Source organism: Chlamydotis macqueenii, chromosome 7 (assembly GCF_036417535.1).
Source record: "Chlamydotis macqueenii isolate bChlMac1 chromosome 7, bChlMac1.mat, whole genome shotgun sequence".
Classification (NCBI taxonomy): domain Eukaryota; kingdom Metazoa; phylum Chordata; class Aves; order Otidiformes; family Otididae; genus Chlamydotis; species Chlamydotis macqueenii.
In genome coordinates this window covers 34210653-34354831 of record NC_141562.1, presented here as the reverse complement: position 1 = coordinate 34354831, position 144179 = coordinate 34210653, and the positions used below count along the sequence as shown (strand labels likewise).

At 38.9% G+C, this 144179-nt stretch overlaps 1 protein-coding gene across 1 annotated transcript; it reads right to left on the bottom strand.

Moving 5' to 3' along the window:
- Positions 1-55316: 55316 nt before the first annotated feature.
- Positions 55317-114151, bottom strand: PLPP4 (phospholipid phosphatase 4). Its single transcript, XM_086752619.1, has 7 exons — positions 113867-114151; positions 94305-94413; positions 90275-90365; positions 87747-87810; positions 86135-86259; positions 63256-63426; positions 55317-58350 (listed from the first exon to the last, which is right to left on the bottom strand). Exons 1-7 carry the CDS (start codon positions 113920-113922, stop codon positions 58151-58153), a joined length of 816 nt encoding a protein of 271 aa, XP_086608745.1. The 5' UTR covers positions 113923-114151; the 3' UTR covers positions 55317-58150.
- Positions 114152-144179: the final 30028 nt, after the last annotated feature.

The following is a 144179-nucleotide window of genomic DNA, read 5'->3' as shown; positions in this document are numbered from 1 at the left end:
GAGAAAATAAGACATCATGGTTTGTGGAAAGTGATTTGAAGAAATCATAGTTGTATACGTACTGCAGGCAAAGCTCTTAAGACAGCTTGGGTAATGTTTCCAAAATTAATCCGTAGGTAAGACTGCCAATTGCATTTTTGGTAATCTAAGTAAAAGTGATTAAATACTAAAACATGGTGCCACGTATGTCTGCTGGAATCATCTTTGAAACCAAGCCATTTATGTGTCTAAGCATGGATTTCAAAGTCTACATGGTATTTGAAAAAAAACTTATGGGCAATTTTGGCTTCCATTTTTGAGAACTTAATAAAGCTAAAGATCTAATTCTGCAGAACATCCCCAAATCTTTTTTTTATAAACACACTGTAATGAATAAAATCTCCCTGAACTCAAAGATTTAAATGACTACAGTTATTATGAGAGATAAAAGTACACTCCTCAAAAGAATTCATTAATGTAATAAAGTTACTATCATACACTGAACTTTAATGGTTCTTTGAGCAAAGAACCTGATGTTTAAATGCTATGTATATTTTCATATGCATATGCTATGTATATTTTCATATTTTCAAATAATGGGGTTTTTTTAATGCTGTTGCAAAGGGGAAAAAGATGGTCCTTTCATGTTATTTTCATTATGTAGTCACCAAGTTTTGAGCTATGTATATTTAAATCTTCGTTATCAGACAGATAATGTTAATGGAAGTATAATATTTTTAGAAACTGCAGTAAGGTAATTTCCAAACAAGTGCACACGTACCTTAACCGGCTAGATGGGCTATCTTTGACTTGAGAGAATGTGAGATTGAGCTGCTGGTCAACAATCACAATCTGGAGATACCTTCTGCACCCATTGAACTGAAGGACTGAGAAGCTATTTTTGCAAGTCCTTGAGCCTGGCTGAGCCAAGCTGTAGTTCAGCTCAACAAAGCATCTGCCAACTGATTCCTATCCTAAAACAAAGTTAATTTTCAGATATAATCATTTTGCCTTGCCACAGACAGAAAGTGAGAGTCCTGTTCAGGCTTTCATAGACATTTACTTAGTTTGCAATATTCACCTTGCCCATTAGAATATAGGACACTTTCCAAAATAATCAGTCTGCCCTCTTCTGGATTATTGATCATAACTTTTGACATTCCTGTATATTAAGTCAATGACATTTTGCCCTTGTTCAGTTTTCTTTTTGACACAAGAATGAGAAGAATAATAGAAACATGGAAAGTAGTCTGGCCATGAAGATTCAAAAGAGCTTACTCTCACTCAGGAAGAGAGTACAAAACCTACTCAGGGGGCAAAAGGAAAATCACGATACTTAAGGGTTAGATGATTCTTCTGATGACCTTGGCTACAGGAAGTTATTATGGATCAGCTGTACTGAACAGGCTGTGCCACTTCATTCCAGTCCCTTTAAATAAAAAGGAGAAATACAGATTCCACATTCAATAACCAAAACGAAAGTTTACAATAAAATTTCTAGTGTTCAGCTGAAACAGCTTGAATATGTATTCAAGTGAAAGCAGACAAGTAGAGTTTCACTCTTAAATTGTATTCCAATAAAGGCCATTCAACCCTCATCAGTCTAAAGAGGAAAGCTGACAGTGTACACAGACAGTAAAGCCTTTACTCTCTAGAAGTAATAAAAATGGATAACTTGACATTTTTCATAGACCTTTGACTGGTACAAGATATTTGGGAAATGAAATACAAAAAGAGTTCAAACTGCTTAGAGTAGCTGGGTGTCAGTGAAAGCTAGATATATTTTTTTTTTTGCCTGTTTATTTTCTCCTTTATTTTGGTCTGCTTTTCACAGAGAGACATGTTAAAATAAGTTCTTGTTACACAAGAGGTAAAAAAAGAGCATTACCATATCCAATTTCCCAGAAACGTCTATTGTAGCAGTAAAAGCAGATGGCACCAGAAACAAATGAACATCAGCTATTCTTGAAGTGAAGTATGTCTAATTAGAACAGGTTGTTTTTGATGAAGATAATGACTTTTGAAAATTCATCAATTTTTATGCAATAAAAAGAAATTGCAGCAAACATTTTTAATAGCATGTAATACTTGCATCAGGGCAAAGAGTTAATTTAATTGGTCTGCCAAGGGTTGATCTTGCAAGGGTCTGAGCACCTTTTTTTTTTTTTTTCCTTGCTGAACTGACAGAGAGATAACAGCACTTGAAACTTCTTCAGGAGCCTGCTGGCAACATGCACACCCAACTGTCAAAGGCATGGCTGTAACACTGCAGAGCCAAATGCTTTTTTTTTTTTTTTTGCCTATTAGCTGGGCATTTATTGCTGATCATTCTGAAAGACATGTACCCACACTGAGTTAATTTCTGTCCTGGAACTACTACACAAGTTGTACCAGAGGAGGTTTAGATTGGACATGAGGAAAAACATTTTCTCCCAAAGAGTGGTCAGGTGCTGGAATGGCCTGCCCAGGGAGGCGGTGGAGTCTCCGTCCCTGGCAGTGTTCAAGAGGCGGCTTGATGAGGAGCTACAAGATATGGTTTAGTTCCTGTGGCAGCAATGGTAGTGGGAAGACTGTTGGACTAGATGATCTTATAGGTCCCATCCAACCGTGTGATTCTATGATACTGTATTTATGCTGAAAATGTAATACAAGACCGTAGATGCTATGGCCATGGTTTCCAGCATTCTGGATTTCAGATATCTATGTTTATAAATTTATTTTTCACCTATACGGAACCAAGACTTAAGGAGTCCATTACCACACAGTCTTGAAGGGAGCAAGGATGGGTATAAGGGAGGACAATAAAACATTACTACACCCGCATCTTTTACAGAATAACTGTAAAAACTTTCCCCCCATCTGCTTAGGGGTCTTCTAGAGATTTCCAGAAGATTCCGATTAAATAATCCCTGTTTGAAGAACACATTGTTATGCCTGTGACTTTTAAAGGTTTCATTTGTCTTTTCTATTATTTTCCTACATTCAGCTTAAAGAGAGCTTGGATTTTCCATGCTCGACATCCCTCTCTTTCCCTGTTGTAACTGCAGTCACTTCTCTCTCTGCCTTTTGCTATGAAATTCCATGATAGAAAACATAAAGGTAGCCTCATACTACCTCTAGCTTTCATCATTTTGTCGTTCTGTGGGATTTCCAGTGCTTCCCCTCTTAACATCCTCCTTAGAGTCTCCAGGAATAACTGTACAGAAATGCCATTGATAACAAATTAAGACTTTTTGAATCCCCAGATCTATCCTACAAAATGATGTTCTTGTTTCTTCTACAAACACTAAAAATCAGAGACCTGGAGAAAAACGATAACGTGAATATTCTCTGGAACGGTCTCTTCCTCTCAAGCACTTCTGAGAGCATGCAATTCACACCAGGACCAAGCAGACTTGCAAATTCCTTGTCTCTGGTCATGGACATTAAAGCATGGATGAATATGGACATTAGCAACTCACCTCAGGTTAATATGCCTGCTGTTTTTCAATGAAAACTAAGTCACACCACTCTGCCTCCAAAATGGCCCAATATTATTTATAAAGTTTAACAGGATTTGGCAGTTAAGATATAGAAACAGGCACTGTATAAATTGAGGAAGGGCCAGCTTCAGGTCCACAATTCTAAAGAATAACTTGTAACAGATTACTTCTGAATGTTTACTCAAGAAATAAAATTTTGTGAATTAAATTAATTTCTTTCCAAGAGAGCAAGAAAATTAAGTGCAAATGTATTTAGCCACAAATAAAATATTGACTTTTTCATGTATGCCAAAAAGCCTAAGAAGCATGTTGTAGGATTTTGTCTCCATGTCTCACAAAAGAGTATAAATATTATTTATGACTGGAGCATTTAGATACAGCTCGAAATTTAGAACACCTGTAATCCGAGATTTTGAGTTGAAACCAAAAATATATTTTCAAAATATTGTATTTAAAAATCATCTTAAGCAAGATAAGTAATATATCTGACAAAGGGAAAGCTCCATAAAAGAGAGATAATTTATTTAAAAACCCCACAAACTCTCTCTCACACAGGGTGACATTTATTAGGATTAGAGCTGTTACAATGATGAACCCAGACCTGATGTTCAGGAATAGGGTTTTGTCACTAGGAATAGAAAAAGAAAGGAAAGAAGCCTGAAAACATGGACCCGGTAGAGCATTACCATGTAAAATTAATATATTCATGTATCTCAGTGAGTTTTGTCTAGCTGAAGCATACTCATTTCTGTATCACTTCCTGGAGATGATTACTTAACATTTCAGCTAATATACAATGTTAATTAAGTAAGCTGACAGGAGAGACATGGATCAACATCTTTTACCTCTTCACTCTCCTTTATTAAAGCAAGTTTGGCCTTAGGACAGCAAAGGATTTTGCTACTTAGCACTAGCATCATTAAGTATATTAAGCATCATCTCATCAAAGAGACTGAATTTTCAAATGTTTTTCTATGAAGTTTCCTCAGTCTGCTCCTAAGTACTGTAAGTAATTTCATTACATCCAGTACAATGCTAGAGAGAAGAATATCCATCAGATTCCCATCCAAGACGGTAAAAAGCTTTAGCCAGGAGAAGTTCTTTGATGTAGACTTTTAGACATTTTGGCCCCCTGCTTTGAATTTTATTTTTTTTTTTTTTTTTTTTTTGCTTACAAGGGTTTGTATAAGACATAAAATCCTTCACTAATACCCCAGCCTTACATAAGTCTGGTTCTTTTGTAATTTCTGACAGCTGCAACATTGGCAGCACTGTTGGGTTTAATTAACCTGACAAAATGTTTGCTGGCCCTGTCCCTTCAGAAGAACCTTTGTGCACTGAAGACGACTCAAATACTAGGACAGATCTCTGAATTGTGAAGGCTGAAGTTAACTGACAGATGTCCCTGTCCATGTCCATAAACAGTAAGGCACTTCCACAAAACTGAGCCTGTCACAGGGACCCCAGAGTGGCTACTCTTCCGTTCACTAGTTCTCTGGATATGCACAATTTCCTTTCTCACTTTATCACTGAATAAATATGGGAAAGCTACCTAGATTTTCCCAAAATACATTGCTAAAAAGGCACTTGTGTGCAGACAGGACTTTGCCACACAAGCATGGCCATAACTGTAGCATATCGATGAGGTCTTGCTAAATGTTTTCCTGCTCCAGTCCCTGTAACAATTACTTTGATCTCCAAAGGCAATGGAAACACATTAACAAGAATAGGCATGTAACAGTAAATTAGATGTGACAGCATCTTTCTTCTCACAACGGGATTCCCTTGTCTATGATCTCTCTCATCCCCTTTTTCTTGGATCTTGTCTAACAAAAATCTACAGCTGGGAGGTTCAACATATTCATCACCAGAGCTTCTACATTTCAACTCTCTGGAGCCAGGGCTTACAAATGAAAAAAATCCTGACTAACCCTCCAGATCTCTGCTCAAGGCTACAGCCAATGCCTCTCAGCAGCGCGGGCTGTGATGAGATGGAGCTGCCAAGACCCATTCCTGGAGAAGCAGGTTCCAACATCAGCTGTCTCTGTGCCAGGCTCCCCCTTTACCTGCACAAGTCATGGTCTGGATAAAAACATCAGTGGTCTTGCAGTCCTTCAGCTTCAGGCGTGACGTTTTCTACCTGTTCTTGTGCCCTGGCATTAATGGCCTGGTTCTGTGCTGGTTTCATCCTACCTAGATGCGCTTAGCAAGGAGCTGGTTTCCCTCACAAAAATAATTTTGTTATCATACAGTCAGAACCACAGAATGGTTTGGATTGGAAGGGACCTTAAAGATCATCAAATTCCAACCCCCTGCCATGGGCAGGGACACCTTCCACCAGACCAGGTCACTCAAAGCCCCGTCCAATCTGGTCTTGTTATGCTCAAAAGGGAAAGCTCTTCCAACCCTCCCCCATAAATCAAGCTCCTTATTCCTGCTCCTGTTACAACTCACATGCATCTTCCTTTACCCATTTGCGTGCCCAAATTTGCACAGGGAGCTCCAAATGAGGCCTCACTGTTGCCTACCGTAAGACATGAGAATCCCCTTACCTTTACACTTTACATGGCTGGGTATGTGCACGTTTCTTCATCAGATGAACAACAAGGAAAAAACCATCATGAAGTGTCCTTGCTAATCTAGTAATTAAATTTCAAGATGTTGAGATCATGGACAACTGCATACATGGAAGGAAGGAATCCCACAGCCTCATGTTTTTCCTTCAGCAATCACACAGCATAGCCTTTGCCTTGTTAGGAACCAGACTATTTGGAAGGTGGGCTTATAGTCCTCTGCTAGTTATCCCCAGCTGCTACCATGCATTGTGAAATCTAATTTAAACTGACTCAGCTGGGCTGGGAAGGAAAGTGGATCTGGATGGTGGAGTATATCTACTGGGGCAGTGCGTAATGCCACAGGGAGACATCATCTGAGCTCCAAGGAAGTCCCTCTAATACCAGGAGGAACTGGGAGGATTTTAAGTGATATAAATTGATGGCCTAGTTTCTTCCATAAGTAAACACTGAATCTTTGTCTTTTTCTGTGGATAACATATGTGTTTATAAGTCTGTGGAAAACAGAACAGAAGCTGTTGCTGAGCCGTAATACAAGGATGTGCACATATTGTTTAAAAAAAAGAGGAAGGGTTTTAAAAATTGTTTTCACTAGCGTTGTTTTTTTTTTTAGCTGATTATATTACAAGCTTTTGAGAAAAAAGTTTTAAAAGCACACCTTCCCAAGTCAATCCCAATGTTTCAGTAAGAGCAGAACATTTACCAAGAATAAAATTAATACTGATAGCTTAATTTAACACTGTCACATCCCACGATCAAGGCTTTCTTTGCCAGTGCTCATTCATTTCCCATCATAGCTAGTACAACCAACACAGAATGTACAAGCAGGGCTGAATAAACATGGATTTATAAACTGACACCATATAAAGCAGCCCTTAAAGTAATTTTCTTCTCTGAGCAGCGGCTGTGGCTGTTCCTTTCCTGATGTACACATATGGGCTCCAGCCAGCAGCCACGGGGCTGTCTGCACTGGCCACGCCACCGCCGTCTCCCTGATGCTGGTCGCACGCTGAGCATCTAATGTCTGCCCAGCAGGTCCTCCATACCTTAGGCTTTTCCATTTCTAGCGTCAGTAGGTTCCTCAGAATAATTACGTGCTCAAAATGAATTAGAGAATTTTTGTACTGGGACTGCCAGAAGTAAATGCAAAAATCTGTAGGCACACCTACCTCAGTTGCCCAAGAAATGAGAAATGAACTGTTCCTCGTCCTGCATCTGAAAGATGGAGACTGTTATACAGTACAAAAGCTGAGCAAAACCATGTTGCTTTAGTTTAGACCAACTGTTTTAACCCTCTTCTCTTTTTTTTTTTTTTTTTTTGGTTAAATTTCTTGTTTTAAGATTAAAACTGGAAGTATCTTAACTTGTAATGGATATTTCCATTTTTATCTTTTGCTGAAGCTATTGTCTACACTAGACCTGGATTTGCAACAAATACCTGTCTCACTCTGAAATCGTATTTTCCAACAATAATCTATTTAGTGAAATGACTTTGCTGTGTGTGTTTTATTCCCTGGTTGTAGGCTGCTTTGGGTCTTTCTGCCTCTTCTCAAAGGAGTGCTGGGAGATGACTCCATGAGGACACTGAGACCTAAACAGGCTCTCTTGGCCCAATGAGGAATACATCACAGTCCCTGGGATCTCAGGGTTTTCTTAAGAGGCAGAGTCTCCCCTCCCCAACCTGGATCTTTTCTGCAGCATTAGTATATTTGGACTTCTCACTCTCCTGGACCAGCTGGTATGGACTTGCTCAAAACTGACACTCTATAAGGCAGGCTGTATCCACTGCAAACAGATTAAAAATAAAAAAGAAAAAAGGTGTTCAGTTCTAGAGTCAGACTCTCAGTCATCCTCCAATGGCTGAAATTGGGAAAGACTGGGACTAGTGAGTTAACTGTAAGAAACACCTTTGAATTCAGTTTTTAAAAATTCTTTCTGCATTGTAGTTTCTTCCTTTGACTTCAAATGAGGTATTTTATTTTCTACTCATGAAACATGTAGGCTACTGAGCAACTGATATGTACCTAAAAGAAACTCAAAGCTTGTATCTGAATACAATCTCGAGACCAAGTTCACTGCCAACAAAATCCCAGTGAAGTGCTAAGATTTTGAGATGGTTAGAAAAAAAGTTGGAAAGAAAATCAAGGTGCTGCTGGAGCTCTTCACAAGGGAAGCTTGTCATCAGGAAAGCACGTAGTCAAGATGTATAATCACTCCAAATGTGACAATGCAAAATACCACAGTTTGATACGGAAAACAGAGACTGTAGGTATAATGGAAGCTCATCAGTCAAAGAGGGAAAAAGAATAAGTGGTAGCCTAACTGAAAAAATTCAAGTCTCTCTAGTGAGGCCCAAAAATAATGCAGATACAAGGGTGGATAGGGACTAACGGAGAGGTGCCTATCGCATTCCACTTTTCTTCAACACTGGAAGAAAATACAACGCGCAGGGGGTAGCACAAATGATGGTGTGGGGTGAAGAGATGGGGAAGCGATGAGAAAAATGACCTGATGGTAGGCTTTGATCTGGAAACCTGTGTTCGATGAGGCGCTTTAGCTGAGCACAGTACAGCCTTGCTAATCTGTGTTTAAACCAGGCGTCCCATGATAAAAACAAACATCCGTAACAGAAAAACATCTTGCATAAGGGTGAAGGCACAAAATCCTCTGGAGCCTCTGTGTCCTCCTTACTCTCATTTAATCATTGTAAAGCCCTCCTTGCCCAAAGAATCACTTTGTAAATAAAACTCTGAATATAGTGAGGAACTCTTCTATTTTAGCAATTTATGCAGGAGTATCCTAAGGTCAAAATGCATATTACCATTTCTGTTTGCTTTTTATTTCTCATACAAAGGAAAAATATTCTCTTACAATTCCTGGACTTTACTAACCTATTCCCATTATCTTATACATAATTTTTTTTTCTGCCTTGCTGGAGGCTTTATATTCACTGCGAAATCTACCTCCGCAAGCAAAAGCATTGTGCAGTAAATTTTCTAGTAGAAAAAAAATGCTGCGTTTTGTGAAGAAGCAGAGACATTTACCATAAATTTGGGAGCAGCAGTTTGCTGTAAGGCCACGATCCTTGAGCCTCCACGTGGTCAGGAGTTGCTTTCTGCCCACGGCTACGGGCCAGTCCAGTAGTGGGATGCCCTTAGCTCACTGGGATGTTTCACTGGCAGTGAATGCCCCATCCCTAGAAACGTTCAAGGCCAGGTTGGATGGGGCTCTGAGCAACCTGATGTGATTGGAGATGTTCCTGCTGCTTGCAGGGGGGTTGGACTGGATGACCTTTGAAGGTCCCTTCCAACCCTAACCATTCTGTGATTCTATTATTTCAGGAAGAGAAGGATGTTTGGAAGCTCATCTTCATTTTTAGCTTCTCAATAACTGTTCCAATGCAGTTGGGTTGCAAACACTGTGATTAATTTTAAAATCAATGCTGATACTGCAAACTTACCCAAAGATGGAAAACACTGAAGAAAAGGGTCAGATTATGCTGTTCTGTTCTTGTCTTAAACAGAAAGAAATAAAGAGAAGCCAATGTCTACTGAAAAGTCCTTTATTACACTTGTCAGTGAAACTTCTTTGTAGTTTCAGGAGATGCTATTTTTTAAAAGTGCTTCAATAAAACACACAAAGGGAAGCAAAGCAATGATCTTACTAGCATGGGGCAGATTTAATTCCCGCTCATTTTTTTTCCCCTACTTCTTTCAGAGTTAGGGTGCTTTTATTTTTTCATGGGTGAAGTGGAACAAAAGTAAGAATGGCAGCATATTTTCCAGGCAACATAGGTTTTTGTTTTTCATTTGGTAAAGCTTCCGTAACTCCTCTTTGCAGCATGGGGATGATTTTTTTTAAGAAATCAGCTGCAAAGGAAATCTGACAGACAGCATTCCTCGTCACTAGAGTGCTAGGATGAAGCAAGTTTCATATTCAGTTTGCCTGTCAGCCTTGAAGGGTTTACAGGGACAGATTTTGTTTGTTTAGTTTTCCAAGATGTTGAGCAGAAACAAGAAGTCTGAGAGCACCCCAAACTAGCTCATTGTAAATCTGCATCTGCATTGAGGCGATAGCGGAAAGGAGAAGACAAAGCCACATCTAATTGTGGGGTGAACAATTGCAATACAGTGTGGCCAAGAGCATAAATAGATAATAATGTCAGCAGAATATAATTTCAAATCGGGAAATGGTTTTACTCAATGCTAATCAGCTGCCTCAATCAATTAACGAAAAATTATGCATGATTGTGTTGCAAAATTCCAGCTCCTGGTCTGGCCCCCCTCTTGCAACTTGTTTTGGTTGCTGGTATCTGCAAACAGCCACGTGACTGGGTGTTATTACAGAAGGAGTTTAGGGGATTCACATACGAACAAATCTCTGCATGCAAATGAATTCGCGCTTTACTTTACTAATTCCAGCTTTAGATACTGGAGAAGGGATATGTCTTTATTCCACACAAGCAATAGCTTCAGGAAAGTCTACCAAATTCTCTGAGTGTTCAGAGATCTTTAACAAATCTGTTCTAACTCAGCAACCCAGTTACAAAATTGTTTTCTACTCCTTAGCTATGGACTAGGCAAAAAGCCCTCACTAAACCCATCATTTTTGCAGCTTACCCATGAGAGTAGCAAATCCAGGACCTGCTTTGGTCTAGGATGAAGAAGAGAAGTTCCAGGTTCCTCACAACCACTTCTTGCTTGTCAAAATTTTAGAAGCAGGACAAGGCATCTCTCGCAGCCTTACCAACCTGACTGAAGCACTGGCATTGCTAAGTATGCAGGGATGCACCTGTACCACAGGGATGCAGGAGAGATGTCCAAACATTGGGCCACAAAGATCAGGGGAGGGAAAATGGCTACAGATCGGTGGCTGGTTTACTCTTGCATTAGTGCCCTACCAGCCATGCAAAGACCTAGAGAAAGAATTCCGTCCTTACACTAAGGAAGAAAGAGAGTCATTCTTAAAGAGCTCAATTTGAGAGCGAGAAAGATTCTTCCTCGCTTCCAAAAAAACTGGGAGTCTTTTGCACCCAGGCCATGCTGCCACATCCGTGGTCAGGTAAGACCTCCTCAAAATGCCTTTTGCACACATCTTGTCCTGGAGAAGCAGCCTCCGACCCACTGTTACCATCAGAGATGTGCAAAGATTAAGCAAGAAGGAAACCATGTAGGATGGAGGAATGCAGCCGCTCTGGTCACGATCCTTATTTTGGTGGGTGCATTGCAGTAGATTGGAAAGTTAATTCTGTTGAATGAATTCAACCAGTATATCCGGTTTGTTTGTTAATAAACCTTAAACCTAGCAGTTTCACATCTTACTATAAAACAGCCTCCAGCCATCACTAATAAAAAGTAAATCTGAGAATTGCACAAGCAATTTACCAAATATGAAGAAAAGCGATGCTCAGCTCTTATAAATGCGTGATTTTCAGCAAATTCCTAGATTCTTAGTTACATGGAATAACAGGGAGCATTACAAAATCAGTAATTAACAAGCGGTTTTGAATATCAAGTGGCTAAAAATTAAATGCTCATTTCCTTCCAAATAAAAGTAGTCCCCATCAAGTTTTTGGCAAACCAGAGCTCTGAAGTGGCACCTGTCACTCATTCCAGTATGCCTGATACATTTATGTTAAATCTAATATTTAGAGGAGCACCTTGGTATCTTATAAAAGTTGCTGAAATTTTTAAAGTGTACGTAACAGCCACTGTATAAAGACATTGGAAGTAATATTCCAGTAAGTGTAAAAAAGCAGAGATATATAATTTTTTTAAAAAATACATTTATTTATACGTTGGATTTATTTGGCTTTTGATGCAAAAACTCTTGGGTTTGTTTTTGTTGGCTTCCTAATTGCTGTCTTTGCAGATGGTATTGTGGATGGTGCTAACATTTTATCTATTATTCATCAAAGATTCTGTCGTAAGAACTTGGTTCATACTTTTACTAAGGTATGCAGATCAGGGAAAAAAAAAAAGCAAGTTTATCTTTGCATAAAAATTTGGTTTTTGCAAGGATGATGTGCAACAGGAATTTCTACCATGTGATATAAAATACGCAGTTGAGTGACTGAGACATTAGCTTATGTTTGATAATACTCTGGGTTGCATATTTGGATATTGGACTATTAATTTAAGCATGCAAATAGATTTCACCTTTACATAGTTTTAATTCACAATTTAAATTAGCTTTATTTGACTGTATTGGATGTACACGAGGTGTGTGGTATTTTCCTCTTAGACAAAAAAGCAACCATATGCTTCCAATGGCAATATTGCGATATGATCTAAAAAGAAAATCAACACCAAGAGCAAGCCCAAGTTCTCCAAGATGAATTACATACTGCATGTGACTCTGCTGGAAAAAAAAAAAACTGGTGTTGACCAGCAACAATGCACAAGCCTGCACCAGCTTGGAGCTGTGGTACATTTTTCTCCAGGTGAAACCTTTGCTTAGTTTAATACTGCACTTCTCTGAAAGTCTTGTCACCACTCCCTGCCTTCCTGTCTCTCTTGTGAATTATTGCTGCTGTTCAGCACTTCTGCTTACTAGCTTCAAGTCAGAAATACAGGCTGCATCCTACCAAGTCCACTGATGAAGTAAACACTGAAACGTCAAGGAAAGAGTTCAGGGAGAGAGGCAAGGAATGGAGTGAGGGAATTGATTAATCAGAAATTATTTGCCTAGGCTGCCTGTACTCACCCTGGATATTTCCTGAAAGCAGGTATAGAGACTGACTGGCTTTGTGAACAGAACTCATTGTGAGAGCAGTTACAAGCTGTTCTCCTGGGCGATAGGGTGGCTCACAGACTACTTGAAATAGCTATGTTGCTGTGCTTAAAGAATATGGGTTCAGAATGTTTTCTTTACAATAGCCCTTTAGTATGTTTAAAAGGTTAAATGCCCTAGAGAGAAATAAAAGCAACAACTGGTCTACATTTTGATGCGTTTTGTGAAAGCTGGTGTCCAGCTGCCAAACAGAACATTCTCTTTCTCCTCAGGTTTATAAAGGGATCAGGTATGGTTTAGTCTTTTCTGGCCCAGATTTGTCACACAGCTGCAGAGTGAAATGATGCTGTAATTTGCGATGTAGGATGTGCAAGGAGATCAGCTGAGGTGACCTTCAGGACCTCTTTCAGCCTTTAATTCCCAGGTGTGCCCGAGGTGAGGTGTACAATGCGTCGCCTGGGGTAGCAGGGGGTGGCGGTGGGTGGAAATAAGGAGGACAAAATAAATGAAGGCAGGATCCGTATTGCTGAAAGTCGCTCCAAGATGAATCAAAAAATGTCCAGGTAGTTTAGATAGAAGAAGATAGGAAGATAAATTGGATGACCCCTTAGGATCCCTTCTATCTATTTTTAAATGATGTGTCAGACAGTACACCAACCACATTTTGAGAGTCGCTGCTTCCCTCTGTGTGCTCCTCTTTGCACAACTGTCACACTCACAGGTGCCAAATTCTTGTGTATGTTGGTTAGACGAGTGTCCCTTAAAGATACTGGTGGCCTCCTCTCTCCACGTGTGTCATGGCATGTGAATATTTTCATAAGGAGTTTAGCTGCTACACGTCAAGAAGGCAAGATCAACTTTCCTAAACAATACTCCTGCAAAAGAGGTAACTGAGATGACAAGTATAATTGCTTGGTGATCCATTACATTAAAAAAAAAGTCAAGAGAGGGACTCAAATAATAGAAAATCAGGCTCACGACAATACCAGGTCTAGTTTCCTAGCCAGCGGTTTTATGTAGCAACTATCACTTTACTACTCAGCTGCCTTGTAAACCATCAGCCTCCGCCCCCAGTGCTGCTCAAGGGTATTTTACGAACAGTGACTATTTGCAGACAACTTGATATTAACTATAAATTGAAAAAATATCTTATTATTTGAATAACAGTCGATAGTTTGTCGATAGTTTCAAGATAACACAGTATTAACAGAAGAGAATAAGTCTTTAGGAGCTGTTTCTTTGAGAAGAGTTAGCAGCTCCAAGAAGTGTGCACTTTTTTTCTGGTTTATATGTATTCTGTCTGTTATCCCAAATTCTTATACTATTCCTCATCCAAGGGTTTTCCATAAAGTATCGTTAGTCTGATAAAATGGACTTTGAAGAAACTGGTCAGACCCCTATTTCCTGTCATCTCAGGGTAGCTTTTGGCTCTTATGAATAATTAAAAAAAACCCAATAATGTGGTACTCAAAGCAGAACTGAAAATAAGCTGAGCAATGTTATCTGAAGGCAAAACCATTTTTTAAAATTTCCAATTAAAGCAAACCAGAAGAAGAAAAAGTCAAGTGTTTTTCTGGTCATAATTTTTGAGTGTCAATGTAATGGAATTCTAATTAGTACACTGCCCTTGTTTCTTCAAATGCTATTTCAGTCACTGACGTATCGCTGACTTTATTAATATCATTCTTTAAAAGGCACTGACAAGGAACAAGAAAAATCAAAAAGCATTGATCACAGTCTAGTTATTTTTTAACACGGTAAATACTTACCAAGTCACAGACTGGTTCTTCTGATCTGGGTCTAAAGATACGGGGAATCGCCAGACCTTACCTTCGGGGATCTGCATGAGCAGAGGCTGCAGGAGGAAGCATGGGGGTAGCAGTGCAGGAGCACCCGTGGGGAAGGGAGGTATGGGGACCTTGTGTTCTGTCTCTGCCGAGAGGTGTCACCAGCCTAGAGCTGGTTGTGTTTTAGTATAATTTCCTTGTTTTTTTCCTGTTTTCCCCTTACTCCTCATCTTCCCCTGCAGGCTCTTTGGCTGATCTTTCTCTCTGGACCTGCCAGCTCAGGTAATTTTTATTTATAGACAGCATCATAGATCACTGCCAGATACACCTTTAGTGACCTAAACTCTTTGACATCTGTTCGAAAACCTGCATAAAATGAATCACTACTCTTTGTGTCTAGTAAATAATTCTACACATTTTATGGCTGCCAGAATGGTACTGTTAACCTCTTATTCCATGTTAACAGTTAGGACATGCAAGTGAAGACAGTGTTCATGGCCACCGTGACTCACCTGGAGTCATGCAGTCTCCTTTCTCTGCCATTATTGTTTTTCATTAAATATATACAGTATTGTAAGTCTGGTATTGTGAGAAGGCACAAACAGAAGCAAAAAGGCCGGTGAGTCAGACCCCTAACATCACTGAGAAACAATCCAGCAATGTTTCCCGAGAGGTTAGGTGCTCACCAAGGGGGCTGTGGTAGAGATGGATCGGAGATATAGACAGCAAAGCTGGATTCCTCCATTCGCTTCCTACAATTCATAGAATCATAGAATAGTTTGAGTTGGAAGGGACCTTTAAAGATCATCTAGTCCAGCTTAATTATACTCTTACTTATCAAACTCAAATCTACAGGGGGAATAATCTCCTCTGTTTGTCTTTTTCTCATTTACTTTGACAAACAAAGTGTTCCTTGGTACCGGTTTGTTGAGCAGAGGCAGTTGCGTGACAGTTTTAAATAGAGCTTAGCACTGTACACGGGTGAGGTGTTATCACATTTGAGCTGTTATCTGTTTCCACTCTATAATTGTTTATATTTGACTTTTAAAGTCTGTCAGATGTACATATGACAACTGTGAAATCTGTTGTGAAGACTAACACGCTGGGCTGATGGTCCTGTTCCCCCATGTGTTACATTGCACCGTGTTACATTGACCTGTCAGGAAACTACCAAAACCTTTGGCTTTAATGGACACATGGAGGTAGGAGAGTGTAAAAAAAAGGTCCCTTCTCATAGCAACGAGTCAGATCTAGTAATCAGTAAGATGAAACAGTGTGGCCAAGCAATGGATAAAAGGGCTCCACTTGTCCCCAAATGCAAACCCTATACTTCCTGAGGTTTGATCAAATATTTGCTAGTTTTCCTTGGTGTCAGGGCTATGGATTGAGATACCTTGGCACTGTGCTTGTGAATCTAAGGGAAAACTCTAGCAATACCACAGAAATCTTTCATTATTTCTAAAATATATTGAGACTGTTGGATATCAGAATTAGGATGTACTTAAGGTTTCTGCAGAAAGCAATTCAAGATTTACATATGGGAATTTGAACCTGACATAATTATCTCACAATTGGAACTGTAATAACTTCTTTAAAACTGTACTTTTGAATAAAGTTACAATCGTAAAATGTATTTATATAAAGGTCAAGTTTTGCCCAGTTCTACTAGAGCTTGCCATTGGGTCTAGACAATAATTTGTGCAAGCTAGGGCCTCTCGTCAGGCAGAATAACATATACCATGGTGAGCAGATAACCAATTATGTAATTAAGGTATTTAGCTACTCTGAAAATATCTTTTGTTTCTGAAAGCATCATTGTTGAGCAGGCCATGTTACAGCTAAACTCTCTGGTTTGGAAGTTGTTCACATCATCTACTGCAGATCCTTGACTTTTCACCACTGCGGTGTTGTTTCTCATGTAATTATTAATAGCTCAATTAAGAGGTACTCATCTGGGAAGCAAATAAAGCAGAAACATTCCCTATGACGAAATTGATCTTATCACCTATCTAGACTTCATTTCTTCCTTGTAACAGAATCTAAGTGTTTGCTCATCCTACAGGCAAACCTTCACAGAATGGATGTCACACAATTTATGTTCCTGTTTTAGAATCAGTAGAATCACTGCCTACTTTGAAATACAGATGAAGACTGCATTTGAGTCTATGCACTCTTGGCATACATATGACACAGCATGCACAAGATACACAGTTTTTTAAATTTGGTTGTTGCCAGTTCATCCCTTTCAGTCCCTGCTAAATAACACTGATGTCACCATGGGATATCTTGAGGCTTTAAGTTTGTAGAGATGCTCTTGTTTTGAAAGAGGTTAAAAACAACGGAAAAAGGCAGACATTTTGGAATCACGGAGCATCCTTTGAAAGAATATCCACGTCAATACTCATCTTGCTTTTGATTTCCGTTCAGATAATGACATTGCTTCTTCCTACCTTTCCCTGAAGTTTCAGGCCAGATGATGGACTCCTTTGTGTTCCACCCTAAACTGCAGCAAGGTGTTATATGCCTTCTTAAATAGACAACTTAATTCAACACCAGAGACAGTTATAGTTTATGGAGCCATTGTTATACAATATGTACAGACACAAAATCCTTCTGCACACACTGAAATATTTTAAGTATTTTGGAAACTTCTGGGAGAAGATTTGATATATAGATGTAGATATAAACCATTTTACTTGCTTGCCACTCCATAAACTACAGCTTCACAATGTTCAGACTGTCCCATAAATATGATTTTTAATTATCAACAGACTAAATTCGTAACTGAAAAAAAAATCTGGTGAAACATTTGTGTGCAGTCTTTGGCTCAAAGCATACTTAGGTAACAGCTTGTATAAATAAAAAAGCTGGTGTGGTAATTGCACCTCAGGTAAAGCAACATGCATAATATATTTAGATCTTACTGAATCTAATTACTGAAAAATCCTTCTTCCTTTTGGTGACAGTAGTCTAGCTGAAATTTAAAAATTTCAAAATGTGGCTGTTCCTTTGAAATATTTAACCTAGGCTACCCACATCAAATAAGCAATTACTGTTTTAGATAGAATTTCCTTTGATTAATATTCTCTGGCCTTTTTAGTTATAATCTTTCAAGTATTTTTAATTAAATAAAAAACCCTAGGTAACGCTTGGCAAATTAAGGTCCTAGTGGTTTGTTTAATTTAGTTTCAGACCAGTTGTTCCTGATAAATAAAAATAGTACAGATTATTAAAACACAGAGGAGACACGAGGGAAACCAACTAACTAAATGAGATGCACAGTGTCTCTGAACTTTAACAACAAATATTTTGGTGATAAGGACCCATGATTAATTATGTTTTATTACCCTACAAATCCACAAGGAATAATTGTGCTCTAGAAAAAAATTCTGCTACTTCTTAAAACTGTCTCCTGCCTGTGCAAAGTCTGCATGAAATGAATCCCTGATCTGTGCCTGTGTAGAGGCCGTTGTAGGCACAACATGGTGGGATGCAGAAAGAGGAGCCGTCGTACACTGAACTGAGAAATTATGTCCTAGGCTTGTCCCACGTTTCACCACTGCAACTGGAGAACAGTTTTTTATTCTCCTGCAGACCGTATTGCAATATAATCATAGAGTCATAGAATGGTTAGGGTTGGAAGGGACCTTCAAAGGTCATCTAGTCCAACCCCACTGCAAGGAGCAGGGACATCCCTGACTAGGTCAGGTTGCTCAGAGCCTCATCCAGCCTGGCCTTGAACGTTTCCAGGGATGAGGCATCAAACTGTGGGGAATTGTTCTGTTCCTGTCCTCCTTGATGGAAGCAAAACTGGAAAATGATGCTCAGGTATTTCCTAGGCAGAGGAGAGAGTAAGGAAAGGGCTATGAAATTGCAAATAACTAAATCAAGAACAGAAGATCGGACAAACTGGGGCAAGAGCATCTTTGCCAACACGGCTGCTAAGAGACACTGTTTTCTGAGGTTACCGTAAAATGGCTGGCATAAACGGGCATATGTTAAAGCAAGGAAAATTACTTCAGACACTGGGGTAAAATTCTTCATAGTGTGAGTGGTTTACCATGGAATGGAGCCCAGAGAGGCTGTGAAATCTCCAGCCTTTGAAATCCTGACAGTTTGGCTGGACAAGGGCCTAGGCTATCGAATCACACTTGAAAATGGATCTGACTTCAAAACTGACTCTGTCCTGGGTTGGAGGAACTGGAGCAGATGTCCTTTGTATGTTCATTCCAAACTAAATTTTTCTATGATTCTGTGATACAGATCTGAAATGGCTGCATTGAAACAGGGGGATGTGTCTACATGTTTTGAAGAACTGAGTATAAGGCCTGTCTAACGACAAAGCCAGTCACTGCTTAAACCATACAGAAATAAAAGCTGAAAAGGAAGGAAGCAGCTCAAAGCTAGGCTGAGATACGGCATTGGCTGTAATTTGTCAACTTTTTGGTGCTAAACTCTATCTTAAGCGCCAGATATGCTGCATTAATATCCCTAAAATCCAATTGGTTTCATTGATGATGGAAAGCTCACGCAATGTTACAAAATGGTGGGATAAATAAAGATAATCAGAACGGTGGAATAAAATCCTCATAAACATTCCCACCAACATTCCTTTAAAAAAAAAATAAAATAAAAAAATGAAGTGCCATATGTGTTAAACAAAACTTGCAAATTTAGAGATGTACAGCATTATTTACTTTAAGGTTATAAGTTCTTTTAAGAAAAAACTTGTATCAAAATCATTTCTGTCCATGACAGGAATCTCTGTTCTCTACAAGAATTGATGGAAGCAGCTGAGAAGGCAGGACAGATGTGAGGAGGACTGAGTAGAGGTGCAGACAATACAGCCATAACCTGGACCTCATCCTTAGTTTGGTCTGTAGAGTTGGAACTCATCTCCACCTGATGAGACACAAGATATTTCTATAAGTAGAAAAGGAAGGAATTTTTGAAAGTAATTTTACCAACTTACCTCCACTTCTGTCCATATCAGTAGCAGGGAGATAAACAGGGTAGCTGAGCTCAAATGCCTGTCACTTTTTAAAACTCCACCTTAAGATGAGGAGTAGAAAGATAAAGGAGAGGTCATAAGACCTGTAATAAAGTCAGTACATCTAAGGAATACTGTCAAGCACACTTAAAGCTTTTTCTTACTTTGCATCATACTGCATTAAGCCTTCTGAATCTTCTAAAGAAAGTGATTGCTTCATCTTGTCCTTTTGGGCAACTTTAATATTTTTAACATTTTGTCCAGTGCCTTTTTATAAGTAAAAGTCACGTAGTAGAGCGTTTGTAGAAATACAATACCAAAAAGGTGCAAAAAATGACTAACATTACTAAATAAAAAAAAAATAAAATATTTTGACATTATTTTACATTACGGAAGTAAATTTCTTACATGGACTACGTCTTACCTTCTTCAATTTTATGAATAAATACTGCACTAGGCAGGCCAGACTTGCAGAATGCCTTTGAAATAAGTCATATTGCTTTCTCTCAGAAAAGTTCCCCACCAAAAAATCTAGAATTTTCCCTTGAAATCTGCTGTGCACAAACTAGCCAGTTCACAGTTAGTCAAGTAGTAAAATGACCCCATGAATCACACAATGCTGAAGGCCACAAATAGAATTCCTCTGTGGCAGGTGGTAGATAAATCTCACAAAAATGAAAATAATTCTGAAGGGTTCGTATTCTTTATTTTTCTGTGTTACAAGCTCTGGGTTATTCATCAGAGCTTAACTTTGGTAAATACATCCCTGATACTATTCTTGCCCATGGCTAAAACAACTTTCTTATCCAAGATGGAATAATTTCAGCAAACACACTTAACATAAGTAATACATTTCCTAGTCTGAGCACTGGGAAAGCCCAGCTCCCACAAAGAATAATCAAATTTATATAATTGTAAGTATCATTGATACTAACTGGTTTTACTTTTTTTTGTTTTGTAACTTTCTTCACAACATCAGAATTAATGATATTGTGGAAAATTACAGCCCATACCATTTAAAATCAAAGCATCTACAATTCCTGATAGTGCTCATGTATTCCGTTTCTATTTGCGCACCAGCTAAACAAAAAACTACATAAAATGGAAGATGATTATGGTTCTGCTGGAACCATATACTTCCCCACTACTGCTCTTTTGATAAATTCTATTTCCCATTCTTGCTATTGGGATGAGGTGTTTATCACGTCCAAGACTTTTTCATTAACTACACTCCCAGCCTAGCAGCTTCCCTGAGCTGTGGTCACTGCGTTTCAGCTTGGAGAGAATTTTGGAAAGCTGGAGGCATGTGTTGCTTTTTTTGTTTCTTAAGATTACTGTATGTATTTGCTTGTATTAAAATGTTGAATCAGAGTCACTTTTGACCGGCTCTTAGCTTTGTTGCTGAGGGAGGAGAGAATATGAACCAGTTCAATTTCTCATCTCAGAGCAAATGTTAAATCCATGTATGACTTTACTGTTTCCTTTATGTAATGCTTTTTCATCCCACCAGAAATAAAACTTCTGTGCAGAAGTGAGTAACACTTGACCTGAGATTGTCAAACAGAAGCATAAATCTCATTAAATCTCGTAAGACTTCAGTATATTTGACTTTTGACAATGCCAGAATTAAACAATAATATAAAGGAAATACTTTCAAGTAAAGATGATGTTTTCAAATGCAACTCAACATGCATTCAGTTGCATTTTTTAGTTCATCTGCCAGGCACCCACCCAGCAGTCAGAAGGAACATTGATTTCGCACGGATGCCACGAAGGAATAAGTGTAATTGGTCCCCTATTCATTTACCAATTTATATAATGACAAGGTTGGAAGTAACCAGAACCACCACCTTTCTAGTCGGAATTTAAAAAGAAGCGCTGCGCCCAGAAGTCAATGCTCAGATGTACCTCAGTGACTCTGATTCGCTGATGGCTTCAGAAACTGGCAGAGTCAATAACATTCTTTAATGTATTGACCTATACAAGGTCTCAAGGCTCTGAAGTGTATTTCAGCAGTCCAGCAACTAATTTAAGCTTTTGTATTCCTTCATTTCCATCCTTCCAAATTTTTAATTTCTGACCTTTTAGAGTGACTTGAAATTATTAATCACCAGGCTTTGAGCTTCTTTGAGAGTTCCAGATATGCAAAATATCTTTTTTTTTCCCCCTACCAATGAGTCCATTCAAGGTTAGTGTAAGATTAGTACAAGTTAGCTGAGGAGTCATTAAAGAAAAGAAGATTTAGAAAAGTTATCAGTCACAGGCATCACAATTTCGAACAGAAACAGGCTGGGGACATGTCTGCTCGTTTGACAAGTCTACCTGTATTAAAGCAATGCCATTGTGCCTGAAAAGCTACCTCTCTTCAACCTCCAGATTAGATCAAGAATAGATAGGACCTAACTGAACTTATCCCAAAAGTTCATTTCTGTCAGGTCATTCATTAATACAAAAGTGGTGGTCTTCACCAGAGCCTCAACCATGGGGTTTTAAAACCTTTTACTGCTGAAACAGAAATATTTACCACCCCTCCAAGTTTCTGCCTATGACTTCGTGTACTTTCAACAACATCTGACAAAACAAGGACAAGAAACGTCAGCTCTAAGAAAGCTCTGAAGAATGACATATTAGTTTTATCAGATCCCAGCAGGTTTTCTAGACGTTAGAATAGTTCTGTATATCAGTATACCCAAAATTTACTTCACTTGTATCAAGCAAAGTACTTAGACCTACAATTTCCATGCATGCCTCTCTAAAATGCTCAAGAACTACAAAAAGGCCAAGAAAGAGTCCTAGAATTGTGGTTTTTCAGTTGCTCTTTTTAAACAGCAGGATGTGTAGGAATTTTCACATTTTTGTATGGTACACAGATGGATTGATAACCATGGTGAGGAGGACGACAATGGAGCCAGAAAGATGACAAAATGAGAGATTAAGTTGTATAAGGCTTCAGAGGGACTGTTTCTCAAAATAGGCTTTTAGCAAAGGTCTAACCTTTCCAAATTTTATATTTATTAAAAAAAAAAGAAAGAAAAAAAAAAGTTACCCAAACTTAATTAGGAAGGCTATAACATTATTTCTGTGAAGAACAAAATGGAATGATGTCACAAGGGAAAGAACCTCTAGAGATGCATTTTAAAGAGCTTCTCTCAGAAACATTAAAAAGGAAAAAAGTTAAAATTAGAGCCAAATACAATGTTCATAGTGACACTAAAAGGCCAGGCAGAGTTAAAAACCAAAAAGTTAGGAAGGTGTGCACAACTATCTGAGGCCATGATTTACAAAACGAGGTTTTATTTACTGGTACATCCTCCCTCACCATTGATGAAAGTGATTTTCTGTAAAAGAGTATAACAACAAGCAGCTCCACTGATGCCATTATCCTGCCCAGATGTTCTCACTAGCATCAGTAAGAGCAAAATAAGCAAAATGGAAGCAATTTCTCTCCGAATCAATTTCTTTATCTGATCTTAAACATTTTAACTATTTGCCTTTGTCAATATTAAGTTAAGTGAAGTTTGCAGAGGTATAAGTAAGGACATCAGCCCATATTCTTATCACTTTTTAGAAAAACAATCCAATATGTTTGTTTTTTTTTTTCCCAAATATGCTTGTGTAGATCTTTTTCTTTCTTGAAGAGCTCCATGTAGTCGTACTTCTAATGTGCATGAAACTTTTCCCATCTTATAAGGTCTCTTATTGTGTAATTGCTCTTCAGATTTGTCTCTGCTGCTCTTGATGTTCCAGCTGAGGCTGGAGATGGGGCCATCTGCTCTTCTGTCTTTTTACCAGGCCAGGTGACCTCCCCATGATCCAGAACCAAGCTGACACCTGTCAACTGTCGCACTCTTCTCAAGGGGTTGTCTTCACAGAACATACTTGCTCCTTGCGTCTGTTTTCCAACTGTCTGTGAATATACCAGGAAATTAACAGATGGAATGAATGTGTTGCCTAATTGTAGTATGAATATTTCACAAGCACATAAGTACTGGCCATGGTGTGCATGGAGATAAAGATGAGGAAACAAAGTCTTTAGCAAAGAGTAAGCAGGATATGTCTTCTGGCATTACTTATAATCCAAAGACAAAATTGTTTAAAATGCATATAAGATTAAAGATAGCTCATAGCTACATACAGAAGGCTCTTCGGTCAGATATACTGATTCTTCTGTAGTAGATTACTTAAAATAAATTATTTTTGGTGGGTGTTCAGGGGAGTTCCTGAGGCACCTCAGCCTAGCAGAGGTTTAGCATTTGAATGTGGAAATCCGATGCAGGGCCATTACAAAGGCACAGGAGTCTACATACAGCAATCAAAGCATGAAGCGTGGGGTCCTCAGACCACGTATGTAGCCATATGTGCTATCCAGATGTTAAGAAAGCTCCTAGCTGTACTGTTTATTTGCCATGTGACTGGTGCTATGCAGGAGTAACTGAACACCTGTGTAGCCACTCTCTGAAGAGGTTCCCCTGCCAGATACTCTAATTGCCATTTATTTCCCAATACTTTTTAATAAGCCACCAGGCATTAACAGATTGCTTCTGATGGTCAATACTTGCAAGGCATGCCAAGCACCAAGTCTGAGCTCAACTGCATCTTCCACTAAAGTACAGAGCCCAGCTTGGCTGGAAGCTGAATTATTGTCACTGGGCAAGGATACAAGTCGGCAGTTGTCTCCACAGTCTGGGCCATCTCATCTGAGGCAACCACACAGCCCTTGAGAAAGGGAAATGTGCCAGAACAATATACCTCTAAATCCCAATATCCCAAGGCTTGTAACGAGTAATATTGCAGTCACTTTCTTTCATTGCTTTCTTTTTTTATTTGCTTTTACTGACTAATATCAGAAAGAACCTAATATACCCCCCCTTCATCATACACTTCAATATAGTGAACTTTTGATCATGGACTAAATCTACTTCCCTCCATTCACCAGTGGCGTGTAACCCAGAGCATCTGACACACACAGAATCTGTTGAATGGAAAGCTTGAGTGGAGATATAGCAATCATCATATGGGATATGTTGTGATAAGGAAATCCTTGTGAGTACATGAAATTTAAAATAGCCTGGAGGATTATAATCTGTTTATTTTCCTCAGTAAATGCTTGCAGCAAAGTTAATTGGCCTTTCTATATATACAATTTTGTAGTGCTCAGAAATGTACAGGCAAATCTTTACCGGAGAGATTATATTTACCACTAGATGCTTAGTATTTGCTGGTACATGCAGAGTTCCTCAGGAAAGCCCATCAGCTCTTAATCTTTAACGTTCTAACAAGAACTTTTCCTGCAAAAACTAAACCAAATATTATATTCTAAAGGAGAGGCAAAAGGAGACATGAACAGTGCAGAGGCAGCTGAAACTAGAAAATAACACCGGAATCTCTAAGTCTCTAATCCCAGCAGCAAGGTAGAAGCAGCAGACACAGGAGCTGTTAAGCACCCTGCAGAGTCACACCCTCGCTGCTTATTATCAGACTTGGCCCAAGTGTTCCATGACAAGTTTTTGTCTTCTTGCAATACTGTGTGTTCAGGTCAGGTCAGGTCAAAGTGGTTTACAAAATTGATGCACTAGGTCCAAAGTCCTCTGGTGTCCTGGAGGAATGTTATCAATTACAAAATGCTGAAATGGACCATTTCTGTTTCTGTTCATATTGCATTTCTTCAGAAAGAATATTTATCAGAAGCACACCAGATAATTTGGTTGGCCTGGCTGACCAGATATAGCTAGTCCATTTGTAATTAAAAGATTCACTCAAGATTACACTCAAGCAGCTTTATTTTTTTTTTTTTACTTGTCTTAGAAATACTTTTTCTATAAACTAGTAAAATGTAGGAATGAATATAGTATCCATCTGAGCTTTAAAATAATAGATTCTGCTCAAATATATCAAAAACAAGGTGATACACTACAGCATTTTGCCATCACTGTTTTTATTGGTTTCTGATACCTTGGGATGCTAATTCTGTATTCTTCTAGTGATTATATCTGTGTTTGAGGATCTGCAACAGAGATATTCTGCTGTGAGAATTGCAGTGATTTATCTTTCCTTCTTCTGTGACATGATGAGGAAGAGAAGAGAGTCTTACAATTTTTCTTCAGAAAATTTTACTTTGGCCTCCAACAATCAGTTAAATTTGTCTTTTATATTCTAATTTACATTTCAGCTTTAACAGTGGAGGCTTAGGAGTGAAATTGTTTCACATTAGCACACAGATAGCTTAAGGAGACTTCTGTAATACAGAGCAAAGACTCTCTGGTCGGGGAATGGGCTCTGTCTTATTAATGCTGTATGTTGCATCCTGCCTGAATGCAAAAAAATGTACTTGCCCCCTTCTTATTGTAATAGCCACTTAAGCACAAAAGAAACTAATTAAAAATGTAAGAAGTAGTACTTTTAATAGCCTTCAGAAGTATTTTTGTGAGCTGCGCAGTGACTCATTGATCTATGTTTTATAGCACTGGGTAGCCCAATATATGTATTTTTAATGATTTGGAAAGTGCTCATAAACTAGTGTCCCCATTCTGTAATAGTTCATGACTGCATGTGAAAGGAAGCAGAATCCATTTCAAAAGGAGCACAAGAGAGAAACCTGCTTAGAAGTATCTGTATTGGCACAGCCAGTGAAGTCAGAAACTTGTTATTCTAATTACAAGCTAGTAATATTATTGTATGAGATATGGGGTTTTTTTAGATTCCCAAGACTCAGACACCCCATAAGAGAATTTAGTTCACCTAATACGAAAATTCTTCAGAGGTCTTGGGCACTGACAACCAACTGAAGTTTAATGAGTGACATATATCAGGTGAGCTGTGATAATTGTCCAGGAGCAGATGAAAGATGAGTCACTTATCCCAGGCTACAAAACTTCGTGCCTACATAGTTAATGTGTCTCAAATGATGGAAGATAATTTAAGCTTCAATAACTCAACCGTTCCCAATAACAGATGGACAAAATTAGGCTCTTCACACTGGTCTCAGACTGAGCACAGTGGCTGAGCCCATGTGAGGTTCCATCAGTAATTAAGGCTATGCAATGCTCCTTTGTGCTGTTTATTTACTTAGACAAATTGTGCCTCTCATCAGTTGCTATCAATTATCAGGCATTTTGAGCCAGTGCAGAGAAAATAAGTATTTCTTTTTATTTTTAATGAAGAATAAAAAAAAAGTTACCTGCACATTCTAGGAATGAAACTTAGCTGCTTTTCCAACAGTCTATTGTTCTGAAGCACCGAGTAAACTAAAAAACATTATCCCAAATACCATATATCTGGTATTTACCTTCTGTGAAGTAGACTGTATATCTGACCTCATTAATGTGGTATGCTAGCCTTTCTCAGTATTTCACTACATGTTTCTTCACAGTTCCCTTACAATCAGGCTCATGATATTAAACAACTTGTTAATGGAGAATTGAGATACAGGATACATGGAAAAATGGCAGCTCTGCCCTTGTTTTCCGACCTCCAGCCCACTTTGGGTCCTGAGGTGAAGGAGCAGATGCTCTTCACTGGCTCATTCCTTTCCTTTGGCAAACAGCTGAGACAAAGGAGAAGGTATTACAACTCTTCCTCAGGTAACAGGGAAATTAAGATTAAAATTGTCCCAGGACTTCCCTTGACTCATTATGGACTAGAAATCTTGGATTTTGTGTCCCAGACCAGCATTAGAAAATGGTTTAGTCCTAACAATCTCCCTTATTCTGTAGTTTATTCCAGCTCCATCATTTTCCACAAGAAGTCAAAGCATCCAGACATTAAAATCATGTTATGGTTTCATAGAAAAAGAAGCTTGCAGACATTTCCAGAGGAGTAGGAAAAATAAAATCTATTTCCCAGACATTTCTGAAGGTGTTTGAAGGAGGTATTAATGCATCTTTAGTTGATATATTGAGTCACGGTATGAAAAAAGCAAATTAATTCTGTATCAGAAAATACTTCTGCTTAGATTAATCCCTTTTCATGTAATATTTACCAGGAAAGATTAAGACTTTTGGAAATATTTGTGCTTTGTTTAGACATAGCAGTTCATTAGTTACTTTATTAGTCAACACTGGGGAGGGGGGATGTAAGAAATGTAATGCTGTTACCTAGCGATAACACAATGGAAAAACAAAACAAATTTGCTGAGGTTATTTTGTAATAATTCATACATTATCCCACTTAGTTTGCATAATTTTATCTTTTTCCTCCTCCATTCCTCAGATGTTAAGACAATAAATAAAAATAATGTCCTCTGTAAGCCTAGCAAGGTTTCACGTATCTTTTTTGTTTCTCAAAGTCAGTTAAGAGAAGACAGAAAAATTGAGTCTATTGTGTCACTCAAGGGCACATAATGAAAGAGTATTTATTATTGGATTAAAACACGGGAAAGTTCAGCTGTATTTTCTTAGGTAAAAGCAAGTAACATTTTGAAGATCTTACAATCCAAACAGACAAATGGCTGAACACATTTACAGACAGAGAAGTGGGATTCAGAGGCACTTCAAGGTTAAAGAAAAGTCTAAAACAACCTTCCGTGCACACACTCCAGACTGCCCCGCTTTCTGCCACCATGGATGGCCCAGGACCTTCTACACCAGAGTCCATCTCCCAGTATAAGCAGCAGTGCATTAGAGACCCAGGGCGGGGGGGGTGTAGGGGGGGGCATTTGTGGAATAAGTCGTCTAGATTTCCCTGAAGAACAGCAATTTTTTTTTCCCCTCTCAAAAAGAATTAAGCCAAACATTACTGTAGCAAAATAAAAATTTCAAAATTAAAAATCCCAGAATAACTACCCTTCTAGAAGAAGTTCTTCGACCAGCCTATGCTCAATGCAGAATTCATTTAGGGACCTGATAAATCCCTCTCAGCCTACCTGTAGTTGCCTTCCTCACAGATCTCTTAATACTTTGAAACTTCTCTTTTGCATCCCAGGTCCCTCTAGAATCTGTCCAGATCTTTAGCATTATATTGCCATGGATCATTTTAACAGTGTTGTTCATGGTTTTCCCCACTATATAAATGGAATACCGCCTCCAATGCATTGTGTGATACAGAGTTGAGTTTTCTTTATTCCTGTGCCTTACCTGTCTCAAAACGAAGAGCTGCCTGCTTTCAGAGGTTTTTCTTCATTTTCTGTGAAGCATTGCCCCTGCCTCCAAAGTGGAAGGTTTGTCTTTAAACCCTGCATCTGTATTATGAAGTTTCAGCACCATCTTTCTAAAGAATACAGCTGTTATTAGTAAAGAATAACTAGTACAGAAAGTGAAAATTCTGCTATAGTTACCATAAATCCAGGTCCATGGAGTTTGTTCTAAAGTAAGAATGGTTTGGCTCATTTGGCTTTAATCCTTCAATCATTTTCTCCACCTTTACGCAGGATGTGGGAAGGACAATAATTGGTGGTTTAGAAATAAAGTAAGAAGGCTAACTCTAAACTGTATCGCTACCGTATAATATATCATGCCTGAGTCCTGAATACAGCCTTTTTCTTTCATAAATAACAATAATACCTAGCTCTTACACAATGTTTTGCACTTGTAGAGTTCAAAGAGATTTATAAAAAAAGCAAATAACAACTGAGACTAACTCAGCTTGCTTAAAGGAAAGACATTTACCTTAAAGTATAATAGTAAGGTATAAATCAGAATTATGCCGCCAAATTTTCACATTTTTTCCTACAGAAGCTACCACCTTAGGCCCCCCCTACTAAACAAAACCACAACAAGTATTCTGAGGTGAAGTATGCATGAAAGGCTTTACATAAAACAAATTTGCACACAGTGACACAAACCTTCCTTGAAGGAGTAACTGCCATGCGCACATCAATTGACACATGTCCAAGATGCAGAGAAACTAAACTAAAACTTAAGTATCTTCTTTTTAAAATTGAAGTGTGATCAAATAGGTTTTCCTGTGGTTTTTGGCTTGTTATTCAGCTGTCCAAACAGAAGCATAATACCAGCTTCCTTGCCAAGTACAGAGTCTGAGATCACTCAAGGCTGCCCTGCTTCTCTTCTCTCTTTGCATGAATTAATATCCACACTGTCATGGAACCAGATGCTATAAAGCAGAAATTACTAAAACTGACAACTAGAAAGGCCTAATGTTTTTCGCATACAAATCAAACAGATCTAATTGTGTGACAGAGTATTTCCTATCCAGTGTTTCAAAGGCTGCTGGGTGGCCAAGCTGGAACAATAGAATTGGTTCTATATTTTTGTGATAATCCATACCAGTGACTTTTCATAACCAAAATATATTTTACCCTCTCCTCCAATAGCAACAAACACCTTCACCCTGAATGGGATGCTTTTAGACTTCAGGGTGCAAGTACATTTGATGTGCTACACTGCAACAAGAAAGGGTTTACCTTCGAAGTATTGCACTGCCTCAATAGCATCGGTCAAAACAGTACTTAATTGTGTTGATTTACCTTATGGGAGCTTACTCCTGAAAAAGGCTTCCTGAGTATCGTAGAGCTGGCTAGGTGCACCTGGTAGTTATGCTTTTTGTTCAACCACCAGAGATTTATCAGTGAGCTTCAGGAAGTAAATTGCTTCTTTTGTGGTGTCTTTTTTTGAACATATGGCTCCTGTAATGGCAGTGATCTATTTTCTCATGCACCAAATTTACTTTTTTCGACTTCAACAACCACAAAACCGCTTAATCAAAGTAAGTTTAACCCAGAGACCAGACTATAATTCAGGGATAAGAGAAAGCAAGTTTTGTAGTATTTAAATGAAAAGACAGAGTTAATAAAATTATCTATGTCTGAGGAGATTAATGGAGTTTTCCTTCGTACTAATTAACTATCATGCAGAAAATATTCTTTTGCTATAGTGTGTCAATTATGTGTGTCAATCAAGTGTCTTCTGTAAAGAGGAGGGTATGTTAGAGTAATTTTAAGTTTGTCATCTTCAATCTTAAACCATGCACCCTTGACTCTTAGACAAATAGGTTTCTTGTGCACCTTGAGGATTGCCACTCAGCAGTGACCTGTTTGAATAACCCTCTTCACTGCACCTTTTTGTCATGATAGCCTACATGGACATCTACACACCCATCAGTTCAGAGAGGGTGAAAACTTTGTGTCTGAATTCAGACAAGACACAGTTACACCTTTGAAAGTGTCCATGGGTTCCACAAGTCATTTCACATACGTGGATGCTAAAGTCAGCTGTGAATTTCTCATATTTACACGTCACTAGCTTATATGTACTTTGCACATACTGTGTTACGTGAGTAAGAGAGCATATCTGCCTGGAGGAAATTTAAGGCACAAAAGCATACATACTTTTCCTCTCTGGCAACCAGATCTTGACTAGGAGAAAGAAGCTACCATGAATACTTGGGAAGACAGAGACGGTAGTTAGCACTGAGACCGGTAGGCTCAAAATTAAACTTGTAACAAAACAAAACAAAGCAAAAAAAAAAAAATAGAAGAGAAGCAGCAGCAATATAAAGAGACTAACTTCTGCTTTTTTAAGTAAAAAGGATGTCTGGAAGAACTAACTGTGCTATAGGGAGTCTTCGCAAGAGTTTTGATAAATCAGGGATTTATCAAAGCTTTTAGCTTTAACTTTTAAAGAGAAGATAGAGGCAGATAAAGGAAAAATACGAATGAGCTGGTGAACATGATGATAGGATCAGAATGGAAGAAAAAGAAGAATTAATGGATAGCTATGGCAGCTGAGAGAAGCAATCTCTAAGATTGCTGAGAGAAGTAATCCCTTGAACTGTGGGAGCTCAACGCAACCATGGTCAGATTCAGGTAAAGGGGTGGAGATTGAAAAGCTGCCTTTGTGGAGAAAAAAAAAAAAAAAAAAACAAAACAAAACAACAAAAAGGGTAAAGAGGAAATGAAAGTATGTGATTGTGAAAATGACATTCAGACTTCGGGTAAGGTGAAGGGACAGAGCATACCCCAGGTGTCCTCTGTTTCAGCAGGTCACTGCCCTCTATCTAGTGGCATACCGGGGTAAGGAGTTAAATAAGGTCAGATTCCAAGATTGTCAATCTTGAACAACTTCTCTATCAAGAAATTCTCTTTCATTTCCAGTATTTAAAAGCAAGCTGGTTCTCATTGTAAGTCATGACACAGCTTTAACATGAAGCAGTACCTAGCTCATCACCACAGAGTCCTGCTTGTTAGCAGAACGTCAAGTTCAAGTCCACATGAAAAATCAGAAGTTTTACCCATACGCAGCTTAATAATATAAAAAGCTGTTGAGAATAAAATGAAGTTTCACTATTGATACTTTTGAGCATCCTCCAAGGAAGGAAAAAAGAATTACACTTCTATTAGAAAATAGGTAGAAGTGCACTGTTTTAATTATAGAGCAGACATCGCTATAAAAATACTTTTCCTTTTGATGCCTCTCTCTGGTCTACACACCTCTGTCATGATTAGATTAATGGACTAACACAGCTTTCCCCCTTCCCATTCATTTACATCCCTCTTTTCACTTGTAAAATATTTTTAATCTTTTCAAATAGCCTATTTGAAATGTTTATGTCCAGTTATTCCTGGAGTTACTGTTTGAGATAGGAAATCACTAAAGAAAATACTTTTTAAAAGCACAGAAACACACAAGGGAAATCAGACCCTTCACAAATAATGATTTAATTAATAAGTTATGTATTTTGGCCATACAATCTATTTCTAGATGTTATCTGTTTTCTGTACTATACAGGCTAAACATATTACCACACCTAATTATTAATTAATAACTGTTCACTGAGTAACCTCAGTGTTAATTTTCCCCACATACTTGCAGAGACTACCAAACTTGTTATTCAGTCCCTGCACATCCTGCGATATTATGAGATCATGATTACCCAATTTCCCTCCCATTTATTTTTAGTTTTATCCTAAGTGAATATTTCTAGGGTAATCAATATCTGTTAAATCAAAGCAGCAATTCCCTCTCATCAGCTTATGTAAGACTTCACTTCCAGCATTTAACCATGCATATTGGAAGAACGACTTATATTTAATCTAGGTTCAGGAATGTTTTTTATATAAGGAGAAAATACGTTGAGAAACTTTTTTAAAAAATAGATGCATTCAGCAACAAAAGCACAGAAGAACACTATGTATCACTAAATGTTAAAAAAGTTATGGAAAAGGATGGTCTCTTACATCACCATTTATCAAAAAGTTCATTTATTAGTCACCCGAGAGAGTAGTGATGTTCAATGGGAAGGAGGAACAGACACAGTGTAAGTCTGCTGAACAGGTGATAAGTCCAAAGGTATTAGAACGGTTTTGTTAATCATGTAAATTGTAAATACTCCCAAGATTTCACTGAAGGGAGACTTGGTAACGTAAGGAAAATCAGACTGGGAGATAGGTCATGTAATATTTTGGTGTTGTGATGCTTTTAAGTTCAAGTGGAAAAATATTTTTGATGTGTGTATCATTGCTGAGAAATGTATTTCTCCTATGAATGATATAACCACCACAAAAATATGGTTTTTTTTTTTAATTTCTAGCTTTTGATCTATAAACTCTTGTGAATATTGTAATGAAAATTTAAATATTTTGGTTGAAAAATATTTTTGCTTAAAAACCATTTCATGGAAATCTATTTGCAAGGTTGTTTTACCCAGCATGCTTCACAGAGAAATTGGAGATAACCCCTCTAGAGACAGAAATTCTCAAAACCCAAGAGTACGTTGCTAATATCAAAATGAAATCAACCAATATAGTTAATCGCTGAAACCAAGTGAAGTAAAACACTGTGCAAAACCAACATAACTTGTGAAAAGCCATTCACATAGATGCATTGCCATGGAAGATTGAATCAGAAGGGTGCATTGGCAGACGGCTAAGGTACCCCCTGTGCTGTGGGCAAATAAAAATCAGTGCCACTGGCAACCAAGCAGGACTTGGAATTCACTAAGAAAATTCCAGCTTTGCGGTCTCAAGGATTACATTGCTCATCACTCGGAGAGAGCACATGAAGGAGGGCTGTCAAAGCATGCTGAGACTACAGCCACCTCCCTGACCTCTGAAGGGAACAAAATTTAGTTCTTTCTCACCTGAGATGTCTACCTACTTCTGTCAGGTTGCTCTAAGCTACACTATTGAAGAACTGCTGCTACTAGTAGGGTGTCTAAATAACGCCTGAAAGTCACAGATACACAGATTTTAAAGATACAATGATATACTTGTCATATACACAAGGGAAGATGCAGACCTATGGTTAAAGAAGGAGCTGTCTAGCATTGTAAAACTTAGCTGTTTGGCCACATGCAATCAAAAATGATAATTTTTTTTTTTTTTAATCATTGTTTGGAAGCTAATTTGTAAGGCTTAAGGCATGGCTAGATTTCAGAGAGTACTGAAAGCTGTCACAGAACTGGACTCATGAGGGAGTTTCGACCCCATCTAACCAAGGAATCAAACACAACTATATGATATTTAGAGATCTGCATCTCTTGATCTGTCCTCTCTACACTTTGACATCCAAAGGTTTAATGCCAAAAAGCCACAGAAGTCAAAGGATATTTGTTTCTATTGTCTTGCAGCCACTCAGACTTAAAAGGTTCCATGTAAACAATTAGACCTTATGATATTTATACAAAATGAAATTACTCAAAGCTTTAGAGTTCACTTGTCCCTTCTCTGCAGGTTGTAATTTTTCATCAGCAGCTCCTTACAGCACAATTAAGTTGGTGGCAGCTCTGACTGGAGAGATCATGAGATGAACCACAGCGTTAGTTCTGTGATAAATCTCAAGGTTTTGTGCTGAGCTGCTGGATTTAGTACAGCAAATTGCAAGTGATGGACGTAAATGATCCAAGGAATCCCAGCCTGGAGCACGTAGCTGCCTATGAATTTACGGAGTGTTTTTAGCTATGGAGATCCTTGATAGAACACAAGGCACCTGCGCAGGCTGAGGAGCTGTGGGCTGCGTTCCACACTTCGCCACCAACACACTGAATGGCCTTGGGTGAAACTCCCGACTTTTCCATACCTAAGTTTCAGTCTTCATCTTGTCAAATTAAGAAATTATTAACAAAAGGCCCTTCCCACTCCCCAGTGTAAATGAATGAAGTCCTTTCTCGCATGTGGTATTCATTACACATTGTAAATACTCATAGCAACCATTTCCCATTCACTGGTTCCCTTCCTATTCCATAAGTTTGTTTTTATACTGGTTTTTTTCTTAGTCTGTTTAAAGACCAAGATAATTACAGTACAAACAGAAGCACTTTCAGAGCAAAAAGATGTGGTACTATTATCTGAACGCTTTCTATTTTCCCTTTCATTAACTTTCTGTGATACAAAACTGCTGCTAAGTCGCTTTGTGTGATTTACTGGTGAGAGACATCAATTGGAAAGAGATTATATCCATGTTTTCATAAAGAAGCACTAGTATCCAGACAAGGATGCCTGCGTGCCTGAGTGTCTTTCAGCATTAGGAAGTGTTTGTGCCGGGGCATTTGCTGCAGGAATTTAACCCTGGCAGAAGGACCAGGCCAGGGATGTTCCCATCAGCATTTCTGGGATGCCAAAAGTGAACCTATGGTCACAGCTGCAGTACTCAGCTATGACAGACCTCAGTCTACTGTGTGAATTTGGTGCGTTAACTACCTACAACTCCGTTTTCTCAAGTTTCAAGTAACATGTTTATGAAGTGAGTCCACGCTGGAGCCGGTGAAGATTGCCAATAGACCTGTAGCAACTGCTGTGGGCTGGATGGAGACACGATTAGCCTAAACATCTTTGAAAAGCTCAGGGTAGTTGGTATATAAGCCCTGGCCATTAGTTTCAGATCTCAGACTACTTATGTTCTGTCTTTTTGGACAGTCTAGATCTTGCGAATTATAAATTCCCATGTGCGTCAAGCCTCGTTGCCTTCAGCAATGGATCTGGCAGCACACAGAGATCTAATTGCAGTGTTTGGACCATGGCACTCGTGTCCTTGAAAATCAGTTGAAGCTCTTCATATCCACAACTTCTTATACTTCAAGAAGGTGCAAGAACGTGGAGAAAAAAAAAAAAAAAGACAAGGTCCGATTTGATTCTGGGGACAGCACTGGTGTCTGAATTAAAGCTCTGCGTGTTCCTGTTCTCTCCCTTACACAGAAGTAGCACAGCCTCTGCAGGTTGAAGAAATCAGAATGATACTGCCATTTGTGGCCTTACCGAAGTATTTGAGTAAATTCCTGAGCTCTCGTTTTGTTTCAGATGTGCTGGTGAATGTGCTAGTCATACCACCAAACTTGGGTTTGCAAGTGACCTTTTGTCCATCTCAAGGGTTTTAAATTTTTAATAAAATTACCCAATACCTCTTGAGTGCTGAGCAATCAGACTGTCTGCCCATAAACTCAACACAGTTCTTACCAGGGTTTGTGCTCTTGCTCTCTCAGCTGTGCATGGACCTAAAGCCGAAATTTTCATGCATTTTTATCAAGCTCAAAGCAGCCTCGGGGATTAGGCTGATTGAAATTACATTTTAACTGGCATCTCCTTTGGCTGAGGAGCTTCTCCAGGCTTCGTCCTTAGAGTCAACCTCACTCCTCTGCCCTGAAAGATGCTGTTTCTCCTGAAAAAAAAAAGAACACGAACTGCGGAGGGAGCATGGTGCACAGACGACTTCGTAGTTTAAAAGCCAGTAGGCTTGGCTCATGGGCCTTAAGATTCATCATCTGCATCAGAAGCACGTTGCTGTGAATGCTGTTGTGTTCACACGCAGAGCGGCTCAGCACTGGTGAGCAATGAGAACGGGAATTCGCAGCAGGGCTGTGCTGCCTGGATGGAGTGGGGATTTTGTCAGCTCACTGCTGTGCAATTCCTTGTATTTGAGTTGATGCTTCAACAACCACAGTCAATGAGACATTTTTAGAAAGCTTGTAGATAATTAGGTTAATGAGTTGACTCTCCTCAAACACACAACTTGCAGTAAGCCTTTCTGCTCATTTCTTTATTGCCTGGCACAATAATTATGCCTATTAAACTTCACTCAACCAGCAGGTAATACAAACAGATTCTTGCAGTTGGATGCAGTCGGAAAGACTAAGCACACTGTCACTGCAGTACATGTATTTTCTGAGACAATTAGCAACCTCAAGTTTGTATTAGTCAGGAAGAAACAGGACTCTATCAAAGTACCAAGTTCTCTTGCTGGAGTAGAGTTCTGAGGTATGATTGTCCACATGAGGATTGTTTTGTAGGGATTCACCTAACCCTTTGTCTTTCTATAGGCAATAAGTCAGCCAATCCCCAGGGTAGAAATTCTGGTTGCTCAAGAACCACCTCAACAATCAAGAAGGTTAGAAACGGCAAGTGCCTTACGCAGAGCACCTTATTCACCTCATCCCAGCCCAGCAGCTGGAATTCATGTTTTTCACATGGAAACCACTGTCAGTGTCCTTTGGTGATTTCCAAATAATAGCTAGCAGAAGCAAAACAAATTAACAAAAATGCCTTGAGTAGGAGATAGCAGGAATGGAAGGAAAGAGGATGTAAGTAACAGGAGATGTAAGTACTCTAGAAATCTAGTTGGAAGACAACTTGTTTCTGACAATATCTGTTTTTGAGACACTCACTGTTTTAACAGTATTCAGTTAACTCAGGAAAATGAGTTTAAATAATGAAATTCTGTTCCAGGATTTTGAGGAGCCACGCACTCACATGAAGCATACAAAATGTGTGCTTTAAAGGGAGCTGAAAAAACACTGATTTTCTTCAGTTTCACCAATTAGACTGAATGAAAAAAAAAAAAAAAAAACCCAAAACTTACAACTTTGGATAAGTCCTTTCTGGGACCTTACCATGACTGGTACAAGAAATGAGAAAAGTCACACAGAAATGTAACTGGCCCAGAATTAGCCACTGACAAGGCAATTAGCACCTGCAAAGGGACTCTGTCAGCCTCAGCAGATTGTGGACTATAAATGCAACAGGAAAAAAAAAAAAAAAAAAAACACCTCAAAATTATTCAGTGAAGAGGTCTAAGCTGAACAAGCACATAAGGGAAATGCCATTAATTACAGCAGAAGGAACAACAACAAAAAAACCCCACAGCAATTTACAGCACTAGAAGTGTAGAAATTATTGAATTTCTGCAAGAAAGTCAGCCAAAGCACAAATTTCCAAAACAGAAAAATTGCTGCACAGCTGGCTATCAAAAGGGTTAATGAGAACACTAACTTCTTCCACCAGCTTTTGCAAAGCTGCAAGGCAAAAAGCATCTCCTACAGTGTGTTGTAAAGCAGCAGACAGAGCAATAGTTAGCTAAATTGTAGAAAGGGAGCTTGGAGTTGAGGGCACTTATTTTAGAAGAAACCAATAAAACAGAGATACTGCTGCGTAACAAATGCGACATTTTCTGGTGAAAAGCAGGAAATGGTTTGTGCAAGTGATTATCAGTTGGAGAACAGAAGTGTCCCTGTCTGTGTGATGGTTTTGGATGCTGGCACGCGTGCCTGGATGGAGCCAGGTGCCTCAGGCCACAGAAAGCAAAGAGCAGGAGCATGAAGAGCAAGCTCTCACTGAAACGTGGGACCTAAACACATACTTGGGGGTGTTTAGTAAAATATGTTAGCTGCTATGTGGATAAAAAGGGTGAGTTCATTAGAAAAGCAGAGGAATAAGCATTCCCTACAGAGAGTAAGGATGGATTCCTAGAGCAGGCAGAAATCAGGGCTGAAAGGTTCTGTGTGGTCCATGAACCACACACCCCTCGGCTCTCCTGCTGTGGTGTGTTATCTGGTCATAAGGAGAGAGAACCTACTCCTTCACTTACAGACCCAACAGTTCCTGATAAACAGACACAGAGGGACACATCCTGCTGCCTACAAAGGCAAAAATTCTGAGTGAGAATGAAAATAGTTAAATGCTGCACATCACTAATGTTACAGATGGTATCTCTAAAAATAATTTTTAAAAATATCAAATTTGTAGTAGCTATTTGAGCTATGCTTGGCATCCCAAACACTCCAGAAAGAAGCATGGTAAGTAGTGTAATCATAGGGAGGAGACCAATATGCCAATAACATAAGGTTGGGAAGAGGAGCTTTGGAAAATGCCTGAGCTGTTAAGCTTCAGCAGCAACAAAAAGATTTCTTGACAGTTGTCAAAATGCTCTTAGAGCAGCACTGCAGCATCTTATTGTGGTTGATAAGAGTCTCAAAGCTTCAATAAGCTTCAGCGTTTGTGCTAATAGCTCGCTCTCACTAACACAAATACACAGAAACAGCCACAGTAGATGGAACTGTCAGGTACATCTAATCCAGCCAGCTCATAAGTGGCAGCAGGACGGGTTATCCAAAGTTGTTTGGTGGCTGCATAAAGCTGCTTCTCCAAAGATATGTACAGTATAGTAGGTGAGGTCACCTGCACTCCCCAGGGTGGGTTTAGATGATGCTACATTGAGTTTTTCAACTAAGTCTGAGAAACACAAACATCAGGCAGCAGGGACAGCTGCACTGCAGATATCATATCCAGAACTAATGGAGTTTGTTTCCTGACTGCAGTGTTGCTAAGACAAAAACCACAGATCAGTACAAAACAAGGCAATATTAGTAAATACTTATAGGCACCAACTTTCTGTATTTCATGAAAGTTGGGGTTTATGAATATTATTGCTGTACTTCGCCTGAAAAGGGAGGTAAAGGGGGTTGTATCTTTTTAAAGGATTATGCTCTAAGCCAGGTGAAGTATGGCTGACATCTCCTAGAGGGACTCTTGCTGGGAAACAGTGACGGGTGACAACTTACATGTTGCGTTTAATAAGTGACTGCTAATCAGCTTAAAAGCTACCCAAAAGTTTAGGAAGGCTTCAGTGCCAGAGAACTGATGGGATGAGGACACATCTCACTTTGGAAATGTTTTTTTTTTCTTACCCTAGAAATCAAGGCTTCTTCCATGTTTTCCACATACAGTTTAAGGTGATGTTTTAAACAATTACTCATTATTTGCACAGAACATTACAACTTGTTATGTTCCTAACAGTATACTCTCACAAAGAAAACAGCACAGAATAATGCTGTGTAGGGTATCACCTCTGTAACCAGGCTGAAGATCTAAGGCTAAATCTACTCACGTGCATCATTGCTAGCCTTCATATCCTCCTATTTATGTGGAGGATTTATCTAGTTCTCCAACAACCCAAGGCATAAATATGATTGAAAGTGCAAGTAGGAGTATAACCATATGGCAGAACATACAAGTCTTTAGGTATCTGGTATGCGTGCATAAAAAAAAAAAACTCCTTTGAAAGAAAAAAGCCTCGTGCAACAGCCTCCATATCAGCACAGGAATTGTGGATAACCGCTGTCCCCTGTGGGAGATGCATCATCCTTTCCAAAAGCATGGAGAGCTCTCAGGACAGCGCGTGAGCAAGAATATGTTTTCTAGCTACAGTCCAGCAGGAGCTTAGCACATGTGAATATCCTTACCAAGACAGACACATCACTACTGCAAATCCCTGCTTTTGAGGGAGTTTAAAAGTTTATAGACTTTGCTTAATCAGAAAACTGTAATGAGAACCATAACAATGCCAGGTGGTAAGATTTTTTTTGTTAGTATCGAGTCTAAACTAATATAAAGCTAATAATTTGGCTCATTCGTGCTCCACAATTTGGAGATAGGCTCAGAGATAAGTTAGGGAGAAAAGTTACACTTAGCATGTTAAGTCTTCAGTGCAGTGGGTAAATCTCCCTTGGGAGCATATGCATCCAGAGACAAAATCCACTTAATTCCTTTTTTTTTTCCTGGCAAAATTAATACATAAAATATATGCCTGATTGCCTGTGTGCATTACCGGGTTAATGCTGCTGAATTATAAAGTGAAAAAGAAGCTCAAAACATTATCTCCTAGTAGATAAAAATATGTAGGAAAAAAATACAATAAAAATTCATACCAATAGTTTTGGCAATAGATGTTTGGCAAATTAAATTTTTATTCACCAGTAAAAAAAAAAAAAAAAAAAAAAAAAAAAGACTGTGGGGTGATGGGGAGGAAAAGGTAAGAAAGTTTAAAACTGCTAAAATAAATCTATGATGTGTATTTATTATCCTTGTTCTTCAAGTAAACCCTGAAAATCTAACCTAACCTCCTGTGCAAACTGATGAAAACAAAATAATTTCAACCTAAGGAACTTCTCTGAAATTTTACCTTTGGACCTTTTTACCTATCACAGCCAGAGTCTAAACTCTAAAGGCAGAAATTGTGTCCTGGTTGCAAGTTTAATCATTCACTTACATAAATTAATGCATCTTAAACAAGAAAAGAGACGTGTTTTCTTTAGCCTGACTTCCCATTAACCTGAGAATTAGTTAGGGTATATCGTCTAGAAAGACACACAGACCTGATGTATGGTCTTCAAATAGCGATGATATTACTACTACTTCTAATTAACAATCAGAAAGGATTACAAACACATGTCTTTCTTTAGGAAAGTAGTATCTTATTTCCAGTTTGATTATTCCTGTCTCAGGTTTCTACCACCAGTTCTTATTTCAAGCTTCAATTTTCACTTTAGAGATTCTTCAGTGCAATAACAAGTTGTGGGACCTTCAGCCAGGCATTAAATATTGACCTTGACTTTTTTTTTTTTAAAGCCTGTGGCCATGTAAGTCTATCCCTCACAACCCTGAGGTAGGTTCAATGTGCAGTGTGCCAAATGTGCACTGTCCTGGTAGGAAAGCTTCTCCTCCAGCTTTCTGCGTAGGTACATAACCGCAGCCAAGCTGTTGCTTCACCTGCTCTGGAATGCATGAGCTGGGCTATTACAGTGATTGGCATGCCATCGGTCATTAAAATTCATTAGTAGAGATAAATGTAGGTTATTTAGCCAACTTTCCATGTAATTGATCCATAGTCTTTCTTGGGTATTTCCAGACTTATCCCTTGGTGTATTTAAAATTAAGTATATCATTTATAATGGATAATTAATGACAAATTAACATAGAGGAAATAAAAACCATTCATACATAAACTGTTGGTAAAAATTCAAGAGGTACTGAAGTACCATTCAGGAAGCCAAAAATTTAGAGTTCCTGCCAAAACCAATCTGATGCTATTTGCTGATCCAGAGGCAGAATCCGTGTCTGCATGAAGCCTGCACCACGAAGTGCTGAGGGTGCAGGCAATGCTGCCCTTCAACTGCTGACCTTCAGAGGTCTTCAGCTTGGCAAAACCTTTCTTCTCCAGGGACACAGGAATGATCTATTTTAATAAAATCATTAAGGCTTTCACTTGATATTAGAACTTACATAAGCAAGCTACGAGATCTGCTGCCACGTGAATATCTGTCTTTGAACAATTAATTTGGGTTTTATTAGGCAACATTCTCCAAAATATACTGTCCTGACGGACATGTGCAAAGTACTATTGATGTTAACTGGAGAAATTGAAAGTACTATGTTCTATGCAATTTAATATGCAAGCTAAAAATAAATTAGAGATGCATGGTACAAACAGTGTATCTTTTTATAAATAGTTGTGCTAATAGAAAAAAAAAAGTTTCCACAGTGGAATAGCAAAGGCATAAGACACTGAACTGGGGAAGCAAATGCTTCTTTCCAGGAAATCCAATTCCTATTTTATGATTAATATTAGCAGATAAATGTTCTCACCTTTAATAGTTATTTGCTTATGTATTGGCAATATCTTCCCCACCTTAAATACAAGGCAAACAGCGGTTTAACTTGGAGAAATTGCCTAGCTTATGAGTCAGTGCAGTGTTTGCTATGATGCAAAAGTGTGGATTAAAGTAGTTTTTAATAGGACATAACAGGGTATGGATGTAAGACGGTAATACCTATGTAAAGTTATTATAGATAACCATCATAGAAAGGTCAGAGTGGTTGAGAACTTCCCACAATAAATTAGGAGCAAACTGAAGGGTCACCTAAGAATGGTGAATTAGTTGCTGAATTGCACTGAACTTTTGGCTTCATGACATACAAGGTCATCTTTTTAACACCCCAAATACTGTTTTCAGTCTTTGGATACAAGCCTGAAATGGATGTATTTACTGGACTGTAACGTGGTACAATAAATGAGCTCAGCTCCTTGCAAAACTCCTGGTCACTTGTTGTTTAAGAGCTTGTACTAACCTGAAGCAAAGCTTTAGATTTGAGGACTGTTATTGCCTGAAATCCTGGCTTTAAACTGCTTCATATCTTCAGAATATGGATTATTCAAAAGCACTCATCTCTACTACAATAAGTAGTAGGTTGCTTGATGTCCTACTCCAAAACCCTTTTGAGGTGGGGGTAAACTAGAGCTGAGTTTGGATTTTGTAGTGAAGGGTTAAGGTGAACATCATCATTACACTCCACGCTGCACTTCAAGAGAGACCATTAGAAAAGATGTGCAATTTCTTGACACCCAGGAATGATACAGTCTCCAGATAGAAAACCAAAACCATGGACAGCTGTTTGGGGGGCGGCTGGCTTTATTAGGAATCAAAAGGTCAGATGATAGTGAAGAATTTGGCCCACTATTTCAAAAATAAAATATTCTACAATGATTCTTTGTTATCTTTAAGATCTTAGAGCTATGCTCAGAATAAATATAAGTCAGCCCACATGCTCATCTTCATTCCGCTGATAGTTACAGACTGTGTTCAGTGTAAGTCCTGGAAATATTTTGTTTCATGTCACGCGTGATGGAAATCTTCACTGCTTATTTTCTGTATGCACTTTATTTTTAAAAGAGTAGAACATGTCAATTTTAGGCTATTACTAGAAAAAAAAAAAATAGACTGGAGTTCCAAAGGAAACCATCACTTTCCTAGTGCAGATGTGCTCTGCCAGGTAGTCCACACAGCCCTGCCTTCTGTCCTGGTTTTGTATTTTCTCTCAATTTCAGACTTTCGTCAAATATTTCAAAAGGTCCAATCTCTCGCTGCAGTCGCATTGTGTAACACTACTGCACTTCACACACTGCTCTGATTTTAATTTTGGCCAGCAGCTAGAGACACAAAAAGAAGCCAGCTTAACCATATCCTAAATGGCCTGCAGGTAGGTGCCAGGGAGTCATCACAGCACATCCATCCAGCCAGGGATACACAGATTCATTTGCAAGTGAGTGACCCAAATTCAGCCTGCATGGTTTGAGGGTTCAGAAAAGTTTGCAGGGTGATTTATTAGTGTCATTGTCTGTAGCATCCCAGATGTTCTTGTCCTGGAACACATACAAAGGAGAAGGTCCCAAATATATAAATAAAATGGTTTTCAGACATTTCTCCACCTCCGGGAGGCACAAAGCCCCCAAAATTAAGAATGTTCTCAAAAAGTGACTGAAATTAATAAACGAGTCTGGATCAAGGCCAGAGGCAGGGAAAAATATCACTGCAGTTCCTCCTGCTCGTATCAAGCTAGAGTGGGTCTTTAATCAGTATTGCATGTCAAGAAAATTATAGAAGCTTTCCCATGGGAAGAGGGATACTTTCCTGGATGCCCAGCCAGTATCCCAGGGAAGACACCTCTTGCTCAGTCTCACACACCACATTGATAACATTGTCTCACAGGCTTTCCATCACAGCAGGACTTTGTTTAATAATGCTGTCACTGCTGTCCTTTGCCCATTTAGTGATGTGGACTCCATGGATACCCACCCAGGGGATGTCACCCCTCTTATACAGATCACTAATGCTTGCAATATTTCATCTTTGTGCACAAAGCCACATTTCCGTGGGTTTCCCAGGTCATTTGCAGTGCTAGATGGAACAATTTAATTTGGTTTTACATTTAAGACATAGCCCATGGAACTGACAAATCCAAGCAAGCGGCCTCTTGAGTTCCTTGTAGTCTTATGGCAAATCAATCTCCTCCTTCATTCACAGGTAGCAAATTTCCTGACTTGCTAAGTTGTAAAACAATTAGCTGACATTAATCTGGACCATATGGAAATACAGTAGGTGATTAGCAATTTCTTACACTGTGGAGGATATGGAAGTGTTTCCAGTTGTTTCTCATGTAACACACATGCTCAAGTGCAAGTTGTCTTTGTTCCTTTGTCTCCTAAGAAGAAATACCTGTTCAGTAGTCCCAGGTTCCAGGTCTATAGTGCAATGCATGTAGTTTTTTTCCATACTTCATGGCTTGCCTCATTAAAATAGAAGTGAAGTACTACATAGGGCCATAAAATGTCCATGACAAAAAAAAAAACCTACTTGGCAAGTAAAGTATGGTCACTGAGATTTAAAAGGAAAACAGCCCTGCTTCCACATTACAGTCTTGTGACTGACAAGAATTGGAATAAACAGAAGAGCTGAGGCAAACCATTTCTACCACATTCCTCACTGTCCCCAGAATAAATTGTCTATGTCCTGTTAGGTGAATGGTGTTAATCTACATTTGCTCCAGGGAGAGGCTGTTGGAGTGTGCCCTTGCACAGCAGATAAGATCGCCCTTCACTGAGGAAGCCTCTGGGCTCAGTCCAGCCATTCCCTAGCTCAAACTTTCAAAAAGATAAAACCTTTGCCTTGAAAGATTGCCTGAATCTCCCTTTTCTGCTTAGCAATGAAGAAAAGGCAGTCGAAACAAAGGCAGCCACTGCTTTCTGCCCCCACAAAAGAGAAATGCTCAGCTCAAAGCATCTCACTCAGCTGACAACTTTGTTCCTCCAGCCCAGTCCTCTGTGGTGGTTCCATTTCAATGAAACGAGATGCAACTCTGAGGTCAAGGCACACTTAAGTAACAGTAGGGTCCTGGCACACAGTCATCTAGCAGTGAAAAGCCCTCAGTTGTTCAATAAAATAATAAGAACAAGGTGGGGAGGGGGGCGGGGAGGGAACAAACCAACAACACAGCTCAAGAGTAAAACAAACAAACCAGGGAGTAACCCCATGTTTCATGTTGAAATTCTAATCAAGATTTTCACTTAGCACAAAACCTTAGGAAAAGTATAATAATATGTAAGATCAATAATTAATCTACTTGATTTTAAGCACCTGAAATAAAAGTTTATTTAATACCTAGCAATTAATAAAAAAAACTGTATGATTTTAACTAGACCTAGGCATTAGTACTTAGTGACTTGAGATATTCCAGACCTATTCCCTATATAAACACAGGGCTCATACAAGCTTTACCACTTTCCAAGGCTGCAGTGTAATTTTTATTGTTGCGGTGGTGTTAGAATGTCTTTAACTTTACTCTTCACATTCATTTGCTCTGTTCAAGCAGTTACTGGCTTGGCTACCAACAAAGATGCACTGAAACACATTTTGGGGAAGTTCTGGTACAGCCACTTCAACCACATTCTCCCACACTGGAGGCAAACCTTGGTCAAGGGAAGCAGCTACAGACTTGAAAAGTGGGTAGGTTTTTTGGTGGTTTTTTTTTTGTTTGGTTTTTTTTTTTTTTTTAGTTAATAGCTGTCAGTACCAGATCAAATCCGTGCTGAAGCTTTAGGAAAAGAGTAGCAGAACTACATATTCTTAGACAATATATGATTATATACCTAGTATTACATTCAACATGTGGAAAGTGATATGCATTAGACAACACAATGAATGGGGCTCCAGCAAGAAATGCTGGACATCAGAGTGGTACCTATGTAAGGGTGGCAAGTCCTAATGGTGCTCTCTCAGGCTTTTCCTGTAGAATAACAGGGTACTATTGTGCTAAGTGCAAATAAATTCAGTGGCTCTTCTCTAAGTTGATGGTATTGATGCAGCTCTAAATATTGTCTGAAATATTGCCGCACATCCAGTATGACATGCATATTTTCCATAGGAACAAACCATATGAAGGAGGAAAGCATTTTCACTGGACTCATTTAACCATAAAGAAACAGAGGGGAAAAAAAGAAAAAAGAAAAAAAGGTGTCTTCTATTCACTTTCTCCTAGGACACCACTTCTGTGGGGATGAACAGCCCTAAACACAAGAAATTAAATCTCTAACGAGCATTCTGATATCTGGTTATTGTCACCCTGGAAGGGTTAACTGGTGGGATTCTTTCGCTTCAGCAATTGCACTGCTGCAGATGAAGAGTTGAGGCTCGGCTGTTAGGGAGCCATGGGGGACCTCAGAGTACTGAGATGGCAACTTGCTTCTGTAGCATCAAAGACCTTGGTTGTAACAAGCACTGAACAGAGGAAGAAGGGAAAACAGCTCCTGCCTAGCTGAGTTTAATGCTAGAAGAAAAGGAAAGATGAGAGCTGCTTTTATCCCTCTAGCTCTTTCATGTCCTTCATCAGATGTTATCAGGAATAGAAATACTAATAACCTTTATAGCTGATTAGAAGTGATTCAACCCATGTGTAGCCCAGGCAGCTGTCCATCCCACCACCTGCATTTGCTGCGTAGCAGGAAAGAGCTAAAGACTGTATCAGAGCTCAAGTACCAGTGTGAATAATTGATACTAAGATTTGTTGAAATGGAAGAGTTTGACTGACCCACTTATAGATTTCAGAGACATTTCTCTCATGTGAAGAACTATTTTGAGTTTATGATGACTTGTTTAAGAATGTAAGCATGCCTGGCAGCTCACCACAGACAAATTTATAGAAAATAACACAGTACAGTACTCATAGTCCTCAGCTGTGTTTGGCCTCCATTAATTTCAGCAGTGATCAAAGGAAGCCCTGTTTCTTTAATGTCATTAGTTATGGTATAAGCTTTTCCCTATCAAGTACCTGAACAGATGTCTGTGTTCCTCCTAAAAAGAGTCAGGGGTTCACTTGCAGTCAAAGGTTTACGATCTCCTCCAGAGCAGTTTAAGTACAGAAGGGTCTGTTGACTGCAGAGAAAGCCCAGAGCCACCAACCCTCATTTAATGTCAGGTGAAGCCTGGCTCAGAGTCCACTTATATGGGCCAGTTCCAGCTTCTCTGAATAAAACCTGAGCTGCTCAGCTGTGTATGCTGCACTGCTGAAAGCAAAAAAAAAACAAAAAACAAACAAACCATCATTTAACTGAGATAGTACAAGCCAGTGCTTTGCAGAAGAATCTCAGTTTCTTAAATAGTCCCCTCCGGGAATCGCTGTTTGATAATAGCAAGCTATCACTGCACAGAAGAGATACTGAGAGCTCATTTAAAAACAAAGCAAAACAAAAAAGAATCAAAACACCCAAACACAACAACTAAAAACTCTTTTAACCATTTTTCCTCTGTACTAGCATTAGCTCACAGAAATTAGTGGGAGCACTAATGTAAGCATTTAGAAGTGACCCAAAACATAAACATGCAATTTAGCCTGAAGATAGACACGGTGTGTTTTATGAAAACACATCGCTGGACCATGAAATATCAGTTGTGATGCTACACCAAGGGCAGGGCTGGAAGAGGAGAGCATCTGTGAATCTCTCTCTACTTACCTGAGCATTGTGTGATTAGCTTCCTCCTTTGAGCCTACCCTTTACTCCTTTAACACGCTGAGAAGAGTAAATTATACCTCTCACCCTCCTCTGAAACTAAGTGAAAATGCCATGTGATAGGGAAGTGACAGAAAAGCTTTTAGTTGAGTTCAGCTGACAAGAAGATGCATTTTTGTCCTGGTCTCTCCTAGCAAAGCCATTGAAATTCAGGTCATAGAATTGTTTTAGCTCGTATTGTGCCTGTTAGTTCTGGTGTTTAAAGAAATTCTTCACAATCTTGATGTACCTAGGTGAATATCAGTATTGCTACCAGCAAAGATTTAGCAGAGGGAAAGCCAGTTTACAGTCCTTAACGTGTGATTTAGTTCCCTAGGTTCCAAGAGTGTTACGCATCACATACAATTCTGATCGTTAATGCCAACGGCAGCGACTCCAGCTATTTAGTGGATTATCACAAGATAACAAGCCAGTCTTTCCGTGATTTAACTTGTAAGTACCTTTCTTCCTAGCTACATTTATTGCATTATAAGTGATTTTTGTTGCGTAGCCATTACCAGTGCCATTAAACTCAGTAAGCCATCCTGTCGTGACTGGAGTTTTACAGGAGGATGTTAGGTAGTGTAAGTTTTCCTATTATTTTTAGGGAGAACAACATAATGGCAAAATATGTACTTACTTGCCTAACAGTTCCTGATGTAACTCCTTAGAAGATATTGTAAGCATTAAAAACATACAGGTTCAAGAAAAGTGGTTGACTTCTTCAGAAGAATCCTTCCATAAAAGTAAAGCTGGAAGAGATTAACAGCCTTGACTGGTTATAAGCCAATACACTTGACATTAGACACTAGCCTTTATTTAATGGCAGATAGGAATATGCTTAAGAACACAAACCCTGGTGCTTCTCCATCTATTAAGAGTGAGGAAAAATACATGAAGCTGAACAAAAGTTCACTAGGAAATCAACTCCACTTGTCCCCAATGCAGAAACGTTCCACAAACTAAGGGCCATCAAGAAGCAAAGTCAATTATTCTGCTGCCCCTTTATCAAAAGCCATTCTAGAACATCACTGCTTTAAACCATGCAGCACTTAAACTTCACACATTTCCAGCTGAAGTTCACTCACAATTAACTTATTTCCATTTACCTTGAGAAATCCCAAATAAAATAGAGGCCATTTTCATCTCTTAATGGAAAATGTAAATCCACTTACTAGCCACAAGTTCCTGCAACACCTCTTCTTACACCACAGACCAACTCTCTGATTTTTCCCTGAGCTCACCAGCTCTTAAAATGCTGATGCAGGAGGGTGGGGTTGTCTGGGATAGAGCTTGTTCTCCATTAGCATGAACGGGATACTCAGGTCAGCTGTGCTCATCCCTTTTTGAGGTTAGGAGCACAGGAGTTTTCTTTTAGCATTAAAAAAAAAAAGAGGGAACTCCAGCTGATCCTAAAAATAAACTGGTCAAAAATTTAAATGAAGCTATTCCCCATCAGAATAATTTACAGAAACAGAAGAGTTGGACTGACATTTTGTGGGAGGTTTCTCAGCCAAGGGTAGAGTTAGGAAAGGAACAAACTAGGAAGGAACAAACCACCTACTCAAAAGTAACCCTGTTACTGTGGGCATTTGCTTGAAATGAGTGGGTTGGATGCCTCGAAAGAGCAAGGGTGAAAATTGTTCTCTTCAGATGCTGGGAGATGTTTTATACACTGAGCTGTATGGTGACATCATAAGCTTCTTTCCCATTAAAATATTCCTAAAATTCTACATTTTATTAACATATAGAATTAAAACTATTTTCTAACCCATCACGCACTTGTGAAACGGAATTTCTGTTTTCCAAACAAGCCTCAGAAATGTGATCTCTGGCCCTTAGTTTCATGAAATGATCTGTTTGAAGGACTCAGCTCCAGTCTTTTCCACACTCACTGACAGAGGATGTTTTAAGTTGCTTTATCTTTGGTGGGCAATACTGCAGATATGAATTCCAGTACATTTAACTCCATAGACAGGCTTACACCTCTTAGATTAGAGTGACATGGTGACATTGCTGTAAGTCCTTTTCCTCTTCCTTTTTTTGCAGTGTTACAGTGGTTTCAAAAAGAATTTGCATCTGATTCTTGTATTGTGGCTTCAATCCCTTGGACTGGAAATGAAGACGAAATGCAGCTTGTGTACACAAGGGCTCTGTAATGTTGATAAGAAGCGATGTGCACAGAATACAGGCTAACACAACAGTATTGTGTATTCAGCCTGGCTGGTAAAGGAGAGAAATAGTGTTATTCAACAGTCTGTTGAGTAACAGTAAATGATTTGTAAAGATCGCCCTCAGTAAAGTGGGAACTTTTTTCTCCTAATGACACTGATAAAAGGAATTGAATACAAAGCTCAAGGAGATTTTTGACAATAATATGACACTTCGGTGAGAGTCACCTACTCTGTGTGTCCAGCAAGGGAAAACGGGCAAGGCTGTTGGGGCTAATAAGTTAAAATATTCCCCTGTTCAGATCTCTTCCAGCAATTATGTAATGGGAATATATCTTAATTAGCATCTCTTCACTCTTAATCTTCTGACTGGTGTCAGAAAGTCACTTTGAGAGTAATGCTAACTAGGCTAGTGGCAAAACTGGCCTTAGCTATGGTTCTCACATAACTCATTCCCATGATGGCAGATCAGCGCTGTCTTTATTTCACAGGCTGTTTCCATTCTGCTGCAGTGACCACACGTTAAACAGCTGGTGGTGGATGCCCCATCCCTGGAAACATTCCAGGCCAGGTTGGACGGGGCTCTGAGCAACCTGATCTGGTTGGAGATGTCCCTGCTCCTTGCAGGGGGGTTGGACTGGATGACTTTTAAAGGTCCCTTCCAACCCAAACCGTTCGATGATTCTATGATAGAAATACACTTCTAAGAGCAGTGACATCACAGTGCTGGAAATATGAAACAATGGGAATTGGAAAAAAAAATATTTCACAGAGCTTTTTTATTTCACTGAATAATACCAACAACAAAGTTTCATTAGACAGCAGTCTGAAGAAGAGCACCTTTGTTTGCTATGCTCTGTCTCTTCTTGAAGTAGCCCCATCAGGATTCACCCTGTCTTAAATGGATCACAAACCTGTGCCAGTCTGAGGATGGACTAAGAAGCTTTTTGTACCTCAGACGGCTCCAGAAGTGAAACATTAGCCTGCTGTGCATGTAAGTGTGTTTGCAGGCTGCCTTCTGAAGGCATCGTGGAGGAAGTGGGAATTTCTTTGAATTGTTGTCTCCAAACCAGTCACTCTTAGCATCTTGCAGATCAGATGTGCGTTTGCTCAACCTGTAACATCAAAAACGTGAAGAACAGAAATCTGCTTCAGCTTCAGCTGTGAATCAGGATAAGAATTCCCTCGAACTTGAGAGCGAAAGTGCATTTGGACACTTCTTTTTACTCATTACTGCTTCTCACTGCAATACTAAGAAGTGTAAAAGCCACTTCTTGGAAGCGCCCTGTGGCTTCAGCATGAGCGGTTTTGCGTAGCAGACAATCGCAACCCGAGTCCTGTTGGAGCGTGGTGGGATTCCGTTGGGTAATTCTGTAATGAGATCTGGTCCCTGAAGAGTTGCATTCTGTGTTGTGGGGAAAGGTTGTTTAAGTTATGTAAAGGCATTCATTGTACTCAGAAGCTTATAGATACTGATGCTTTTGAGAACTGGGAAAAAAAAAAACAAAACACAAAAGCTCCCTCTCCGGGATAAGTGGCTATGTAAGGGATTAATCTTGGAGGAGTTGTTATATACTCAGTTCTTAATATTACAAGCTATTCTGTTTTGCTGGCTTCCCGTTATTAATTTATCTTTAGCCCCAGTATGACTACTGCCACTCAGAGGTCTCAATTTCTCCATTTGTTGTTCAAATTAAATGGAGCTACTCCAGATTTTTCCGTTCCTGAGATTTCCAAGGTGCAGATGTAAACAGAGTTTTTCCTCACAGGAGCTTGCTTAGGGCAGCAGGGGCTGGGGAGGGAGAAAGACTTTGTTTTCCTGCTCACAGAGCAGGTCTGGAATGGGTTTCAGGTGGCTTGGGCAAATATTTCTGTTCTGCACGCTGGGTGCTGGAGAATAGCCCGGCATCGCTTCACCCAGGAGGGCAGGGAAGCGCGGGGTGGCCTCAAGTCACAGCGCTTGTGACGGTGCCAATGATCATCTCACTGGTGTCTCACGCACGCGGATCCCTCACTGTCAGCCTATTTATTTCATTTACATCAAAGAGTGGAAGTTAACCCAAGCAACTGATCCCAAAGTAACTGCTGGCTGCTTTCCCTCAGTGTGGAAATAACAGAGCTGGGAATGTTAGGCTAAAGCTTTCCAGTCTGTGAATTGAACCAGTGCCCCAAAGGAGGGGTGTCTGTGGTGTATGTCAAGCTGACTAAAGCTGTGACTTCAGAAAAAGGCAGTTTTCAAACAGGAACAAGAGAACATACAGCAAAACAACAGAGAAGACCACTTTAAAATCCTCTAATTAATGTAGAGGGGATGGAAGAGGGAGAGGAGGGAGACAGAGAGCATCCAGGAGCAGGTGTTTGTAGATGCTAGCAAACACTTGTCTTCTCCTTCCCTTCATCAGTAGAGTAGCTGCTCTGGAGATGAAAAGAGCAAGAAGGGACCTGAAGGAGCTCAGAGGACATGGAGGGGTAATTAAAAAGCACTTATACTCGTGAACAAGAGGCCAAATAAAAGCAAATCATATATAAACACTGGAATAAAAGAGCTTTGTTGTGCCTATCTACTCCTGGAAATAAACTTGTTTCAGACCACGTGAATTGAGTTTTCATATCGAGTGTTAAATTCTAGCAGGTCAACAGAATAGCAGATAGCAGCTGTAAAGCTGCAGTGAAATTAGGAGCTTTTTTTTTTTGCGAAGTAACAGAGAAATTCAGTCCAAAGGTTTAGGGTTTACGGAGCTGGTTGAATTGTGTTTCACGCTTGATATTCCGCAATAGCCATGAACAGGTCGAATGCATCGCTGTGTTGTTTTTATCAAGTCAAGGCATTGCGCGAGGATTTTCTATTTCATGCCCCATTCATACCTTGCCACACATCGTGGGCTACCCCCAAACGCTTCTTAGTTTTCCCTTTGGAAAGTCTTCTCAGAAGCTGGCAGCAAAATAATAATGAGCAGATCTTTACTTCTTTACCTTCAGCATAGTTCTATTGCAGCTCAGATGTCTTCAGTGTCATTATCTGGGTCCAAATAAGATCCAGATCTGGTCTGAATGCTGATTTCTTGGCTATCTCTGCAAGTTTAAGCAAAAATCCTGCAGCGCTCAGCCAGCGTACCAATCGTCTGTAAAAGGAACGCCAGCTCAATTCAGCGTATCGGGAATTTCCACCCAATCTTGCCATTTTAATTTCATACATACTGAGCAAGTTTTAACTGAAAGGCAAAATGACAATGTTTTCTCTCTGTTCAGAGCACGTTCCTGAGCAGGGAATGATTTGCGCACCTGTAGAACAGGAGTTGTCTATATAATAAACTGGAGGAAACTGGGTGTATCCGACTGGAAACTTCTAATTTAGTTTCAGCCGCTTAGGAGAGCAATGTAGAAATGACGCTCACCAGATAAGAACGGAGTGTGTTCTATAATCTCATAATCTGTAGATGAGATCATACACCTTGGAAAGATGGGAAAGGGTAATATGAAAAATATGCCTACAGGTTATGCCTGCGGGTGTTAATCCTAACTGTACATGCTTTAATTTTGCATTTTAAGTAGAGTCAATTAAATTAACTAATTTGGAACTACCACAATCTGATCTTTACATTACACAACTATACTGTTGTGTATTTACATCATTTTGTTCTTTCTGGACTTAAAGGATATTAGCATGGCTTTGAATTTTACTTTACCTAAAGATTACCAATCCTATTGATTGCATAGCTAAAAATAACATTTAATCAATATATTGTTTTTCTTTCTCTGCATAAAACTGAATGTTGTAAAGTTTGTTAATTTTTTTATTTAATTTATACTGTTCTGAATTCTTCAAAGTGTTCTTCACAAAGGGAGTTGCCTGTACATATGATTGCCTTTCCAAGATAATTGAGAAAAAGATTAGAGAAAAACACTGAAATACCTGGAGAGGATACGTAGACTCTTTGATCAATGAGAATTCTGGAGAAAAATAACAAGTGCTCAGCATTTGCTCTTGTGAGAAAGAAATTCTCTGTTAGACAGACATTCATGCAGCTTTTAAACCTCTGTTATACAGATGCACACTGGAGGTTTGCCTGCCCTGTTGAAATGGTAACTGTGAATCCCTACATCACGGAATGGTTTGGGTTGGAAGGGACCTTCAAAGCCCATGCAGTCCAACCCCCCTGCAAGGAGCAGGGACATCTCCAACCAGATCAGGTTGCTCAGAGCCTCATCCAACCTCGCCTTGAATGTTTCCAGGGATGGGGCAATCATGCTTCTTAAGACAAATGTTCAGGCACACAAGCCCGAAAACTTGGTTTAGAGCACACCCATAACAAGCCAACTACTGCAATATCATGTGTGTCTGGTAAGGAACTACAGGATCTCCTTTCCACCTTTAAGTTGGTAAAAGTTTACTGGAAGGAAGATCCCACCTGCAATGACAGAAGACCAAAATCTCAAATTTTGCTTTGATAAGAGTGCTATTGTGAAGTAACGCCGTGCAATATAGCAGTGTTTATACTCGTAAAAATGTAACAGTGTGAGAAAAAACTATGTGATGGCTTTATTCTGCCTCCTGGATGTGATGTGCTTAGTGATGCAGAGCAGTTCCACTGAAGTCAATGGAATTTTAGTACCACAAAACAAAAATAAGGCACTATTTTTTTTTCTCCCCAATCCATAGCACAGTAGTTTTTGCCATGGAATGAAAGAAGGAAAATGAGGTTCTCATATCAAAATAAATAGAAAGAACTTGCTGTATGCACAGGGAAATAATAGATGACCAAATCAGACTAAATTGCACACAACAAAATCTGGGAATGAATAAGCATAAGCACTCTAGCTCTATTCCTAACACCTTTCATGAGATACACATTCACTGTGGGGACATTTTGCTGACTGGTTCACAATCTTACTCTTCTCTTGGTTTCAGGATATTTCTGCTGTGTTAGATTAGATTTTCTTATCCTTTTCTAGTCTAACCACATTTGTGGTTAGACAATAATACTGGGCACTCCCAGTATTATTTGAGATACGGAATTTGACAGATGGAAGGGACCTGTTGCAGTTTAGGTGGTTAAGTATTTCAAAACTTCATCCTTGCAAACTTACACTGTATATTTTCCTGGATGAAATTTGGATAGCGTATTTTGGCTATCACATAAAGAGGAAGGCTGTGGTATCAGTTGTTTATCAATGACGTAGCCTCGTGTTTTGTAGGCCTTGTTTTTTGTAATACTCCACATGGTTTATTAATGAAACTAACTCGGTAACTTTTATTTCTCTCAAAAAAAAATGATAACACAGATGTACAAACCAACATTCATGTGTTGTTTTATTGGTGCGTTACAACATTACATTTCCTTCACATTGAGAAAGCATGAGATTAAAATACATTGATCCACAAAAATGCCTTCCCTACACTGACTTCGCACTGCTAATTAGAGCACATACAGATCCCTCCACAAGTTTCACTTCATTAAGTCTTTCCTAATTTTAATTACATTTTAATCAAAGCTTTACATTGTCAACTTTGTGACTTCCAATTTAATTATTCTCATTAAAATATATTCTTAACTGCTTTGAAAAGTTCACCAATTACTCTTGCCATGCAAGTATTTATGCTTCATTACGCTTCATATTCCAGTCTTTTAACAACCACTCCTCATTTGAGGGCTGTACAAGCTTTCCCCATCCCAAAGAAGATAGCTTGTTTGTATCAAAAGCCATTAAAATACTGGGAATGTGTACAGCACAGTTAGGAGGCCCCACTCATTTTTGAGAATCAGCCAGATCTATAGAAAAACATGCAAAATGCTCTATGTATCTGTATTAAACTGCTAATTTTGACTTAAGATTTTTTTTTTAACATTTGCATATAACCTGGAAGACTAGGGTTCCTGCTAAAAGAAAAAGCTAATGGGTAAGCCCTATACAATGTAAAACGCAACACCCTTACTCTAGGGCTGTCATTAATCCTCCCATATGAAATAATAGAAAATTATATCCCTGTTACAGAATTCTGTAAGATGGTTTAAAAACTTTGTAGAAAGAGTAAAGCTCCACTAAACTGTGTGGATTTCTAGAATAAGACCTTAATTACACTAGAGGACTGTTCTGCCAAATCCAGTGCAAATGCAATGCCAGAATAATTTTGCTTTGCTGATGCTAGTTTTGTGAACTCACATACATACACCAGCAAAACCAGTTACATTTGGGTAACTGTCTCTATTCTAGAGCTCAGAATACTGTAACTGTCTGTAAAAAATCCTACCTCTAACTGACGCAGTCAAATTGGTATCAGTTTTACAAGTAGATCAGGCCTAATTTCTACAGAACCCTAATGGGTTTATGTCTATTACATTCTGTTTTTAATATAATTTCCTATTTATAGTTATTTCCAAATATCATATGAGTTTATACATAGTAAGGTTGCATCCTCTTGCACACAATTATTACATTTCTTTTTAAAGGGATTCCGATTTACTTGCTTTCTATAAAAATTCAAGTGTTGCCAATCAGGAAGCAGCTCTTCTCAAAAAAAATCTACAAAGCTTACCTTTGAGAAAAGTAAATTACAAGCCTTACATAAAGACATTGAGCTGTTAGAATCACAAAATGCCTACAAGGCCAATACATATTCCAACAGGAACACATAAATTGTAACTATGGCAGCAGTCTCTTCCAGTCTAAAGCACCGTAATAATGGTCGTTGATCAACGTTATCTTGATCGCTTTAACCAGTGGCTCGGGCTGAGAAATGTTCAATTGCCAAGATGTGGAATATTTGCCTGCATTTTCATAGGATATCTAAGAAAAAAAAAAAATCTGGAATCTGACATTCTGCCATCCAAAGGTACATTATTTCACAGGAATGTGATGTATACTGCATAGTGCATACATAACAAAACAGGATCCCACCAGTAATAAATTAACTAAAGTCATACACTTAGTAATCTCCATACCAGCAGTGGTCTGATTCAGGTGAGTTTCCATTCAGGTACCAAGCCAACCTTCGCAAACACCATGCTCAAGAACATGATCAAAACGTGGAATGGGTCTAGTGGAAAACTGTCTCCAGCATTCCTCTGGATATGTTACAGTGCTGGAGACCACCACAAGCATTCATGATTGTGCACCCAAAAGTCACAAATGAAAATCTTTGCATTTCTTTAGATCACTAATGCTGCAGTGAGTCACTACACAAGAATGAACATGACACACCGAAATTCACAGAAAACATTGTGTTTCTTTATCCTCACAGTTTTAGGATTTTTAAAAATTTGAAGACTTCAGCTTGTTGAATGCCATGGGTGTTCTCATCTTTAATTTTGTTTTGACGATAATTACTGTAAGAGCTCTCCAAAAATTGGTAATGATGTAATATCAAGTTTCTAATCCATCCTATGAACATATATTGTAAGCTGATAATTTTAACAGTGTGGAATTCCTTGAATGTTAGAATCATCCTGTGAAACTACTAATGCACGAGGCTTGGCTCTTACAAGCACTTAACTCCTACCTTTCGGCTGCTTGATCATTAGTAGCTCACATTGACATCGTCAAAACTTGACAATTAATACAAAGTTTACAAGCATGTGGAGATTTTTTTTAATGTTAGAAGGCAACAAGATAAACATAAGGATGATGCCTTAACTTATCAAATTACATAAAGAAATGGCTGGCCACAACAGAGTCTGAACATCTGATGAAAAATGCTGTGTATACTCACCACCCACCAAAACCAATGAGTGCTGAAGATGACCAGAACTTTCTGGGAAACACTCGGTACTTCAGAAAATCTGTTTCCAGGTCTACTATATCCTCAACCACATTATCTTAAAATTACTCTCTTAACCGTTCTCCACATAGGATTATTTTTATTAATGTTCTTTCCTCTTCCCTCAAGAGTCTATCTGCTTGCAGTAGACTGAAAACAGATAATTCAGCAAGTCAATATGAACTGACAATTTAACTTTAAAAGTATGATGATATTATGGAATTAAAAATAAAATATTTAATTTCTCTTTATAAAAAGGAAAGAAACAAAGGAAAAAACATGTACAGTAAGAAACATTGTGTTAAGAGACTAGTTTGGAGGAAATGTGAGAAGGCTAAAAGTTCATTCTGCACATTTCTTAAAGTCATACGGGACCTTCAGTTATTCCCTCTAGAGGCAGGCCAGTAGCGTTATCTGCTGTAGGTCTCTCTTCTTTCTTCACAGCGTTCTGATCTAGCAGGCTGACGTAAGATTTATGACAAGCTGTATTACCCAAAGGAGGGTAGTGTTGTCTGTAGCAAATATAAGCAAAAATGAGGCCAATGATCCCTCCAACGAAAGCATCTAGGTAAGAAAAGCAACAAAACCAAAGCATGTTACCATGGAAAGGTTAGCCAGTAGTGACAACTGTAAATAGAAGACATTGGGTTGACCTGGAAGTGTTTAACCCAGAAAATGTGAACTTCAAATTTTCATAAAGAATTTGGAGCCAAATATCACAATCACATAGGACACAAAATCAGTATTTTGTTGGGGACATCTCCAACATTTTGAATACCCAAAATGTAGATGGTTGGCTATGTTTCAGGAGATGAACAAGGGGGCAGAACAGCCTCCATGGGGCATTAAACATTCATGATGTTCCAGCTCATCGTTGACCAACATTTGTAGGTAGGTCAGGTAAATCATGGCTCCCGGTTTGCATTCTCATTTACAATGACCACAACAAGGTTTTCTAGTTATGAACAATACAGCTGAACTACGCGGTTTACAGCGTCCAGAGCTCTCCCGCTGACAGGTCCACCTCGAGCTATTGCACTGATAACAGTCTGCTCCTTGTCTCTGCCCAGGTACCCCCAGGAAAAATGGCAGCTAAAGTGCCAGATCTACTCTGTTATATTCCGGCAGGCGTTCTCCAATGCAGTCAGGGAGCACGCAGGATATAAAATGAAAAATTATCTTCCTTCAGGAAGCGGGCCACTAGAACAATGCATTTCACTTGCAGCTCCTGAAAAGCCTCTGAGAAAGACAGCTGTCAAGAACAATTTCAAGCTGGGTGAATTCTTTCTAAAAGCACCTGGAAGGTCAAAGACTAAGCATGGCTATTAACTGCTTTAACACCTTTTGAATATCTTTCTTTGCTCTTTACTATCCCATACTCCTACCAGAAAATAAAATAAGATTTAAAAAGGCCATTGTATGAGATATTTGCAGCTCTCACACATGCGCAATTTTAAGTTTTCCATAGGAACTGCATAGTACCTGAAGGGCAAGAGGATCCATTCTGTGGCCAAGTTCTCTCTGCCTCATACCAATATATTTGCCTGATCTTGTGTTTCATTTCCAAGCAACAAGAGCAAAATTTCACTGAAAATCACAGTGACTTTGAAAGCCTCAAATTTGAACACAAAAATGACACGGCCTAGAATACGACTTGACACCATGTTTTATTTTAACAAGACTTACCAAGCACCACATAATCTGCATATACCTGTGTTTCCATATTTTACTTCCACTTACAAAGAAACCACAGTGTAATAGAAATGGTGAATCATTTAGTTTAACAACAAAGAAGGGTAAATCCATACAAGTTGTTTTTGTCTATAATACTTAAATACAGATTAAATGCTCTAGTTTGTCAGTCTAGTCTATATTAGAACAACGACAATGCCCCCATTTCTTTCAAAACACTTATACACAAATTATGCAGCTCTGGGCCTCAGTTTGGGCACCACAGTAATACAAATTCACTACATGATTTATGCCAAAGATTTCTAGCTTACTGACCTTGACTTGGGGTAATGAGCAAACACACAGGCAGCTATTTTAACTCCTGTTTGTGAAGATAACAATTCTGTGTTTTGTTTGAGTTCATGATAGCCACAGCTCCCCCCTATTTTTTTTTTCCTTTGCCCATAAAGGAAAAAGAATATGCTTTCAGTTTTCATTTATCTCTACTTTTTTCATAAAAAAATTCTACTTATTTAATGAGTAAATTAACATTTTCAGAGTTATAAGCCTGTACAGAGATCTAGGGACTTAAAATCAGTCAATACATCCAGAAGTCATAATGAAATATCCTAATATTCACCAACACTAAGATCTTGAATACTACATTCTCTAGCCAAACTGAAGGGAGCTCATTAAGCACTCATAATATTAATATTCTAAGCCCACTCAATGGCTTTTAAATGTAAGGATACTCCACTGCATCTATCACCTAAAGTATGTTAAGTCTTGGACATTATAGTGATTGTCCTTGTTCATTCCCCACAGTATAGTTAAGACTCTATCACAAAGCTACCATAAGTAATTTAACACAATTAGTTGACTCTGCTAAGTATAAAAGATAAGGCCTGAGCTTCTGTGCTGTATGTTGCAGAGTGAACTAGTCTCTCCCTCAAGAAGGCAGTTCTTTCAGGTAAAAGCACAGGTCACTTGCGGAATGATGTCTACTAGCATTGTTCTTACCTTGGCAAGAGCTGCATTTTCAGCTCCATCTCCTTAAATTTCAAAGACAAAAATGTGAGCTGCTGTAATGGGCACAGTCATAACCTCTTGGGTGTAGTTTTCCTCTATCATATATAAAACACATCATAATAATCTGCCTCATAGCACATGTTTCAGTACATAAAAAATTCTTACTCTTGGCAAGAGATAGTACACGCTGTAAACATGTGTTCACAACTTGAGTGTAAACCTGTACACCCCCATCCACATTCATTCACACTCTTCTCTCTGTTTAACAGAGTTCAACTCAGCAAAGCATCACACATCGAGCGTGAGATTTGTAACTGTCTCTGTCCCACCTGCCAGCCCGGCGAGGCACGCGCCTCACCTCCAGCAGCTCTGTGCTGGAGGCTCTCTGTGACTCTGAGCATCGGTGAGCAAAGAAGAGTCAGGAGCCCCGTTAGAAGACAAAATATCTGCAGGAAATCAGGGGACTCCTTAAAGAATATGTCACAGCTAATGGTTGGTGGTTTAGCAGCTAGGGGAGAACAGGACGCTGCACAAACACAAAAACCAGAGCAAGAAAAAGCATGGATGAGTCTTGCTCTGGTATGCTGACTGCTATATGAGATAAGAAAGTGCTCTGTCCAGTGGGACAGAGATATGCTGTACTTAATTGAAACTATGTAGAGGAACCAACAGAATGATGCGTGTTAGGTAAACAATACATAACCAGTATGAACCAGATAATTGAAAGGAAGACTCAGGACCTTGAGGGGAGTATAATTTGCCAGGCCAGCATTACCATACCAGCAATACCACATAAAGCCAAGATGACCTACGTAACAGTATTAGAAATGCCGAGTCTGGTATTTCTGATAGGGATATGGGGATAAATGGGAAAAAGCAATTACAGGCTGGTTTACTTGGGAGGAAACATGAGCTAAGAAAGGCAGGTACAAAGGTGGCAAAAAGCAGGTCAAGAAATGGTAAAAGAACTAATAGGTAGTAGGATTTTCTGACAGTGGAAGTGCAGATGCTGACAGACAGTAGTGAACTGACCTGTGGATGCCGGAGGGAAGCCATGTGGACAACCTGCCAGAGTCTCCACCAGGTCCATGTCTGAAAGACTGACTGTGGGAGGGTAAGGCGTGATACAGTCCTGACTGAACAGAACAAAGTCCTAGAATGGTAACTTAATAATGTAGTGTGTAATTAATAAATAGCATAGCCTTCTATATCAGTTACGTCTCACACCTGAATTTTAAAGGACTCTGAGACAACAGCCTTCCTGTGACAGATGCAGCTGGTCTGCATGGTGTTGGACTCCAAAAGTGCCTACACCTGAGGGAAGAGAGGATCCTGTGGCATAGCCCTGAAGCTATGACAGTCAGTGCTAGTTAATGCAACCTCACTAAGAAACCTCCTGAAAGGCATCTGCTCTAGTTACATTGTATTATAACAATGCTTCATTTACATAAGAATGCTCACAGGAGATGAAGATGCAACGTTTCCACTAGAAACAATAAGTAAATGAAAAAGAGATGAGGATTAAGCATCCCTCAGATAGTCGATGTTCCACTTAAGAGTATCCCCTGTTGTTCATGATACGTAGACTTTTAAAGATGCAGGTTCATCCAAGAGCAAAGATTTTATACAACTCACCTACATATCAAATGCTGCTGTCTTACAAGCCATTTCTCATTCTGTCAAAAACTGTCACTCCCTCACAAAGGTAAGATTTAAGACTGTAGGGCATGTTTCTCCAGCTTTGTGGATGTGCTTTATGATCGGGAAAGATGCTGCATGCTGCTTCAGTGACCTACTCATTCATTTGAATACATTCAGCATTTATTTGCAGTTACAAACTAATGAGTATGCATCAGTAGCACATGTATGGCACCATACTGAATCCACCACGTTAATATCTAGTCAGTATAACAAAATATCAGCCTCACAGTATTTGCAGCCCAAAGCTATGGAAAATAATTTTTAATAGGATGCAAAGAGAAGATGAAATATTTCTCTTCCTTAAGTAGGATCTGAGCTTAGAAAGCACAGAACTGACCCTGGGACCAACTACTACCTTGGCCAGAAAAAATTTAGAGAACAGAGAATATCAAACTTTGCAGAGAGGTTTTTCAGTGTTGGCAGAATCTATTACAACCTGTCCTATGTATATTGGTATCTAATGTTTCTATACTTCTCAAGGAAGGTTCACAAATGCACTTCATGACCAATATACTTTGATTTGAATGGAAAACGATGCATTATGTCATGTGCATCAAATGACCAGGATGTAGACAAATGAATGAGCGCATCTTTGCAGTGACTAGCTACACACAGGTGCTTCAGTCTAGTCTAATGCACGTGCAACCACGTATCAGCAATCACTCACGTACCCAACAGGTATCCAGCAGGTACCTAGAAAAGCAGGAGGCAAGGACTAGGCCACATGACAGAGCTACTCTGACGGGCCAGATCCAGCCTACAGCTGGTCCATCCACGACAGCTATGGCACTGGTGTACATTTGTAAAAAAAAGATGATGCAAAAAAGCCACTGATGTAGATTTGTACATAAATATGATGACATACGTTATGTATATAAAAATACAGAATGGCACTATTTTCAGACATTTAAACCCTCAGCATCAGTCCAGGAACAAGGAAAATCTATAGCATACTATCATGTTGTAACTCGTGATTTCAAGGAGAAAAAAAGGTTAAAGAAATACAAGGCTAAATAAAAAATAAATAAAGAAAGAAATAAAGAACAAAAAGGTATCTCCATAGCTCACCTTGCCAGTGATGTTTGTAATCACACATTCGTGACAGGGCAATCATCATGGCACAGTAGAGTGGGAGAATTGCTGCACAAAGCCGCCAGCTCTTCCCTCGGCCATTTTCTGTGAAGCAGTGCAACTTTCCAGCTAAGTAGAAGGTGGTAAAGCCAAGGCCTGAAAATGCAACTGAAAGAAAAACACATAATTACAGTATTTTGTCATTAACACTGCATGATATTATCCTTTAAGATCTGACAGCAAGATTCTCTTACTGCAGAGAATTCTTGGGACTTTCTAGGGTGACATTAGAAGCTAAGGTAAGTTGAGAAGATACAGCTGCAAAAAAATTAACAGAGTTTCACAATTTCAATGGTGATTCCTATGTAACCATACAGATAATGCTGTTATAACTTAGTATTTTAAAGGGATGTAGCAAATTGCCTAGGTAGAGAGTTTTTTTGGTTTGGTTTTCTTGTGGTTTGGGTTTTGGTTTGGTTTTTTTGTTTGGTTTTTTTTTTGTTTTTTAATAAAGCAATCATAACCTTACAAACTTTAAAAAAAACACAGTTCTTTGGGGGCTGAATGAAAACAGGTAGTCTCCCACAAGATCCATGACGTACATGTGTTCTCCACAGCAGTGGTGTTACCTATGTAGCAATGCAAGTAATCAGGCAAGTGACCACTGTAAGGCAAATAATCTTCCTTCTCATGGATACTCAGCTTTCACGTAACCTGACATGTCTGCAAATACTGTGGTACCTCTAGATATTCACCTGTCCAATAGCAATTTATTTTTTTTTTTTTTCCTTTATCAATTTACCTTTTTCCTCTGGTGGAGATGCTGGCTGTGGAAAGAATTCCTGATGTTATTTGCACATTAAATTAAACATTTAGGTAATTTTTTTAACTTGAGTCACAAAAGCTCTTTCATGTTTAACCTTCAGGTCTAAAAATCAGGAAAGATGTGCTGTTCTAGAAAGATACAATTCAAAGCAGAAAAGTATTCAGTCAGTTTGTAGTGCAATTGAGTCACATTTAAAATCAGATTTTTAGGTTCCATTAACCTGTTTCTACAGAACATGCACAGCTGGCAGTGACGACAGAACTCAGGCACCAAGTTTCTGTACTGAACTTTTCCTCTTGCAGCTGTTCACCTTCCAGAGAGATACTGGATAGACTTTTTCTTTTCCAAATATGCATTTTTAATTACAAAACAAACAAACAAACACAAAAAATCCCAAAACATTTTAACTTCTTTTTTTTTTTTTTTGCTGTAGGAAAATTTGTGCTGTGGCTGATGGATAGCTCTGTGAAACACATATTCTATTTTCTCCACAAATGTCATACTTAATTTTGCTCCTGACTGCAGCCATCAATCAGAACATAAGCACATAAACCACAGACAGCAAAATTATAAATAATTTTATCTTTGTGATATCTAAACACCTCTTTGGTGTTTATCTTTGTGATATCTAAACACCTCTTCAGGAGGTAACAGGTCACATTCATAACACATAATTCTGTTCTGATTCTGCTATCACTGAATTTAATGGGAAAATCACCATCAGTGTCAGGTCAGGTATGTATCTTTTTTTCTGATTTCCTGCTAGGGCTTTTCAGATGCCCTTCTCCCCATGTTCCCAAACACTAGACATGATAAAGTAATTACTTTGTGTTCTGCTGATAAACCTACAGGATGGTCAATTTTAGCTGACAGTACAATGGAGTGGTTTCATAAGTTTATACCGCACAGCTGTGTGAATGCAACTACTGAAGATTTGCATTTCGTCTTCAAACACACAAATCAATCACTTCTTGAGACTGGATGTGGCAGAGCAAGATAGAATGCTGATCAGTCATCAAACTAGTATATCAAGTAGTATATATTGTTTCCTAGAAGCTTTTTCAATGAGTGCTGATCCCATGCTTGTCAGAAGACAGTGGGAAGCAAGCTTTAAAATATAACAAACAATCCTGAATAAATAAAAGATTTCTTGCAGACTGGATTACTTCCTTGTGTACAGACCTTTAGGAGTCATAGAAACTTGCTTTGCCTTTCAGACTATCTACTGGACAAGAAGAAATCATTTCTTCTGAAATTTCTATGTCATAGTGTTCTTGAAATGAACGTATTTTCTGAAGAGCAGCATGCCTTGCACAGAAACAGTCTATGGCCACCACAGAAAAAGAATTAATCCATGATCCTGGCAACATATCTCAGAAAACTGGAATACCCACCTCCCCTTTCCAAACATCCTCTCCAACTCTTAGTACTTAGACTGACACACTTCAAACAACAAATAAACATTTCTTCTTTCCAGTGTAGACTTGTGCCTCACACATTTGTTAGATTAGCCACTGGAACAGGACAAGAGACAATTCTGCTCTCTTTTGGGCTCTTCCAGTTGCACTAGATAACTTCTGTGGCATTGTCTTTTGTATCAACGACCTGTAACTCTTTATTGTTGTTGTTTTTTTCATGGCTGACACTACACATTGGCATCTGCGTGAGCAGATAGAGGTTCCCCATTTTACAGACCTTTGGATCTAGAACCATGTATAAACTTATCCAACACAGCGACAACAGGACATGTCTGCATCATTCCATCTGCCAGCTGAGTAAACGGAGTGAGCAAAACTAAATCTGTCTTGGACGTTCAATATCAACTGCAATTCTGGAATGAATACTTTCAAAGACTTTCTCTCTAAAATTAGTTTTATTTTCCTATTTCCATTTCCACCTCAGGTTATTATTTTCAGCTCTTTAGATGATGAACTGAAATCTGAAGACAGTATTTCCAGGCAGAAGCGTCAAGTGCTTTGTGGCTTCATTTTCAGGCAATCTACAATTGCTGAGCAATTTACCAGGCTTAAAGAAATATTGCCCAAACTATAGAGTAGGTGTTCAGTTCACACAGACTTGTAGTTAGGATTACTGGCATTTCCTAGGAATTTTTACCAACCAGCCCTCTTTGGAGACATTGACACAAATGAAATAAGAAAAATCAGTCAATTTAGTTTAAAACAAGGTTAACTCAAGATAGATGTTCATGCAAATGATAGATACAAACATTTAATTTATTTTAAGCGTTGGATGAGGAGAAAGGAATGAGTGAAACACACTGTATAAAGAAATTAGATATTTTAAACAATTGCTGTAGCTAACTCAAATCAAAGTCCTGATGCTACAAGTTGCTGAACACAGGAAAACCTCTCCTGAGACAAGCCATGTGTTCTGTGAAAACCTGGCACATCATCTACCCAAGGAGTTCATGTACTAAGCCCTCATCCTTCAAATGGATCAAAGGGCGCAGAACCTCACCACCATGGAAAACCTTGAAGGGGATAATGGCACCCTGTCAAGGTACCAGGTCCAAGCCCTACAGATCTGATGAGTAAGCAAGCAGCAGACCATTAAAAAAAAAAAAAAAAAAAAAAAAAAAAAAAAGGAAGAGTGGAAAAAAAACCCCAACTGAATAGGTTTTCAGAACTAACTGGATAACTGTAGATGTCTGTGTGAAGATAAGGAAATGTTGCTTTGACATTTACATCCTAACAGTTTAGGAATTACCAACTTAAGAGTGTGCCTTTCACCCTGTTTTGTGTAGCTGGGGTATCTGGAACTTATACTGGAAGGCATGTTTTAAGACTATACCATAATGGTACTTGAAGCATGTCAAAAACCAGCTTCCTCTGAGCATTATCATTACTGGAATAAATAAAACTATATTAGAGTCAATCTTTTAGTTTGTTTCTATCACCTCCTTTAAATAAAAAGTGTTCACAGAAGAAACACAGACAATGACAGCATCTGGAGACACTGCAGACCCCACCCTGACATCTGATTCTCTCCAGACAGGGGATTTAGGTGAGTTTGAAAACCCATACAGACCAAACTGATTACCAAGTTGAAATGCATAAATTGAGAAAGTGTAACCAAGAATCTGATCTAAAGCACCCCCAATAAATTGTTCATTAAAAATGTAATTGCTTTTGTGAGTGTTTTCTGAAAACTAAACTACCCCGTGAGGATCTTCAGCTTCTCAAGTTTTAACGGATGCTGTGCTAAGCACGCCATACACGTCTTCTTTACACTAAGAAGTCTGAGCTGAAGAAAAAATCCTCAACTTAAAATGGCAACAAATTATGAATCTGCAAAATAACCCTTCAAATAGTCTCTGTAACAATCAGAGAAAATGATCCATCTCTTTGTCTGCAATGCTGTATACTTGCAGTGATTACTGTATGTTTTCCAAATGCAAACACATACTATTCATCACCGGGAATGCATAGCAGCCTACCACAATTTTAGCTAGGGCTACTGGTTAATGTTTTCAGTTTCACACTGTTCAAAGACTGAAATATTTATTTTTCCTTCAGGAAAAAAGGTAAGATACTAAATGGATGCATAAATTTTAATGCTGAAATTCAATTCAAAGAGGATTTTATAGAAGTCCCAGAGAACATTTTGAGCTTATTATCACAGGCAACCTTTTTTTTTTTCTCCTCCAAGTGGGACAGTCAATCACCTTCCCTTTGGCTGAGCTTTATTAATTTCTTTTCACAAAGAAAGACAGTTCAGCAGAAGCAACATGAAAAGCACATCACAAATTACAAGTGTATGCAGGGACTTGTGAAACAAAAAGGAGATACTGGAGATAGAGACATGTTAGAACAAAAATAGACCTACATTATCTGAAAAGCAAGTAACCAGAGTATTACTCATTAAGTTGTTTTTGCAGGACTGTCACAGGGAATTCTCGTGAACCTTTTTTATTTTTTCTGACATATTTTATTTTCATGCACCTTTCAAGATACCTCATTACACCTGGAATATCTAAGGTGGTCTCAGGATGCATCTCATTGCTACCAAAAAATGAGAACTAAGTTCTGATCTCTTCAGTTAATGATGCCATTTACAAAAAGTCCTAAAAGTGAACCTGTTCCATAGCCTGCTTTGCCCTTTCTGTGAACAGAAACCTTGAACAAATCCCTGTTCTCTGAGAACACAGTAAAGACAAGCCTAAAGGGGCTTAGATACTGGTATTACTTTGGAGATGAGGGGTCAGCACTTGTGCACTAATCAAAGCAGCCTTAGCATTAACAAAAGCTACAAGAGACTGTCGTGTAAACTCAGCCCTCATCATACAACCATATCAGACTAGAAAGATTTCTCTCTCTGCAAGGTATGTTTTTTGTTTACTCTTTACTTACTGCAAAGATCTCATGCTTCTCAACTACACTTGGTGAAGTCAGGTCCAACTAACGAACCTGAACCAGGTTTAAACCTAGGACAGAATGACGTCAGGATGCAACTGGTCCTTGACCACACCCATGATGGTGCTGCTCTAGCGTGGTCCCTGCCTAACGCACTCTTCTCCTTAGAGGCATCAGGAATACCAAGTGCTGACTGAACTTTTTTTTTTTGCTTGATCAGATGTGCACACCTTTATGAAATAAAGTCCCGATACTACATCTCTAGTTTCTTGAGAAAAAAAAAAATTAATACTGAGATAAGAGTTGCCAGGTTAATTCCAACAGGTCAGTACTAATTAAACAGCTACAACTCTGTCAACTATCAATAACCAGAGAATAAAGGTATCTTTCTGCTAGACCTTAGCATAAATACAGTATCTATCCACAAGGTTTAGCTCATCAGCTCTCCAACTTTAATACAAATTATTGTCACCGGGGGATTTATGAGATATCTAACAACAAGTAATTCCTTGTCAAGAGCAATTTTTTCTCTCCGGTTCAACATTGGAAAATACCAAATCCCACACAGTGGATCAGGGTAACTTCTTGCTTCCTGCTTTGCCATACATATGCCATCAGAGGCATCCTTGATACCAGATCACATCCTGCTCAACTACTTGTCTTCCCATTCATCATGCCAAGTATTTGTATCATTCTTTCAGGGATGTGCATTTAATTTAAAATTTCTTTGAAGCATATTGGCCCAAGCATACAGATTAGCATGTAAAACACAGTTAAAAGACATGCTGAAGAGCACCTTGATGGACAGGAACTTTTTACAGTGGAGGATAGGAATGCTTCTGTCAAACACACGGCACAGCATGGCAGGCATCAAGGAGTTTGCTGGATCAGACTAGTGTTAGCACTCCTGCAAATAATCTCCCTAAATACTTCAGAAAGAAACTAAGGAAACCCCAAGACTATGCACAGCCAGAGCAGTACGGGTTATAAGATCTCTGCTTCTCTTTTCATGCTGTGAGACCCAGCAGGCATAGGAAAATGTTATTTATTCCTGCTACCCTGCAAAGTGCAAAGCAATGAAGCCTGATCTATGCACCATTTGTAAGAGGAACTTATCATTGGGAGTTTTACGTAAAGAGGAGGAGTTTTGGGGGAAAAAAAAGGCAGGCGATATGAAGCCTTCTTCAACCACACTTTAAGTGGCAAAGTGAACCAGGACACCAAGAGGAGAGCGGCTGCACAGCTGCATTAAACCATCACTGAGGTCAATGCTGGGCTCCGGACTTGTAAATAACTCGAGAGAATCATGGACTGGAAAGTGGGTATCTTCGTTTCCAACCCAGTCTAGATCCTCTGAAGATAGCAAAAATAAAGTTGCTATCCATTTTGGAGTACACAATAGAACTGGGATTATTCTCTTTAATCATGCAGAAAAAAAGAAAAGGAGAAAATATATTACCATATACTACCATTAAAAAAAAAGTTATTGTGTTAAATGATACAGAACATGTTTGTCAGGTAGGATAAAACATCAGTGGGGAATCAGTACACTGATATGATATAATGTATTAAAACCCCCTATTTTTTAAAATGCAGGAAAATATTAAAGTCTTTTAGAGGTATGCTTGAGACATACATAATCTGAACGTCAAACAGACAAGCAAGAGTTTATTTACTATCAGAGCTGGAAAACTAAACATTAAAGAGGTCATCTCACAAGCCCCTCATTAATTCCGCCTTTGTTACTGAGTACTGAGAGGTAAATACATCAGAGGAGAGGTAAGAGAACTAAACACAACCATTCCTGAGTACACTTACAATTTGAATTAAGAAGCCAACAAACCCACAGGAGATTTTTTTTTTCCTTGCGTATCTAAGAAATCCATTCCTTATTTCCCTGGATTCTTCTTTAAGAGGATGAAATATTTCAGACAGACACTGCCATACAGCTGTTAATTAAGATATTTATCTTGGAAATTGGGGAGTAGCAGCAATTACTGCCAAAAACCTGTGGCTGGTAGCTCATCCATAACTTTAAATGTTCACTTTCAACCGAAGGAAATATGATTATCCTCCATGAAATTGCTAGCTAAAGATAATTAACAGCTCAAATTTAGATACCCAACTATAATTACATGTACTGCAGTAATATTTTATGTAAGTTATCACAGGACAGCAAACAATTCTACTGAAATTCAATCATTTCTTCACTCTGAAGCACTTAAATAATTTTAATTTTTCAAACAAATAAATGGCTTTTAAAATGTAAAGTTTTTTTTTCATTTTTACAACTAATTTAAACTATTTAGTGAAAAAGGGGAGGAGGAGCTATCTGTCCTTTCACTCTAAAGATATAATATTTTCCAGTCTCCTTTTTTTCTTTTCAGTGACACAGCACGGAAAGAAGATACACCACAAATACTACATTCATTTAATTAATGCTTCATAAAGCAAATCTGGTCCAAGCATGAACTGCATAATCAGCTTCGATTTCATCAGGAAAGGCGACTCCTCAGGGTAGTACAATGATAATGCAAAGTGACAAACAACACTGAGTGCAATGTTAATTGTGGAGATAAAGAGAAAAATAAAATATTAACCAGTCAGCCAGTCAACAGCAAAGGTGCTATTTCTTTTCAGAACTGTTGTGGTAGTCCTTACCTGTCTGAGATGACAACCACACCAAGGAGACTCCCAGTCTGACTGTCAGAGACCTTGTAATTGTTTTAGAGAAGGAAAAAAATAAGAGATTTCTCTCTCCTTCCCTCAGAAGCAAAGAGTGAACTGGACAGAAAAGTAATTTAGCAGTAATTTTGAGAATACTTTCTGCCCAAATAAACAGAGTTAGCTAGGAGGAATGGGACACATCCAAACAAATACAGACAGTGGTATGTGAGCCAGTTATTGAGACTATAGAGATAGTTGGCTAGAGATAAATTGGCATTTCCAAGGTATGCCTTATAACACTTTTTGGTGACAGAGTCGGGGCCAGATCCATGAATAGCTACATCCAAATTATACTCCTGCTCCTCATATTTAAGTCCAACCTGTTACCTACCCTGCTGCAAAAGCCATTCTCTGAACGCAGTAATACCCTCTCTCTCATTCAGACTGTAGCCTACTTGCCATGCTAAACAATATCAGAAAGTGTTATATTCCACTGCTTGATAAGATAAATATCTTTTAACCCTCACCTTTCGACTTTGTTATTTCAGCAACTAGTACCACTTCTCTAGACAGGATCTTGCTGTATTCATCCACACAAACGTACTGATTTCAAGCAAGGAAGGAAGACAGGCAGAGCAGGGAAGACTGAGAATAGAACCGAATAGAATAAAACAGAACTGAACCGAACCAAACTGAATAGAATAGAATCGAACCAACCCAAACCATTTCAGTTGGAAAGGACCTATAATGGTCATCTAGTCCAACTGCCTGACCACTTCAGGGCTGACCAAAAGTTAAAGTACATTATTAAGGGCATTGCCCAAATGCCTCTTAAACACTGACAGGCTTGGGGCATCAACCACCTCTCTGGGAAGCCTGTTCCAGTGTTCGACCAACCCTCTTCGTAAAGACATGCTTCCTAATGTCTAGTCTAAACCTCCCCTGGCGCAGCTTTGAACCATTCCCATGCATCCTGTCACTGAATACCAGAGAGAAGACACCAGCAAAGACAACAGGCTAATACAAAGAAGGATAAAACAGCTAATCATATGATAGAGAACTTCTCACATCACTGAGCACCGCTCCCCAGTTCAAATCATATTTAGTCACGCGTGTCTGGAAATTCCATGACATCAAAAACATCTGGTCAACCATTCTGGTTTCTATTTTCTGACTAATCCCCTCCGTAAAATCATCCAAAGATTTCTTTTTTCCCCTCTTCTCCCCAGCAAGTGAGTTTTTCTAAAAAGACCTCCTACGCTATTATCCACTGGTAGCTTCACCCATCAGTCCAACTTATATTGCCTTCCAACATGGTCAGTAACTTCCAACATAATCATTCTCCAAAAGTTTCTGGTTGTTTAAAAAGAATGTAGGAACCCCTGACAGAGAGACTTCTAAAACCACTGCCTTAGTTCAGACTGAAACAAGGAAAAACTCAGTCTCAAGTTAAAATCACCAGACAAATCAGTGAATTGCAACAAAGTAGTGTTAGTTTTAACAATATTTTGCATAAATATTTTTGTCTAGGTTTTGTTAGATAAAACACTGAGTTCATTATTTGCTCAGTCTTCTGTAGAAGGCAGGAAAAAAAACCCAAACTACTTATTTATGTGTAAAAGCTGGTCCTTTCTCTCTAGAACTGACAGTAATAGCAAAATCCAAACAAGGCTTTCTGCAGATGTTCTGTACTTTTATCTTTCTGGCATAAATAATATGCTTGATTTCCTACATTTCTCTCATAGCTTTTATCTCAAGAGACTTTTAATATCCCCTTGTTTTCAAGAGACCTAAATTAATGTTTTCAGAAATCTTTACGACCGAGATTTCTGCAATTTGATAAATCAGTCAGACACCTCTAAAGAAAGGTGCCTAGCATTTTAACTCTCTAATTCAATTTCAAGGGTTTTATTGATTTATTTTTCTTTTGCTTACAGCAGACTTGTGGTTGATACTATTGTTTTTATTGAAATAATTATGGATTGACTCAGGGTTATTTGCATTACAAGACCATGTACTTGCGTGAGTCAGCTCTATCGCTCATTGTGCTCAAAAGGGTTGAGTCAACCAGTAGCATTTGGAGACTGATCACAACCAGCTCTTGTAGAGTGGAAAATACAAACCCTAAATCATGAAGGTGACCACCCTGTAGACATATTTCAAGTCCCCATGGAAACAGAATGGTTGCTTTTACTTCCAAGTAGCGCTAGTCCGGGCAGAATACTCTCATACGTATCCTGGTTCATTCTTACGGTGGGCTCGAAGACCACACCACGATGTGAAACAGTGCTACAAGAGGGGACGGTCATAACACTGTCTTCAACAGCGTACGCCTGCTTCTAACAATCATTCTTGACTGAATCTGATCAAAATGTTTCACAGCTGATGGGACTGGGGCAAATTCACACACAAATATCATATTCTCGCTCCCAAAACACGAATTCTGACTAGACTTATGATTCTCTGTTTTCCTCTTTGCAGAGAATGATGAAGGGATATCCTTCATGAGGACAAGGTTTGGCCTAAAATTAAAGTTAGAAGAATGCAAAGAAACATGTTTATGCAGCGAATACAATGAAAGTGCAACCAAGCCATGGTTTTGCTTGGGCTATTTACCCGCTTCTCATACACAGTGCAGCAGCCAAGCTTCTCTTACCTCCCAAGTGCTGCCTGAAACAGCCCACTGTTGAGCTTACCTACCTTAAAGACAACTCCACACTGAAGGATATATTATTAAGGAAGAGCTAACAACCCATCTGCTTTAGAAACATCTCTACATTTGGTTTGTTCTTACCCAGAAATGCTACACAAAACCATACCAAATGGATTTCAGAGCGTGATGTCAGCGCTATGCTGCAATGGCAAATTCAAGGAATCTCAATATTTGCCAGTGCTATAATAAGACTTATTCCCTGAATACCATCAGAAATTGATGTGCCAGCCTCTTCTGTCTGAGTTGAGTTGATAGCCATCCATTTTAAAATTAGTCTTGAGCTTTCTAACCCATTTCGCTCCAGAGAGGAGCTGTCACTGCAGTTTGCAGATGAAAATTGATCATTAGATCTCTACTTAACTCAAAGTCCTTTTAACTGAAAAGGTCAGTCAGAAGAACAATGGTCTTAGCTCTACATACAGCTACATCACAATGAAGTCTTCTGCAGACTGAAATCAAGCATATACCTTAACCTTAGCTTAACCTGAAAAGTTAAAGTTAGGCAAAAGAAAAGGAAGAATTAGATTGAAAAGTAATCGAGTTCTTCCCTACACAGATGGAAGCGAACTGAACAGCTATAATAGCCAAGAAACAGCAATGGCTGCTGGGAAAACTGGTTTATCCATGATAAGCTCAGAGATTTACTAATACTTCCAGGCCACTTTTAACTTCAGCTCTTCAGTACTTGAGGAAGAACCATGTTGACTCACAGTCATTCATTCTATTCTTCATTAATGATACAGGATCATGTTTTTGCTTACTCTTCTCTGAATTCTCACTCCACTCTTGGTTTCCTGCGTGACCTTGTCTTCAGATTAGGAAAAGCAAAACCAAATAAAAAGCGTCCCTCCCCACCTCTTTGGTATCCTACGTGAATCACAAATTATAGTGGACTGCAAATCAGCAAATCACAGTTCTGAGATCAAGAAAGCAACAGGCTTATCTGGTACAATTTCTGATTTTCCATGCAGTCCTTGGTATTGCTAAACAACATGTTACCATGAAGGATCACATTACTGTCAGCTTTTCTTTAGGCAAGTCTGCTGAATTTTGCTAGATAGCAGAGAGATATAACAAACACCTTACGCTTCAGCTCTTTTGGTCATTTTAATGAAAAAGGCTGGGTGCTGGTGAGGAGCAAAAAGCTCTCACATGGCTTGGAAGCCAGCTCGCTGTTTGCAGAGAAACTGATGGAAAGGTAAGGACCTTTCCTTTCACCTCAAGATCTGGCAGATTCTCAGACCAGTAAGTGGTAAGCATTGATAAAGATGAATAGCATACCTGCATGGCTATATCTTTTAATAAGGAAAACAGGCAGATAAATAGCCACTTCGTTTACCCCAGTAATATGCATTATAGCTGCTTGATAAACTAGCACCTGAGCCAGATTATACTCTTGAGAGCTTGTGGAAATTAACTTCTGATTCTTAAAAAAAAAAAAAAAAAAAAAAAAATGGTGGAGCACAGACTTTCAGCACTCACTTTCTCTATTCTGAATATGGGAACTGTCTCCTGAAAACTGCCTCCAAAGCTGCTAGCATATTGCCATTCCTGGACAAGATGAGATTCTCTGTAAGGGATGAGGTTGATGATATACAAACAGTTATTTCCACTACTGCCTACCTGCATTCAACGATAATCATCAAATGCAAACATTGACAGTAATATTAGCTTTCCAGTAAAGACTCACTCCTTCTGTGAGGAGCCTTACTAAAGAACAGTTCTTAGGAGCTAACATAGAAACTCTACGTCTTGGAAATAACGACAATGCTGGAGGGAAAGGCATGCATACTCCTCATATCTGTTGGATGCGTGGGCTGAACTTGCTCACAAATGAAGAAATGTGAATGCAGTGAAAAAAGTCAGCTGGGATTCCTCTCTCCTTATTCAAAGACAGGGTTAGAGAACCTCTGCAGAAGAATTTTTCTTATATATTCTTAAAGTTTGTTACAACAGATTGAGCAATTACTGCTGCCATTCATAATAGAATTTGGCTACTTAGAGCAGGAAATTATTATTCATGACTGGTCTGAAGATGTAATCTCGTTTATGATGCCAGCAGAAAAGGGTAACCAATTACATTTTTCCTATTGCTGTTTGTACATTCTTTCTTAGAGATGCTGTTCTTTCTCAACAAATAAGCACAGATGACCTCATATCCCGTACTCTTATCATATGCATAACCTAATTTTAATATAAACAGAATCTACAATGTGTAACATGCTCCACTGGCAATATTTTCTTAATGCTATATTAAAGTGCACAGTTAGGTATTAAGATCCTAATTCCTTGGTCACTGCTCCCGTTAACCCCGTTTGCTGATTACTTCTTTGATATAGTAGCATTCTCCAGGCAATTCAGTTCTGGCATTGATTTTGACCAGAGCAAGATTACGCCCTGTGTTGGAAATGGATGTTTACCTTGATTTGCCATGAGCTTATACTTGCGAAGGCTCATCCTGAATAATGAAAATGCGAAAAGTCAATTCTTCATCATGTTACAATCGGTTACAACCTTGCAAATCTGGCCACTGCAAACATCAGTTACTTTAGCAGTGATATTTTACTACCCAAGTCCTATTTGTATAAAAAGTGCAGTTTATTAAAAAGTAACCGTTTCTTTGAAAAACATGAATTTCTTCTAAAAGTTGTCAACCAATACATAAAAGTTGAATGTTTACGTATTATTTACCATCTTGTCTATGAAGACTGTGAAGTAAGTGTAAACTGGCTGAAAGGCAGAGAAAATAATTTTCTTCTTCACCTCTAAAAGGCATATTATTCTCTCAAACGTATAAAGATACCTTTATTCATCAAGGAGGTAACTAAAAAACATATGAAATAACAGTCACCGGTTTGGTCCCCACAACCAAATACCGATTGCATTTTTCATTTCAAGTTTCTGATTAAATTATCTGATTTCTTCAGCTGTATTCAACAGTAATCACTACAACTCTCTTTCAGACAATATAATAAAAAGAGGAAAAGAAAAAAAAAAAAAAAAGGCAACACAAAACCAAACCTCACACACAAGAAATAAGAGATCTTGTACAACACCATGTTAACATTCACTCTGGAAGCTGTAAAAATCAAATTCAGATGTTACCACAAAATATTTTCTTCAAATCTTGATTTTTCCTTGCAAAAAGGAATCCTTGGAATCAATAAAGATTCTTTAAAAAAAAAAGTAATGGCACTATTTAGCCAAAAGTCAACATTTTAAACTAATTTAAGTGACTAAATTGCAGCTACAAAAATAAAATCAAAGTAGTATTTTACTTATTTTGCTGTTAGTATGGCACTTTTATACAGAAAATATTTTTTAATTGATTTTGTTCCTATGAATCTATCCAATCCAACATGAACTTGTAAGTTTAATTATCTCTGCAGCTATGTGTTATTCAATTGACTAATTTTTATCAGGTTGATTTTTCAGTCAGTTGATGTGAAATCCACTAGCATCAATTGTGATCTTTCTGAGATCAACAGCTGACAAGAATCTCCTGAAATTCAACACAGGGATGTGCAAAGTCCTGTACTGGGGGCAGCAAAGCCAGACTCTTCTCAGCAGTAGCCAGTCAAAGGAGGAGAGACAACAGGCACAGACTGAAGCACAGGAAATTGCATTTAAATGTAAGAAACAACATTTTCAACGTGAAGGTGGTCAAACACTGGAACAGGTTTCCCTGTGAGAAAGCTTGTGGAATCTCCATACTCAGCTACATGCCAAACCCAACTGGACACTGTCCTGAGGAACCACTCTCATTGACCCTACTTTGAACAGCGGCTTGGGACTTGGCAATTTCCAGAGGTACCTTCAACCCAACAATTCTGTGAATCAAACTATAAGCTGATACAAACCAGACTAGCAAGTGGTTATTCGTGTATTCATAGCAGATATATCAATTTCAGGATGTATATGTAGGTATTCATGACAATCACAGGCTTGATCTGCCACTGACTCCAAATACCAAGCAGTACAGGCTCCAAGGAGGCTAAATTAAATTCTCACCAAGCCATTCTTTTTTTCCTTCAGCACAAAGGTATCAAAACCAGTTTCATGCAGCTTCCTCAAATCTGCGACAGCAATCCCTTTGCTGAAAAACACAGTTTAAATAGCACCGACCAATTCAGAAATAACACATTTTAAAATAGTCACTGAATAAAGCTGAGGCCAAAACTCTGGCAATTGCAATCTGCTTGCAAATGTTTTGAGCAGAGTAAGAGCCTAAAGGGAGTTGTATCATGATGAATTAATCACTTCCTCTAAGAAAGCAAACAAGGTCAAGAATCTGGCATTTCATTCACACAGGATTTTTGGTGTTTCTAAATAAAATGTGCTGTGTTACTATTATTTACCTATACTTGCTTGTACAAAGACTTCATTGCCACCGTCATGTCAGCATTTAAGATATTTGACTGTCTAGGAATTTTTTTTTTTTTTTAACCTCAACGACCTATTTTACTGAACAATATTTGAAGCAATTCTGCTTTGCTGAGTTACTATTTTTTTTTTAAGAAAGCTTCAGGAGAAAATCCATTCAGAAATCATTTACATGGCAAGCAGATGAAAATAAAATACTGTGAGTTTTGCTGCTGTTGCAAAGGTATATTTACATCAGAATGGTCTATTGCTTGTAGAGCTGAGATATGAAATAGGTCTCTGGACACATCCTTTCTGTACACAATATGGTTTCGGACATTTCTTTAGCAGTTTAATAATTTAAAAAATATATTTTTTTATGACTACCTAATAAACAGTCAACAAATGTGACAGAGAAGACAGGTTATGACAGCAAGAGCATTACACTGACAGCACTACGCTACACTCCCCTCGACCCTCTCTTACCATCACAGTTCACAACATTGATAACCAGCCACAGGAAAGCAGGACCAGTCTGTGGCTGGATGCAGCACAGTGATATTTCTGACTGCCAGCTCAGCGGTGTCTAGTTGCTTTATTTTGTTTATCTGCTTACTGCTCTGGTAAGTAACATATGAACACAAGCAAACATTTAGTGTCAGATCTAATCAGGAAGCCGATCTGGTTTTGGCAACAGGTCAAGACTCACTCATCAAACTATATTAATATAAGAAGATAACACTTTTGCAGCACTTCTTTGCTTGCTGTTTGCTTCTATCCTCATTTACACAGATTAATTCTGGGTCAAAGACTCCATTAAGATTTCATGGGTCAAATCCTTCTCCCTCCAATTTAACCTCTGTACCCAAAACTTGGCATCACCAAATTGGGAAGATTATCTGGATTCATCTTTTAAGCCAAAAGCTTCACAGTTAAAAGCTTAGGGAAATTAATTTTAGACAGCAATTGGAGCAAGACTTAGATTTCTATGAATTTGTGCTTCTAAAACATGCTTCCCTTGATAGTTGCTCTTCTTATCTTTTTGTAGTATCCCTCAGTTTCCACCTCTTCATTCCCTACACTGCCTGCCAGCCTTCCTTTATCGTACACACAAAGTATGCTCAACTCCTCCTCCACCTGCAGAAATCTACCTGCAGTCCTGGTAAATGGTGCTTTAAATCAATTACCAGTCAGCATACAAATAGTCTAACAATACCCAGCAAAGTAGATAGGTGTTCATTCTTGATCAAAGACTTCATCCATTCATGGTAAACCTGTACCTTTTTCTATACAGATCCTTCAAATGATCTTACATAAATGTAAGAATCGTGTAAGAACCAAGGGAGACTGACTTCTTACCTCCTGCTGCTCATTCCAGCACACCATGCATCCCTCTCTCCTCCTCCTCCTCGTATCTAGTTCCACCACATAATTATTTCAGACGTTATCAGATGTTTTGCAATGTTTTCAATACCTGGAGTGTTCCACAGTGCAGTAGCCCAAGAAAATTATCTCCTAAACTCCTTATTAGCATACTTGGTGAGAAAAATAAGCAAGTGTGCTACCAGTGATTTATACCAATAGAGAAAATGAAGTAGGCATGACAGTAAAAAACAAATTATGCAGCAAATTATTGGAACACCCAGCAAACTATAATATTAAACTGTAACTTAATAGAGGAGAATCATACTGACATGATGAATTCAGAGCAATTTGAAGTGAGGCACCAAGCACAAAAAAACAAACGTCCAATTAGGTGGCTCAAGATTAGATCAGAGAGGGGTATTATTTATCCTAGGGTGAACTCACAAACCATATAATAACCAGCTTAATTTCAAGCTGCAGGAAAATCCTACCATGTAAGATGCTTAAAATTAATGTAAGAAAAGAACTTTCTAAATTTGTCAGGAATCATCTCTATATAGCAATAAACTGATGTACTGCAAACGATACAAGAAGGCCTTTTCATCTTCAGTGTCTATGAATTTATCTGTGGAACTCAAAGATGAAGTCTGTACACATGGCTTCCAGGCCAAACCTGCCAAAACCAGGAAGATGATAGCAGATATTCCCAAAAACAAAGGCAGCATCAGTTGATAAAGCATTAGTGTGGTTCAAAGAAGTCATCATTCTTGGTGAATGGAAGTTCTAACCAACTGTGATGGGTGACTTGCTATTCATCATGTAAGCGCTCACACGGAAAACATACTAAGTATTTCTGTCACCTTAATTAAACACGTACTTGACATATATCCTTCTATTCACAACTAGAATAAGTCTTCCCAGTGCATGAAAAAACTCTGATGGTTTGTAGGCTGAACATATTCCCTGAAGACATTTAGATATATTCTCTAAACAAAGACATTCACCCAATTATAGCAGTGGTAATTTAAGACTAAATCGGGGATTAGAAAGCTGACTTTCTCCCTCAGGATCCCACGGTAATCATAAAAACCTCCAAATTTTGTCAACAAAATATACTCAGAAGTCTCTGTCAACATAAATATCAGACAATCAAATACTCCCTGCTTGTAGCCTACACAAAGAATGGCACACTGAAATCTTCCCTGAACTGGCAAACGCATAAAGCTCCTTAAAGTAACAAACAACTGATATTGAGAAGAACCCTTCTGATTTCTTTTCCAGTTTTTAATAACTGAATAGCTGGTCTACCTGGAATTGCTCCACTGGACCTAAAGCTAGTATGACACGCATTTATTTCCCAGCTACTTTCCCTGCACAGTAACACACTGGGCAATAATTAAACTTAACAAGAGGCTTCTGCATGATGGTAATTTTTCCAGCAACAAATATTAAGAGTTAGATATTATTGATTTTCAGATAAATAACACTACACAACTCTAGGTTCATATTTCATTTGTGAAAAGATTTTGTCAGCTTGATACAAATGACAAAATGACATCAGTCATGAGATAAACAGGAAGAAATCAATGACAAAAAGCTTTATATCCATGCCATTAGTATAATGTATGCCTGCAAATTGTGTGACCTTTTCAGCTACCAGCTAGGTATGCAACTTACCCAATTAAGTGTTCTGTGTTAATTCACAACATTTTACCTCATATCAATGAGTTTTCATGTCTTGCATTCAGTTGAATACTCTTTATTTAAAATATTGCTTTTTTTCACCTATAAGTATGCTGAGTAATCATTACACAACAAAAGGTTTATACTGATTTCTGCATAATTTGTTGTGTTTGTTTCATTAAATACACAATCCTTTTCTCTATTTCCATCCACTTGGTTGTTCATGTTACTTTTTTATCTGTTGCTTGCCGCTGCTCTTTGAATCTTGCTGCAAGGAGAGAAAAAATGGTGAAGGGTCTTGTATCAGTCCATCAGCAGCTGCATTATGTACTTTCCAGCACTGCAAGGGGTGATCTGAGGAAAGACTATATTCTCACTTTTGCTGGACATCAGGAGGTTGAAGTGGGGAAATTATATCAAAATAAACAAACAAACAACTCAAAAACAAAACCAAAACAAACAAACAAAAAGAAAAACCAAAAACAAAACAAAAAAAAAATCCAGCAAAGGGCATTTCCCATCACACTTCACCAAACAGAAGAAAGTTTCTTTAGAAGCTCACCACAGACACAGCTGAATTCCTCCACTCCTTACTATGACCAACACTTTCAGATGGTGTAACTGACTTTCCTGGAGAAACTCCCACTGTTCTCAGGGCCACATTTGAGAGAGATTTGCTTATTATTTGGATAACAAGTTTGCAAAGTACATCCAGAACAAACCCTGAAGAGTACGTGTGCTTACTCTGCATATCTTGAGAGGTTAGGATGCCATGAGGTATCTCCAAGGCAGATTGCCTGAAGGCTCTCTGCAAGATAACTCTACAGAAGACACACAGGAAGGACACGGGCAGGAGGAAGAAATGCTGCATTTACGATCTTCTTAAACATCATTCCTTCAAGGAAGTATGGACACGGAAAAGCTGCACGATATCTTCGCAGGTAATAGCTTTAAACAGCAGAAAATTGCCAATGGATTAAGAAACCATGGAAATAGTAAATATAGAAAAATAGACCTACATTTTGGAACCATTTTGATCAGAATAGCTACCTACAAACCTGGGTATCAGGAACACCTCTGAGCTGCTGGAGCCAGGCAGGAGTCTTGACTCCCTACCCCCAAAAGTTGGTTCTCACAAACAAGACATACTGGCAGTTCAACTGGAAAAGAGGCAAAACACACTGCAAACAATCCAGAAGGTCCAGGGACGACTTTGGTCCAGTAGAACATGCGCTACAGGGTGAGTTTCAATGGACTCACTGAATGTTGGGTTGTGCCTGTGTAGATTCTAAACTCAAGTTGCTGTTATAAAAAGTTATCAAGAGGAGTCACCAAACTTCAACAGTCTTTCCAGAAAAGACAAAAGACGGAGTTAGGAGACAGCAGCCTTGAAGGAGGTATGCCAGCTCAAAGCACATTTTCAGCAGCCACTGCAGGTAGAGTTCTGCTCCTTGTTCAGAAAACGCAGTAACACCACCACTGTCTTCATGTGGGTCAACCTGCTCTGATTTGGTACAAAATGCCTCAATTTTTTCAGGCAGCCATAGTTTGCTTCTATCTGCAAGTCACTCTTTGGTTTACAAAACAGTTTGTGCTCCACACATTTTTCTTATTTGTATTACATGCACTCCCTGGCAGAGGGAGATGAAAGACGTGGTAATTTAAGCCAAGAAAATAATCTGTGCTCTGATAAGGAGAGCACGCTCTCCCTTCAGGGCACAAGTTGACTCTCAAAGTGGAAGACAGGTAGTTCACAACATTTTTATTGAGTAGGCGAGGTCAGGTCAGGCCATCTGGGGGTGTCAGTACTGTCACTCCTGTTATACATCCCTGCATCACATTCCTAGAGCACAACATTCACAGCACCGCAGACTTTCTTGTTAAAGCCGCATTTTGCATGGATGAGGTTTTAGATCCTGGTACAACAAAGCTTTTGATTGACAGTCTGTCCAAGGAATGCTCTAAGAAAAACTGTTTTGAAGATTAAAATGGCTCTTGACTAAAGCTTCTAACCTCTCTTTACGAACTGCCTGGCAGCTTTTACTTGTGATTCATTTTCTTCATGTGTTCAAAGTGAAGCAGAAAATACCAAGCTGTAGTGGGCTACTTTTAACCATCATTCCAAGAGAGGTACTATAGTTTATGCCGACTCTCATCCTCCCCACTTGCATTTCCGCAGCCATGAAAATAGAAAAAGAAACAAAAACCACAAACAGTAACAGAACCTTTTTTCGGTGTTGCTTCACAAATTCCGCAATAAACAGAGAAAGGATAACAAATCTAAAGAGCAGAACTCCTTCATTTTATCTAGCAGCAATCTTATGCTGAAGGAAGGGAGAAAGGAGCCAAAAAAAAAATCTTGGACTGAGTTTATGTAAGGAAAGTTTGCAATTGCCTACATGTTAAGGCGGCAGGAAGGACAGCTTTTTAAAACTGAGATAAGAGAATAATTTTTCACAGGGAGTGGGAGGTAGAGGAAGTACAGTTCATACATTATACAAACCATGAAAATATAAAATAACAGCAAAATTTCCAAATGTGAATTATTATATCCTTAACATCCTCATTGCTTCATAGGTCCAGGAAGGTAGTAAAATCTTGTGTTTCCCATAATATTTTTTGCTTTTCACTCTTCAATCTAGTGGAGGATGAAGTTAATAGCAAGAAACTAAATTTATTATCACAACTATAAACTATTCTTGATAAAATAATATTGAGAATCCTGGTCATCTAATATTATATTAGTCAGTGATGGAGAAAGCAGTTCTCGTAATTTTGCTCTAAATACACTGGGCCATCACCCTGTTGCAACCAAATTTTGAGTGAATTGCAGTAACACAACCCAGTTTTTATAAAACCAATACCAGTTAAAAGTAAAACCCCAGTAAGCATTCTATGGCTGCCCCACCGACACAGGGACAAAGCGCTTTGCTGTGTGCCAAACAGACTTGGTAAGAGAAGTAGCATGTGTGCCAGAGCTAACAGAGCATGCTACACTCTGTTTTCCAGTCTGTGCAAAATCAAAAGCACATTGGATGTCTCTCGCAGCTCACACTTTGCAGCCTCAGAGTAACCTGTTGCATTTTAGCAAAGGAAAGTGATCACCTCTAACATTTACATTGGCAAAATACTTCACCAAGAGGACTGCAACTAAGTGTGACAACCAGATCCGAAGACAGACTACAAATAGCAATAAATACCATTTGTTCTCAACAGCATAGGATATATTCTGCTATTGTCTCTTTAATGTAATCAAAGTTCATAAAGAAAACTTGAGACAGCTAAGTTGGTTTATTGCTTAGGACTATAAAGCTTGTAACACATCCACAGATGTCTACTACTCCCTTATATGTTTCTGGGACTCAAAGAAGAAAAAGGGAGCAAGACCAGCTCAGAATTTCATTAATGTCATTACCCAACTTGTTTGCAATATATAATTCTACACAATTCGACAATTTGAAGTTATTACTTAAAAAAAAAAATATCAGAAAAAAAAATTCCAGAGATATGATTTACTGGTACTCAGCTGGCAGTTCTCAGAAACAGAACAAGCAACAAGCAATACTGGCCAAAAAAAACCCAAAAGCTCACAGTAATCAAGTTATTTTACAGATGAGAAGAAGTTTTATTAGACACTTGACATAAAACACTCTAGAAGTCAGCTCCTCAAGACAGAGAAAGGAATGTTTGTAAACATCTGAGCTAATACAACTAATTAAATCAGACACAGGAGTTTTCAGAAAGCCATCTAAACATCTGTCAGGCTACAGCATAAGCTAGGAGCAACTGATCAAACCATCAGGTTTCGATTGAGGACCACATCAAAGCCAGATGGAGTGACAAGTGACTGTGCTGTCCTCAGAGCAGACAAGAAACCACAGAAGCTCCATGCTGTGCCAAATGTACCTCTGTGTCCTGCCCACCTGCTCCTCTAAATAAGATATTATTGAGACATCTCTTCCCTCATCACACGCTACCTCCGTGCAGTCATGCTGACAGAAAAGTCAGGACATTCTACCTACTCTCCTCTGCTTGCTCGAGCTGGGAACAGAGCTACCATTTACCCCTGCCTGTTCCCAGACAAAGCACTCCAGTGGCAGCAGACATCAGAACATGGAAGTATGAGAACCCCTCAGAATCAAGGCCCACACAGACACGGATCCCTTGTTTAGCCACAGCCAGCAGCGGATACTGTCAAAAGAGTAAAAGAACAGGGAATGAAAGAATCATCCTTCTACCGGCATATTGCAATAGCTTCTAGTGCTACAGGGACTTCTTGAACCTCACCTTGTACCCAGTTCATTAGGATGAACAGCATCAAAATGATGCAACGTGATTCTCTGTGCACTCCTTTCCACCTCTTCCACCTTCAAACACACAACCTCCATGAAGAAACCTTGCTGATAAAAGCAGTTGAACTGTCTTTGTGACTTGAATTTTGGTTCAACAGATCTAGTACTTGAAAGATATTAACTAGATCTTGTCCAAACTATGCAGGTCCAACATGCATTGTCACATTTCATACTTCAGTGGAATATAACAAAATAAATATTTACTATATAGACAAAGGTTGCATACACAGGTCTGCATCAGGGAACAGGTACCCCCTCAGAATCACACTGTTTTCTTTAACCTTGAGTAGTGCTTCACTCTACTGATGGTCCTGCTATGGCTCTCAGTGAAGTCAGATGATTCTCAAGACAAGGAGGGTCACAGGCTCACAACTTTATCTCCAGAAGGAAATTTCTGGAAGTTGTAACCTAAGACAGAAGTCCAGGCCTCTCCAGCAAAAATCAGGCTCCAGATCTAACAAAAAAAAAGAGCAATTCCAAAACATAGACAGGACAGCTTTTTTACAAAAGAGGCATTGCATTTAAATGAACTTACAGGAAGAGTGGATACTCGGAAAGCTTTTTCTGCCTTCAGACACCAGATCTGGATCACCTGTGCAGTGCATTTCAGAGTTCATTACTCCATCTGGAAAGCAGCGGTAAAAGAAATCGGGACGCGGTCTACAAAAAACACCATGGATATTAAAAATATAAAAGCTGTAGTAACAAATAAACCTCAAAGTGATTATTACATTTACTGCTTATTACATACAGATTTCATTCCCTCCTGCCTTAACACAGCAAAAGAAATCATAGAATCATTCAGGTTGGAAAAGACCCTTAAGATCATAGAGTCCAACAGCAAACCTAACATTGCCAAGTGCTCCACTAAAGCCTGTCCCTCAGTCCAAGCCCACGTTTTTACGGGCGGGGTCTCTAAAAAAGCTTCCAGTGAAGCATACAAGTGGGAATTGTTTCTGAAAACAAACATGCAGGGTTACTCTTGCCTAAAGCAATCAATCTGGCACAGCGCTTCCAGTGACAGACCAAAGTAGCGTAGCAACCCCACAAAGCTGCATGAGTCTTGCCGACATCTTGCCCTGATGCTGACTCTCTAACTGCATTGAACAAGCCTCCGGGTTTCCTTTGACCCTGCTATGTGCTGAATGACAGCATGTAAGTTTGGTGTCACACTGATGCTGAGCTGATAAACCATGATGTAAAGCAGCACGGGAAATGACTGCAGACTCAGAGAGAAGCTGACAGAGCAACTAGCTGGCTTGGAGTGCAGGCAAAATGAGCTCATGTCTGCCTGAAGAAGATGGTGCAGACATTCTTAATTACATTTCAAAAGCACTCTTAAAATAAAAGTGCCAAGCACCATTGCTGTCATGGTATCAGTACCGTAGCAGAGAGGGTTCATCAGAAACCAAGCACAATTACTGCTTCCTCAGTGCTGCAAGACCGGTGAACAACAAATGCAGCACTGGACTCTATTAAACACTGTATGAATTCAAGTCAAATATTTTTCAGGTTGAAATATTCAAAATTTTGACACAGAGCCAAAAAGTAACTAAAAAAAAAATTTATTTTCCAGATTTTTGTTTGCTAGTATTTTTCTGAGCCCTTCATTCAAATTTATGCTTCCCTAAAAAAATGGCCTACCTAACAAGTCCACTTGTTACTTAGCTCCTAGGTTTGATCTGCCATGGATCTCAATGTTACGTGGAAATATGACGTTCGGTAATACACTTCACACACAACGCAAGCAATGGGTTATACAGACACTCAGTTGATTCCTGTTTAATCAGACTGGGGGCACTGGCATCTAAACTCCCAAAGGCTGTGACTCTTCCCTCCTGTGCTGCCAATTTAACGAACAGATTTCAGCTCACACCTTTCCTTTCAAAGTCCTCGCTTGTCTGGATCCATCAACCGGCCAAACAAATAACAAAACACAAGGGCACAGGTTCCTACCACAGTTGGATGTCACATAACGGAGCTGTACAACACCTGCACCAGGGAAAGGTCAGCTCCACAGGGGCCCATTCTAATTCCATGTGCTTTGGAGAAGCAGCTATGTTTTTATTAAGATGTATTGTATTTGGCAATCTGTCTTAATTTCTCATAACAGTTAAAGTTATCATTTATAACACAGTAAGACTTACCTTCCCACTATTAATTTAATAGTATTTGTGCAGACGCCATTCAGAGCTAGAGCCAAGGAAACAGCTACAAAACAGAACGAACAAACAGAACAGTAATAACCTCAATAACAAGCTATAAATTGCAGCATTACAGCATTTGACTTACAGACTGAAACCTTTACTGGACTAAAAACTCAATGATCTTTGCAGCCTACTATTTTTCTTATTATTCCAACTAGGACAGACCCCAAAGCATCATCCCCAACTGCGTGCCTGACTGTTCCGCTTTTACTCGCGATCTTATTTCCTTACGCAAATACAGTTTTTGGAGCATGCCATTTGCACAGGCATAAATCATCAGGTGGAAACAATTATTAGAGAATCAAGTACTGTGTTTATCAGTTTTGCAATTTACTGGATTAAAATCTTACGCTCTTTGGGTCGAAGAGAATTCCTGTATAGACCCATACATAAAATATATATGCACATCTTTCAAAAGGATGTGGATGTTTTGACAAAAAATCTTGACATTTTCCCCTTACCTTAACTCCCAGGATTAACCAACTAACCTAATAAAATTGGAGTAATAAACAGGAACTGTCACACCAGGTATGACTGAATAATCTTTTTTATTAGTACTTGCCTGCCGAGTCCCTAGATTTTCCAAGGAACCTCATCTAAAGCCTGAGGAGATCTCTGCCTTGATTTCAGTGGCACTTGGATCCACCGCACACACTCCTTTTAGATTAAAACTGATTTCATTTTGCAGTCCACACCATAGCTCCCTGTTACAACACCAGAACCACTGAATTTTATGTCCCATCAGAAAAAAAAAAAACCAAACCAACAAATCTCTGATTTCCAGTAGAGCAGTTACACTAATATAACTTTTGATTATGACAGCTATACGAGCTGTTTTCTCATTGGACTGCCACCCCACATGCTGAACTTCAGCAGCACTCATCCTGTCTCTGTAACATCTTTGCCTGAGGATATTATAGATTATAACAATGTGTGTCTTATAGGATCTATTTTTCTTTAAGTTAAAAAAAAAAGAGGTCCTCCATCAAAGCAAAATTAGATTATAGCAATAGCTGCCAGCAAAAATAAAAGAACAAGTCAATCCTAGAGACACTGATACTGTTCAATGAAGTCTTCCACTTTCAACACCTATGTTCACAGTGACCACTCAATTCCATGCTCTCTTTTTCCTTTCAATTGTTTTCTCTCAGCTATTTATGGTGATTGCACAGCGAACTGAAACTTTCCACAAAGTCAAATGGACATTATAGAGGGAATCATAACAGAAGGCAAGAAGAGCAGAAAAAATGAATGTCTCTTTAAAACAAAAAGGTGAGAATAAGTGATGGAGAAACTAATCCAAAGCTCCTTTCCTTCTTAAACAACAGAAAGTGAAACTCAGAACTGTGACTGTATGTATTTTATGAATCAGAGTTATTTCTACTGAATGGACTTGTCAGTAAAATATCGCTATAAGACATTTCAGAAGTTACTACAAATGACTGGTAGCAGCCAAAACAAAACTGAGATCTTTTCACACTTTTGTATAGAGCAACTGGAGAAAGACCAAGCTATGGGAACCCAGTCTTGTGGAAACCATTTTCAAAGGCAGATATACAGTGCCATTTAGATCCTATCTAGCTAAGGCAAGGCTGAGTACAATCTAAGGGCCAATAAATTAAAGTGTAAATTAGCCAGTAAAACAGAATTAGGCATATTTTACACATACTGCCAACACAAACATTTGCATTTCTTAGTGCTTCAAAGTATCCTCTGCCAGTGGAAGTGCTTTAGTCAATTTTAGTCCCTGGCAATATCTCTGTATGAAGGATCTGGGCACATATCACTAAAAGATTTCAAAAGATAGGAGAGCAGCCAGAATTAGCTGGAACTGTTTAAGACTTACCATCCCCACTGTCTACCCGTTCCTCTCCTCAAAGCTGCTGCCTACAACTGTAATTAAATCTCACCCATAACCCAGCCATAGCAGTTCACCATCCAGGATTAAGTGTACATCCAACTCCACTGGCAGCTTAAGATGAAACATCAGCTTCTGATTAGAAAAGCTGAGCCATGAGCACGGATTTTGGAAAGGGGAACAGTAAACTCCAGGAGAAGGTCAGAAAACAATGAGAGGAGTAATTTCCTACACTAAGCAGCTGAGTCTCACAGGACTTTCCAGTCAAACCCTTAATTTAGAATAGCTGCAAGTGTAAGTAAAAGGTAAGTAATAGATTGGCTGTGACAGAAAAATATACATCTGAACAGTCTCTCAGATGATCGTGACTTTCCTGATCAAATTCTGGCCCTTGCTAGACTGTGGAATTAACACACAGAATACGTATATCTAGAAACATACATTTAAAAAAAAAAAAAAAAAAAGGGTTTTGTGGGATGCTATAACTGCACTGAAAACTACTGTAATGGACTGTAATAGAGACAGGTTTTCTTCATGGCTTCAACTACAATTGGAATCAATCTCTGAGAGCTATCAGACATTTTCCATCTCAAAGTACGACATACATTACCTAAGAAAGCCTCTTTAATTTCAGTCTTGTCTGTTCGCCGGATTATTTTCACCACAAAAATGACTGCTAGTGGCGTAAGGAATGAAATTGCCTGTAAGAGATAACAAATATCATCTGTGAGAGCATCAATTCCTTTTCAGTCCCACTGAATAATTAGCTCCTGTTAGCTCCATTTAAACTGGAAGGGTGAATGATCTTTATCAAACTCCTGACCTTAAGCAAAGTGGGATGATTTGTCTTTGCAACTACAGGGCAACAGATACAAATCAATCATAACTCACAGTTATATTACAATTTTAATGTAATTGCCTGGAGCCACATTTAAAATGTCAGCTTCATAAATGAAAAAGTAGCAGTCTATAAGGTCCACAAAATTCATAGACTGTTCAAAACCAGAAAAACAACACCTGAACATCTCCAAGTACGCTCTCTGGTTAAGCAGAACCATATTCTTTTTTTATCAGTGCTGTAGGACAGAATTCCTCCTACAAGGAACCTGAAATGGCACCTGCATATCAATGCATGCACTTCATTTCCACGAATAGCATCTCCATTATCATAGAGCAATTTGGACTACGGTTGATGATCCACCGTGCCAGTTATTCAAAAAGCATCCTACTTCATGCAGTGCCTGTATACCACGGTCTATCCTCCCAGAGCAGATATTTATTGTCTTTCTCCAGAGAGACAGATCAATTTCTCCCAAGCACAACACCAGTGAGTTTTTCTTTAGTAGCCTGCCATGGAAACTATGATTTTTTTTCCCAACCGGTCTTTCCATCGTCCCTTCTGTTTCAGGCCTTCAGCTGCAGAGGCAGAAGGCAGCTTGTAGGCAAGGTAGTCCATTCATACTTCTTGCTGGTTCCGGTCTAAATTAACCAATTCCTTTCTGGAATCTACAAACCTTTTCACAATTACATTTGTTCAAAACCAAATCAAGGTCTTTCAAAAGCATCTATTCTCTCAAAGAAAAGTGAAAATCACTGTTGGTTTTTTTTTGTTTGTTTTTTTTTAAACAAGGTGAAAATTAAGCTGTATACAGCACAAGGTGCGCTAGGGCTTAAGTAAGATCACACTGTCCTTACTGAGGCTGAACAGTGCCTTGCTTCTTAAACAGCCCCACTGAAACAAAAACCACACAGGACAGACATGTAATGACAAAAGATGTTTGACTCTTCTTTTATAATACAGATTAATCTATCATAGTTTTATGCTTTTAGAATATTTGAGTAGGTACAACATGAAAATGCACTACATTTGTTATTTTGGTGGTGCGTGTTGGACCAGATTCCCCTCACCTGCATCTGCAAAATATTATCTCAGAGAGTCAAGCAGATTAAAACAATCTGGAGTCTGCTCCCCTTTTTTACATCTAGAAAGGCAGGCACCAGGTTTTGTGCAGAAAGATGCACCGTTTCCATTTAAAACTCCCTTCTGTCTACAGATTCAAGTTAGGATGCCAGTGCCACGTTACTGCTCTAGAAACGTTCACTTCTCTCTGTCTTCAGCAATAGTTTAATTTCTGCTTTCAGAAACAAAGAGTGAAATAAAAAAAAATGTTTAAAGCAAAAACTAGAATTATTAGTTTAATTCTAAAAGTAAGGATTGCCACCAGGGAAGAAAAGAAGAAAGATATCTGCATTCTGTTGTTAAAAAACATGTAGAAATATAGCCAGCCTGACAGGCTTATAGTGGTGGTTTAATGGAGTTAGAAATCTTTTGAACAAGTAGGACCAGCAGAATGTATCACCAAGAAGAGAATTCAAGTGGCAGCTTGTTCCAAACCATTTCACAATCAGTCTTCAGAAGTCTGGTAAAACTGTAGATTTCCTCGTATTTCACAAGCACACGGATTTTTGAGAGTGATGATGAACTACTCATGTTAGCAGTACATTGCTGTTCCTTACACAAAAGTATTAGCTGGAAGGTGGTTTTTGTTCTGCAGCAAAATGCACATATAAAGGAAGTTTCACTTGGTAAAGACTCCTTTTCCTTTATTTTGTAAAAAGATTCTGTATGGCTCATATCCCTAACAGATTTGGCAATGGTCTAATGAGCAATACTCTCCACAGATGCTTCTCAGTAATGTTTTCTTTTCCAGCAGTGAAATATTCCAACATTGCCTTGCTTTTGTGAAACACGGACAAAATCTCTCTCATTCATTATTCATCCTGGCAAGCCAGAGATATGCTAAAGTTATAGGCACTCCCACATACTTCCAGGCATTCGAGAGAAGCTGACAGTACCTTACACTTTCCAAGATAAGGAATATCCACTGTCAGAGAGACAGAACAAAGCTCAGGTCTTTCCAGTCGTTGTGGTTTGCTTGCTACCCATGCAGAACTCAGCTTTGTCTAATTTGGATCTGCGTTTGGAGTATTCACAACATTTCTCTTGAAGTCTCTCAGCAAATAAAATAATCCAGCAGTTCATCAAGTCTGAGAGATTGCTTTCTGGTAAGCCACAGCCATACATTTCAATATCAGACTACAACAGTGGCAAGAAATTCTTTACATAATGAAAGCTTGTGATCAATGCCAGAGTTGGATTTTTATTCTTTTGAATTAAAGAAATAAGAAAAAGCATTTAGAAAGTATCTACCTTTCTTAATTTAGGAAGAGTTCATTGAGTTACTGAGATGTCAATGGTCTGAGCCAGAGAAAGAACACAGACTATACAAACGTTACTGACTCACAGCTGCCTGGAAGTTCCACGTGCCGTGAAGTATTCCAAAAGCTGGCTCTATGGGAAGCAGTTAACAGGGAAACGTACTACACTTACATCCCAGAATTGTGCTTCCCAGGGGCTACTGCCTAGAGAAGAGAGGACAAACCCAACTGGTTTGAAAAATGGTTTCACCAGTGCAGCAAAGCCCAAACAGTGATTCACTATTGGTTCTTGGACTCTTCAGTTATAAACACAGATCAGAGACCATGGAGAAAGGTAATGCTCAGCATAAGGAAAAATGGCAGAATTAAACTTAGAGTCTTTCCTAGCACAACAGTTTAATGTTTGGTTTTGTAGATTTATTAATACATCTGTCTTCCATTTCAGGAAAAACATGTATTTTCACCCATTCAGGCTGAAAAAGTCCTTAATAGAGCTTCTTCTTAATGCAATATAAACAATGTGCTGGTGAAGTTAAAACCAGTCCTGCATTCTGAATTCAAGTCTTAATCTGAAAAGTGAAATCCTGGCTTCACTGAAGATACAGGAAAAGAGGCTTTGATGTAAGGCTACTAGGATTTGACCTCATCTACCATGCCCGTTCCTGCACACTCTCCACTTTGACTGATGAAGCTTTTCAAAGATTGACCTACTTGTTTTAATAGTCTGAACTACACCGTAATTTCTTATCATTTCTGTAGTGGTCTATCTTAAAGCACTCTTATGGTTACATATGTAGATTATTACCATTGTTAATCATTGCTAGTGAAGGTTCTCAAAGCCATGAATTTTGATAATCAGACAAACCATCAAAATCAGCCAGCAAGCCCGCATGTCAGCATGAGCTGTGCTGGGGAGATCCAGAAGAACGGTGACAGCAGAGCAGCTCCATGATATATTTAGGAGGCTTGTTGGCATAAGCTAGAACAAAGGATGTCTACACAGCCTAAAAAAAGTATTTGGAGGCAAATATCTTGGTGGCTAACATGCTTAAAACTAATTGGATTTCAACATTTAAGCACTTAATCTAATAAGAGCATGGCGAGGTTTTGTCAGGTTACCCAATCAGCTCATTCAAAAAGATGCTCTAATAATTTCTCTAGCATCTCTCTAAGTCAACAGTAGCTTAAATCTTAAACCATAAAATCAACATTCATAAATTCAGCCACCTAATAACACTGCTTTTTAGCAACTCCCCACAATTTCCTACATTTTGCCATTTTGGACACCCCTGGTTTGGAAAAACAATTGTCATGAGAATTAAAGGAAGATCCTGTACTTCCCAAAGCTTTCCTACTGCTTATCAAATGAAAGCTTACTTAGATAACAGTCATCAAGTGCCCAATAGACCTGTAGTACTTACAAACATAAGACGCGTAGGTATGTTGTCTGATTGCACCAAGGGATTTTTATACAGCCAGATCTCTTCCGGCTGGATAACTCGCTGGAATGGATCCAAAAATTCTGTAAAACTGAAAAAAAAAAAAAAAAAAAAAACCCAAACAATTAAAGATACAATTTTTAAAAAATTTGAAATTATGACCAAAAAACCCAGAAGAGTCCTCCTGATTTAAAACTGCCCCCAAAATTAATTATGTTACTGTATGCGTATCCTACCTCACTGCTTTTCAATGATACAACCTTCATAAATATACCTTTATACCTTTTTTAGGAAATTGATTTTTTTTCAGTCTATATTCTACAACTTTTTAAAAGTTCCATAAACTTTACTGTGGACAATAAATTGTCTCTTTTTTTTTTTTTGTGGGAAAAGTGTGCAAAGAATATTGTGGGATTAGAAGAATCACGCACCAAGTGTTTTATACTGAAGAAATTATATACCAGATATTGAATATAAAGTATGTCTTTCAAATGTCAAGATCCAAACTTCGAGGTATGACAGTTGTATTTGCAGGATCACAAAGCAGGGAGAAAGAAGCAGCCCAGACAATTCCTTCTGGGATAGAAAGAACAGATCACTTTAGAGAATATCTCCAAAAGAGACTTACTCCTAAAGCAGGCTGGGCTCATAGAAACACATTTTTCCTTTTTCCAGATTGCCAGTATTTTGATTTATCTGTCAAGCTTAAGAAGAATCTAGCTCTACCAGAAATGCCCTGTTTCAATTTCATTCTCATGTCTTAAACAAACACACACAAAAGAAAACAACAAACCAACCAACCAGCCAAACTCCACAGTTCTGTAATTATGTTATTTTGAAATGAAGAGCATCAAACTAAAACCTTGAGATTACATTGTTACATAGAAAGTAAATTACTTGTGTGGGTATCTTTTGTCGGGCACTGAAAGAGGAAGCAGGAATTGTGATCTTTGACTGCAGTAAGAAGTTTCAAAAGCTTTTTAGGACTATATTTTTTTTTTTTTAGGTTTCTCTTGATTTAAACCATATTCCTTTTTCCACAGAGTCCTTCACTGTCCTCTAACTCTTCTTAGCTTTGAAGCAATATCAGACTTCCCGGGAAGTTTTGCCTTTACTTCACATTACTCATTTCAGGGTTGGTTTACGAGGATTGAAAGGATGGCTGCCGAGGGATCAGTTTTCTGTGGATTGGTCTTACCTAATAAACCCACGAAGCCAGAACACAGAGATGCAGTGGCCCAAAGCTTTTTTTTACTGTAAATTTCCCAAGCCCCTTCAAAACCAAGTTTTATACAAGTAACAGCTCCAACAATTTACTTTGTAAATAGAAAAAGCTCAGAGCAATTTGTAAAGCAGAGTACAATTAAACCATGCATATGCAACTCCCTCCTGTGAAGATGAGTCCTCAAATCTAGCCGGGCCAGCGATTTCCCAAACAACAGTAAGCCTTACCCAGTCTTCTGGGTCTTAGGAAATTCTTATTTTTATACCTTCCAAGGACTGACCAGCTGTATTTCATTTTCTCACTGTAGTTTACAATCTCTCCAGTAGCTGGAGTCTCCTGCGCCCCCAGCACATCCTGAGCACACTCAGGATTGGCCTGAGCACACTCAAACTCCCTCTAGACAGAAGGTACAAAACTCTGTCTACTCCAAACAGCCCTCCTGACCTCTGCTTCCTAAGGAAAAACAACAAAATCTGAGGACCAAACAAGCCAAACACAGTCTTGTCACTTGTAACGATAGTTGTGTTTCCCTTTCTGACCTACATGGACAACCAGGTTCTTCTGGCAACTTAAGGAGTCTGGTATTGAAAGGAGAATATTTACTTCTTCAAACCCAGTCTGACCCTGCTCTCCAAAGAAGATGCATTTCAGAAGTATCAAAACACTTGGTTTCAGTGTTTTCAAAATGAAAATTTAAATCTTGCTTAAGTTTAGAAAACAATGGTTTGTGCAAGACAAGAAAGAGGGAAACTTTTCTAAAGACAATCATTCCAGGAAATAAAACACCTCATATATGAAAAATTCATTTTACAATTTTTCACTTCAACTAACAAAATAAAGGTTGATTTCCAAGCACCTTTGTTTTCAAATTTCAACGGAGAGTCCTGAAGTAGATTATTTTTATTTTCAGCCTTTAAAGATATTGATGGCATCTAGAAGCAATTAACTGCTGGCTGAAAGGGTTCAGTTGCCAAGCAAAGACACAGGCGTGGGTATGGCATCCAATACACGTCACCTGGAAAAGGTGAATATCAAAGTTCACAACTGTACTGACCAGGACTTAACATTCATTATGAAGATGTATACAGGATCCACGCCAGGACATACTTCACCGCTGTCATCTAAACATAAATAAATAGGTAAGCACATGTATGCCTGGGCATATAAGAAGTTAAAGAAGCCAGTTGAGTTTCAGTGACCATATCTTTCAGCCAGTCACATCTTTTCTGATGTTCTCTCTCTGGTATCTGCTGGTCTGACTGTTTTGAGGCAGTTCTCAAAGCATGGGGACTGACGGATACGCCAAGGAGCGCCTTGTAGCAGAGACACATTCTTTGACCTATCTGGGCCTTGAAGCATTTCTACTAACTGCAAAAAGCAAACAATACACAAACATTTCAAGGCGGAAACTTCAAGGTGATCAAGGTATATCGGTGCACTATTGCACTTTTAGAAAACATGTCGCATTCAACCAGCGATTTAATTAATTTGACATCAAGACATTTGACATTATGAGCAAATGCCAACAGAGTTAAAGGTTTGGGGCTGTTCTCATTCTTTTGTGTCCTGTCTCCCTGTAAAGTAAGAAAAAAGATTAAAGAATAGTTGTTTAACTCTGAGAAATTAAACAAAAATGAAATTGATAGTTCTCACAGGAGTCATACTATGACACTGCAAATATGTGCTGTCATAAGATTTAATTCCTTTATGAGGCAAAATAACACATACGCTAAAGAGATTAAACTAAAATAAATAACATAAGTAGTATCTGATTCCAATTGAAGACTGATTTTCTGATTAGTGTATGCTATCTTTGTACTTTTCTAAAGAAAGATTAATTTCAACAAATCTATTAAGGACAGTAATAATTATTATAATTATTATTTAACATAATAAGAGCAGCTTTTTTATCCACTACATATTAAATCTGATTATGCATCCATTTCTTCCTCTCACTTGTGTTCTGAATGTCTTCCAAGAAGAATCATAGAATCATAGAATGGTTAGGATTGGAAGGGACCTTGAAAGGCCATCCAGTCCAACCCCCCTGCAAGGAGCAGGGACATCCCCGACGAGATCAGGTTGCTCAGAGCCTCATCCAGCCTGGCCTTGAATGTTTCCAGGGATGCGGCATCCACCAGCACCTCTCTGGGCAACCTGGGCCACTGTTCTACTACCCTCAGTGTAAAAAATGAGTGTTCAAATATACTGAAACAGTATGTTTGGAAAAAAAAAAAAAAAAAAAAAAAAAAAAGCTGAAATCACATAGAATAATTTCAAAATCACTACTGAAGGAGAAAAAAAAAATAATGCAGAGTGCAGCAGATTTTGTCTGTGTGAACAATACAGAAATACAAAGTAAATAGTTAAAGGGAAGTGACTATATAAAAAGAAATCACTTTTTTTTATCTTCAAAAAAAGCTCAACTGCTAATTAAATTTTTATGCCAAGACTCATAAGAGAACAATCCTCCTCTTTTTTTGAAGCCTCACCGACGGGTGACTGGATATGAGCTTTCACTAGCTTGAAGGCAATTCCCTTTGTACTCCATTAAACAGTCATGAGGACATACTGGTTTCTAAGCTGCCTGACACTTAGTGATTTATGTTCCTTTGTCCTAACCAAAAGTACAGTCTCTTACTATTCATAAGCCAGCACAAGCTGTTTAAATGACTAGATGTTATTAGAAATTAACGTAGTCCTTGGGTAAAGAATACTGGTTTCTAGACATTTTCTATTATGCCTGAAGAATCGTATGACATCTCCATGTAGAAGGTGGGCAACTTAGGAAGCTTACTTTGTACTAGTACATTAAATTTTAGTATTAGCTTTTAGCCTTACATTTTCTGCATGTTTACATGTTCATCAACATTTTTAATAGCTTAACAAGCCAGATTTTGAGAATACTTCAGCCTGATAACACACATTTAAGGCATAAAAGGACTTCCATTAACTTCAAGATCCTTTAACCGCGACTTCCAAAGCAACCTAAGGGGAAGTGGAGCCCTAATTCCATTGAAAACATCAGTGAGGAACAGGTGCCCCAGCGCCCAACAATACACAGTAAATAAAAATGTTATTTTGTGAGGACACAAGCACTTGCAGGTTACATTAACTTCATCTCCACCTAACATCACGTAGCCCTTAAAGACAATGTCTATGCAAGCACCACATCACAGACTGATCAAGGGAAAAGTACACAGTAATTTTGTGACAATATGGACAAATAATGTTTTTTATTAAACCATTCACTGGTAGTGAATGAATCAAAACATTGCATAAATATCCTCACAGAGCCTTTGACCTGTGCTTCCACCCTGGTTTTCATCTCCCATAAGTGACAGCAGGGTATTGTCAGGACCTCATCTTAGTGTTTCAAATGCTGCATACAGCAGCTACCGTTCCCTGGCATTCTGCAACATGAAATCAAGAAGCAACGACGTTTGGAAGTTGCCAAGACCAGAGAAAGAGCAATAAGCAGTACTGCATTGGTTGGGAAGGTAGAAACCTTTAAGTGTGGGAGTAGAAAAGTATGTTCTCAATGTATCAACAAGAACAGGACAGGAACAGGACAGATGGGCCCAACTTTAGGATTATATTGTTGTGTCCTGTTACAGCAGGACAGAAGCTACCAGCAATGAAACCATGAGTGGCATTCACCTTAGAAGCACAACCAGCGTTACAAGGATTGCCAGTAACAACCATAAAACCACACATGGGATTTGGTCCTGGCAGTGCTGGGGACCTAGATATTTGCTTCATCAGAAGAGTTCACACCACACTGGAAGGTTAGAGATCACTTCTTGGTTGTCAGCATCAACTAAAGGATGTACAAGGGTTGTTTTTTTTTTGTGGGGAGGGAGAAGCTTTTGCCTTGTTTCTTACAGACAAGGCTCATACCAAGTAACAAGTGAAAAAAATGAAGAGAGGACAGAGACATACATATGGCATGACAAAGCACCAGAAGAGAATGAACATGAACTCGTGACTTGTGATACTCAGTCTTTCATACAAGATACCTAATGACCACCACTTTTCTAAGCTTCATCTGTTCATAAGCAGATCTAATCCTAAAATGGCTTTGTACGCAATTCCTCACTGAAGCAAGTAATGAAGAGATAACAGGTGTTCATCAACTTCTCTTATAAATTACCTCTGAGGGCTTGTGAAAAAAATGTTTGGCTCTCACCACGATTCCCTGACCGCAGAACTCCATGTGAGCAAACTCACCACTGCCTCTCCTACAGAAACCAGTTAGCTGTGACTGTGCGACTGGAACTCCATCATGTGCTTCCTTACACGCATATTTCCTTGAGTATTCCCCGAACTAGGTCTCAAATCTAGTAGTAAAAGCTTTTATAATGTATTTGCCATGTTAAATTGTGCAATCAGTTGTCCTGACACTAAAACTGCACAGTTGCACACAGCATCGGTGGTGCTGGAGTTGGTAGGGCTCCATACAGGTTGGCCTAATTACAGAGTATCTACACAACATGTAACTTGGAGACTCTCACACAACCGATTCCCAGCCCCAACACTTTGAACGAAGAGCCAGAAAGTAGAACACAACAGCTGTTGAGAGAAGGAAATGATATTCTGAAGGACAGAACTTGCATTAGGGGGTTCCAACAAGCGACCCAGGCTAAACAGAAGGAGCCCAGTGTTCACACCGGTTGTGTATGTTCCACTCAACACCGCTCACCCACGTCACCTACGCCTCCATCTGAATCCAAGGCTTCAACTTACCCATTCTGAAACATGGAAATAGTGGAAAAAGCGTTCACATCATTATATTTGATATAGCTGGAGAGAATAACTTACTCTCATGCCATGAGAAAACCTACTCTTGTTTATTCCCCATGGGTAATATTAAGGGGAAAAAAAAAAAAAAACAAACACCAAAAAACAACTTTTAGTGGTTATTTTAGGAACTCTAGCAAAGACAGACAAAATATGAAAAGCTTGAAACGGTCTGTGGCTGGAATGCAAAATTAACAGAACTGAAGTGGACAGGATAGTGATGAGGTGAGTTAGGAAACAACGCCTGTGGTTTATCACCATCATTCTGCTCACCCCATGAACTTCTGAGGAGTCCAGTTTCTGAAATCCTGCTGCCTATGTGTATTATCGTGATGACATAGCTTTGTGTTAGTTTAGAGGTTAGCTTAAGGAAAGACATCTGAGCTGTTTAGTTTCTATAATAACTTGGAAAACCCACGGTTCCTCAGCCATCAGGAAGGCAATTACGTATTGGAGTACAAAAATACGACCAAGGCCCAATTATTAATGATAAACTGCAATTTCACCAAGGAAAAAAGCTGACAGGAATTAAAAATATAACTTCAGTAACAAACTCTAGTTTTGATAGGAAGAGAAACTTTCCCTGCAATTATGGCACAACGCTGGATATCAAGAGATTTGATGTTTTCTGCCACTGTTCTACAGTGCAAGGTAGGGCAACCCACTGCAGCAAGAAGGGTCAATGTCGGTACCAAAGCCAGACTCCTAATGCTGGGGTTTGCTCATTAACTGCACGCATGCCCATTATGCCCTGCTGACAAGCATTCAAGCAGGAAAGCAACAGCTTCAACTTCTCCATGGAAATCAAAAGTAAAGAGTTAAATTCTAAAATATATTAGAATTTATATTGCAATACATATTGATTCCAGAAGAAGCATATACATGAGAACAGAAAATGTTTTATTGGTTCTTCATAAGCTTTGATGGAAACGTGTTATTACAACTATCACCTTGTAAGTGCAATAAAACCAATTCATTAAGTAATTTACATTTGCTCTAAGAGATACAGAAGCAGCTGTATCAATAAATTATCTCTACCTTTTTAATAGCTGAAAAATTTATTTCCCAATACAATGCCGTGCAGTGTATACACCTACCACTTCTGATTAACAATCCAGAATCTTAATACGGAGCTGTATTGGGTTTGAGCATCCTGCAGGATACAGGGTAGTTAATATTCACCAGGAACACCCTACAAAGATAATTCAGAAGATGGTTTTATTGCTACAGAAATGAGATCTGATGCCTTTCTTCATTTGCAGTAACCTTCTGATGTAGGCAAGTATTTACAAGACTGAGAGTACCGCCAGAAAGTAAACAGTAAGAAAAGTACGGCAAGAGGCTTCTTTTCTTCAGTCCCTATCCAGTGCCCAATACAGCTCTGGGAATAACGCAAGTTGACAGTATTTTTTAAACTTCTGCATTTTTGAGAAGCTAAAAACAAAGCCTTCATAATGATTCCTGATAACATTTGGTATTCTAATCTGAATGTATACAGCTTTCCTCACTTTTACTTTTGTGGGTGCACTTTTATGTAGGGAGAAGCCAAAAATCAATGGAACTAAATCCTGGGACTTATAAGGACAAAGAGTGGGATCAGTATTTTGAGGTTTTTTTTATTTAATGTCACTGGTGAGTAGAGAACTAGCTCTCCAGGGTAGGTTTGGCTTCAGATGAGTCAATATCACTTGATGTAAAAGCTTTCTGAATATTTCAAATCAGCTAGCAATTGCAGTGTTACATTTAATTAGCACATATGTCCACATTAGCCCTTCAGATAAATAAGAAATCATTTTGATTAAGAAGAGATTGAAAATAAATTCTGATGCAGTTTTTAAAATATGCTTATTACCATGGCTGTCATATTTCCCAGATGTGCTGAACGACGAGAGTTTCCAGCACTTTTCTTTAGTCTTACTAGCAGGTTTCCTAGATTTGCCTGATATATCCACTGATTTACCAGATCTATATCTAGGTGTGACTTCTTCCAAAGATGAAGGGCCACCCTCTTTACTCTCCACCTCACAGCCAGCATTGTGCTCCAGTCAGGGTGAGCTGTACTAGTACAGGGTCAACACAGCCAACAAGATAGTTTCTTCAAGTAGAATGTGTCTAGATGATGGAGGCTGTGCCAGTCAGTCTCTGAACGATTATGGAGCCACTGGATCCTTCTCTGATACAGCATCTGTATTTACAAAGGCTTCATCAGTTGCACCTGATGTAGCACATGACTTGAGCCATATGCACCCATGCTGAATATACAGAGAGAAACGGGTTAAAACCAGACCCCAACCCCTCTGCTCAAATTTTATCTTCCTTACTTGGTCCAGATTCAAAAAACAATGTGAGTTATATGAACCAGCAAGGAGGCAACAGCTGGAGAGTCTGGGCTCAGTTAAAAGCTCTAATCTTGAAGTAACAACAATATAGATTCACAACAGGAGTCCTGTAGCTTATGAAATAATATCTAAATGATACGTAAATGTTCTTACAATACCTAATATGAAATAGTGAACCAGTAATCTCTTCACAACGCTGAAAAAAGGAGAATAGCCTGGAGTTTTAGAACCTAATGTTAATTTATTTTGTACATAAAGTATACCTCTACCGCTTTCTTAATCCCTGGCATTTGAACTCTCTCTGGGTAAACAATTTCCTTCCTGTGATACTATTTCAGTCATACTAAACCCAAGAGGAAAGGGAGAGGATTATCTTAGCATGCAACAACAGCACAAGAACAAGCAATTAACACAGCCAGACTTTTGTTCTTATGCATCTGAGAGAATCCAAGAACTTCCCATCCATACATTCTGCTTGCTCATGGGCTTTGAATGCAAGGAGCACTGAGTATCATTATTGCCAGTATGAAATGACTGAATCTAGGGTTTAAAAATGGGTATCCAGGCATTAAGCTACTTAACTAGCTTCGATACAACCTTTTCACCATCATTTCCTCCTTACAGAAGTGGAATATTTGGAAAAGAGGAAAGTTAGAGGAAGAAAGAGGGAACAGTTGGTCATGCTGCATTGCAGCTTTGAACAGGAGAGCAAGAGACAAGAGCAGCTATACTGAAACAGGAGAAAAACACTGCAAAATGAGTCAAATTGCCATACTATGGCTTGGTTTACATTTTAAAAACTTTTCTTGACCTAATACTGAAAGTGATCTTTGCATCTTTTACTTTCTGGTCAGGGGAATATAAAATAAACCATTCTGAAACAAAAACATATTTGTTTTTGCATTTAGCTGTTCCTGAGGTGAAAAAGCAGTTCAGTTCTTGTCATGCCTGCTCACATGGAGCACTGGCGTCGCACTGCAAGCACAGGGCAAGCAGGTCAGAGCTGCTACCTTACCATGTCAATGTGCAGTACTTCAGGCAATCCAGTACAGCTGCACTACGGTAACAGAGAGAATCAAAAGTGGTAGTCTTACAGAAATAACAGATACCAACACAGTTAAAACTACTGGCTCCTGTTTTCATCGCATTATCTCTCATTTCAGTTAATAAAAAACATTATTTATGGTATTGTTGCCTTTATGCTCTATTTTTGTTAAATATATATTATGATGTAAGCTATTTCACAAAAGCCATTTTAATGTGTTTGTGTTTGGGGAGGAAGGAGTAGAGAGAAAGGAAATCATCAGTATATGAGCATCAATGTAGCCATCAGAATTTTCAAAGCTGGCAGTCGTACATTATTCTAAAGTAAAGAACAGAAATCATAGTACAGGCTTAAATCACCTAAGCATGTATCTGAACAATGAACCAAAGCACACTACAGAGTCAAAATTTAGCTTTTGATGGGTTTTTTTAATGCTTCTTTTTATTATATCTCAAACTGTTTTCAGCCAAACAGCTCTCAACAGCTCCTCGGACAACTATCCCAGCTTCATAGCAATTCGACAGAGCTGAGCAGCCTGATCAAGTGTCTTCTGTTTTCATACCTGTGTGCCACACTCCTATTGACTACAGGTTTGGACCTGAAATGAAACTCAGGGGTTAAACTCAAAGATGCTGAGTTTCTCTTAGTGACCAAAGTTCTTCCGTCACTCCTTCTCCAAAATTCCCTTGGTAGCTCACTGTTACTTCAATGCTTCTCACTCCTGTCCCTCCTGTGATAGCTCTTTTAAGATCTTGCTTGGAACAAGGGTTTAATCAGTTGGAAGTGACAGCTTGGCCCTGGCAGCTTCTTCAGGAGCAATCTCTGAAGCACACTAATACGTTCCTCCATGCTGCAGGATCTCGTCTCCATTCAGTCGCTGCCCCCCCCAATCTTCTCAAAAGCCCCATGTCGAAAACCTACCACCACTTCTACACAAGAAATTTTCTTTCTCACTCACCCAGCTTTCACCCGACACATTTGCTGACAAGTTATTTTTAGCCTACAATACGTTTATTATATGAATGTTTAGGATTTGTATCCCATTTTCTATGCACCACTGTTCCCTTCAAATGTACAAACAGACATAGGACCGGTATGGCAGTGAAGCCCATCACCACAAAACTCCGTACCTGACGGGTACAGACTGAATAAAAGTCAGGATTAAGTAGCATCAAACAAATTGTTCACAGCTAGAGCCAAGTGCCAAAACACGTTCTCAGCCTGTTTATTCAGATGAAAAAACAACTCAGGAGCTGGCAAAGAAGTGAGAGAGAGGAGAAATACTATATCCCAATCTGGAAGGCTCAATCAAGAGTTTCTTTAGGTGAAATTAAAACATTAATTTTCAATCAAGCAGGAATATACAATTTTAACCCAAACTGAAATTAAATATTTTGTCTGGGTATCTATTAAACCCATTTTAATAAAAAATGCATTTTAAAATTCAAATTTTAAAATAAAACACTTCAGTATTAGTAAAGAGACACTGTTTTGACCCAGCTATTTACTAAATGTAATACAAATTTACAAGTTATTTTATTCCAGCACTTCCTTCACAGTTGCTGTATGCGATGACTTCATTATTCTCTGGGTGGTGGGAGGAGAAAGGAGAGAAAGATCTGCCTAACGATATTCACAATCAAATCCAACTGTATTAAAATGACTCAATCCAAAAACACTTGTGTGAACAACTACATGCTCCAGAGAATTAATAATTATTAAAAAAAAAAAAAGTATAAAGATTAGTCATGGGGAATAGGAACACCACTTTCAGCATTTTGTAGCCCTCATTGAAGTCCAGTAGCAATAGTTGCATTCCTGCAAAGCACCTTGGACTCTAGATGAATGAAATTATTAATGGTCTCTCTGCAGGCTACAGGAGTACAGTCAGGCTATCAGATCTGTTCTCCCATTAGTGAAAATTGGCAGCTAATGAAAACATAACACTTTGTATCAAATGATGCTCTCCTCTCTTGTTTTCGCTTTGCAAGACTTCACAACACTTGGCAGGGTGCCACAAATCCCTCAAAGCTGAAATATTTCTGAGCTGACATTTACACTGCCATTATAAATCCTAAAGAAGTAGTAAAACTTTTCACTCAAAATAGAGCAGAATGTTCAACTGCAAGATTGCAGAGTGAAACATTTCACCTAATCTAAGATTCATTTTCCCCACAATCTCATCAATGCAGAGTACTTAGAAGATACCTGGCATGGCACTGCTCTCCAGCCAGAAGGGATAAAATCATAGAATCATAGAATGGTTTGGGTTGGAAGGGACCTGTAAAGGCCATCTAGTCCAAACCCCCTGCTGCAAGGAGCAGGGACATCTCCAACCAGATCAGGTTGCTCAGAGCCCCGTCCAACCTGGCCTTGAATGTTTCCAGGGATGCGGCATCCACCACCACCTCTCTGGGCAACCTGGGCCAGTGTTCCACCACACTCACTACAAAAAATATTTTTCTAATATCTAATCTGAATCTACCTCCCTCTATTTTAAAACCATTACCCCTTGTCCTGTCACAACAGGCCCTGCTGAAGAGCTTTTCCCCATCTTTCCTGTAGTCCCCTGATCCTGTAGGATCATCAGCTTCTGCTCAGTCTTTGCTAAAGTATTCTCCAAGTAACTTCGAATTAGTAACAACAGTTCCTTTTCTGCCCATCAACATGAGCCAAACATCTCTTACAAGAAATTTTGCTTTAATGTCTTTCAGCATTTCCCCGCAGAGGGGACACTGTCAGGCAGCATAAACCTCAGCCCACTAAGCTGATTTGTGCCAACTCGCAAGGCCACCTAGTCCGTCTCCTCACAGCCATGCAGCAAAGAAAAACTTGATGTAAAATACTCCCAAGATACTTTAGCATAAGTTACTTCTTAAAATTTCCATTGGTGGAGATTCTGCATATGCCTCAGGCAACCACAGCACTCCCAAGTCCCTGCAATTGGGTTGTATTTCCCACACTGAGCCTAAGTTTCCCTTGCTACAAGATTAAAAATCTTTCCTTTCTGTACAATTCCCGAAGGACACGAAGAGCAGCCTGCCTTTTTCATACATCTTCACGGCAGCTGCTTACATGTGAAGGTTACTGCCATGTCTCCTCAGATTTCTAGCTTAAACAGCTCAATTATTTCCGTCTTTTATCAGAAAAGGTGTTTTCTAAACCCCTTACAATCTTTCTCACTTCTCCCCAATTCCCTGAAGTTCGCATCCGTAAGTAATCTTAATCAGCCACTTACTATGAAAACACCAGTTGTAAACCCTGTTACTCTAGCCTACAGCAAAACAAGTCCCACTTATTGCATTTTATCTATATGCAAGCTTAATTAAAATTCAGTGGTGTTTTAAGAAGGAAAATATTTAGCCATTTGGATAGTAAAAGCTAAAAGTGGTTTTGTAATGCAGACAAATGCAATAACAATACAGATAGATACAATACAAAACAAATAACCCAAAAAAAAACCAAACAATACACAGTGACAATCTGATTCATAACAAATAAACATTCCTAATCTAGTTTTCTGCAGAATCATATAGATCAACTGCAGAGTTTCTTGGATAGCAATGACTTGTGGTCCAACGGTCACAAATTTACTATTTTCAAGGCCAGGGGAAAAACACGAATGGAAAGTTCCTTAAACCTCAGGTAGTTTAGAAAACCTTATTCAAGTGCCATGAACTGATGTTCTTTAGGGGATCACAAAAAATACTGTAACTAGGGACGGATGTACTGTCTTTAGCTTTTTCTTTTTGTTCACTAACCCTTGCCAATATAGGTGCGGGACTAAAACATCCCTTGTTCAAGATCAGTACAGTGCTTACTACAGAAAAAAGTTACAAGACACACTAAATGTAATCCTCAGTCCACTTTTAGGGTCAATAATTCTGCCAACTGTTTCCAAGTACTCACCAACAGATTGGGAAACTATAAAGACCTTGGTTTCCTGTGCCAGGTTTGAGTGCATTCTCAGCAATAAGACTGGACTTGTTATTAAAGTCTTTGCCATAAGAAATACAGTTGTGTCACAGCTTGACTGTGCTTAGATCAAAGGATAAAAATCTTTTTTTTTAAAAGAAAAACTTCCCTTACAGAAACCTTGCCAGTCTTAGTAGCCTTCTCACTACAAAACATCCTCAATCAGGGCTCAGAGTAAATAAATACAAACTGCCAAAGTCGGTGAGTAAATAGGATTCAACAAGAAGAAGCACAAAGTCACCATTTACTCCGCAAAAATCTGTAGCAGATGTTTTGGCATTTACAATGACATCTTCTTTTTAGCCTGTATTCAGCTGTAAGTTTAGCCGTGGATATCAACTATAAATCCCATCCTGTTAACAGGACAATTAGAATTCCTGCCATTAGATCTCCTTTTTTCCACCCCTGGGACTCACATAAGACAAATGAAACAGACTGTTTTACAGACTGTTGTATCAATACTTTTAGATTGTGGAACTAAGTTTATCTCTTGCGCAGACCAAAGTGTGCACAAAAAGACAGGTACACTTTCTTCTGAACAGCCGTTATCAAAGCCAGTAAAATCCAACCCTGGTTCCAATAAATAAAATAAGAAAACAATGGAAACAGAAGCTTCAGCTCACCGGAACGCCAAGTACCAAGTGTCTTTGATAGCTTGGCGATATTTCATAGATATTAGGACAGCCACATAGCCGTTTTGTTGTGTGCTTCGTATTACACTAGGTATAACAGGTATTTATGGCCTTTTCTTTTTACAGTAACCTCTGAAGGACGCAGAGCTGAGCAAAGTTAAAATTCGGGTTACTTTGATATATCAGCTGCATTCCACGAGTTACAGAAGCTCCACGGCATTCTAATTCTTCCATCACTTCAAAGGCATAACAGACTCTGCTGAGCACTGGAACAGCTCTGTTGCTTGCCACTGGAGCTCAACATGCAACCTTTGATATACGTTCTCAGATCCTAAGCATCAGAGACACTAAGGACATTTTTATAGCAGGTCTTTCCCTTAACTGTTCGTTAACCCTACTCAGTGAACTAGACTTCAACCTGGGCCATGAAACTAAATCTTTCCATCACTTCAGTATCATCTAAATTACGGTTTACAATACAGTATCTATTTTTAAACAGGTTAGTAATAAAACATGTTTATGTTCTTCTTTCCTAGTACCATGACTATTTGTGAAACTAACACAGAAAAAGCTCCAAGCACACTCAGTGTTCAACGGGTTTGGCTACTGTCCACATACCTCAGGACAAAGTATTTATCAATTAAATGAACAAAGGGTGAGAACAAGAAGTATTATTCTGTCTTTCTTGATAAGAAATTAGGGTACAGAGAAATTAAGTCCAAGACGTTTAAGATCAGAAGCCAAAAATCAAGTGCCAAACAAAGTCAGAATTATGGGATACTCAAATCAAGACTGTGGGACGAAAAAAAGACTAAGAAGCTCGTGTGGCCAAACACACACTTTGCTTTGAAATATTCAGCTAGGCTTAAAAGGTGCTTTGAAATCTTGGTCCAATTGATTTGTGTAGTTTAGATGCATTTCCATCAGCATGAGGAAATAAATCTCAATGTCTCAGACTGGTGATTTCTTCTCAATACTGTTTTGCTTATATTACCTACAGATCTCTGGTCGTGATTCTCAGCTCAGTCTATCTTCCAAAAATCCAGTAGACATGACAGAGAAAGAGCAAGCACAAACTGTGAGAAAAGTAGAGTGGAACTGCAGCAGTGTGGAATTTTCTCAGCTAATTGATTTTCTGTCTGTGTTAACTAGACAATGCATAGTGTCATTTATGAGGGTAACATACACAAAATATCCATGATCACCATCCATGACAAAGAAAGCTACTTGGAAGAGCTTTCCATGCATATTCATAACTTGATTAAAATCTTAATATTATAAACTTGTAAGACACCCATCATGCACAGAATCAGCTTTTATTTATTAAACCAGAGTCTGAACATGGCACACACACAAAAGATGTCAGCATTAGTCAATACCGTACACTCACACATGTGTAATACATACGTATGTTAGCCTGCAGATAAATGCTTATCCCCAAGGGAGGCTGCTAATGAGACTGTGCTGTAGGGAAGATATCCAGTCACTCTGAACGACATTTATATTTTAATCACATCACACTCACTGAAGAGCTCAAGGTTTGATGAAGCAATCCTTGAAAGACTGTCTTTTTAATCAATTAGCTCTAGAAACATCAACCATGTGCTGTTGACAAGTCATTGGGCTAAATATACTACAACACACGCAAATTCTTCTGTCTTCTTACCAAGACCAATGAGGTCTTCTAAAACTTCTGACACAGATGAAACAGTTTTCCTTGTAAAAGATGCCCAAAGAAGAACAACATGCATTTTACTAAGAAACTGAGACATCTCTACTGGCAATTACAGGCTCAAGTCTGAGTTACCACTCAATAAATTATTTTTTAGGACAGATAAAGAACATTGTTTTAAGGGCATCATGCCTGTGTAAAATTATCAGACTTGCTCACAGATATTTTTACAATTGCCTTAACTGAATAAAGCCGAATCAGCCAAAACAATTTGCTCTCATCAAGCATTCAGTGAATTACAAATGCCACTGTCTACATGGAGCAGACAAAAGACCGGCCACATTTAACACGATTTAACAATAATCAGGTGTGTTAAGATGCTCTAGGTCATAGGAATAAGTACAAAATTAACTAAAAAAAAAGAGATGCAAGACACTAATTCAATCATTAGTGTTTGATTTTTTTCTATAAACAAAGTACATCCTCACAGTTGTTATATTACATGATAGACCATTTCTACTTCTGAGACCTTACATGAAAAATTTCGCTTTTAAAAAAATCCAGTTCTGTACTCACAGATATTTCTTAAAACATAAAAAAACTAAACAAACAAAAATATGAAGTGAGAATTGATTCAAGTCAAGGTTCAATTGAAAAAAGTCTGAAACTTCATAATGTAGTAACAACGTAATGGTCAACTTACAGCATGACAATTTGCTTTGCCTAGTAAGTAGCAAACAATCTACACTCATTAGGATCAGTACAGCCCAGTCAAAAGGTATAAGGCTAAATATTTTGAAAACTAAAAATGAATTTGTTAATGTTAAGGAACTCGGAAAAACTGTAGGGCAGGACAGAAATATCACTGTTCTCCTCGCAGTGTGCAACTTTTAGCTTGAGAGCTGTTTTGCTGAAGGTACTCAAAGAACATTTATTTACCTTCCCAGTAAAGTGTACATCAAACATGGATTTGACTACAAACAAAATGTGTTTGGGTTTTGGGTTGTTTGGGGTTTGTTTGTTTGGGGTTTTTTGTCTGGTTTTTGTTTTGTTTTGATTGTTTGGTTTTTTTTAACTCCTGCTTCTGAATTTCAGGCAGCTGTAGTTCTTCTCATAAGTCTCTCCTAACTAATTCTTCTTTCAATAGCAGTAAATCCTGAGGGCTAAAATGCCCTTCAGCACAGACCTTGCACAGAAGCTTGAGTTCCTTAATTTCAATACCTAAACCTGTCCTTAATTGCTAAGTGAACACTGAGCAATTGCTTAGAACAGAACACCAAGAATTGAGTAGGTCGTTATCATTATCCTCGCTGATTGTTTAATTCATCCAAACGAATACACAAAAATCAAAAATGTGCATTACCTGGAATGCTGTACATTTGCATGACAGAAGAGAACTTAAATAATAAGTGGTGGAATGATTAAAGTCGATAATTATGGCAAGTGGTTTGGGGGGAAAAGGTTGCCAGTCTTCACTATAGAAAACACGGCTGTTGTTGCTGTGAAATACATTCAAATTGGCAATACATTCAATTTCAGCAACCATCAACATAAGTTTTCACACCTCCATTTTTATGAAATGACATTTATCACCAAGCAAAACTACAACATGGAATAGGCACCTTTTTCTTTTGCATTTTATGGCACAAAGTATGCTAGTATATTACTCTGAGTTATATTAATCAGTAGGCTGAAGCTAAAAAGACATCTGGGAAGCACAGATGGTTCACGATTGGCAAATCACTATGGAACCATTATCTTCAAGGTCAGATTTCTGACACTGCAAAGGTTGGTAGTGACCTAAAGTCATCAACACCTTTTCAGAATGAACTAATTCTCTTCAGTCCAGTTCCGGGTGGACAACTATCTATGCTGCAGCTGGCATTCAGAACAGAGATGATCTCAGATCTAGCCTCAACTCACTGATGTTAATGGCATTCCTTTCCAAGGGAGGTGGGAACCATACAGCCTTTTCATTCCTAGAAATAGCTTCAGCAGTAGAGCTTACATTGCTACTGCTTGGATTCTAGTCCCAGAGCTTCCAAATTCACCAGTCATACTTGAACAAGTATTTCAATGAACTCAACACTCCATAAAAATCCCTGCCTTGGCTGTCTACAAAACCACAGAAAACACAGCATTTAAACTTCTATAACACAAAAGCTACAAAATATGAGTAACTGCCTCTTTGGAAAAACTCAGAGAAACACTGAATACTATTTCAATAGCAAAAGATTACTTCAAGTGTTAAGATTATCTGAATAGAAAAGTCATTCTTCTGGTCTAGCTAGAGATTATATTTTTACAGCCATTACAAAGAAAGTGCAGCTCTTCATAAAACTAAACACCAACCTAGATGTGAATTTAGAATACTACATGCTCTGTACTTTTAGATGTCAATGAATGCTCAAAATGACCTATCACAATATCATTTGCCATTTGGCATTATGGTGGCTCTTACCAAAAATATTTCCTTTAGCCACCCCTCAGGTGATTTTAGAATCGCAGCATAAAGAACAGGGAAAAATCACACAATGTTTTAGAGAGGAAACAAGGACAGAAGACAAGCACAACTTAGAGATTACTACTTATTATGGGGCATGATTTACATACCATGGTAATAAGCTGTATGAAGAGATCTCTTACTGGATGGTGCACGCGATGAATTAGGCATGCAATCATAATGAAGGGAAAGGTTCTGATGTAGCATCAGTTTCCAAGGTCTTTGCTCACCTTGTAATTCCATATATTCCAGAAAAGAGTTCTGTTGAAAGGAATAGGTCTACTTGCAAAGTAAGGTGCAACTGAACTGAAAGGTATCAAAGGTACCTACAGGTTTTTGAAGGTATCAAATTTTATCCTAAAAGGAAGAGGATGACACCAAACATTGCAAATCAAAAGATTTGCATCAATATTTAAGAGAAATGAACACTGAGGAAAAACTCAAATACCAGTAAATTGGGCAAGTTATTCATTATTCATTAACCATCAGAGGTTCAGAAAGCAATCGCATCAAAGCATTCCAGCATCACCAGCTGTAAATCTGTATCAGGGCTTAATAGATGCCCTGTACTATTCCTGCCCGCACCTGTGACCGACCGGATCCATCGTTACGCGGACAAGCAAGTGAACAATGGCAGAATCCGACCTAGTTTCTGTGATGCTTCAGAAATCACAAACATGGAGACTACTAACCTTTAAATATTAAGCAACCGAAATGCAAACTTACATGAAAATTGGAACTTTTCATTGTTCAAATGCATGGAGAACGCAAACTGTCAGAAGGAAGGAACCGGTCAAACCCTGAGAAAAAAACGGGGAAGCCCTCCTGAAGTACAGAGAACAAAATAATATGGAACTGCTTTCTCGTAAAGAAGGCGAAAAGAAAGAGTGCCCCTGCAGCGATCCCTGCACACCTTTCAGCGACCAGATTTCCATGACTTTCCTTCCTACCTGCCAGCGTGCGGCTGTGCATCTCAAACACGGCTCCGGTCCTGCCCGGGTCCTCCCCGGCCCCAAGCCCCGGAGCTGCAGCCCTCCCGGGAAGGAGGAGCTCACTCGCTGCGGGCTGAGACCTTACCGCAAAAAAACTATCATCGCCCGAACGAACCCCGCAGCAGGGTTGCGGGGGTTTTTTTGTGTTTTTTTTTTTCTTTTTTTTTTTGTTGTTGTTGAGACGCTTTTTGCACACTTCTCTCACAAACTGTAGTTTCTCCCGACAAAAATTTCCCTCGGATCTTCGGCAAAATCCCCCTCCAACGACCCAAATTCCACCCCGCACGGGGAAACGGCGGCCGCTCCCCGCCTTGCTCAGTTCCCCCCGTACCCTCCCCAGCCCCGTCCGGCGGGTACTCACACGAAGACCCCGAAGAGCAGGACCCGTATGCCGATCTCGATCGCCAACTCCCGCATGGTGGGTCCCGGCGGGCTCTGGCAGCCCCGCGCCGCCGCCTCTCATTCCCCGCCCGGGGCGGCTGGGCCGCCTCACGCCGCCCGCTTGCAGCCCGCTCCGCCGCCCCGGGGGAGGGGAGCGGCCGCCGCCGCCGCCGCGCAGAGCCCCGCCAGGCGCAGCCCGGGCCCCCCCATCCCTCACGGAGGGCAGCGCGGCCGGGTGTGCGGGGAGCGAGGAACCGCGCTGGCGCGGCGGAGCCCGGCACAGGCACGGGGGGGGAGGGTCCCGGTGACCAAGGAGGTGTCTCCCTACGCGGGGGCTGGGGGATCCTGGGGATTTCCCCTCCTCTCTCCTCCCTTCCCCGCCTCTCCTCCTCCCGCCCCCGCCGTGCTGGCGAGCCGCAGCCGCACCGTCCCGCCCGGGATTCCGACGCCCTCACCCGCCGGGGGCCTGAGCGCCTTTCAGTGCCGAAAGGGCGCAGAGAGCGTTTCTCCGATCTCATTTATCGCAACCCCCACTCCGCTGGAGAGAGAGGGGCTCGTTGCCCGCCATTGCCTCCCTCAGGGCACGGCCGGCAGCGTACCGGGTTCCAAATCTCCCGGGTCCGGTATAGCTCGGACGGGGAGCTGGGCGGATGGTTTCTCTGTTCGTCTCCCATTCCTAAAGAAGCACTGTGCTCCCGAAAAGATGGAGAGAAGGAAAATCGGGGGGGGTAGCAGCGCCAGGCACGGATAATAGCGTTTGCTCATAAAGACTTCAACTGCTGGCAACGGGCAATCACATCCCAGGCCACCCATGCAAGCCCTGAGCTTGGCACGTGTACCTCATGTTCACATAAAGGACTAACAGTGTTTGAGCACGTTTAGATATTCATGTCATTTTAAACCCTACTTCTTCTTGTTAATGCAATTAAGCCACCATGTCACTCCGGCTTCACTTGGTCAGATTTTGCCTGGTGTGTGATGATACAGCCTCATGGTGTGATTAGTTCAGTGTCAGCTCGTTCCCAGAGCTGGGTCCAGCTCAGCAAACAGGCAGAGGAGGTAGTTAGGTGGGACTGCAGATTGCTGGGATGGCAGAAAGGGAGCAGAACAACCGTGGCTTTGTTTTACTCCTGTGATTCACAGAATCGTGGAACGGTTTGGGTTGGAAGGGACCTTAAAGATCATCAAGTTCAACCCCTCTGTCATGGACAGGGACACCTTCCACCAGACCAGGTTGCTCAAAGCCCCATCCAAACTGGCCTTGAACACTTCCAGGGATGAGGCATCAACAATTTCTCTAGGCAATTTCTCTGTTCCAGTGCCTCTTCACGATGAGGGTAGATTCCTCCACTCCATCCTTCATTCCTCCCAATGGCAAACTCTGAGCCACCCTAGCCCCTGTATTGCCTTACCCTGGTTTTGCACAGAGTTCATTTAACTGCCTCTGCGCATGGAGGGATTGAATCCAGAACATCTTTGTTGTAAGAGAGATTGAGGCTTAAGCCACGAAATGCAGCAAATTAACTCACATTTAAATGTATTTAGTCATCTGCTTTCTGGTGGCCTTTGAAGGCATGTCCTTCAGGAAAGCCTTCATAGCTACTAATATCCCGCATAGTTACAAAGCAACCACCACTATTGCAGCAGGGATCCAATTCACTTTACTGCATGATTATTGCTAGAGAATTAATGCCAGAGAGGCTTTGTTAAACCTATCTGCTTAAGCCTCAGATGGAGGCTTTGAACTCTGAATTAACTATGACATAGCATAACTTTCATTGGCCGTGTTTGTGGAAGAACAGAGGCATACCCTTCCGTACTAACTCCTCAACAGACAAATACACCAGTGCTAGGTTTGGTGCAGGGTGAGTAGCTGAATCCCAAAAAACACAGGTGTGACTGGCATTGGAGAGAGCACTTAAAATGTTAGTATTATTTACATGAGATCTCCCTCCCTTCTATGCCTTATTTCACTATTTTTCAAGACAGAGCTTGGTCAAGTATTTATATTCTGGATTTTAAAAATGTGATGCAACTTCAGGAAATAAAGCTAAATTGTGAAATCTCCATGTGGAGCTGCTGGTGGTGGTAAAGGACGTGTCCCTTTCCTGTGAGGCCAACTCAATTGTTTTGTCTTCTATTGTCAAATATTTGTACTTCCTCTAGTTTGTGCCCCCAGTGACTGAACGTGTATGTACATTGTCGCTAGGTGTGCACAAAAAAATATTTTTTTCATGAATACTCCTTACAGGAGTAGCCTCATAATTTGTGTGTGAATCGAGTCAGTCACGACACGAGGAGCTGCAGGGACTCTCAGATAGTGCTGGCAGTCTGTACTGCAGTTACCGGTTCCACACAAGTTGTGGAAGAGGCAGGTGACAGGAGTGGGTAAGCAGTGTTTGCTCTGCTTGAGCATCTAGACACCATGTATATCGTGTTTAAAGGGGAAACAGCTACTAGTCACCCATCTGTTCCCCTTCTCATTTTTGCCCTAGAATTGTGTACGTCTCCTCAACTGTGTTACCTTAGCCTGTGGATCCTTCAGCCCCTTTGACTTTGCTACTAACAGGATTTTCATCAGATTTGTATTACTGTTTGGAATCAGTCAACTGTTATCAGCAGAGCCAATAAACAATACTAGTTATAAATTAGAAATTAAACAAAATTTGTCCTGCTGCAGCTGTCCGCTTGCGGTGTTCTGATTCTCCAATATCTATCAGCTGATGGTGATTTATGAAGCATAAATACTTCAGATTGATTTTTTCCAAACTAGACTCAGCTTGCAGCTAGCTTGCTGAAGAAAACTTGCTTTGACTTTGAAACCAAATATGAATTATAGGGATAATTGGCAATGAATAGATTTCAGGCTACGCTGTGGTGCTAAGCTACAACCCTGCACTAGGAGCAGTGCAGGGACTCTGCGCTGCAACAAATTCTCAGAGCAAACCCCAGTGACCCTGGGAACAGCCCAATTTCCTGTTCATCCCACCCCTACAACAGACACAGCAGGTGTTCCCAATGCTATTTGTTTTCTTAGGTGTGACTGCAAAGGAGGGACAACTGATCCCACATGATGGAGGGAGGTAGCTATCAACCCAGGTAGGGTTCTCACAAGAATAAGTCTCTGTTTGTACTGACTCTGGTTGGGGAGCAGAAAGGAGAAAGCTACTTGATTCCTTTCCTCAACTGTGTACTTAGAGGGAAGGCTGAGCCTAAAAAGTCTAACTTTTTTAGTCTTACGTGGCTACATGCACTGGTTGATCAAAGAAAAATCACAGGTCCAGCTCAAAACATTTGTCAGACAACTCCACCATCTCCATCTATGTATTTTTTATGGTTTTGTATCAGAGGCAAGTATTATTTAAACAAACTGATAAAACAAGCATTCCCAGGCTGTGCAGGTGAAGAAAAGCTAACCTATTCACAGGTAGTGTTTCAAAAGTTGAAGAAAAATATTTTCATCCTAAGGAATGCGTCATCGTTTGGAGAATTCGTAGGTTTCAGGAGGGAAAGAGATAGCAGGATTGTTTTTTAAAAAAGAGTATTGTTCAGTTATTTCAGAATTCAGATTAATATTTTAAATAACCTCTGTTTTTCGTACCACTGAAAAAATCTAGAAGATTGAAAGTCATATTTAAGACCCATTGAAGTTGATAGGAATCTTTCTACTGGTTCAGGATGTTAAAAACTGTCATATATCTCCAAAATGAAACACAGCAAAATTATCCCGAAAAATTCCTATCATTGTGCTCGCTCAAGAAGTTCCACTTAAAACTAAATTTCACAAAATAGCTTATTTTTATTATTAATAAAAAACAAAGGATGTTTACCATTAGGACTTTACATTTGTTCATTCTTGAGTCATTTAAAGTAGTGTTTATGGTCACTCTGTTTTTAAACTTTCTTAGGCAAAACACGTTTTTCTTCTTTGCTCTTTCAATGCTTAGTATTAGAACTAAGAATACAAATACTTTGGTGTGGTTTTTGTAAAATTGTATAAATTAATCTATGTTAGAAATTAAAATAACTTTCAAATGGAAGAGCCATTTAGATCCCCAAAGTATACGTGTTGATTGAAAAAATGTCAAAATGGAGTATCTCCTCTATTTTAAGTTGTGTCACTTTTGCCTTTTTTATATTTTTCCTCAAAAGAAGAATTCTGTCCGTGTAGGCTCTTTTCAGAAGTCCTGGTTCTCATTGTAAGGGTCACATATGTAAGGGTCAGCACTTGCAAGCTTGGGGCCCATCTGCACAGTAAAACTGGCCCGTTTCTTAAGTAAAGTTTTTCTCAGACTTCCTGACTCTGTCTGGGTTAGCGGAATGCAGCGGAAGTTGATTGAGCTCCCCTCAAGGATACCTTACTCATGGGTTTAGGCGGCATAACGTGTACAGTCAGTTCTTTTACCCAAATGAGGTAGCAAACGGGCACTGACAGCATCACTGTCCCTGTGCTGCTCAGCTCCTGTGCCCTGTGAGTAAGAGGGACGTCATAGTCCTGCTGAGGCAGTGGCACTGAAGGCTGCGTGCAACACAAGCACAACTTGAGGACTTCGTCTTGTGTGCCTGAACACCTAGTGAAAACCAGAGGGCTTTGCAGAGATTTAAGCATCTGACCAAGCCAGTCTCATTCATTCTGTGGTGACATTATTACCCATGTGAAACTCTTCCATTAAGTTGAACTGGTGTGACCAGTTCACATAAGTCAATGAACAACAGCCACTTTTTTTTTCCCTTTTCTTCCCTGAACTTTTTCCAAAATTTTGTACTTCCATAGCCTTCCTCTGTCATTTTCTATTCTAGCTTACTTAACCTAAATCAGAATGATGAAGAGTGAAGAGAATAAGAAATTTGGAACACATAAAAGCACATAATTTAATCCTGAGAAAATCTCTATGTATATGTATGAGAACCTCATGGGAAACTCTTAAATCTGCATAAGTCACTTCTCAATTACTAGAGCTCATTCCAGAAACAACTAGCCAATTTTTTTTCTGTTGTTGTTGTTAATATCAATGGTAAAAAGCATGTCTACAGAATGCTTTAGCTGATTACCCGGAGAAAGATTACGTGACAGGATTGTACTACGTGAGGTAGGTCAGATCTACTCAAATACTTCAGAACTATGTTCCTTAATAGTAAAAAATGGCCATTATTTTGTGTTATTACCAAATTACAATTTTTACCAGTAATTACTGTTATTACTAATGAAATTATAATTCCTTGAGATCTAAAAGATTCCCCAGAAAAGAAAGGCAAACCTAGAATTTTAAGATACTCTGCAGAGAAATTTGTCTACCTGAAACAAGCATGCTGTCTATGGACCAAACACCCTCTCTCTTACCCTTTATAACTTTACGGAGACTTTTTACTGAGTAAAAATTGACTGTTGAAGCCATGAAATCGCTGGGTATTATTACCTTATATATAAAGGGGTTTATATTTCCTTACGATGACCCCGCTACTGCTGAAGTTAGCAGGAAATGTACTTTCAGGAAGAGCCTTTCAGAAAGTAAGAGTTATGCCTCCAGCATATAGTAACACCTTACACAAATATTAGATAGGATTTACTACATAGCTCAAATTTGGTGCTACCTGTAAGTGATACAGGGCTTTTTTTGTAGGACAAAGGAAGACGAGCATTGATTCTTTGTAAACCCATGTAAGGAGTTTGGAATGAGCCCTGAAACCAGGCAAGGGTTCCACTGCAACAGATATATGTGAAATAATTTTGAATGTTTTAAGAATTATTCAAGTGATGTTGACTGAAGCTTGACAATTTTGTCAACTGTTCATAGTTCTGATGGAAAATCAGGTACAGCTTGGCGGCCAGCTTTCATTTTGGAGTTATTCACACTCAGATTTGCCACAGGATGTAAAACTGTTGTGGGTTCAAATCCATTCAGGTCGTACACTAAGACATGTCCGGATGAACAAAGTTTCTAGTTTCCCACTGCCTAAGTCTGCAGACAACCAACTGATTAAGCAAAAACAACTGGCTAAACAATCACTAAAGTCAAGCCTGGTGTGACAGTTGAATAGCTTTTTATTCTGCAGCAATTACAATCTATGTAAAAAAAAAAACTACCTATTTTTTCAAAGACATAAATGAAAGGCTATGTTAGCTCTTTTCTTATGCTGTCTTTAATTCTGTCAGTATTTTTTTCTTTTACCTTTTACTGCTTCTCTTACTCTTCATGTCTGCTTGACCAATTAAGTCTAGGTCACCGTGGGGAAAAGCCCTCTTTTTCTCTTCCTCTTCTGCACATCACATATCCAGATTCCCTAAGCAATCTCACACAGCTACCCTGATGTAACAGCTTTGTGCTGATTGACGTTTGGAGCAATCAAGGCTGAAGTACAGGCAGAACTCTACAGGGGAGCGGTAGCCAAGAACTTGAAACTGTCTTTTGCCAGTTTGTGTCAGTCAAAAATTTGAGCTTTCAGAATTAGTTAGACTTCTTGGAGTAGTGGAACACTGCCAGCACAAAATAGTTTAAATACTTCAGTTTGGGAGATTTTGTCTATTACATGTTTTTACAGGTTAGCTTGCTAATTTTGGTAAGTTAATTTGGTATGAGATGTAAAAAATTAATTTTTACCAAGAAAACCTGTTTCTAGGGCTTAGCCCCAATTTTTGCCTAGTATAGGACAAATGTCTTCAGGTGCCAAGGGTTCAGAAATGAGTCAATGAAAAGACAGATTCATGGGTTCAGAAATGAGTCAATGAAAAGACAGATTTTATTCTAGATCTAACCTTCAACAACTTCACAAAGATTGACTACAGGAAAAAGTGTCCTGGCCATTAGAGAGACCTAAGTAACACTGCTGGGCTTTGGAGAGTTTGGTTTGTACCGCACAGATTTAGCACTAGGGTAATTCCGAAGTCACAGAGGGTTTTGTCAAGGAAACCAGAGTCAAGACAGGGAACGTTCTGTACATGTCTACACAGATGCATATGGCAGCTGGGAAGCTCTCGTTGTCCGTGGACTTGTCTGCTAGTCTATATATACTGCTGATGGTTTATTTCCTAAGTACCTATTGGCACTCTGATGGACAAAAGAAACTTCAGACAACAAACCTCAAAGGAAATGCAAAACCTCAATCAACACGATGTAACCATGCACGTCATAATTGCCCTAGATACCATATTTAAACTTTTATAAAAGCAAATTATTCACGTTTCTGTTTAGATACCATGCAAGTGCCTACAATTGGCTCATGATTGCCTCTAATTAAACAGTTCTTCTAAACATTAATGTATCGGCATATTTCAGTAGTTGCCATTTAAAGAAATTGTATCAAGAATGTGGGCTGAAAATTTATTATATTATGTGCTTGGAGCCATCTCGTGGCCCAGAATTACACTGCAATAAATGTGCTACTGCCCGCACTGGGGCACGGGCAAAGCCGGCTGATACCCACCACACCCTGGGCATCCCACCCTGCCAAGGCAGCGAGCCCTGCGGACTCCACTTTAGCTGCTTTCAGTGGAATTTCTCTGCTGAACCCTGGCTTAGGTGCTTCAAAATATGTTTTTTATAACTGTGCTTGACCGCGCTGGACAGGGACATATTTTGCGCTGGCACGCAATTGCTCCTAATAATCAGCATCTCGGTGAAATTTCGTAAGTCTAAATAGTTAAATTCCTATGTATATGAAATTCATACATATTATTTATGAGCCAACTGACATTTGCAGCACTGTAACGTTAGTAGTCAGTATGCCATGTGTATTGTTGTGGGGTTACAGTTGTGAAAGTATTCATGCTCCCACAATAAACCTGTGATAAATTCAAGTCTTTAACATTTACAGGATTCAGTATTCTTGTGCAGTATTTAAGAGGAGGCTGTGACTTAAAGCAGACATCTGCTGTCTTTAATCCTAACTAACACTTCATGCCAAGAATGGCGTTATTGACTTTCCATGCAATGGTTGTGTAATTACTGTTATCTTTTTTTTTTCTTTTTGCTTGTAAATGTAGTAGAAACTCGCCAACAGTTGCCACAGTCATTTCCAATGACTCTTGACCCAAAAGGGAACACAATGAAGCAGGACAATTAAATATAAGAGGTAAATGGAAGAACAAGCACAAACAACATGCGTGGTACAAGACAAAATTAAATGGCCACTTGGGTTGGATAGAAGTCGCCAAACAAACACTCTGAAGTTTGAATATGGCCTGATGGTTTAGCACCCAGTAACAATAAAGGACCGTTTGTTCACGTTTCGCTTGGATTTTTTGAAACTACTAGCAATTTCATCTGGGTTTTGTGCAATAAGGAAGCCAGAACATTGAAGCTACCCAGAGCAGCATGCTGTTCTAACACAATTCTATTGGAAATAGCCCCAGAAACAGCAAAAAAAAAAAAAAAAAAAAGGAGGAGACAGTGTATTAATTCAGCTTCAGACTCTGGATTCCCCTTTAAGCATGCCATTTGTTGTGTAGCCTTAGGAATCGGACTCCGTAGCGGCACACTTGAGCGCGCAGGGATCTGCATTCCCCGCACGGGAAGAACACTGCGTGCTGGTGACTGTGCTCGCTGCAGCCGTATCCGAGAGCTTCCATAACAATGCGTCAGGGGTGTCCCAGCAGGAATCGTGTGTTATTGCTGTGCTGTGTGCTTCCTCAGCCACCGATCATGTCAGTGATGTGTAGGAGGAGAAACTGGATTTTGTGCTAGCTGAGAATAAGACCAGTTTCTTTTAGCTGGGAGCTACTGCAAAAGTGATTTCTAAACCAGGAACAAGGAAACAACACTGGGGACTTCATTCCTCTTTAAATTCTCTGATGTTGTGAGACTGGGTACATTCACCCGCGTTGTGGCAAAAGGAGCAATTTTCTCTATCCTCACATCAACGTCTTACCTAGTGAATGCTGAACTGTCCAGTCAATAACTGCAGAAGTAGAAGCAGCACTCTTAATTCCATAGCTAATCGGGATACATCAACGATGTTTTGTCAGACACAGAGGCTCAGAGGAGGGCAGAAACATCCCAATTCAGTACCAGTTTCCATGAGTGCCACTCAAGACAAACTGGAATTAGATGGAAACACTTCATGCTGCTTGTGACTGAGGTGGCAAAACTTTGTTCCCCAACTTGAGCCCTGGAATTCATGCTTCATAACGCTTACGTCGTCGTCATTTATGTGCTTATTTAATACACAGGTCACTGCTGTTTGGCCCATCTAACATGATGCTGATTTCTGTCAAATGAAGATACGTGGTTTAATTTCTATCATTTCCAGTGTCTAGTAAAGGATATATTTCACCAGTAGTCAAGAAGAGGAAGGAGCAGGCAGGTGTCAAGGAGTATTACCTTTTAGATGCCTAGAAAATGCAGTTGTAATTTCATTCTTTCCTCCAAGGTAGGCTGGGAAAACCTGAGAGAGCTTGGTGCTTATTTTTACTGGAACCACACTGTGACAGCCTCACTACTTTCCTTCGTTTTCTTTGCCTTTTATATTATCTATCTTTAAAAAATCAGCAGCTCTGCAGCTTGAGTAGGCTAGGGACCTGGCTGGGTGTGTATGCATGTGTTTCTGCTAATTTTGCACATTTTGCTGTAGTTCCTCAAAGTGAAGACTACTGATTAATTAAACACCGTGGCTGAATCACAGCTTACAACACAAAACAGCCTGTGTTCCAAGCCAGTTTGATCAGCAGCCATTAACGTTGCCTAGCAGGGAAAGTACACACCATTTATGAAATAATCCATTTATGTAATTGCTCCAGGAGCTGGAAAATCTAAATGCACTCCTCTAGGTATGCGAGAGATTGATGGCCACATGTAAGTGGAAAATAGTAACAATTGTTGATAACAATGAAGTAAAATGGTAGGCAGCTGATTTAAATTAGCTCCAAAAATCTTGGTGCCATCCCAGGCTATAGCAATGTAGATGCTGGCCACTCCAGGTTCATATTCAATATTTAGGTTTCATTTTATAAGGCAACTGTGTCTCTTCTTAGAAGTAGAACTAAGCAATTCTGTTGCTGGGCACTTTTCCCTGGGAAAGCCTAAGGCAATTATTAAATATTTGTTTGGTTTTTAAAACCTATTATGAAGTTTTATGTATTGATTTGTAAATAATGGTAATTGAGCAAACTAGAGCAAAATCAGTTCATACATATTTTACTTTCTACAGCTGCAGATTTTAATCAACTAGTTTTAAAGAACAGGCTTTTGTACTGTTTGATGGTAGAAGGCAAGCTGTTTCACGTTATGCTATATCAGTACTGCCATGTGTAAATATTGAACTGTAGAACTATTTTTGGCAAAAAGATCTCCTTCTGCTGTACAAATACCCACAAAAGGATCCTATTGTGGATTCAACCACAAATTACACAGTTTTGAAAAGGTTATTTATTCCAACTAAATGAAATTGTGGGATTCCTACAGAATTCCATATTCATTAAAATTAGTCGTGGGTATTTATCATAATCAGTGTGGTATCACGGAAGTAATAGTGATTAGCTACTTATTGTTGGGTTTTAGGAAAAAATCTAATATGACTCTGAACATTTAGTCTTCATGAACAAAAAAGAACAGAGCATCTTTGTTAGCAATTCAGCCCACAAATATAACAGGCTTTCTGTTAAAGTTTCCAAGGCTTTTAGTGGAAGGCTTGACACGTTCTGTGCTCTAATTTGTTCTAGAGAGTATATTTCACTCAACTTCATTGGGAGTGGGGTGCAAGGAAGCAGTAGGTACTTACCAAAGGTAAGTTAGAGGCTCTTTCACAGGGCTGGGACTGTAAAGTTGCAAAAATAGACATTAGCTAAAACGCTTTAAAATCTTTTGGAATGCATTTAATTAAGCACACTGGAAAATTCCTGTGTAGGCAATAAAGCTCTTTTTCCTTCTTCCATTAGTTTGACTTCACTGATTATTCCAAGAGATTTTTTTTTCCCCTTTTACTGCTGAATTGCCCATCCCTGGAAATGTTCAAGGCCAGGCTGGATGAGGCTCTGAGCAACCTGATCTGATTGGAGATGTCCCTGCTCCTTGCAGGGGGGTTGGACTGGGTGGGCTTTGAAGGTCCCTTCCAACCCTAACTATTCTATGATTCTATGAACTTTTTATTTAAAAGAATAATATGAATAAAAGAGAATTGCTACTTTTAGAGAAAGATATGAAGAAACAATGTCTTCAAGTGTCTATTTATACAATTTTTACTTGAATAATTCATCCCTCTTTGGTCCCTGGTGTTGTTAATGATAATATATGAATGTGGTAAATAATCAGTTCTGCTAGATTTGGGTTGAACATGGCAAAAAAAAAGAATGCATGAACACATCAGACTGCTTTCTACTTATTAAAATACTTAAGAGAATTTCCCTTTCTTGGGACCCTCAGTCTTCTCATTTTGTCTTCCAATCTTGTAACTTTCTTACTAGTTGACTGTTGGAACTCATATAGCCTTGCCTTGTTTTCTGCTAGTAAAAAATACTGAGTATTTTCTAAGCAGTGGAAGTGAAATATTCATTATTTGTATATAACAAAATAGAAGGGTAACTTTAGTAATAATAATGAAAAATGCAAATTATTTTTTTAGGTGATTCCAAAACTGTGGATCCCCATTTTACCCAATATTCCTGAAATTTGGACATAGTTTTTTGGATATTGGCATTCCATCCAAGTTTCCTACACTGAAGTGGAATAAATTGAATGAATGAATTCTCAGAGCCAAATGACAAGTTCAGTTATGCTTACTTTTCAGTCCTCTGTGATTTTCTCATTCTCTTTCTCCACATCTCTTCTGATTCTTCCCTTTTCTTCTTCTTCCCCAATCTTTTTGGTTTCTTTTCCTTCTTCAAAGAATTATGCCTTTTCCCAGCCCATTTTCTTGCTCCAGATAATCAAAACTTATTTACCAGACTGCATTGTAGATCTTCATGGAGAAAGCAGACAAATTACCAGCTGATGTTTTAATGCTGGTATCAACATAGTTAACAGGAGTGATCCTTTTCATGCTCAAGAACTGGAAATGAGAGAAGTTTAGATTTATAGTGGTACAAAAATATCAAAGCATTCTCACATCAATATAATCCAAAAATAACCTCAACTTCTCATTATTTCTGAAGTGACTATGACTTGTCCTCCTTTGTAATTTTTTGCAGCAGTAAAGAGCAGTTGAAAGGCTATGGCTCTAATTCTTGCTAGAGGCAGGGAAAAAAGAAATGCTTTAGATTTACAGTAGCAAAGAAAGGGTTTAGGGCCAAAAATTCCCATCACTTCTTTCAGGACTAGATCCTTTAGATCCTAGCCTAGAATGAGCTGTTTGGGTTTATAATTTCCTTGCTTTTAAAGGAAGCATCTGGATATACCACGAAGTTAATGTTTCATGGTATATTTGTTGTGGTGTAAGGGTATAGACATTTATTTTTAATGAGAAGACATTAGCTGCAGTTTGACAAGCTATTCATTGGCCTATCAGTGACTCTTCAGTGGTCTCTGAAGTATTGGCAGTATTCCTATTTATTTAATGTTGTGATTTTATAACACAACTATTTTGTTATTTGATTACTGTGATAATTTGATTAGTGACTTTTGGAGAAGAGCATTGAAGTTTATGTTTACCTCATTTAAATGTAAATTTACATGATGCTGATAAAAAAAAAAGCATAATCTCAGTTATGAGAAAAGTTAGTAATGGAAAGGTGTAGCATATATCACAGAACAAACATTTTATAGGTATAAAAGATGAATTTTTTTCATATGCAAGTACTCACAGGTCACAAACACTGGGTATTAGCTCATAATTTTCCTTTCAGGGAATGAGGGCACAATAGTTTTCTGCAACTATTTGAGCTTCACAGATCTGGCAGAAAGAGGAATCTGTAACTTTGGTTTACCAGGGATAATTTGAGGGGAAAGTGCTATGCTGGAGCACTAAGTCTTTGAAAAACTGTGACTGTGCTACCTGCTGTCTAGGTAGACACTGCAGTAATCCAAATTAGCCCCAATTCAATTTATATCCAAAGTGCTTTCAAAAAGTCACGCAGAGCAGGGGTTTTTGAAAGAAAGTAAGAGTTCACTGGTTTCCAGCTCCGAAGGTAACAGCGGGGGATCCGAGTCCTCCTTTTGTTCTCCAGCAGCAGGTCACAGGACAGGCACACATCTTTGCATCAGACACATAATGGAAAAGAGTCCACAGCACAAGTTTCTGCAAGAGAGAAATCTGTGTTTCTTAACACTGGCACAGAGCTGCTGCTTCTTTTCAATTTTCCATGTCTTTCAAGCTCTCCACAGAATCCGAGCAATGCTGAACTGTTGTCAAGACAATAGAAGAGTGAGGCTAAAGTTTTGCAAGTTTTCATTCTAGCCAATAAACCTATTACAGCAACTTATTTTCTATCTAGAGACAGAAAATAAGGCTCAGAAAACATATGAGCAGCCAGTCTGGGTGTTTAGAGTGCCTGATTCACTCAGTGCCTTGAATAAAGAAATCAATAAAATAGAGGCACCAAAAATCAGGTACTTCTTCAAAAAATGTAGCTCTGTATAGATGATAATGATACATGTAGATGAAAATGAGAGAATGAGGGAGAAAAAAGACTTAAGTTCAGCTCCTGAGATGTAATTGTATATTGCCATTATGCTCTGCAATTTTAATTGAGTCAGCCAGCTCTTTTGTAAAGCCCTTTCCACAACCATCTGAAACTTTTAATGTTCAAGAGATCAGACATAAAAAAAAAAAAAAACAGTCCTGTGCACAGTGGGCACCTGTTTTACACTGATATCATGCAATATTTGTATTAACATTTTAAAATTTAGAACACTCTCTTTACTCAAAATTGAGCTCATTTCAAAACAGCTCAAAGCTGAAAGAGACAAAAAAAAAAAAATTTAAAGCTCGTTTTTCCTTTGAAGAGAATATAAATTTCAAAGGCACACAAAGCCATCACAGTCTAAATTGAGATGAAGCTACCAGTTCTTAACCAAAGCACCAGAGCCTCTGGAGTTCTCATCCTTGTCAGAATGACTAGTAATCCTTAAAAGAATTGCATAAATATTGAGTAACGTGCTTGATGTTACAGAATGTATCATGTACACTACTTTGCATATATACCTATTATGAAAGTAATAGTTCAAATTGTTGATTGAATCAAACCTTGCCATGCCATATGGGAAAGCAATCTATTATTTCATTTACTGTTATTTATTGCATAATTTTAAATCTATTTCCTGCAACATCTCCATACTAAAATAACATAGTGAACACTGTAACACCTACTCTCAAAAGCTTGCATTTTGTATTGTCACCACCAGGACCAAGGCAGGAATGACATTCAGTGTTATTTCAATTTATGATTAAAATCCTGGGTACTTTATTCTCTCCCATAATTCCCAAAGATCTGGGTTCTCTCCCCAGTAACCTACGTGTCTTCAGGCAAGTCCATTACCTTCAATGGGAGCTGAGAAGCTCCAAGGTGGTGCCAAGTTCTGGGTGACCTTCTCCAGCCAGAAGTTTGAACTGTGAAATGTGAAAAAAAATATCCCTGTATTTCCAAAGTATTTACACATGCTAAGCAATCTTATATCTTGTATCACAAGTGGACATCATTTTTAATAAAAGATAGGAAGATTGGGTACATTTAATAGATATGTAAAAATGTAAAGCAGAAGTTGTAGGTTGAAAAGTCTCTATCAAAACTGTAAAATGCAGGTCTTAGGTTCAATTAATTTCTTCATTGAAAGGATCTAATTTCTGGGAAATCCATTTCTATTTTTCCTGCAAGGTCGAAGAATAGAAACACTTTGCTTCTCAAGAAAAAAAATTTAAAAAATAAACTATTTTCCACAGAAACTTAGAGTGTCTGATCAGCTTCACTGAAACAGTGATTCCTCTATGAATTACCTGCTTCTTCCCCAGTTGGCAGATCCTGGCATACACGCAGAGAATGGGGACAGTTTTGCTGTCATTGCACAGCAAATGACCTCGCATCTAATGAAAGGGGCATTACAGTGAAATATTCAGCTTTCCTTTCCTTTTTCAACGTCCCCCAGCCCTTGCTTCTGTAGTAAGTTGACTTGGCGTGCCAATAGTAAAGCAGATGGGAGGCTGCCCCTGCAACAAGCAGATTTCAAGTCATGGTGTAGCAATAAAAACTCTGAAGGCTGTCATCAAATGAGTAGAATAATGTCCCGAAGAGAGATGGAGTTGGCAGAAGCCACATTTTTACCTCAGCAAGACTGCGTAGATAAATGTAGGGATCACTTCAAAAGTGAAAGAGGGGTGGGGACTTGGTGGGATGCTGACATGGTTTTATATTGCATCTAGCATTTACTGAGCAAAAAAAGAGAAGCTCAGAAACTCTCAAACTGTTCATTTCAGCTTTGAGCAGAACTGGAAAATCTTAGGGCTAAAGTGCTGGGCTTTCAGCTGTGATTATGTCAGGGGAGCCTCTGAAAAAGAAAAACAACTTATGTGGTTACAAAAAAAAAAGGCGATCCCAACAGAGCAAAATCTTACTGTAATGTCTGTGTTTATCTTTTAGCTGCTCTGGAGTTCTTTTCATGAGGAATGCCTGGGGGAAAGTTTTGAAAACAGGACAATATTCTAATCCTTACTGGAACGTGTTGCATATGTATGTTAACAGGTAGCACAGCCTACTAGGAGTGGGGTCGTAGCGTGAAACGGCACTGAGCATTTGGTATCCGTTATGTGTATTTGAGAGGGTTGTTCCAGACTGTGTCTAGGCTGGTACCTTGAGCTGAATGCCTGTGAGGGTATTCATTAGATGAGTTTTTATTAAAAAACTCATTAGATCGATTTCCAGTTTCCGGGTTAGGTGGATCTTCCAGTTACCATCATCCAAATAAAACCCAGTTGCTCTACTCTGAGCCACAATGACATCAACCAAAATGTGCTAAAATTGAAATGATCAGGAGATTCTCTCAAAGAGCCTACTCCTGGTGCTAATGAATGAGGATGCAATTTCAGACACCAGCTGGGATACTGAGACTGGTAAATGCTTATGTATCAATTCAGGCTTTCAGGTTCCCAAACCTCAGGAACAACCCATCACTCCAGTGCAGTGCCTAGCAGGTTATTTACCAGAGCTGGCTTGGATACATTTCAGACCTTTTTGCCGTCACACAATCGTTTGTTGACTTCATCCACTCTTCCACAAAAACCACGCAAGGTACCAGAGAGGGATGTCACAGTCCAACAGAGTGTTTGTCCGGTCACCAGGCTAACCGCTATTGTTTGTTCTCGTTCTACTTCCCTAAATCCTTTTCCTGTATTTATCTATTGGCTAAATGAGAATGTGAATGCTAAAATAGGTGTTTGAGACAGCTGGAGTGACTATTTGAACACTGTAAAAAAAGAAAATTTTCTCCTCATTTACATTTGTGCTTCCTATGCTTTGTTTTTATAGTGGTTCACTTCTGGAAGGAGGATGCCTGTACTGGTGAAGAGCCAAGAAGTAGACCAGGTAATGACAAGTAAGTTCCAGTGCTATGTACAGGTTAATTCTTATTTTCCATCTAACCTTATGCAAACATCTTGGTTACCATGTAGCACTGTAACTGCACGAAAAACTGAGCTGAGTAGCAGAAGAGGAAAAAGTCTGTAAGGATTTATTTACATCTTCTGTTGATCAATGCATATCTATTCTACATAGAACTTGGTAACTACAGGTGAGCAGGACCTATGCAATCTAAGAAAAGCGAAAGACACACAGGCATGTAAAAAAAAAATACCTCTAGCTGAGATGAACTTCCGTATGGTATGGGAATTTGTAGCACACACTGGCAAGAATCCACTGAGTTAAGGGGAACCAACCTGGAAGATCCTACAGCACATTACTGTCAAGCCAGCTGCAAATCATCAGTTCTGGAATCCAGAAAGGAGCAAATACGCTGCATGCAACTGATTACATGGGCCAAAACTAAATCTGAGTTAGGAACAGAACACAACACAAATCCCTAGCATGAAAACGGAAGTAAGGACTGAATTTCAGCATCTCATCTCTTGTCAACTTTTGTGGTCTGTTATTGACAGCATCCTGGCCCAAATTGGTCAGGAGACTTCTGAAGGATGCAAGATCTCTAAGAGACAACAAACATCATTTAGAATTGGGGTGTAACAGAATAGGGCTAAAATTTGTTATCATCTAGTAATAAAAAAAAAATATCCCAGGAGTCTTTGTTCTGTGATGGTCAGAGACTTGTTTGAGAATGAAATACACAGCCACTATGAAGATTACATCTTTTGCAAAAGTGAAAATCACTCTCCACTACAGAGAGCTGAAAGTGATGGGTTGGAAGGGGCTCAGGAGACAGGAGGGAATCTCCCAGAAAGGTTTAACTAAAGCCCTGTGATTTAGGGTCCAAATCCCTGAAAGAAGATGGGAAAAAATGCAGCACCAATGAGTTCGATGCCAATTATAAATGGCATCTTCTGCTCAGTCATGAAAGTACATATGGCAGGTGCAAGCAATTCAAATTATCTGGATTGGTTCCACACAGGAAAAATATATCCTTATTCTTTTTATGAGATTCACCTCTGGGACTTTATGCTTAATAATCAGTGTGATGTAAAACATCAGTCACCGCTACAAAGAGGAGCACAAACAAGCCATATTGCTCTGCCAATTTATATCTAGTGTGGCTGCAAGAGTAAGCCTGGGAAACACCTTCTCCTTGCCAGATTATAAGCTACAGGTTATAGTAAGCACATTTTCAGTATTTACTCCGCGCATCTTGGTTCAGGGCTGTTCGTGTTTTTAAAGTAAAGCCTCTTGGATGTATTCACAACTTAATTCCTCACTGAGACCCCTCAGATCTGTGTCAATGAATGATGTCTTAAGATGTTGTTACTATTTATAAAAGAGCCTTTGACTTTTCAAATAAGAATGAATTTTTAAAATACATTGAAGAACACTTTCATTCCATGTTTGTGGGATTAAGTGAGATGGGAGGGGGAAAGCTGTGTAGGTGTTTTCTTCCTAGTGTTTCTAACCTTTAACATGTTTGAAAATGCACCAGTAAAGAAAGCAACCTACTTAAAATGCTTTAATAGTTACTAAGATGTCTCTATCTTTTTGTCCTCTCCTGCACTAACCCACACACATTTTAAAGACCTTCGTAGAAAAGTCAACTGACATATACAAAAAATTATGTTCCTTTTATGCTATTTTACAAGGTGAATTTCACAGGAAATTCTGTGGAGTAGAACTCTTCCCCTAGCATATTTTGCTACTTTATAAATAATCTCAGTCTTAAATCTTCATTCAGTTTTTCACACTTCCATACTGTGGCAGATTGGAGATTGTACAACAGCTAATAAGCTAATAAATAGAACATGAAAACACGTACTACGTTCTATCATTAGCACTAGTTATCAGTGCTATTACAAACAGCTCTTAGAGAATAGAAGTAAATCAGTGGTGCTGTCTTATTTATATTTTGTTCATATAATAAGGAACAGTCCTGATCCAGGAAGTTTACATCTATGTTGGCAGGTCAGAGAAGAAATGGGGAAGGATTGATACATTGATGTTTGATATAAAAAGGGCCAATCTGAAAAGCATTTTTCATATAAGTCCTGTTGACTTTCCTAGAAATTGGGATCTCTGAATGTTTATCTGAATATCTGAATTCATCACAGTGTTCATATCAGCTCAATTTGTCATCTCACATGTTGTGTGGTTTAAGATGGTAGCTTACACTCCCTTTGTAGTCAAAGTAGAGACAGCAACATCTTCAGAGACAAGATTGTCCTATCTGGTTTTGATACAGATTTTATGTATGGGATTACAGATTTTATGACGGGATAGATTGCTCTATGAAGTACCTAAATATGGTGATTCAGTTGAGTATAATGCTATCCAGGAATATATTTTTTAAAAAGCAGATGAACAGAAGCCAGTTAAAGTATTTTAAGGCTTTAGTTCTCACAGGGGTTAAAATACTTTGTAGTTTGGGTTTTTTTGTGATTTCACTTTTGCTTTGTTTTAAGCTAGTCTGACAACATCTGTTAGTAAGGCTTAAAAATAAACACACCATGAAATATATTTAAAAATATGCATGGATTTTATTCAATGAAGTAATCTAAACCTAAGATTGTTAACCTCTAATCACCTATTTACGTGTACAAGATATGATATGCTGCCTAGTCTCATGAGCTTGGCACTAAGAGTGACATTGTATTTGGAAGAGGTATTTCAAACTGACTCACAGCTTCTTGGGAGAGAATGCAGTCAAGCCCAGGGACTTCTGCTGCAGCACAGAGTGTAGCAGATCCCAGGGATTATGACCTACAAGCGTACAAATGTCAGTTCACGAGTTAAAGGTAATAATCAAGTATCACCGTAAAAGGAGGTAGAATTGTAAAAGAAAGATAAAATTCTTTTTGAAGTTTACGCTTTTTGACATCAGCTAATTCCTTCTCTGGCAGAGACACCATTTCTGTTTTAAATCTTGGGCAATCACTGCCTCTCATAACTTGTTCCTAAATTCACAGCCCCTCTTTCTCACGAGGACTTCCAGCTTATTTCAGATCAACATAAACCTCAATTTAGGAACTTGTTCTTTCAAAATCAATACCACACAAACGTACAGTGGCACCAGGCAGACTTTTGCAAACAACCTGACATTTATTACTCATTTGGAACCTGTTATTTTAGAATCCTTAAATCGGAAGGGAGAAAACACCATTAAAAATATGTCACTGCTTTTGACACTGCCTTTTGACTCTGCCTCATCTCCATCTCCAAAAATTTCAACTCCCTCTCTGTATTGTTCAAAATGTTTCCCTAGTTTCCTGACGTATTAATTCTTTCATTGTGAGTGGCAGTCATGCTGTTTTCAGAGGTTCCGTTCTTGTCTGCCAAAGGCTAAAAATATGTCTGGTCACCAGTGCGTACAAGGTAATCCTATTCATATGTTGATGGTCCTTGAAAAGCCCTTCATCCCAACCTGGCAATGCCTACATGTTACCTAATTCCCTTCAATTCTGCTTTTCTAGAATATAAATTTCCCCTTAGTCCTGACAGCGTTAGAGTAAATGGGTAAAAATGAGCCAGTGCAGAGACGTTCAAAAAGATGAATGGGTAGAATGAACCATATCCATCTTTCACAAGAGTAATGCTAAAATTCACCACCCTGTCCCACAGCTACTCAAAAATTAGTCCGCTCGTTTAAATATAAGATTTTTTTTTTACATGGCAGGGGTTGTGGACTATGCCCTGGAGTGCAATGGTCCAGCACGGTGCTGTGAGAGGGTAAGCGAGGGACTCGAACAAGGGTAAGAGAAAAGAAAGTGATCTTGATACTGGAATATTAATTCCTGAACCCTAATGTTCAGTATTTGACTTTTAATTAGGTGAGAAATTTTTTCCAGTGAAATGTGAGAGGGTCCCAAGCATATCCTCTCCTCTCCAGGAGGGATGCTCAGGGCCAGCTCCAGGACAGCAGAGGGGAGGTCTGCCCCTTCCCTTGCTCCCAGACCCCGCTGCAGCCAGCCTTTGCCCCCGGGAGCTGCTTGGTGCTTGATCTACAGCTCCTGCCGCACCGCAGCCGCCCTGACTGCACCCTGGCAAACTGTGTTCATGTGGTGAAAAACAGCTTCACTTACAAAAGAGAAGTTGTTTAAAAATGCAATTAAGGAAATAGCTCTGAGGAAAAATAAATGTGGTACACCCATAACTAACTATAATCTCTTAGCTCTGATAAATCATTACAGAAACTGCTGTTAAAAAAACTCTACGGTATTAGCAGAATTACATATTGAACTGTCTAAAGGCTCCAAATGGTTTCTTCCTGAAGCACTTGCTCCTCACATGTTGGCTTCCCCAGTAGCAGCTCAGGTCTGCGATGGTCCAAAAATCAGTAATCTTCCACATGTGAGCTTCTGTTCTCTTCATCCCTCCCTTACCAGGGAGCAAGACTGTGTCAAGAAACATTGAGATCCCACAAAAAATGAATTATTGAAGACAAGTAGTAATATCTACAGAATGAATAATATGTGTGGAGGCAAAGTCTCGTTATTTTTCAAAGCTCTTCCATAGCTTGACCCATTGCTCTTTGCATGTGAAATTATACTTGTATAATCTTCATCACAATCAACTAAATATTATTTTCACAAATCGAAATCTTAACTCACTTTTTTTGATACTTCAGATTAGTTCCATGGAATCCACTGTAGCAGGAGTCATCATTTTTCCTGGTGGGTCTTCAACACCCCTGAGTTTTAGACAGAAATTTGAAAAACATTACATTTGGATAATTTACATTTGAAAGGTAAAACGAAATGGAAGATTAGCTAGGGACTCATGGCAGTTGGTCTAAATTCTTTTTTGATGTGCAGCAAGTGCTATTGTAGTGATGGATACCTGAGAATAGCGAGAAGATGAAAAGAAGTTAGGAAGAGGGAGCCACAGGATGTCAGGAGGTGATAAGGCTGAGTGATAGCACATTTGTTAATAGCGACGTTAAAGCTTTTTGCTTTGTCATATACAGCTCTAGAAGTGACAGCTTCCCAATGCAGTTTTTTGGCTCTTTGCAGAGATATAATCCTCTCAGAAAAACTACCATCCCTCTGAATTTAAACTTTTGGCAAGGATCCCAGGAAAGAAATTTTGGTAAGAGACTAAATTATGTAGGTATTGAATCAGCAGACAAAGAAACACATTTTTAGAACCATATGTGCTGGTACAGCAGAGCAGGGAAGTTATCACATAGGAATTTACATTCGTATTAGATTTTTCCCTTCAAATATTATAACCTCTGTTTTCAATAACATGTGCTACATTTTGTAGTGTAACTGCAGTTGCCTAGAAGCTGAAAAACAGACCATGATCAAATTATTCCCTGCACAACATCTCCTAGAATCTGTGATTGTCTCTCCTTAGAACAGCATTCTGGTTACAGAAAGGGCAGAGATGCACAAGGTGTTTTTCCTCTTGGGTGTGGAACTTATCAGGTACTTCAGGCTGGCGTGTAACAGAGGCTGGATCCAGTTACAACAGGTGTTTCTGGAGTGTAATAATCTGAAAACAGAAGGAGAAGTTACCTTTCCATCAACCTTTTTATTTGAAGGAATTTTTTAAAAAGTTAACAGAGGAGTTTAATTTATTCTGTTTTAAAAGTGAGGATTCTCATGAGAACTCCAGCTGAGGTTTTTCTGTTCCATGGTCGGTAGTCAAGGCTTCTCAAGAATGCAGACTTGAATGGTATTTGATACATAGGTTGTCAAAGTCAGGTTAGATGGGGCTTTGCGCAACCTGAGCTACTGAAAAAATGTCCATGCCCATAGCTGGGCACTGGACTAGATGATCTTTAAAGATCCCTTTCAGCTCAAACCGTTCCATGGTTCTATAATTCTATGATTTGACTAGGTGCCCTAAGGTTAGTCCACCTTTTGAAGTCTAGAAATTCTTCTAAATTGCTTTCTCACACTCAGGTCCAAAGAAGGCCACAACGATTTTACTACCACAGATCTGTGAAACACAGGTCGACATTTCTAAAGTAATTGGCATGCAAAGGCTGTCCCAAAATCCTCTCAAAAGACAACGACAAGCCAGTCTAAGCCTGCTTTGTTGCCAAAAGGGACCATCACATCCTTCCTCTTGATCCTGCTTCCATATGATTACCCTCAAGTTAGTGCTAGTGTTATATGGCCCACAGGGTAAATTCACTCATTTCACTATTCAGATTAAAATGAACCATTTAATTTTTGGAGGTTACATTTTCAGTCTGATGATTTACACAGAACAGCATGAACACTAACACTTGCTCAAAGAAGCAGGAGGGAACTCGCAGCTGGAGGAGGTCAAGTTAGAGAACTCCTTAGGACCATGAACCCAGTTATGAAACTGCACCCTGCTATTCTCAAAAATTCCTTTGTTCTGAATAGTAAAGCTTTGAAATATTGTGCATAATACATTGCCATCTCATATCCATAGAAAATTTCAACTAAGTAATTTCTAAAGAACAGGAGATTTTACCAGAGATTCAATTGTTACATCTTTTGTTAAAGAAGCAGTAAGACAGTCTGCCTCGTATCACTTCACATCAGAGCCAGCCATAAAACATACAGCTGCATATTCCAATTCAGGAAGTATTCCAATTTTTATGTAGCTTGATTACTGTTCAAAAAAAAAATATTATGAGAATGGGTAATGTTTGATGGACATACTGGCTGATTTTGTTAATACAATGTCTTTGTAGACTCCCTGTGGGATCATCAAAATAAATAAATGCAAGGAACAATATAATTTCCTAATATAATCTTTGCCTCTCAGCCTTAACTATGCTGTGGATAAAGAAAAATACAGTAGTTGCTCCAGCATGCTCAAGATTTCTGTACTCTAAAAAGAGCTTTGAAATATCACTTTTCTACTACCAAAGAAAATGTTTAAAGTAACTTTTATTTGTAATTTAGTTAATGTGAGCACAAAATGCTTTCCCTACCTGTTTTTAATAACGAGCTAGCATTGTTTTTGTCTGTTGTCTTTTTTTTAAGTGTCTAAATTATAAAATGATAAAGTTATTAACTTGCTTTCTGTGGTGTAATGATGAATCTTAAAAAAAAAAAAATCATCATGGTGCTCTAGGCTGGTCCACTTTTCTGATGCACAAATGAAAGTATATAAATTTACGTAGCAAACTTAGCCTTCAGTAATGCCACTACCCTGGTTTGGTCCCACAAAAAAATTAAATTACTTTTTGAGTTACTGGAAGTCAATGCTCTTCAAATCTAGGCAGTTACCTCTGTAATAAAGACAACTAATATGGATTAAGTATTCTGAAGAAAAGAGTATTCTGTATATGGAGCTGAAAAACACCTAAGAATAGAACCACATATCATTTAATACAATTAAAGTAAGTGGAATTTTATTTATTAACAAACTGTATAGTTTAGTAAATTATTACAAATTAATATATACTCAAAGCCTTATTATTGTATAGATAAATTAATACACTTTTAGAACATAGATTTAGTCTCTTGTAATCCTTGTCATGTGATCGGATTGTAAAAAGTAAGAAATGAGGCAAAAAATAAGAACGGACAAGTTTTTATTATTTAAACCAAATCAAAAGCAGACTGCAACAAATCTGACTTTAGCTTTTCTGTATTGCCACACTGTAACTGGCATTAACGTCAATAGAAAAGATTTTTAAGAAGGTAAATGGAATAAAACCCTTTTGATGTCTTCAAATGGGAACTCATTGTGCTCTTTTAACAGAGGCAGAGGAAGAATCCCAGCATTATGTTTTGAGTTTAGCCAGGTCCTTGAAATACGTGACCTCTGATAACTGTACTGATATTTGTCTGTTCCCATTTTGAAAATCCCTCTAAACCTTCTGATCTATTTTCTCTTTATTGAAATTAATGATCCAGCTCTGTAAAGATTTTCTTGTAACGTGCACTAGTACAGTGGATATAGATCACCCTGAATCAAGAGAAACAGATGCTACAGAACATTTATAAGCTGCAGATTATTTTGATTTTGTTTGATTTCTATGATTCAATTATTTGATAATTCTAGCCTTAATTTCTAGTATGCAGTTTTGTTTTGTCATAACCCTTTTGGGAGGATTCCCACCTATAATCTGAATTTTGAGATCTGAATATACTTCTGACTGTTCCATCTTCATCCATATCAGTGTCTTCACCTTGACCCTTCTGCTGAGCAACTCAGTAGAATTCTATATTTCCATATGTATCTTAATGCCCTTTGACACCCTGGAGTGAACTTTACAGCCTTTTTGTGTGTACTTCTCTCTTCAACTAACTTGTCAGTTCCACCACCGAGGCTGTCAGGAGCTACACAAAGTACAAGCATTTTGTGAATTAATATTTATAAATACAGGTAGCGGGATGTGATTTTCATGAAGGAGGTTTCATGCTAAATACAACATATTTGTGTGTTAAATTGTCCATCAACAAAGAACTAATACATCAAAGAATGACCTTTACTTGTTCATCTGTGCCATCAGTCTTAAATCAGAAACCCAGCAATACCCTTAAACAGGAAAATTTCCTAGTTAACCTCACACATAAATCTCCAGTGTGAAAATAAGGCATATGGGCGGAATGATATTTTAGCTTTCAGTTTCCGTTCTATAGCATTTTGTTAGGCTAACAAGAAGAAATAGAGGAATAGCTTGTAAATTCAGGGAGCGTCATCCTAGGTCCTTGCTTGAATTCAAATCAAGGCCAAAAAAAATCTGTGACAGAAATACCTCACATTATTTTCTTAATTTTGCAAAAATCTGAATACCAGTTTAGTGAAGGCTCATTGTTCTTGTGCTGTAGGAGCCTGGGGTTGATATGTCACGGCAGTGTATGAGTAACCTCAGCTCCCATCTCCCAGTATGTACTCCGGGGTTCCTGTATCCATCTTTGATGAAAGAAGGCTGATTATGTTTCCCTACAGAAATACATTTTCCTGAGAAAAGGGATCTAGAAGCAAATGGGCCTCCTTAAAACAGCATGCAAACGTTGAAGGTGCGTGGCACTTGATGTTTCTACCCTGTAATAATGAGATTGTTGCTTGTAGAGTGCCTCCTGAAATACCCATTACTGCTTCTCAGTGTGCAATCAATGGCTTATTCAGGGTTGTGTCAGTAAAACAGAACTTCATTAGCAGAAATCAAAGTGCTGTCCTATTCTGTCCCGATTTACAATTTCTATACAGACAAGCCAGTGAGATGAAAAAATAGCTTTAGATCATCTCTATTTTCCATCCTTAGACCTGGTCAGGAACTAATGTGGATTTTTTCTGCTGTAATTACAAGTTAAAATAAGTTTTAAAAATTACTTTAAAACTGCTTTTTAAATTATGTTTAAAAAGTCAAAATAAGTTTAGAAACTAGGAGACAACTGTCCTTTCTGAAAGGTTGCGCTGACAGCCAGGGACCAGCAGAATGCTGTTGGAATACGTCTGCACAGAACAATGTCAAAGGACCTACTGTCCTGAGAGGATTCCCTTCCTTTCAAAGTCTGTCTGGATAATCCTTCTCTGCTTTTCACAGCAGAAATGCTACACTTTCTCATTTCATCCCAGAAAGAACAGCATCCTTCCTTCTCCAGCTGAGCCAGTAAAATGCAATCATAATTTCACTGATTATCATGTTCTTGTGATTAGGGAAGGTTGCATTCTGTGAAACCTCAGAAGATGATAATCAGTGCAAAGAACTCCCTAAGTGTTCGGCTGATTCCCTGTTTTTCTCTAGGCAAACACAAACACCATTGATCTCATTCAATGCAAATTCCATTGGATTCCACACAGTTTGGGCTCCATCTACAAATGCAGATGATCACGCTTTCCTCAGGTAGATCTAGTAACTCCTACTTCCAGACAGAAGATTTCATCAGTGAAAATAAATTACTCAGGAATTAGCTTCATAGGAAAAGCTGGCTCAAAAATCAATCAATTTTATTGTTTCAGAAAGTTCATAAGTGTATAATTTTTTCCGCAACAGACACATCTATTAGATATTAACTGTAACGGAGCAGGTTAAATTATTCATATCTTTATAAGATGGGCAGGCTTATCATGATGTGAAATTGGTAAAATAGGTGGGCTATGGAATCTTTGGAGGGTCATCTATCATAATGTACTAGGTAACCTTCACGTACGTGGCCAAGTGTCTTTGATTAAGGGCTTTCCTTCCATAACTTATGATAAATGCTGGAGTATTAATACGCATAATCTTGTAACTGAAGACAGAGGACATATTCCAAATCAGGAATTGGGCAGTAGGTAGAGCGAGAAGACTTTAAGTTTCCAGAAAAAAAAAAAAAATTGCCCACAAGGGAGGAGAGAAGAGAGTTAGTTGTAGCAATGCCATTATAAAAAGGTTGTAAAAGCTGTGTAGGGAAAAGGTAATGTATTCCAAGACCACTAAATTAAGCAAAGGATGTAACAGGAAAATGGCTTCAGTAGTCCAAGTCTGGAGAGCAGCTCATAATATAAATAGGGTCCCAGTTTGTTAATAAAAAAAAAAAAAAAAAAAAAAAGGTATCTGCTACAACTATGACATTTCTTCCCTCTGATTTTGTGTAGCAAGTGTCTGTAGCATTAATTAATGCTACAACATGTTGTTTGCCAAAAATTCTACTCTTTTAAAGATGGCCCTCTAGGCATGTTTGGAAAAGTTCCACAGACTGATTGCTGATTTCTCTTTTTATCCCAGAAACAGAGGTAATCTGAGTGCTGACAATCATCGCATTTGGAAAGTAAATAGATTTAGCAAAACAAAACAGAACAGAGCATGAGAGAGATTGAGATTGCAGGAAAACAAGGTCTTGGGCTTACATTCCATTCCTTTGCTCAAATAGCTGTACGCTGTTTTGGATTGTTCATAGAAAACAGTTAGGGAATAAACATTGATACAAACACCCATAATTTCATGCAAATTTAAATTTTAGAAGCAGAAGAATTAACTACTTATTGTTTTCCATTTCCGTGTTTATAACTTCAAAGTTTTCAATTACGGCGTTAGATATCAGGAAGAATAACGTGATGTAGGTGATCAAGTACTCACCAAACCAAGGAACAAATATCCCTCAGGATATAAACAGCTATGCTGTTCAGCTTTTGCCTTTGGGAAAATGAATGCATTTTCAAAACTTTGAACTATTTTTTTCAATTAAAAAAAAATAAATTCAGCAAGAAGCTTGCAAGATCAAGCCTATACAACTACTTTCTTGTGCAATACAATTTATTCTTTTGTAGGACTTCCAGCTAATATGTAAAGCCTTACTAAACCATATAGAGGAAAGATTTACCAGCTAGTAGCTGAAAAACCTTCAGCTATACGCCTCCAGTTTGGCTCACGCCCTGCTCTGTTTAGTTAACAAGGCAATAGAGATAACCTGATTAAGGCAGAAGCTGTTTGCCCCCTCATGTTAAATGCTTTGATATCATTCCAAGCAGCTGTGGTGAGCTGAAATAATTAACTGAGATTGTCTTAGTTGTTAAAAAAATCGCATTCTGTTCTTTTCTTCATTAAAACATATTTTTTTCTTTATGGGTGGAACTTCTGTATTAATTTTTAGCTCTTAGCCTCCTCTTCAGTCCCTGTGCAAGCAGGACAAGTCTGGACCATGAAGCTTGGTAGTGTTTAGCATTTTGAATCACTGCTGCTCTCCCAGCTGTGCAAAACATGTTATTCCTATTCCATCAGCTACATTTGACTTTACAGTTCTCTTCTCCTGTGGCTTCCAGAATCTGAGGTGAGATTTCACATGAAATTTGTCCCAAAATCAGAGGGGACCTGTTTTGCTCAAGCCTCATGCAGAGCCTAATGGAATCAACAGAAAGATTTATTTTGATTTTGACAGATTTTGCATTGCATTTCCTACCTATCTGTAGAGACATCTCATCTTCCTCTTCTGGCAGATGAACCTGGCTCAAGAAACAGGTTCAACATTGCTGCTCTTGAAATATCAGGAAAACCTATTCTCACACAAGTTCCAAAATTTGGGAGTTATTCCTCCAAAATAAACTCTTGAGTGACTTTTTCTAGTACCAATTCTGACTGCTAGGTCTTATGCAATCCATGAAATTTCTCTTTTCTTGTCATTATAATGGCTTTCATTTTCACTTTCTCTTCATTATGTATTTATTGTTTAGAAGATAACACTTTAATCTTTCCTTTCCCTCATTTCTAATGGTTTCAGTCATGCTTATCCAGTACAAACTTGATTTCATTTCTTAGCAAGGGCCACAGGGAAATTGAGGAGGTGCCCTTCATTAGTCTCTCTTGTAATTATGTTTCTAAGTTCACTTTCTAAAATAGCTCTTAGATGCTTTCAGTTCTGGGGCTGTTTTGAATCCGATCAGTGTCTCATTATCTGACATTTTATTAAAACTGCTGAGACAGATAAACTAGCCTAACTTGGAGACTACTCAGTGTGTGTCTGGTAATTTTAAGCAGGAGAAAGTGCGAGGAAATGCATTCAGTGGTGTATCAATTCCAGGATGGATTTGGTTTCTTTGAAATTTGTGATATTACTGCTAGTAGATAATAAGCCATACAGATTCAAACACTTATAATAAAAATGCTTAACGCCATTGCATCCATCATGAGGACAGTATATGCTTGATTACATAAGCAGAATCAATGTATAAAATTTCTGATATCTGGGACAGCTAATATGCCCCTTTGGCTGACTGACTGACTATTTTTGTGGTATATGAGGGAGAGTGCAGTATTTTTCTTAAGTTGCAACAAATTTCCAGTCTATGGAACCATCAGTTCTTCTTTATCTTTCTTTTCTGTGTCTTCCCTGTGAACATAACCCATTAGAAAAGGGGTCTGTTCCCCCTTGATGAGCAAATCCAACTTAGGAGAGTGCGTTAGGGCAGAAATTCCTGAAAACTATATGGCTGCATAGGGAAACAACAAACATTAGTGGTAAAACCCCTTTGCTTTAAGAAAGAGTTCATTGCTGCCCAGAGGAATTCAAACTAGAGCAAAGGGATAAGAAGACAACCCTCAACAGAAAGCAGATCTGACCTCTAGAACTTCCTTCTCCTGGACTGATGGAGAGTCCTCTTGGTCAATGACATGAAGGTCCTCAGGAATGGTGTAAGACTGGCATCCCTCAAGTCTCCATTTGACTGGATCACTGTAAATTTTTCTATTTTCAAGTGAGTTGTCTTTGCTCTCTAGACCTACACAATCTTGTGTGACTCTAAAAACAAGGGAGGAGGCAGGGAGTGGTCAACCCTCACTTTTTTTTTTTTTAATAAAGCCATCAAAATTGCCGTTTATTTGTCTCTCTTTGTGAGAGAGACAAATGTGTCTCTCTCTTTCTGTAATGGCAAATCTCCTGCCGTCAGAAACTGGACTGAGAACATTATTACACTTTGCCTTGAGGTTAATTTGTCAGATTAATAGCATCTATAAAGAAGACAGTAGCTCCTTAGCCTACTAACTCCAGGCTTTGTGCAAAATCCAGCTCCACGTGCAAACCTGGGCATTGGTGGCAAGGGGCGTATAATAAATGCACAGAGTATACGGGGAGTGTCTGCTGGGATTTGCAAAGACTCTGTCTTTGCAACTTTTTCAGCAATAAATGAGTAGCATCCTTTGGTTCATGTTTTCTCCTCTACCTCATCTGACCTAAACTCTGACATGTTAAAGTGACTGAGGTATATCATAGCCTTTCTGCCCGAGCTATTCCATAGCATATCTAATTCGATGTTCCCTCTATCTTTAAGATGCATCTCAGACTCAAATCTCTGCCATGCCCTGAGAGCACTCCAGCTCGTAGGCTGTAAACTCAATTGTGGATATCTTTATTTCATTCCAAACCAGTGAGTA

Coding starts and splice junctions, on each gene's coding strand:
- PLPP4 (XM_086752619.1), bottom strand. CDS start 113,922: ATGCGGGAGTTGGCGATCGAGATCGGCATACGGGTCCTGCTCTTCGGG. Junction 90,366..94,304: donor TACCTACGCGTCTTATGTTT/GTAAGTACTACA, acceptor TATCTCTTACAG/GCAATTTCATTCCTTACGCC. Junction 87,811..90,274: donor AATTAAAGAGGCTTTCTTAG/GTAATGTATGTC, acceptor TCTGTTTTGTAG/CTGTTTCCTTGGCTCTAGCT.